This window comes from Rana temporaria, chromosome 12 (genome assembly GCF_905171775.1).
Source record: "Rana temporaria chromosome 12, aRanTem1.1, whole genome shotgun sequence".
Taxonomy (NCBI): domain Eukaryota; kingdom Metazoa; phylum Chordata; class Amphibia; order Anura; family Ranidae; genus Rana; species Rana temporaria.
The window spans coordinates 67,928,508-68,072,686 of NC_053500.1; the positions used below are offsets into that span (position 1 = coordinate 67,928,508).

General features: G+C 43.5%; 1 protein-coding gene across 3 annotated transcripts; it reads right to left on the minus strand.

Moving 5' to 3' along the window:
• Nucleotides 1–13,321: 13,321 nt before the first annotated feature.
• Nucleotides 13,322–116,349, minus strand: MATN4 (matrilin 4). Of its 3 annotated transcripts, XM_040331614.1 has the most exons (13): nt 116,258–116,349; nt 65,228–65,332; nt 57,884–58,453; nt 54,169–54,291; nt 45,136–45,258; nt 41,452–41,574; nt 38,346–38,468; nt 31,881–32,003; nt 26,493–26,615; nt 23,641–24,045; nt 20,558–20,710; nt 19,033–19,137; nt 13,322–13,893 (listed from the first exon to the last, which is right to left on the minus strand). In XM_040331614.1, the coding sequence occupies exons 2-13, from the start codon at nt 65,298–65,300 to the stop codon at nt 13,835–13,837; spliced, it is 2,103 nt and encodes a 700-aa protein (XP_040187548.1). In that variant the 5' UTR covers nt 65,301–65,332; nt 116,258–116,349; the 3' UTR covers nt 13,322–13,834. The 3 variants fall into 3 exon arrangements, with proteins under 3 accessions (XP_040187548.1, XP_040187550.1, XP_040187551.1); XM_040331616.1 differs by lacking the exon at nt 38,346–38,468; XM_040331617.1 differs by lacking the exon at nt 31,881–32,003.
• Between the last annotated feature and the right edge of the window lie 27,830 nt (nt 116,350–144,179).

The following is a 144,179-nucleotide window of genomic DNA, read 5'->3' on the forward strand; positions in this document are numbered from 1 at the left end:
ATCAAAACATCATCCGCATACGCGGCAATCTTACACTGCCTCCCCCGGACCTCAACACCTCTAATGGCGGAGTTTGCTTGTAACCTTCTAAGGAGAGGTTCCATGGTAAAAATAAAAATAAGAGGTGAAAGGGGGCAACCCTGGCGTGTCCCATTGGTTATGGCGAAGGCATTCGATAGGTGGCCGTTGACCCTAATCCGAGCGACAGGAACCGAGTAAAGCATTAGGATCATTTGAGTAAGGCGGGTCGGTAGACCCATTTTATGCAATACAGCCTCCATGTAATCCCAGGCCACTCTATCGAATGCCTTCTCGGCGTCCAGGGACAAGAAAAATCCAGCTTTCTTAGAGAAGGTTAACCAACGGTGCACATTGAGAGCTTTGGTGGTGTTGTCCCTGGCTTCTCTTCCAGGGACAAACCCCACTTGGTCGGACGAAATGAGTTTAGGGATCAGTGGGAGTATACGGTTGGCTAAAATTTTTGCGTATAGTTTGACATCAACGTTTAACAACGATATCGGGCGGTAATTGGAAATGAGTGTGTTGTCTTTATTCAGTTTAGGGATTAGGGAGATATGTGCTTCTAAAAGGTCCTTAGGTTGGTAAGAGGAATCAGGAAGGGCATTAAAAGTAGTCAGGAAGTTCAGGGTTAACAGGTCAGAAAATGTCTTTTAGTAGCTCACCGGCAGGCCATCCGGCCCAGGGCTTTTCCCGGGTTTGAGTTGTCTTAGGGCTTGGGTGGCTTCCTCCTTGGTGATTGGGTCGCCCAGGTCAGCAATGTCACCAGGGAAGTAATAAGAAGGGCAATATTCTGATAGAAATTCTTCAATTAAGGTTCGTCTGTCTGGGTTTGAAGGTGGGCTTGGTGGTGTGTGCAAATTATATAGGCCAGAGAAGAAACGCACAAACTGGTCAGCAATACCTTTGGTGGTTGAAATAGATTCACCAGAGGCTGAGGTAATGGTATCAATTGTATGAGAGGCCTTTTTCTTCTGAATGGCGGCAGCCAAGTGCTTGCCTGACTTGTTTCCGTGCTCGTTAAAGAGTTTGTTAGTCAGAATTTGCGTGTGAGCGTCTTTCGAATTACCCCCAGGAGCTCTTCCCGTGCTTTTAGTAAATCCTCATGTGTGTGGGCATCTAGTGTGCTTTTATGAGTGCGTTCCAAGGCCTTAACCCTATCCGATAACTCCTTAATGTGTGCTTTAGGCAACTTGGCTCGCTTGGCCATCAATGAAATAAACGTACCCCGAACCACACACTTGTGTGCGGCCCATACCAGTGGTGTGGGGGTATCCTCTGTCATATTCTCAACAAAGTAGTTTGAAAGGACTTCAGAAACACATGTAGTATTTTCAGTGTCCAGCAGAATGGAATCATCCAGTCTCCAGATCTGTGATTTGGGACGATGAAAGGGGGTCGTCAGTGTTAAGGTGATCGGATGGTGATTCGACATCAGCATGGGTTCAATGGTAGCATCAACTAATGAGGTGAGGTCACTTTGCGTAAGGAAGAAATGGTCTATTCGCGAGTACTTCTTGTGTAGGGGCGAATAGTAGGTAAAGTCTTTCACATTCGGATGTAAAGTACGCCATGCATCGTGAAGGGTCAGTGTGGTCAGGCTCGATTTGATAGCCCTCAAGGCACTAAATTTAAGACAAGAGGATCCATTTGATGTATCAAGGGTTGGTATCAGGGGAACGTTGAAATCCCCCCCCAGGACTAGTGTACCCCTTTGAAAGGTTGTTAATTGGTATAGAACCGTGCGAAAAAAGGATACCTGTTTCGTATTTGGAGCATATACATTAGCTATGGTGTACGTCAGGTTGTGCAAAGTGCCACGGAGAAAAATGTACCGTCCCTGTGGGTCCCTTTGGATGTCTGTGACCTGAAGGGGGCAATGTCTGGAAATTAAGACAGAGACCCCTTTAGACTTTGCTGAGTCATTGGGAGCATGGAAAACCGTTGGGAAGTTTCTATCGGTCAATTTTGGAACTCCGTCAGAACGAAAGTGCGTTTCTTGAATAAGTGCGATGTGTGCTTTCTCTTTTCTAAGCGTATAAAGAAGGCTCGAACGCTTCTCAGGGGTGTTTAAACCTCGGACATTTAGGGAGTACAATTTGATGTTGTTATCCTTCTGTTTCTGTTGCTGTGATCTGGTATGTTTTTGCTGTTCGTTTAAATAAAGACAACCTGTTTGGTTTGGAGTGCGGCCATCCATCCTTCATTTTACGCCAATGCTTGCCTAGTGCACTGCCAGCACCCTTGGAATCCTACACCTGTGTATGACCCTATAGCAGACCCACCTTGAGCAGTGATTTTCCTTCTACAATTTGATGTGGTCTAAGGGCCCATCCCTCTTCACTGCGGATGATGGGGCCGAGACGGAACTCATGGTAATAGCAAGGGAATCCTATGGGGAAAGGGTGGAGATAGACTAGGAAAAGGCCAGGGGCAAGTGGGAATAGAATAAGCGTCTAAAGAGACTTAAAGCTCAGGAGATATAGTATCTATGCGGGCCTGAAACCAGGTAATAGTGGATACCGATTAAGTGGAGGAACACAATCCCCACACTTTCTATTTACACAGAACAATCGGGGATGTACAATGTGCACCAGGCCCTACACTCCAAAGGAGCCCAGAAGCCTAGGTGCACCACTGTTCCGGGGTCGACCGGAACCAAGATGACAAAGACGAAACACAATAGTGAGCTAAGACTGTGATCTCACAAACAAACTGTAAATAAACAATATAATGGAGTCACGCCACCCCAGAGCCGAGTCAGACTGAGAGAAGACAGCATTTAAAAGCAAAAAAAAATTAAAGTATATGAGCCCTTTTCAGCAGTGGGCGCTCGATATGAGCAAAACAGTATTACAATTTGAGAATCTCTCAGTATGAATCTACCCTTGAGGTGTACGTTGGGCTCACTACCCAATTCGTTAGGAGTAGAGAGATGACATTTGAACCGCATCACAGTATACATTACCCTCAACCCCCCTCTTCCGGGTGGCGACCAGGGAGGCATAGCCGCTCATTAACAGTGTGGTAAGGTGGTCAGTATGGTGAGTAGCCGCTATACCTGGTCAGAGCCACCGACATGAAGTACAAATCTAGTATGTCCATGTAGTTCGCATCAGAGTCTGAAGAAAGAGGTGTCAAAGTAGCAACATTTGATGTCATTAGGACTATAGAGTCAAAGCAGACTTGTTTTAATGCTCTGCTCACGGCAATCGTCTCTGTCATAGGGCCAAACTTCGTGGTTGCGTGTCAATACAGGCTCAAAGATCCTGAGTACCCGTTGACTGCGGCATCGTTATAATACACTGGGTTGTGACCATAGCCAGTCCTTACAACCAATTCAAACGTAGGTCTTGGGAGAATGACGAATCCAAAGAGTGGGAAAAGGTATAGTCTCCATCTTTATCAGACCGGGAATGTCATATACAGCAGTTTGCTTGTCTAGGAATACACACTCAGTGTCAGACGTCTTGAGAGGAGCGGAGCCTTGGGAGAACGCCTATGTAACTGTCAGCCAACTGATGAGGATATTGAGGGCAGTAGTATACATCTCCTTGCGTATGAGTCAGAGCTGGAAGTTGTACCTCATTGGATTCTCGAGGTGTTAAAGGCATGCACACTATTTAGTGACAAACCTGAGCAAACCAGTTTGGGTGATGTGATCTGGACATAACCAGAGTATTTCAGCCGTCTATCTGCTAGGAAACAAAAGGCAGTAAAGTCTCCAGTCATTCACTCTTGTGTTGAGCAAGCATGACCACACAATGTGAACTTAAAAGTTAAATAAGCCACCATTACAGGGACGGGGTCAAACATTCCTCTTGTCAAGTGTTGGCTGAACAAACTATAAACTGTCAACGAGCCAAACTGGTTGTGTCACGACTGAGAGGTTTGAAAGGGACACATATTAAGTAATCACTCACGGTTGTCCCTTCTGGCCCTCCGAGCCTCCGGGGGAGTCAACTGGTCCTGGTCCCGTCCTATTCCATGGGAGCCCATGGGGGGCCTAGAGCTGGAGGGAGATCTCCTCCTGCGGTATCTCGTTGATTGGGTCTCCATAGGCACCTCTGCCGGTTTACCCCATCTGCCTACTGATCGGCGGTAAGGAGCATACCAGTCAGGCACTGAAATTGGCGGCAAACCAAGCGTTTCACAAAAACGGGGCAGATCTTCTGGTACTCTCAGGGCAGCATTGCGACCTTGGTGTGAGGCTGATAAGCAGAAAGGAAATTTCCATTTGTACCTGATCTCTCTCGATTGTAATGCTTCCAATAGTAGCTTGAGGTCACGCCTGTGTTGAAGCGTGATTCCCGAGAGATCCTGATACAGTTGAACCGGAGCATCCCCACATTTAAGTCTTTGGCCCCTAGCGCGTCTCAGTATCTCCTCCTTCAGCTTGAAATCTGTCAAGCAACATATTATATCCCTGGGGGGATCTGTGTCCCTTCCCCTGGGTCGAAGAGCCCGATGTATTCTTTCAAAGTCTATGATAGACTGAGGGGGTTTACCGATGATGGAATTGAATAAGGCGGTGACTTCCCTTTGAACATGGTCACCTTCAATCACCTCAGGTAATCCCTTCACACGCAGGTTCCGGCGGCGGCCTCTGTTGTCCAAGTCTTCCAGCTGGCGGTTTACCTTGCTTTTTGCCATTTGGTCCCTTTCCTCCCCTATGGTCCAGCCTATGCCCTTACGCAGCACGGACACATCGGGTGAAGGCATTCGTTTTTCCCCCCTTCGGGGGCTGATCTGTTCCTGGGGTCCAGGTCATCGTGCAGATTTGGTGTCAGTTTCTACTTTTTCCGGGCTGTCAGAGCTGGCTTTATAAATTCTGGTCGCTTGTGGAACCCCTGAGGAAGCCGGTTACGGCGAAATATATTGGGTCCAACAACATCTTTAAATCGACCAGTAGCTCAATATTGGGGAATTCCAGCAACCCAAATCAGACACTCTGGCAATTTGTTTTTAAATGATGTATTTTGTAATGTACAAAAACCGATTTTTGAGGTTTTAAATAAATTGTTATAAAATTTAATTTTCTGACATTGTTTGTGTTTAAGCACCGTCAACATCCCATTCGCTCCATTATCCTTTTCTATTATACCAGGGATGAGGTGCGATTTTTGTATCTGTGCTTGATTGGATCATAATCTTCTTCCTTCAAAATCTTGGTCGTATGTTGTAATGCGTTCTTGCTTAAAAAACTCAACGCCTTTCTTTATGTGACACAGAGATGATGTATAGATCCCCCAAACTCCTGTTGCGAGGAGTGACGCCTGGGGGCCTAATGCTGAGTTGTCGCATAGAGAATCGCATTGAATTCCTTGCTAACTGCAGTTGTGGTTCACTCCGTTCACTAGTGCTGTTACAATGCCTAATGTACCACCAGCCACAGAATACAAGGTTGTTTGCTGTCAGGTGAACGCCTGTGGGCTAATTTTTGGGGCCTGTAATGGCCGACACTTCTGTATCCGGTGAATAGCTTAATGTACCTCCAGCCACAGAATACAAAGTTGTTTGCTGTCAGGTGAACGCCTTTCGGCTAATTTTCGGGGCTTGTAATGGCCGACACTTACTTATGTATCCGGTTTTTCACCTAATACTTCTGGTAGGTCAGTGTCCATGTTGTGGGACTATTTGTGCACAGCTAGTAAGTATTTTGTGGCTGCAAATATGACCTACAGGTTTTTAATATTCGTCTGCCATTAAAGTCAATGGGAAGGAATGTTTAGAGAGAAGGGGAAAGGGAAAGAAAATACAATTTTTTTTTTTTATTATTGTTATGTTTACCCTATTAATAGTTATGTCTGAATTGTTCTTGATTTTATGTTCCATTTTTCCTTTTTTGCTGATGCTGATTTGGTTGTTACACCTCTGTGGATCCAGTGACCGGGGGGCAATCCGTGTGCACTTTGCGTTTCCCCCTTTAGGACCGACAGCGCTTGAACGAGCGATGTACTTTTTTTGCTATCTTTCTTTATATTGATTAGCAATATCCTGTTCTTTGGCTCATGCCTCAACACCACCGCATGATTACCGTTTTTATAGCCTCTTACTTTAATCTTATTCACTGTCCTTTGTCCTATACGACACCAATACCTCTCTCTTTCTAGGTCTGACACTCACTTTTCTTCTCTACTCTTGCTCTTTTTTTTCTCCCTGCGTTTTACCTCCCTCCCCCCTCCCTCTCTCTATTTTTTCCGCTTGAACCTAGTGGGCCTTGATGTCACCTTAGATTTGCTTTGGAGACCTTCCCCGATTAGAATTAGAGATGCCTCTTGACCATATCACCTTATCTTCTTATAACTGCAGAGGTTTCAATACTCCTGAAAAACGCAACCAGATCCTTTATCATTTCCACAAGGCTAGAGCCAAAATTCTATTACTTCAAGAAACACATTTCCGAAGCTCGGCTGTCCCGACACTTAATAACCCTTATTATCACCATTGGTATCATAGTACAAACCCACAGTCTAGATCCAAAGGAGTATCCATTGCTTTCCACAAGTCCTTTCACCCCCAGGTTTTAGATTCTCTAGTGGACCCTTACTTTTTTAAATATATTTATAAATGATATTGGGTCTGAGATCAAAAGTAACATTTCTGTCTTTGCAGATGACACCAAGCTATGCAGTGGAATAATGTCCTTGCAGGATGTCTCCAATTTACAAGCCGACCTCAATGCTCTGTCTAATTGGGCGACTAAGTGGCAGATGAGGTTTAATGTAGATAAATGTAAAGTTATGCACTTGGGGGCTAAGAGTATGCATGCATCATACATACTAGGGGGAGTACAACTGGGGGGATCTGTAGTGGAGAAGGATCTGGGGGTTTTAGTTGATCATAAGCTCAATAATGGCATGCAATGCCAAGCTGCGATTTCCAAAGCGAGCAAAGTCCTTTCTTGTATTAAGAGAGGTATGGACTCCAGAGACAGAGATATAATTTTGCCCCTGTACAAATCATTAGTAAGACCTCATCTGGAATATGCAGTTCAGTTTTGGGCACCAGTTCTCAAAAAGGACATCGGAGAACTGGAGAAAGTGCAGAGAAGACAGTAAGAGCTGTGAAAATGTGGAACAGACTCCCTCCAGAGGTGGTTCTGGCCAGCTCAGTAGATTGCTTTAAGAAAGGCCTGGATTCTTTCCTAAATGTACAGAATATAACTGAGTACTAAGATTTGTAGGTAAAGTTGATCCAGGGTAAATCCGATTGCCTCTTGGGGGATCAGGAAGGAATTTTTTCCCCTGCTGTAGCAAATTGGATCATGCTCTGCTGGGGTTTTTTGCCTTCCTCTGGATCAACTGTGGGTATGGAGTTGGGTGTATAGGATTTTACTGTGTTTTTTATTTTGTTTTTTTTATTTTTTGTGGTTGAACTGGATGGACTTGTGTCTTTTTTCAACCTGACTAACTATGTAACTATGTAACTATCCTTTGGGTCGATACCTGTTTCTTAAATTAAAATCTAACTCTTCCATTTTTACAGTGGCTAATATATATGTACCGAACCTGGACCAGGGGTCATTTCTATCGGGGGTACTGGAAAAATTGCTCTCTTTTGGCGGTCCTTGTTTCATCCTAGGTGGCGATCTCAATGTGGCCCTCTCTCCATCCATGGACACTTCCTCGGGTAAGTCCTCCCTATCTCACACTATGCTTACACGAATAAAATCACTTCTGCACTCCGCACAATTAGTAGATGTCTGGAGAGTACAACATCCTTCTGAGAGAGATTACAGTTGCTATTCTGTGGCCCATAACTCTTATAGCCGCATTGACTACTTTTTAGTTTCCCAATCTTTACTTGACAATCCGCTTAAGACCTCTATGGGCAACATACTTTGGTCAGATCATGCCCCTATTCACCTCAGCTTAGCCCACCCACTGGCCCTGAATAGAACGTTATCATGGCGTATGAACGACAACCTCCTGACTGACCCCATATGCATCACAGACGTTGAACTGACGATACAGAATTTTATTCATGACCACCGTTCAGATGACACTGATCCTCTCACTAAATAGGAGGCCCTTAAGTGCGTGGTTCGAGGTTGCCTCATACAGCATGGCTCCCAGCTTAAGAAAGCCAGGAAAGCAGATATTTCCAAATTACTATCTGTTATACATACACTGGAGACAGCTCACAAACACAACATGAATCCGGCTACATATGTTGACCTTTCCAACTCGTAGGGAGCTTCTGCGTCTCCTTGACGCTAATTCTCTGATAGCTAGAGACAGAGGACGTAACAGACATTATCTCCTTGCCAATAAATGTTGCCAACATTTAGCGAAAGTCCTTCACCCCCGCCCCATACGTCGTCCAATACAATGTATATGTACTAAAGACAAACAAAAAGTTTGTCCAAAAGTTTTTCTCCAAGGGCATTTTAGATTACTATTCCGAACTCTTTAACCTACCCTCACAATCTCCACTGACCAAATCGAATGACTCTAGTCTACACGATATGAAGGCTTATATCTCGGAAACGGCCCTACCTCAGTTGACTACCGAACAATCTGCGACTTTAGATATCCCCTGATCATCGAAGAATTCCTTGCCGCTATTAAAGGCTTAAAATCTGGCAAATGCCCAGGCCCAGTTGGGTTTTCTCCTAGGTTCTACAAATCATTGAACCATTCTCTGGCCCCTTTGATGTCCACTGCATCTAACTCTATTAACGAGAATCTTCTGCCCTCCAGTAATCTCCTATCTGCTAACATTTCGCTAATACCCAAGCCAAACAAAGATCTGTCACAGTGCAGTAACTACCGACCCATTTCACTTCTTAATATAGACATCAAGCTATACGCCAAAGTTCTAGCCAACCGCCTATCCCCCCTATTACCCTCAATTATCCATAAAGACCAAGTGGGCTTTGTCCCTGGTCGTGAGGCCAGGGACAACACAACTAAAACCATTCACCTAATTTCCTACATTCGACGTTGTGACTTGAAGGCCTGTTTGTTATCCTTCGATGCGGAAAAGGCCTTTGACCGGGTCAATTGGCAGTTTTTGCGTCTTTCTCTAGAGCAATTGGGCTTAGGCCCTGCTTTCTTATCCAAAATTATGGGCTTATATTCTCGCCCTTCTGCTTCTGTCCTGGTCAATGGTTGTTCTTCCGCACCCTTCCAAATAACAAACGGTACACGTCAAGGCTGCCCCTTGTCACCTCTACTTTTCGTCCTAGTGATTGAGCACTTGGCTCAGGTCATCAGACAAAATATGTCCATATCTGGGATCCAGATGCCCTCCGGTGAACACAAAATTTCCCTATATGCGGACGACCTGCTGGTCTACATTCAACAACCTCATATATCTCTCCCCTCATTATTACATGAATTTCATAGGTTTGGAAATGTTAGTAATTTTAAATTGAATATGTCCAAGACTGAAGCCCTGAACATATCCCTTCCACATACAACCCTCACTAGATTGCAGGCAAATTTCTCCTTCCGGTGGAACACTAAGGGCATCTCCTATTTAGGTGTAACAATCCCCTCAAATCTATCACAACTTTATACCCTCAATTATCTTCCTCTTTTGACCCAAATTAAGAAAGAATTGGAAACCTGGGACACTTCAATAATACCGTGGTTTGGTCGTATCAATACATTGAAAATGGACACACTTCCTAAATTACTCTGTTTATTCCAGACAATACCCATTTCTGTACCCAAACATTTTTTTTCTTCTTTACGCTCGATATGCATACGTTTTATTTGGCACAATAACAGATCTTGCATCCGTCACACTCTACTCACATACCCCAAGACTCGAGGAGGGGTAGGTTTACCCGACTTTGATTTATACCATAAAGCTACGTTGTTGTCCAGGATGTTAGAGTGGTTTCCTCGTCCCTTCCTTAAAGCATCCACCATGATAGAACAGGACTTATCGATTTTTGATCTAAGGGCTTTACTTTGGGGTTATGAACATAATCTACACTTACTATCACATGTTTCCCCATTGACAATGGCTGCCCTGCAACTTTGGTACAAGAAGGGACTACTTTCCTTACTGTCCACTGACCCGTCGCCGCGTACATCCCTCTTCGACCACCCCGGGCTACCTCTGTGACTGGGTTCTTACACGTCGGGTCCATATTCCCGCCCTACATGGCCCATAGCGAGCTCATTTATACATCCCATTTCCGGCTCCCCTGTGCTACCTAAGGACAGTCGTAATTGGCTCACGACTCTACTCTTATCCTCCTTTTGTTCTGACCTGTTTTCCTCATCCCAGACTCACAGACCCCTAACGGGTTTCGAGAAACTGTGCTCTCTCTCAGAAACTCCAAGACATTTACTATCCACTATGTACAGTCTACTACACACACTGCTACATGATCAACCTCCCCCTACACGAGAAAGTGGTCCATGGATCTGGGAAAGGAACTACATGCAACGGAATGGCAGAAATCGTATTACTTCACACACAAGTCCTCTATCTCCTGTTACTCTCAGGAGAAAAACTTTAAGCTCCTCTCTCGATGGTATAAAGATCCTCTCTCTTTACATAGAATATTTCCTTCTATACCCCCGATATGTTGGAGATGCGGCTCAATGGATGGTAGCTACCTCCATATTTGGTGGACGTGTCTGGCCATTCAGCCCCTCTGGTCTCAGGTCTTTACTATATATAATAAGCTATATAATCAGACCCTGGCACCCTCACCTGAAATAGCCTTACTATCCATGTTACCTGGCTCCATAACATCACAAAAAAGTACCTTACTACGTTTCTTTCTATCAGCTACACGTCAACTCATCCCCTTGTTCTGGAAATCTACCTCTACCCCTCCATTATCCCTATGGGTCTCTTTAGTTAATGATATCATGCGAATGGAAGAGATGTTGGCTCTAGATTTGTGACACATACGATAAATTCAAGACTTTATGGCTTTTATGGGTTAATTACTCTTCTTCTGACTCATTAAAGGCATTGCTGACTCCTCAAATTCAGCCCTGATACTCTCTGCATGCCCTTTGCACATTTAGGACGTGATTGGCCCACTCGGTTCTCGGTTCTTCCTTCCCCCCTCCCCCACCCATCTTTTTTCTCCTTATTCTCCTTTCTCTCTCTTTTCCTTACTTTTTTTTCTTCTTTCCTTTTTAATGATCTACTATAATTCTGCTACTTTACTACTTCTACTACTTTACATTATCTCGGTTCTCCACCCAGCATAGACAATCTCGATAGACCCATGTTGTGTTTCCATTGAACGTTAATTATTAGAAAGTGTGCATCAACATGTCTAACCCTATACTATAGAGACCTGATAACTGAATATTTTATGTATATGTTCTGAAAAGTATAATAAACATATTTTTTCGCCTCTAAAGTCAATGGGGCCCGCCGCCACATTTGCGAAAGTTTGCAGTTAGCGTTCCCGTGCCGTCCCGGCGGATGTTCGTCCATCACTAGTAAACACATCTAATGATTTCTGAGCACTGAAATGTCAGTAGTATAATATCAGTTTGCAGTACAGTACAGCACAAAGTTTGCTTTGTTTGAAATCAATTTGTAGACATGTCTGCTTTTGAACTGAACACTTTGGGGTTGATTGAGAGTAGAAAATTCACTTACCCTAGTGAAGCTAAAGTCACAAGAGACATCTCTCAGCTCTTCTCACAGTTCACTAACATACAGTATCTCACAAAAGTGAGTACACCCGTCACTTTTTTGTAAATATATTATATCTTTTCATGTGACAACACTGAAGTAATAACACTTTGCTACAATGTAATGTAATGAGTCTACAGCTTGTATAACAGTGTAAAATAACTCAGCACACAGCCATTAATGTCTAAACCGCTGGTAACAAAAGTGAAAATGTCCAAATTGGGCCCAATTAGTCGCTTTCCCTCACAGGTGTCATGTGACTCGTTAGTGTTACAAGGCCTAAGGTGTGACTGGGGAGCAGATGTGTTAAATTTGGTGTTATCGCTCTCACTCTCTCAGACTGGTTACCGGAAGTTCAACATAGCACCTCATGGAAAATAACTCTCTGAGGATCTAAAAAAAAAAATTGTTGCTCTACATAAAGATGGTCTAGGCTATAAGAAGATTGCCAAGACCCTGACACTGAGCTGCAGCAGGATGGCCAAGACCATACAGCGGTTTAACAGGACAGGTTCCACTCCGAACAGGCCTCACCATGGTGGATCAAAGAAGTTGAGTGCACATGCTCAGCGTCATTTCTAGAGGTTGTCTTTGGGAAATAGATGTATGAGTGCTGCCAGCATTGCTGCAGAGGTTGAAGGAGGGGGTCAGCCTGTCAGTGTTCAGACCATACACTGCACACTGCATCAAATTGGTCTGCATGGCTATCGTCCCAGAAGGAAGCCTCTTTTAAAGATGATGCACAAGAAAGCCTGCAAACAGTTTGCTGAAGACAAGCAGACTAAGGACATGGATTACTGGAACCATGTCCTGTGGTCTGATGAGACCAAGATAAACTTATTTGGTTCAGATGGTGACAAGCGTGTGTGGCGGCAACCAGGTGAGAAGTACAAAGACAAGTGTGTCTTGCCTACAGTCAAGCATTATGTTGGGAGTGTCATGGTCTGGGGCTGCATGAGTGCTGCTGGCACTGGGGAGCTACAGTTCGTTGAGGGAACCATGAATGCCAATATGTACTGTGACATACTGAAGTAGAGCATGATCCCCTCCCTTCGGAGTCTGGCCCGCAGGGCAGTATTCCAACATGATAATGACCCCAAACACACCTTCAAGACAACGACTGCCTTGCTAAAGAAGGTGATAGACTGGCCAAGACCTAAACCCTATTGAGCATCTGTGGGGCATCCTCAAATGGAAGGTGGAGGAGTGCAAGGTCTCTAACATCCACCAGCTCTGTGATGTATTCATGGATAAGTAAAAGAGGACTCCAGTGACAACCTGTGAAGCTCTGATGAACTCCATGCCCAAGAGAGTTAAGGCAGTGCTGGAAAATAAAAAAAATATATAATATAATATATCTTTGGGCCCAATTTGGACATTTTCACTTAGGGGTGTACTTACTTTTGTTGCCAGCGGTTTAGACATTAATGGTTGTGTGTTGAGTTATTTTGACGGGACAGCAAATTAACAGTGTTATACAAGCTCTACACTCACTACTTTACATTTTAGCAAAGTGTCATTTCTTCAGTGTTGTCACATAAAAAGATAGAATAAAATATTTACAAAAATGTGATTCCATACCAAGGAGTTTAGAGCCCTTACAGTCTGGAAAGTGCAGGCAGAGCATTTTCCCCAGGAAAAGAGTACAACCAAAACAAAAAAGCAGACCAAGATGTGTTGGTATTCACACAACGTATTTATTACAGAGTTCTGTGTTTTGACTGGATTTGAAAATAATCTAGGAAGCTCTGCAAATTCTTTACAAATCATGGCACGAGAAATGTATTTTGAGCCCTTAAAGAAGCCGCCAAGCCAAAATTCATAACATCTTCTTGGCATGAATGAATTTAAATCCAGACCCTCTTTTTAAAATGAACTGTCATAATAATATCATTGTGTCTTTTTGTTTCATTTATTTTTTTAAAGAAAAAAATAATTAAATACAAATTATGTTTTAACCTACTAAAGTCTAGTCCATTAACATATTTATGAATTCTTAGTAAGTTACAGTAAAATAATTTTAATAATAATAACAACAATCTATTCACATTTATTTATATAATAGTTTTACAGCTCTGCACGGCTTGTAGGTGTATGCCTCCTGAAAAGGATAACAAAATAGTACCACATGACATAAAAATGCCACATAAACCTCTTTTTAGCTTTTTATATTTTTAGTTGGGGTGCTTCATTTTTTCTCTTTCAGCTCGTGTTCCAAAATGTCCAGTCTTGCAGTGAGCTGGGCTAGTAAGAAACGTTAAGGAATACATGTTGGAAATAGACACATACATATAATGAAAAGACATGATTGTGTCATTTAAAGCTGAAATCCCGGATGAGCCCCCACTACACTTTCCCCACCCAACCTCCTCTAGCTACTCACTTGATTTGATTTTCAAAAAATGAAACAAATTGATCCAATTACTTACCAAAAGTGCTGTCACATGACAGGCTGGGTCCTAAACTTACTTTCTACAGGACTAGAGCATTGGAGGCTGCTTCTGTCAGGACCAAGATCTGAACCTGCAACCTCTGCTGTGTCTGGCACTGTCTTTTCTTACTCTTGTCAGTCGTTCTTGTCACTCCTACTGCTGTCCATATATTCCCTTCCTCTCATTCAGACCTTTGGCTTGTTCCTCGACTATGCGTCTGCTTGTTCCCAACCTGCAACCACTCATTACCGACCCTTTGCTTGTTCCTTGACTAAATTTCTGCTTGTTCCCAACCTGCAACCACTCATTACTGACCTTTTGCTTGTTCCTCGACTACATTTCCGCTTGTTCCCAACCTGCAACCACTTGTTACTAACCTTTGGCTTGTTTACTAACCATGCTTCTGTTTGATCCCTACCTGCTATATCTGCTACTGGATCCTGCCTTAATGATCTCCTGGTGAGGTTATCCTAATAACTGCGACCTGCTACAGCAAAATCCATCTCCACCATAAGGAGCCCTGGGGAATACTGGTTAGTGCTTACCTCAGGCAAGCCTATGTCATCCATCAGGTTAACCTGCTTTTGTACTTATCCAGATGGTCGTTGGGAGCCTCTCTACTGCTATTGCTACTGGTCTGCAAGCTTTACCCCTTACTGTGACACCTTCTTTTAGTGCCCACATCACTGTCTGGAAATGTGGTCAATTGTCATTGGTTGTAAGGAGAGTCTAAGCAGTGGCTTCATACAGTCATTATGCAAGAGGAGGCAAGAAAAGCAGCTAATGGGCCTGCACTGTGGTGGTGGATCACTGGACTTTACTATTTAAAGAGGTGCTGCAGAGGGTTAATGTGATGTACAGTCAGATATATTAATTATAAATGGATAGGAGTGGGCAATGTAGGAGGAATTGGGATTTTGTTGTGCCCTGAGATATGCTTTAAATGTGCTGCCACTCATTGTAAACCCCCGAATGTGTGCCTACATAATGGTGCTGGGACTTGCCGAAAGTAACAGAGCTACCAGTATAGCCAACAATGTCCAGAAGTTTACAGCGACCCAAACAAAAAAAGGGTATCCTGATTCTGTAGGCTGAGGGCCGGATTCAGATAGGTTAGCGGATCTTTAGATCTGATTTACGATCCGCCGCCGCAAGTTTTTGAGGCGAGTGCTTAATTCAGAAAGCACTTAACTCAAAACTTGCGGCGGCGTATCGTAAATCCCCCGGCGGAATTCAAATTCAAATTCAAATTCCACGGCTAGGGGGAGTGTAGTATCCAACAGCGCATGCGCCGTCCGCAAATTTTCCTAGCGTGCATTGCTCCAAATGACGTCGCAAGGACGTCATTGGTTTCGACATTAACGTAAATTACGTCCGGCCGTATTCGCGAACGACTTACGCAAACAACGTAAAAAATTCAAAACTTGGCGCGGGAACGACGGCCATACTTAACATAGGATACGCCGCACTTACCCCTGCTATAGCAGGGGTAACTTTCCACCGGGAAAAAGCCGAACGCAAACGACGTAAAAAAAAAGCGCCGGACGGTCGTTCGTTTCTGAATCGGCGTAAATGCTCATTTGCATATCCGACGCGTAAAAGATACGGAAGCGCCACCTAGCGGCCGGCCTGGAATTGCAGCCTAAGATCCGACGGTGTAAGTCACTTACACCTGTCGGATCTTAGGCATATCTATGCGTAACTGATTCTATGAATCAGTCGCATAGATACGACCGGCCGGCCTTAGAGATATGCCGCCGTATCTCCTATCTGAATCTGGCCCCCGGGACTACAGACCCCAAAGCTCTCGGGGCTTTAGCTCTGTGTAGTATGTAAACAATCACTTATTGTGCTTACTACTCTTCTACTCTTGAATTTAGCATTTAAATGCAGTCCAAACTGTTAATAAAAATTAACAACTACCGTATTTTTTGCTCCATAAGACATACCTGACCATAAGACACACCTAGGTTTTGGAGGAGGAAAACAAGAAAAAAAATTCGGAACCAAATAAATGGTGTATTAAAATATTAATAGAATATAACAGAACAATATTGAATAGGAGGTGTTTTTTAGGTGTTATTTAGAGGCTATTTCTAGCGCATACAAGCCTGAAAACCGCTTTAGTGTGAAAGGGGTCTTAAAGTGGAAGTAGTGTAAAGTCAAAACCTAACTAACTTTAAACCTACTCTCAGACACATTTTAAGCCTAATCTATCTAGCCTATCTAGCCCTGTACAGTGGTATAAGTCCATATAATCCTCCACAGAGCGTCTGCGATATAAATTCCTTAATATCCAATGGAGATATCGCAGGCGCTCTGTGGAGGATTATATGGACTTATACCACTATATTCTAGTTTTGTATTTTTTTTATATATCTTTGAACATCGATTTAGACCTTTTCTTGAAGAGTTATATATATTTATTTATTTTCTTGGACTTTTTTATACAACACATTTTTGAAGTTCACTATAGTTTTGGTGATTTGGATCATTTAGTGTTTAAGTGATAATTTATTAGCGCACTAGATCACCTTGTCACTTTTTATCTGTTACTTTGTTGCATTTCACTATTCACTTTTAGTAGCACGAAGAACACTTTTACACATATTTGTGTTAGTACGAGGATTATGTTGTTTCTGTGGACATGGTTCTGCTTGTGATTGTGTTAAATTGTTTATAATAATTCAAGTGCCATTACATTTTGTTCTTTATGCTGTGTGAACATTGATAAAGGGGCACAAGGTTGCTGGCCTAGGGGAGAAAAATAATAAATCTGCCCTAGTAGCCAGTAGCACATATATGATACCCCAGCATAGGAAGGAGGGAGGGAACTATGCTGCAGCTTTCTTGTCTCACGCCTGGTCTCAGTCGCGCCGCACTGTTACCTCCTTGTAGGCATTGCAGTTTGTCCTCCACCCCTTAAGTGGCGCTGTGTTGCAGTGCCACTGTGTAGAAAGAGCGGAGGCTTAGAGGAACATTGTTCTTATGCAGACTCTGTAGGTGTCTCAGGGGAAGCAGTTGTTTGATTGGTTGTCACCTTTGGCAGTCATCTTAAGTGTGGGCAGTGTTAATAAATAGCAGTACCCTGCTGGGTTTGTGTGAATTTGTGAAAGGGGAAAGGCTAGGGACAGCTCCCACTTTGAGAGCGAGTATAAGGAAAGTTTCCTGCTGGAGAAGGGACAGGATAGGGACACCACTATATTCTTGTTTCCGATCACCAGAGCCGCTGCTGCAGACTAATTGCCAGCCTAAAAGATCCACTATCTGTGTTGCCAGTCAGCCACCCCTTTAGCAGATGTTGTCCTGGTAAAGTAGACTTTGCCTGAACTAATGCCTTACTCTGAGGCTGTGTGAATCACTGCTGCATGCCAGTGCCAGTGTAGTATAACCCGCTCTTACAACTCAGTGATTTTGTGTATGCCTTATGATGCATGATGTACCATTAATGCCTGGACTATGCTGTGTAGAAGCAGAGTATTAGCTACTGCAAGTATTACTGTCATGGTTACTGCAAAGATCATCACAAGTGTTACTACCACTCACTAAAAGTACTTCTGTAACTTTCCAAAGTTCAAATTCAAAGAACTTATGCCACCAATTGGCATCTATGTGAGTGCCGTCACATTACTGGGTACTACCGTTACAGGTCCTGTCTACAACCTTACCCTTTGTAGTGTGTACTGTAAGAAGGACCAGTCTCTGTGTAACCATGCCCCTCTAAACCATTGCCAATATGCAGCATTTGGTAGTCACACCCAATATGTGCCACGCTGTGCCACACAGTGGGCCCGCCTCTCTTTCTCACAGTATCTCAGTCTACCCCTGACTGCAGCCAAAATGAATGTACTGAGGTATATGAGAGGGGGGGGGGGGTGTGGTGTGTGTCTTTCTTTCAGTATATGTTTGAATGGTCCAAGATAGCTGTTGCAGCAGTGGCGGCTGGTTCTCAAAATTTTTGGGGGGACGCAAACAAAGGATAAAATAAAAAAAAAACATAAATTGCAGCCACACTGTGCCCATGAAACGCAGCTACTGTGCCCATCAATTGCCGCAACTGTGCCCATCAATTGTCGCCACTGTGCCTATCAATTGTCGCCACTGTGCCATGCCATGAAACGCAGCCACTGTGCCATGCCGTCAAACGCAGCCACTGTGCCATGCCATCAACTGTCGCCACTGTGCCCATCAATTGTCACCACTGTGCCCATCAATTGCCGCCAATTTGCCTCCTCAAAAACCGCCAGATTGCCCCCCCCCAGTCACCCGGCACTTACCTTTCTCGGGTCAGCCATCTTCCCTCCACGCTCCCTCAACGTCTTCTCCCGAGTCCCGCCCTCGATGTCGCTTCAGCCAATCAGGTTACCGGTAACCAGACCCAGTGAACCTGATTGGCTGAGACGTGTGTTAGTGTTAACCAGGGAACGCACGGCATGTGCGTCCCATGGTTAACTATTTGGAAGCCGATTAGAGCCAACAGGCTGTAATCAGGAATCCTATCAGAGGCGCTGGCTCTGATAGACACTTCCAAAAACCAACCAACTGCTGTTATTCAGATGGCCGGCACTCAGCAGGGGGCCGGTCATCTAAATAGTGGGCGGCAGCTGCGCTGGCGACAATACATAGATTCATGCAATGCATGAATCTATGTATTGTAGACTTGAGTGACGGCGCAGGGGAGAGAGGGGGCGGTGCTCCTGCGCCCACTATGGACGCACCACCGCTGTGTTGCAGTATTCTGTTGGTGCAGTCTGCTACATATCTATTCATATGTATGGCATCTATATGATCTGCACAATATGGAACTTATGGAAGAATCAAAATTAGGCACTGGTTGTTCCTTTCTAAAACAAATTGTATCTATACTGCATTCACCAATCCTCAGAACTAGAGCCGCAGAACAACCTTGCTCCATGGTGGAGAATGACAAAGTATTAATACATAAAAAGGATATGTTTCTCTGCCAGATTTCCGAGTGTTGTTAAGGTATTTGTCTGGAAATTGACAAGGTGCTCGCATTCACATGGGTTCTTTATCTCTGTCTCTCCTTTAATCTCTTCTGCAAAATATATGTTAAAGCCAAGTAAGATATGGGATAAAATATACAATAATAAACTGCATATATAAAGGAATAACAAAATTACACATTCTACAGGCCCTATTCATCAAAAATTGTGCAGATTTCAAAGTGCAACCGATCATTATTCACTCTGCTGACCAGTACATGATGGATTCTGATTGGTTGCTACAGATTACTACACTTAAAGTGGTTGTAAAGCCACATTTACAAGTAACTTGCATCCCCTCTGTTGTAGGACTATATAAAGTAAAGTGTGTCAGTTTTTTGAAAATTAAAATCCTAAATACCTTTTTGCATAGCTCCGCTGTGCAGTCACGTGACCTTCCTCCGCTCGCCTTTCCTGATCTAAGGAGAGCAGCGGGAGGGGCCAAGATTCTCCTCTGAAGCTTGCAAGAAGAGGGAGATCACGTGACTACACAGCACCGCTGTGCAAGAAGATTTTTAGGATTATAATTTTAGAAGAACTGACACACACTGCTTTATATCTTCATACAACAGCGAGGATGCCAGTTATTTATAAATCTTACTTTACAGCCGCAGGGAATAGCAGCAGGAGGAGAGGGGAGGGGCAGGGAGGAGATCAGTTCTCACACACACAAATTATAGGCAGGAAGGGAGGGAGAGAGGGAGAGACTCTGAACACAGCAGGATGACAGAGGCACGTAAACTGACCACAACATCATGGATCAGAAGCCATGATTACCATGGTCAGCACACATAGGGGGAACAGGCAGGACCACCAGGTATTTACAACATAGAATGGGACAAATTACAAAGTGCTGTTGTATTTATCATGCTTTAAAGGAACATAAGATTTTTTTATTTTTAAGGTTACAACCGCTTTAAAGTATAGTTCCTGCCTGTGTTTAGAAATGTTTCTTCCCCCTCCTGATACCTACTTTTCCTAACCAATCCTCTGTCCTGCTGACCCCTATCCTTTTGACCCTACCCTCCATCCTGCTGACCCCTGTACACTGCCCCCCCAGTCCTCTGTCATGCTGACCCCTGTACACTGCCCCCCCCAGTCCTCTGTCCTGCTGACCCCTGTACACTGCCCCCCCCCCAGTCCTTTGTCATGCTGACCCCTGTACACTGCCCCCCCCCCCAGTCCTCTGTCATGCTGACCCCTGTACACTGCCCCCCCCCCCAGTCCTCTGTCCTGCTGACCCCTGTACACTGCGCCCCCCACCCCAGTCCTCTGTCCTGCTGACCTCTATCCTCTGTTCTGCTGACCCCCATACACTGCCCTACTGACCCCTATATACTGCTGACCTTGCATTCTCTGCCCCCTTGACATTATTTACTGCACCTTCACATCAGACAGGCTAGATCCAGCCCTACTCTTTAGGAGGAATCTGAATACTAAAAAAAGAAAGAAGGCACCAATGACAAGTCATACCTGGGCAAATGTTGAGTTTTAAATCTTCAGCAATGAGATTAATTGTGGTAAAATCTGCTGTGTAGAAGGAATGTTTGTTCACAGGGTCTGATGCAATTTCATTGAGTTCCTCTTCAACTGCTTTCCCAACACCTACAGCATACATAGTAATACCTACAATGGGAAGAACGTGCAGAAAGGAAAAACAGTCAACAAAAGCCCAGTCCTTGGTCCGTGTGAAATCTAACAAATACTTGTGAGTCAGGCACAAGTCTTACAGAAACAAACAAGGAATTCATAGTCCACCCTGTGTGCATGACCGTGCATTCCATGAGCTACGGTATGTGTTCTCTGACTCTTCTTCCTATACAGTTCTTTAACTGGCTATTAAGTATTTTTATCATTTACTAGCAGTAGTAGAGTGTTGTATCATGTTAGCTGTCGACTGATGCTGAAAGTTTAGAGTTTAAGTGATACCCTTTATTGGCTAAGTTGAATTATAAACTAGTATATTTAAAACGGGGCCCCATACAGCCTTCATGACAGGGCCACCCCCATCCCCCAGCCTGAAGTGACTGAGGACATAGATTTATCAGTCCCTTTCTTTGCAGTCTCAGTTCATGCTTATTCACAAACTGAATATAGTAGACAGTGTTTACAATCAGTACCAAACACAGGAATGACTGGTACGGATCACTCACTGTGTTCATTCAGGAAAGGAAGGAGCCAATAAATGATATAATTACTATCCCCTTCCCACACTCTCCATCATGAAAAACATCCCCCTGTGTGCCTGCAGCAGATGCTGGAGAGAGAGGAGGGAAGCCGAAGCAGGGGAAAAGGCCACACAGGGGGGGGGGGGTCCGGACAGCAAATGTGCTAGAACTACTCCCCCTGCAGTGCAGCCGGAGGGAGAAGCTGGCAACGCCGCAGGAGAAGGCAGAAGAGGATTGGTGTCTGCAATAAGTCAGTATAGCCGGCCCTCCTGTCTGGGCCCACCTTTTGAACTGATGGGGTCCGAGCCCAGTACAGGAGGGCTGGCTGTGCTGCCTTATCAGTGGCCCTGGTTGTAATCGCTGTATGTGTCCTCATTGGGGAAATGTTTCTATTAGTTCCTGTCCTATTGTCACCTAGACAAGAAAACAATGTGCAGGTGTCTTCGGGACAGGAAAACAGACAGACACTAGACAGAAAATGTAACCCTAAAGCTGGCCATAGATGGCACAATTTTCTTGGTTGCAATAAAGAAAATTGCTTGATTCCCCCATCAACACAGTTAGTGCTGGCGTGGGAATCCCCTCCATGGAGCTATCGTGTTCACCCAGTGGCCACTGGCAATAATCGCTTAAAAAATCTGACAGGCTGGTTGTACCCAAGTTGATCGACCCATCAGCTTGGGTGGAATCAGCCTGCCCATACATGGTTGGAATTTCGGTCAGTCCCAGCTGAACGGCTGGCTGGCTTTACCCTGTACGAAACAAAAATGACAACAAAATGAAACAACCTAAATCAAAAGTTTCAACTTTTGAATTGGGACTTAACCTATTTACTGCCTCCACGCAATAGTAGCCATGAGTTTATGTTTACCGGTTTTGGCCTTTCAGTAGAAGTGATCTGGGTGGCTGTAAAGCTATCCAATCACTCCTTAATGGCGGAGAGGTGTGACCCCGCCCCCCATCCATAACGGCTCACTGGTTCACCCACTTGCCCTGAGAGCCTGAGATACCAAAAAAACTCCCCTGGGATACTAAAAAGGAAGAGATTGTGGAACATCTATTCCCAAATCCCCTCTTCAGTGACTGAATCCTGAAAAAAAATGTTAAAAGCCCAACTATATATGAGCACAAATGCACATGTAGGGTGCATATGCGTAAATAAAGGTTTTTCCCTGCACACACCAGAAGAAGAAGAATTACAGGGTCATTATTTTCAGGTGACCACACTGATGAGCTGTAAAGGTTTTTAACCACTTTAGCCCCAGGCCATTTGGTTGGCCAAAGACCAGAGTACTTTTTGCGATTCTCCACTGCATTGTTTTAACTGACAATTGCGCGGTTTTGTGACGTGGCTCCCAAACAAAATTGACGTCATTTTCCCCCCACAAATAGAGCTTTCTTTTGGTGGCATTTGATCACCTCTGCGGTTTTTATTTTTTGTGTTATAAACAAAAATAGAGCAACAATTTTGAAAAAAAAGCAATATTTTTTACTTTTTGATATAATAAATATCCCCCAAAAATATATAAAAAAAATGTTTTTCCTCAGTTTAGGCCAATACGTATTCTTCTACATATTTTTGGTAAAAAAAAAAACGCAATAAGCATTTATTGATTGGTTTGAGCAAAAGGTATAGCGTCTACAAAATAGGGGGTGTATTTTTAGCATTTTTATTAATATATTTTTTTTACTAGTAATGGCGGCGATCAGCGATTTTTATCCTGACTGCGACATTATGTCACAGCCCGGACACTCGGTATTGACAGCATAATAGAAAAGAAAATACCTATCCTAATGTCCCGTAAACACGATCGGAATTTCCGATGGCCTAAAATCCAATGGAATTTTTCGTCTGAATTCTGTTCAAGCTGTCTTGCATACACACTGTCAGACCAAATTCCGACCGTCCAAAACGCGGTGACGTAAAACACTACGACAAGCCGAGAAAAATGAAGTTCAATGCTTCCGAGCATGCGTCGACTTGATTCTGAGCATGCGTGGGCTTTTTCTCTGTCGGAGTTGCACACAGACGATAGGAATTTCCTATCGTTTTTTTACATCGAAAAAATAAATAAAACATGTTCTATTTCTAAACACTGATGGAAAAAATACCGATGGGGCCCACACACAATCGGAATTTCTGATGAATAAAGTCCATCTGACTTTTTTCATCGGAAATTCCGATTGTGTGTACGCAGCATAACTCAACCCATGTTTCATTATAATATAAAACAAAGTGTATATAATGTAGTCTAAATCACGTTCACATAACTGTACCAATGTGTAGAATCTTTGGGGCTCATTTTTAGTCCATCTGAACTGATCACTATTAGGGATCTGTCAGAAGGTATTTTACAGGTTTTCTCTGTAGATCAGTTTTTTTCTTACCAGCATCCTTGGCTCTTTTAGCCCATTCTGAGATATCATCCTGTGAACGGCCATCGGTAAACACCAAACCAATTTTAGGCACGTTGGGTCTGGCTCCTTCCTGTTGGGAAAAGCTGTGTTCCACCATATGCTTCAATGACAGTCCAGTCATGGTGCCTTTCTCCATGTACTCAATGTTCCTCACTGCATTACTAACATCCTTTGATGATTTGAACTGGTTCAAGGAAAACTCAGTGCGCACCCGACTGGAATACTGAACCAGTCCAACATGTGTGCCATGGGGTGACACGTCCAAGGAGTCCACAATCTTTATCACAAACTGTTTCACCAGCTCAAAGTTCTGAGGTCGGACGCTTTTGGAGCCATCGATTACAAACACCAAATCAATGTAACCAGTGGAGCATTCTGGGGTAGAAAGGATATATAGCAAAATTAAATTATGATATAAACAATATAAACAGAAGAAAAACTTTTAAATGGTTAAAGATCAGCTTCCTAGTTAGTAGGAAAGACAACGACTATTTGTATTAAAATTACCACAAAATAAACTCCCATGCTACAACATGGGTACCCCTGGTTTTGTGCAAACTTTGCTGTCTGTTGTGATTGCAACACAAGCATTCCAAAGGCAGATAAACAGCAATTAAAATGCTCAAATGCAAAACATTTTACCCACAAAGCAATCTGCATTTGACCTGCATTTGAGATGCCCATGTACATTAAGCTTAAGATCAGAGTATCTCTTTAAGTTGTCATAAAAAGCATCTACATATAAAACTCAAATTATATGCCATTATCAAAAATGAAAAGTGCATGTATAGCCTTCACAAGCGCAAAGTAAAACTGGGATGAAAGTCTTGGCCTTGCCTGGCACAAAGAGAAATACAATCTATTCATCCCTATGGTGGAAGCCCATGTGTGTACTCTGTTGAATATGTTGGAGGTCAAAGGGGGAAAGTTACTGAAAAGCACAGAAATTTAGTAACCTTAAATTATATGTACAAAATAAACTAGAAAAATGAATAGACTCCCGGGTGGCCTTTGTAACGACACCCCGTGTATGAGAGGGGTTAAAGCCGTTTAGGACACTCCCTTTCTGAGCACCAAGGCAGCTACCGACACTCTAGTCAGGCGAACAAGACCCATAAGAATAATTCTCCCTCAATAAACGAGACAAAGCTCCAGTCTTGAGGTTTCAAGCAGGACTGACCATCTTTATTAAAAAAAAACACAAGTTTTATACACAGTCAAAAGAAAAGAGGAGGTGCATCATATTACTCTGGAAATACACCTGTGACCAGACCTAATTAACATGCTTATTACCTAATTCCTTTTAGCAGCCTGGCTGTCTCCTGAACTTCAATACACATTTTTCATACAATACAGGGTCATTTAGCCCAAGCCCCCATGAAAGGATCCTTAGAAGTTAGTCTGGATTCATTAACATTACAACAGACAACAGACAGGTGTCTGGGGGTGATGACATTAGCATCGTTAAGCAATAGACTGTCGGCCTGTTACATTGAACTTCCTGGAATACCCAAATAACATGTTCATATTTCTTGAGAGATATTGTTAATGAATATTACTGTCCCATTTTAAGTAGTCCAAGATATATTTTCTCAGTCACCCTATGCCCCTAATAGACATAGGGTGATTTAGACATAAGAGGTGCATGAGGAGCTAAAGCAAGGGTATCTCATACTTTCTAAGGGATTCTGGGTTCCATGGGCCCTCCCATTACAGCCTTCTTATCGTAGAGTAAAAAATATTATGTTCTGATGCAGAAGCTGCAGCATACAGACAGATTTTCAGAGAAACACGAACAGTGGAGACCACCTTTTCACCTGCACTCATGCACCTTTCACCCACATAGGCTCCTATTGAGTCCTGCCAACTTGATGAAAGAGACAGCTTATGTGGTTGCAGGGTGCATGCACAGAGTTGAAGTGGAGGTCTCCCGTGCTCATGTTTTTTCATATTCAAATATTTTATTAAGCAACACAAAAGCCATCACATGCAAGTACCGTCAATTGTTAGTAAGGATGGGCTCCCCTCAGGGAGGAATACTGGAATAAACATTGTGAACAGGTAGAATCAACAGTAACCCCAACACAGGGGGCCAGTTGATAGATGGGTAGTGAAAATCTGACAGGTTGTGGCACATAGCAAAATATTGTACAATTTAATGATAAAGGAAGCTAGAAAGCCAACAATTGAATGGTCTACCCCAGCCACGGCCCAGAAAGTAGTGGGGACTAGGCAAAGTTGGCGAAATATGCAGCAAAGTTCAAGTTAATTAAAAAAAGTGGGGGTAGAAAGATGGTAGGAATAAAAAATGGGGGGGGGGGTTGTGGTTAAGGGAAATGGCTCCAGGGGCTGAACCACAGTGCGCACGTTTTTATAGAAATCCAAAGGCTGAGTTTGAAGTGTGAAGCAGTTTTTGCATATGAAGGTGACTTTAAGCCAGACCAAATGTCCATAGTTAATATAGGTTCCCTTGTCCTACATTGTTACCTAATATGAAAAACAACAGTTAGACCCCATAAATAACAATTACTGGGACCGGAATTTCTTCGGGAAACCTTTGACCTGCTACTTCCAGTTATGACCTGTGTAAGGCAGAGGCATGATTGGTTAAATCAATTATGAGACATTATGGGCAGAATGGGACAACTGAAGGTTGTTGTTGAATATATAATGGGGTATCTCCCCCCCCTATTCACTGAGTAGTGCAGGTATCTAGAGTTATATGCTTTTAGGTCCAGCAATCATTTTTTGCACTGAAAATCCTTGCATTTTTACTTTAACCCGTCCCTTTTTATAGCTGCTATTTTTTTGGGGATACTCACTGTTACAAGTTTTTCCATCTGCTTGAAGTTCTTGGCCCTCTGGGCAAATACAGTGGTATGATCCTGGAGTGCTAACACATTTAAATTCACATCCATGGTCCACAACGTTGCACATGTCACTAGCTGAAAGTACATCAAATTATGGAATGAACACTACAAGTCAAATCATCAATCTGAATGCTATCACATTTATAACAGTGCTAGGGCCATCATTTATAGTTGGCTTTAAATGGATGAGCTGTAATAGACAATTTTGGGTATTGCCGTTTTTCACCATTTCACTGGCGTGTGCAATTGTCATGACATAATAAACCCAAACATTTTGTATTATATTGTGCTTTTTTTAAAATTATTATTATGGTGTGTTTTTTACAAATAAAAATAGATTTGTTAAAAAAGTAGTAAAATTATTGTGTGACATAAAAAACATTTTATTATACAGGGTCCCTGCTTTTGGAAAATATATAGGGGCTGATTTACTAAAGGAAACTGTGCACTTTGCAGTTGCTCCAAAACTTTGTAAATGAACAGAAGCTCTGCTAACGTCCACTATCCAATCATGTGCAAGCAAAAATAAAGTTTTTATTATTTTCCTTGCACATGATTGGGTATTCTTGGCAAAGTGAAGCTTTACCTAATTTACTAAGCTCTGGAGCAACTGCACTTTGCAAAGTGCACAATGTATTTGCCTTTACTAAATCAACCCCTCAGACATAAACTTTAAAGAAGTTGTAAAGGCAGAAGGTTTTTTATCCTAATGCACTTGTATATTTTAAAGTATCTTTTTTTTTTATCTCATGGACGAAATGTGAGAAATAATGTACAGTATATATCATATAACCATTCCATAAACACATACCACATACACTGCATATATCATTTGAGGAAAATATGCTTATAAAATAGTTTACCATTTGCCAATAATAAAAAAAACATGTCCTGGATTTCATTTTAAAAATCTGGTCACCTTGACCTAAATGTTATATACTTTGGAGACAAAAAATTGTTTTAAGGAGGCTAAGATTTAAGTTAATGTATGTCTAAACCAAAGAACAAAATTGTAATACATTGCAGATTAGAGTTTGCCAGTTCTTAGATGTGGTGGCTGCAATAGTTATCTAGTTATCTATTTTCCCCCATCTATTTAAAAATACTTCCTGTCCTAGGATGACAACCCTCACTATAGGCTCCTGCTGCTGTCAGTCAAATCCTGTGAGGAGGGGACAGGGGTGTGGCTGAGCCGGGCTGTGTGCATCTATGGAAGCATATAGCCCGGCTCAGGAGCATGCTTTGGGGGCACAGAGCAGGTAAGTATAACATTTATTTATGAAGAATAAATACAAAAAATGCCTTTACAATCACTTTAAATAGGAGCCATTCTTTTTTCACGTGTACGATTTCTGTAACTTATATTGAAGGCCTGTAATTCTTAGTAATAACGCACTTGAATCTGTCCAAAATCATAAATTATAATATAATAAATAAGTATAAAAAAAGAATAATATAATAATAATAAAAAAAGAAATTTGAAGTGTTCCAATTCATTATCGCTGTTTTTTAGCTGGTCTAAAACCACTTTTGACATAAAGGGACACTTTTTGGTTGCTATGGACAATCTTAAATTTTCAGGTAGAAAGAACAGTATACATAATATAAAAGTACATGCAGGACACTAGACAAAGCATTAGGGACAAAAGGGAGGTGAAATGATTTCATACAGTAATGGAATCTGTAAGATTACAGTGTAATGAATGTGTTATGAATTTTGAACTTTTTGAATTTGCCGCCGGGCTCCGCCTCGTGCATCGCGACACTCGCAGGGAACGGAGCCCGGAACACAGAGGCATCGGACAGAGGAGACAGCCCGCAGACACAGCGGGGGGATGGAAGTCGCAGGATCCTGGGGGAAAGGTAAGTACCCTGCACCAGGATCCTGAGATGCAATCCCAAGTGTTGCTCAAGGTTACCACTAATGGTACTGAAATTTAACCCCGAGCCACACTTGGGAGGCTAAATCAACACCGCCATGTCAAAAAAGATGGTTTTCTTTGCGGCCATGAAGCTATGACAGTGGCATGTAAAAAGAAGAGCATAATAATAAGGTCTGGAGGTCTTTGTAATTACTGCATTATTTGAAATGTGTAGTTAAATTTCCCAGACAAAGTACAATATATTGGAACTTAGTTGAGCTAGACTGTGCTGTCTCGTAAAAATCGTATATATTTATAATTCCCTTTAAAAGTATATACCGCTAGTGAGCATGAATGTACTGCGGTTTTCATTATTGGCTTTAACTGAAGTCAAATCTCTTTAGAAGTGTTTTTTTTCCCATTTTCAAAGTCATTAAACAGGAAATACCATGCAAGCAGAGCATGCACCGTAAGGATGATATTTTAATCTTAAGCAAAGAGAGCAGAGGCTAAAACAATTATTGTACATTCTTTGAACTGGCAGAAAGCTGTAGTGTTCGCTGATTGCATTAACTTCTGTACCATCTCCAGTTTGAAATGAAATACAGAACTTTGTTAACTACTGTTCCTGTTATTTCCTGCCACAAGGGTCTGCCAACTATAGACCTGGCAAACAAAATGCCACAAACTCTTATCTAAACTGAAGCACTCAATTATAAACTGAATGGCAAATAATGAAACAATTCTTAGTTTATTTTAAATCTGGATTAGATGTACATATATAAGACTCAACTGGTATGGGAATAAAACATGCATGAAACATAGGGTGACCACGTGTCCCAGATTGCCCGGGACAGTCACGTATTTTGCAGGTCTGTCCCGGGCACCTTCATTCGAGGATAATACAGTGAATGAAACTGATACAGCCACCTCCCGGGCCAATCTGATGCCCCCAAAAAAGGCTTCCACATCACCGCTTTACTGGGAATGCATGGAGGAGCACAATCCCCGTCCCCTGCTTGTGATTGGAGAAATCATAAATCCCGCCTCTTGTGTCCAATCACTGTGCTGTGATTCGTTACAGCACAAGCTGATTTTTGGGAAGGGGGGTGTCCCTGAATTGTAGTTTGGAAATGTGTTCACCCTAATGAAAGAAACATGGACACCCAGGAACAGTCCATACTGATTTATCCTGCACTTTTATTCAGCAAGGCAGCTAACAAATACTGTTTCAGTGCAGGTGTTCTTTGCACAGCAAGCCTATAGCATAAAACAAATAATACATCTCTCTGCCCGAGCCACTAACTGAACTCAGGTCAGTTCCTGACTAACAGGGTGCCCCTAATGGGTACCCCAAAACAAACAGGCAGCAACTCTACCTGTATAGTGTTCTGTCAGCACTCAGTGTTTTCACCAAGCATCAGGCTCCAACAGCAGAGAAAGTAAGTGAAAAAGTTCAGAGTAATATTCAGTTTGGATATACAGTATAAAGGCCTGTGGATGACTGAATCTTATAAGGAGATCTGGTTACCAGGTAAGAAGTAAACCTAAAAATGGTGGCTTTATCGCACCCAAAATTCTACAAATCGTCAGGACCTAAAATTGTACTTATTAGGAACCTGATCAGTCAAACCCTGGTCATATATTTTGTGAGAAACCTGGGTGACACATACATAACATCCACAATCCTGCCAGCCAGTGCCTCACATACCTTTCCTTTCTGTTCAGACTGGTGGGACGAAGCACATTTCGTGTTCTACACAAAATGTAACCACTTAAAGAATATGTAAACCCGACATTTCATATTCCTGATATGTGTCTGCTTTACCATGTTCTTGTATGAAAAAGTATCCTGTTCTCTTTGTATTTCTTCCTTTGTGTGAAATTCCTGGTGTTCCTGTCAGCCCCTTTGCTTTCCTATTATTTTTAATTTTCTAGCAAAATATACAGATTTTTACTTGTAAACAACAAATGTCAGAAAATGGCCTGATCTTTAAGTGGTTAAATAACAATCCTGGGGCTTGTTCTAATCCTGCCTGTGAAGGGGTGCATCTCTTTGATCTACAGAATGTGCTGCAACAGCACTGATATTTACAAAGGAAAAAGTACTCTATGAATAAGCTCTGGGTGGAGTGAAACACTTGCAGGATCAGGTGGGCATCACTTTGTGCAACGTACATTTGAAAAAACATACATGAGGCTTTTAAATGGAGAGTGACTTCTTTTTCTTTTCTTCTGTCTGAAAGCAGAACTTATGGAGCAGCCAGCGACGACAGGGAGCCTGCAATCAGAGCCGGAGGAGTGAGGAGGATGTGTGCCTAGAACTTGACTTTGCAGTTAAAAGGAAAAAAAAAAAGTGTGTTTAAAGGAGAAGTATGAGAATCCTGTTTTTTGCAGTTTCATACTTACCTAAGGTGGATGCAGCATTGGTCCCCTGATGCCTGTTCACTGAGAACTGAGCCATCGAACACTGCCGATGGCTCGGTTCTCACTGCTCCCGAGCGGAGAGCTGCTGATTGTCAACAGTACTGGATGAAGGGCGGGAGCTGTCGGAGTTAACTGTTCACATTACCAAGCTGGTGATTGGTTCCTAGGACCACCTGGCATTTTTAAAAACCAATCACCTGCTGGATAACTTGAAAGGTCCACTGAGGCAGCTCCTGCTCCCAACCTCCATCCAGTACTGGGCTGCCTCCTGCTCGCTGCTCTGCAGTGAACATGAGAGGGGTGGAGGCTTGGGAAATGACTAGCAAAGCAGGAACGAGTTCACAATCTACCCCTTGACTGATGAGTAGATCTCAACGGAAAATAATCTTCCTTTATTAAAATAACATACTCTGACATGTTTCATGCTAGGCACAGTGCTTTCTCATAGAAAGAATTCTTAGAAAGCACTGTACCTAGTGCAAAACATGACAGAACTTGTCCCTGCTGGCTGTTTTAATAAAGGAAGACTATCTTGTATTTGGTGTGCAGCATTGCTGCTGGTATAATAATTGATTGTTTCAGTGAAGATGATCAGAGCCAGCACCTGACATGTGATTTTGAAGTGTGAGTCTGATCTGGCCATGAGCCACATGAAATATTTGACAAATAATGTGATCTTGTTATACCTTACAGTGCTCTAAAAAAATATTCTTGTGAGAGTTTGGTTCTTCTTTGATGTCCATACTTGGGGGGGAAAAATGAACGAAGCAAACACGAGCCTTACGTCTGAAAATATTGGCACAAAACAATGTCCATTTTTGTAGTTTTAGAAAGTTAGGAAAGTGTGCCTGCTTCTGTACCACCACAGAGACAGAATGTCGAAATATACTTAGCTGAAAATAAATATATAGTCCATTTAGTAGAAGTAGATACTACATTGGTAAAGTTGTAATGGAGCGTGGACATTCATTCATTCATTCATTCTAGTTGGAAATGGGGATCTGTGTGCATAGTGTGTAATTTCTGCTCTGGCCTTGGACTTTCAACTCACCCAGACAAGTCTTCCCATCACTTTGAAGAGTGTAGCCCTCGTTGCAACGACAGTAGTAGCCATTCAGGATGCCCACACATTCATGCTGACAGCTGTGATTGCTGTATGAACAATAGTCAATCACTGCAATTTAGAAAAGACAGGGTAATCAGACGTAGCTTATGACTTCTCGATCCTTCTCATATAACCGCTGGATGCCCGCCACCCTGTAACATCACAGTCCTATCTAAGGCTTTGTCTTCTTCTTATTTGAAGCAATGGAAGAATACACAGCTATTTCACATTCATGAAAGAAATCTTTGTACGGAAAGGTCAGGTAGGCTGGACTGTTTCAACTCCAACTGGAACAATCTAAAATTTGATTTTGTTATTGTTTTAATGAAATGGTGCTATCTACATCAGACAGGCTTTCGTGCAGACCTAACATAAAAGCTCTTTGTTGACTTTGTACTTTGTGCTGCGGTCTCTTCGTTAAGATGTTCTACAGACTAGAAAAATTTTGTCTCAGAAGAGTAATGCAACTATACCATCCATTTTCATAATCCAACTGATCAAAGTGATTTTACAATCAAAGAAAGAATACATTAACACATAGCTATGGCCATAGGATTTGTGAACCTACCACAAGTGTATGGAGCTAGTAATATGGCTAAAAGATGGCTACAAGTGCAAGTCAAAACCTTCAAATTTTTGGTATCTACACTTTTCTCAGGCTATTCTGTAGTCTGTCCATGAAAGATTGGCCCTGGTGTCATCCACCTTTTCTTACCAAAATGTTTGTACCACCCAGGAGGACATTCTTGATATTTCAACCTTGTTTAGTCCAAATATGGTAGGCTAAGTTTCCATTTATTGTTTTATTTCAGAAAAAAAATTGCTAATAATTGTAAATTGTCTTCTACCTTAAAGGGGTTGTAAAGACAAACATATTTTCCTCTTAAATTAAAGTATGACAGTAGCTAATAAAGTAAAACGTAATGTTTTGCATTATAACTAGTTTGATACCTGTTGAAATCGAGCTGTTTTATTCACCTCCGTCACTCCTGAATCATTATTCTCACTGACTTCCTGGTTTGCGGTGCGCATTCATTCTTGCTACATCACGGCCTAATGGGAACTACAGTTCCCATTAGGCTTAGCCTCCATGCCTGTGAGGGATAAGAGAGCATCTTCACGCAGGGCTGTAGTCATAGGGAGGGGGTGATCACATTCTGCTTTCCACCATGCAAAACGGCTCAGATGCTGGTGGAAAGCAAGAAGAGGAGTGACAGGAAATGGCATTTTCAAACCTGGTTTACTGTATTTTGGAGGTCAAAAGGAAAAACGAGGTAAGTGATATTTCAATGCTCTAGCTTACAGCAATCAATTGATCTAATAAAAAACGAACCTTTAGTGTTCCTTTAATGCTAAAGCTGGGCATACATGTTACTATCAGATTATACTATCTCTCTACACTTTTAAATGTTCTAAAACAATGGTCACCAACCTTTGAGATTTCACGAACCACTAAACTCACAATTTTGAATCCCACGGACCACTGATATGGATTTGACATACCTTATACAAACAATGCTCCAGCTCTCTGCCCCCCTCAGCCTGATTCACACTGCTGCCTTATACACAATACACTGGCTCTCTGCCCCCTTACACAGGCTCATCATGGGATCTCACCTCCTTATCTAGCCATGTGCTTGAGCTCCATGCTCCCTTCCACAGACTGTGATCAGCACTGTCATTGGAAGCCCCCTCCTTCTTCACTTTCCACTCTCTGCACTACTCCAGTTGCCTCCTTCTGAGTTCACAGGAACTACAGAGGAGGCATTGGGTATCAATGCATGCTGACAGTATGGACTGTCAGCATGCATTGAGAACAACCCTGGAAACAACACTGGGTGGTATCCACCTGCCACAATTTTGATTTTCCGCAGAAACCCTGGCGACCATCAAATTTTTCCTGTGGGCCATCAGTGGTCCACAGACCACAGGTTGGTGACCGCGGTTCTAAAACTATGCAGTGCAAGAGCATACCGTATTTGCCAGTGTATAAGGCGACCGGGCATATAAGACGACCCCCTAATTCAATTTTTCAAAAAGGTTTTTTGCCTGTACTCACTGTATAAGACAACCCCCCTTCCAAGGCTTCCGATGCTTCATATTTCTTCCTTCTGGAGACATATTCTTCTTAATTTTTGCTGGAGCTAGAGCCAATCACGGCGAACGATATATTCTACTAATGAATACAAATGCTTGGATTGGCAGAGGCTGTAACATCATCAGCCCACGCCTCTCTGACTCTCAAAGCCAATCCGAGAGGTTGTTACTCTAATCCGAGCAGGCTCTGTATTAATTTGAATACATCGCTCACCGGGATTGGTTAAGCGGTATATACTGTATGTAGCCGAAGCTACATACAGTATTACCGCATATCCAGCAGGCATCCGAGCAGCTGACCCGGCGTATAAGACGACCCCTGCTTTTTGGCCATTTTTTTTAAGTGTAAAAGGTAGTCTTATACGCCAGCAAATAGAGTACTTAAAAAAAAAATAATTACATTTGTTTCCAGACAGGAAGGTTGTTGTTCTGGACTAGTGCTGGTCAACTTTCTCGAGGCAAGGGGCCACAAATGTGGTCACTGACATCACATAACATACAGTGAATGTAATGCTACAGAAAACTGTTAGACATTGCAGACATGCAACAGGAGGTGGTCAAATATTATGGGCATGCTACAAGTGATGTACAAAGACTACTATAGGAGGGGGCTGGAGACATTACATTAGACTGCTAGAGATCACTGCTATCACCGGCCATTTACCAGTACATGTTTTTATATTCATGCTCCCTATAGCCCCCTTGAAAACTTGAGCCCCATTTGATATTTCTCCCAGCAAGGTCCATTATAAAAGATCAGAGAGGTAAAAAAAAAAATATATATATATATAGACTAATGCATACAGAGGCTCCCAGGGCTGTAGGTTGGGCACCAGAGCTCTACACAAATCTACCAACATAATTGGTAGAGCTAAAGGAGATCAGACAATCAAATTTTAATTTGTATGATCGGATTGAGGCGATACATCCCATTAATATTGTGTTAGCTATAAACTTACATGTCAAGGTGGAGATTTGGGATATTTATGAAAATGTGAAAAGTATTGGTTGAATTCACTTAGGAATTGACAGACCACAGGTTATAAATGTTCTGATTTTCAGTAATAATCTTAGTTTTTTTTTATCACATAATGGTTGTTCAAGTCTGTGCCTGTTGAACATTTTCCATCACTTCCCGTCTGGCAAAATCATTGTTGCCATGATTGAAAGTGAGCAAAAAATCTTTCTAAGGCAGTGACAGACAACAGTAAAAAATGAAATGGAACATAATCCTTTCCCACCCTATCTAAAACTGAAAAAAAAAAACTTGACTAAACTTTAAAGTGATTGTAAAGCTTTGTATTCTGTGTAATGGTTTTGCACAGAGCAGCTTCGATCTTCCTCTCGGTTCCAATGCCAGCACTTCTGTCTCTCCCCCCCTCACCGAGTGCCCCCATAGAAGGCCGATTCCTGTGGGGGCACTTGTGCATGCTCACTCTTGAGGCACCTCTGTGTGCTCAGCCTCACCCCCTGCTCTCTCCAATGACTCCTACTGAGCCAATGAGGAGGGAGAGAGCCGAGACAGCCTCTACTCTCATGCACATTGCTGGATTGAGATCAAGCTCGGGTAAGTATGTGGGCTGCGGGGGGAGGGGGGCTTACCTTAATGCAGAGAATGCAATGAGGTAACAAACTTTGTCTTTAAAACCACTTTAAGTATGTCTATAGCCAGAACTTTTTTTTTAGTTTTGGGTAGTATAGAAAGGATAGAACCTCTTTTGGGTTTTCATTGCTTTCTGGGATCTTGCTGGGGAGGGTCATCTCTCTATTTGTTCTGGTTATGATTTTTACAGGACAGAAATTGATAGGAAATAAAAAAAATCATATTGTTGTTACGTATAGGAAGCATTGTCATGTATAGGAAAATCTTCCTATGGGGACACTTATTGCAAAGGGCATTACTTTTTATTTTGGAAAGTTTACCTCTAATTTTCTCTTATGTCTGTGATACAGCAACTTAAAAGAAATCTCACTGGTTGTGTCAGTTTCTTGACTAAAAAAATCTTGGCCTTAGATATAATTAAATGTTCATAATCTAAATACAGTATAGATAAAATAAGATTATCACAATCCAGCTAATTTTGTATGTCAATTTTATGTCTATAAACAAAACAGGGATACCCCAGCTGACCAGTATTGTATAATCACTATTGTTTTCCCTGAGAAGCACTGGTACTGGAGGTGGCTTATCATGATTTCCAGTCCATATGTGAAAAACGGAATGCTTGGTTAGATGGTACCCACATATTTACTGTCCTTTGAGGTCTATGACCGCCTCATACATTAGATCTATGTCTTGGAGGCAGTTGATGCATTAAAGTTATTTTACCGTACTCATTTTCTACAGGTACTTATATAACACTGACAATCTACTGAGCGCTTTATGTATATCTTGTACATTCCCAGCAATCCCTGACCTCAAGGAGCTTCCAAACTAAGGTCCCTAACTCACATTCATATATATACTGTACATACTAGGGCTAATTTAGACAGGAGCCAAATAACTAAATTATATTTAAATCCACCAAATGGGATGGTTTTGGATAGTTTGAACCCTATTTTGTGTCCCATTGGGAAGATTTCCCTCTTTGTCTATTACAAACAATGGGAAGTTAAAGAAAATCTTTTCATAGTGAGGGAAATCTGCTTTAAGACAGTTGTCACTGGGCGCTGTGTCCCCAATGGAAGACTTCCCTTTTGTTCTTTTTCTGGAGACAACTCAAAATGTTGGCTATTCTCTTCCATGAAGAAGCATTAAAGATGAAACACAGTGAGGAACCATATCTCCCTACATAAGTTTTATATGTATATCAGCTATCTTCACATTTATATACTGTTTAGAAAGTTCAGATCTTGTTAGGAGATTTTCTCTTCCTGGTTAACACAGAGTGTGATGTCTGGGCATACAGCCAAGATAGCTAACATTGCTGATTGGAGGAAAGGCACACACCCCCTCTCATCATAGGCAGAGACTGTCATGAATATGCAGTAGTCTCTCAGCTTACCTGTTTCCATCTGTTCATTAGAGGGCTGGCCCTGTTCTGGTTCCCTTTTTATCACTTCCTCTTTCTCTATGGCCCCACCCAGGCCATCCCAGGAAGTCTATATTAACTGTTGCACTACAGACCTGCAGTGCTGTTCAACAGTGTTGCTTTGCTTAAGTTCCTGTCTGCAGTGTGCTACTATTGTCTTCCTGTGTACCGTTTTTGGCTTGTCCCTGACTTCTCCTGTTTGCCTGTGCCCCTGACCTTTTGCCTGTCTCTTGGTTACCCTTGTCTGCCTGTTGCCCTGACCTCAGCCTACACATCGCTACTTGTCCTGCCTGCTGCTTCCCCTCTATCCCTGCAGAGTGTGACCTAGGGAATCCCAGGGGTCGCGACCTGCATCCAGCTGCGGCGAAGGCCATCCTCACCACTAGAGGATCTGGTGAACACAAAGCTGGGTCTTAGACTCCGCGCCCTGGGTGATCTTGGGTTCGCGCTTCCTCCCTGATAACAGCAGTCGGCTATAGGGTTCACTACCCTGAGGTGCATCCCTTACCCCAACGGGGTGCACTTGTCACCTGGCTACGGGTGACCTGACAGAGACTCTCATAGGTGTTTTGTAACAGGGCCAGCTGCCTGCTAATCTATTTATAGCAACCTCCCCCGACAGAAATTTCAGCCAGCTTTTATCTGATGTGTCTGAGAATTTGTCAGGAGTTATCAGGCTGATAACAGAGGAACAATTCGGGAGAGAGCGAAGGGACTTAGCTCTTTGAAGAGAGATAACAAAACACTTCAGATATATGTTCCCAGCTCAAATTTCATGAATTGGGTTTAGATCCACTTTAACCGATGCCGCACATGCACCATTATTACTGTGGGGGCCCGATATAATATGGTTACACACTGGCATTAGAAATCGAATGCCTTGCCTTTGATTTAGAAGCAAAACGATTTTTCAGGCACAATGGACACTCGTTAACCCTTAATTGCTACGTACAAATATAATCAATACAGTATATGTGGCCAAAAAAAAATGAAACCACAGTTCTTGGACTTTATGGGCACTTTATAGTCTGGTAATACCCATAAAGTCCATGAACTGTGATTCATACAAGCTTGGAAATGTATATGTGATGGGTGCTACCGAAATAAAATACAGTCCCAGTGACCCTTTGCGGTTCCCTCTCCTGGTTTATATTTCAGTCGATTACACAAAAATGGTAAACTAGATGGCCTTTCTGACATTGGCTCAGTTGGGGTGTTTTTTGGATGGTACCTAACTGGTTTCTTGGGCATTGTTTTTTAGAAGTAGCATACTGGCACTTACTTGAACAAGTCTTCTTATCATTGTTCAGCTGGAAGCCTGTACGACATCCACAGGTATAGGAGCCAAGGGAACTGATACAGAGCTGCTCACAGCCATGGCTTCCTTGAGCACACAGGTCTATCACTGCAAAACAAATACAAATATAAGTATAGTGGGGAAGTCTAATGTTTAAAGGCGCACCTTTTAAAAAAAATTTACTATGCAGTCAAGGGACCCAAGTAGGTTAAAAACCCTGTGCAGCTTTGCAGAATTTTGCCTAGTTTAACCACTTGCCTACTGGGCACTTATACCCCCTTCCAGCCCAGGCTAATTGTCAGCTTTCATCGCTGTCGCACGTTGAATAACAATTGCACGGTCATGCAACACTGTACCCAAACAAAATGTTTTCACACAAATAGAGCTTTCTTTTGGTGGTATTTAATCATTGATAAATAAACAAATAACGACTACATTTTGTTTTCATAGTTTGTTATAAAATTTTACAAACAGGTCATTTTTCTCTTTCACTGATGTGCACTGATGCAGCTGCACTGATGGACACTGATAGGCTGCACTGATGAGGCGGCACTGATGGGCATTGGTGAGGAGGCGCTGATGAGGCTGCACTGATAGGTGTAACTGATGGGCACTGATAGATGGCACTAATTGGCAGCACTGGTGGGCACAGATTGGCAGCACTGGTGGGCACTGTTGGGACTGCATTGATAATCAGGACAGTGATAATCAGAGCCCTGATTATCAGTGAAAATGTCCCTTTTAGAGAAGCGGAGTATTGGCTCTCTTCTCCTCTCCTCACGCTGTCAGTATGAGGAAAGAAGTGCCGATAACTGTTTAGATAAGTGATCAGCTCTGATTGGACACAGCTGATCATGTTGTAAAAGCCGCTGATTGGCTCTTCACATCAATCTGTGATCAGCAGTGTCCTCCGATCACAGAGCATACTGCCTGCACCCCGCAGCAGGCACTCGATCACAGCATGCCATCATATGAAAAAGAAGGAGGAAAGACAAAAAGTTACTCTACCAACATGTGAAATGAAACCTACATTTTCGGGAAAGACACACATTTTCAGTGTAGCCTCCTAAATGGGGGCTACTAGCCTAAAATTCTGTTTTTGGCTGAGCTTTAGTTAGCTTAGACTAATTGTATAGTTTTTCACGTGGTTTTTCCCTAAACTTAAGTTGGCTTGTGATTTCTCACCTTCACCACTCCTGTGTCCCTGCTCCGCTGCCTGCATCTATAGACACAGACAGTGAAGCAGGACCCCCCCCCCCCCTCCGGCTCCATCATCAATGTCTTTGATTGACAGCAGTGGGAGCCAAAGACTATGAGAGCAGAAAGTGAGGGGAGAGGAACGCTGCGGACGAGCACAGCGCTGGATCAAACAATGCCTCAGGTAAGTAAAAAGCGGAGGGGGGGTTGGGTGAGTGGGCATACTGATGCCTAAACATTTTTTTTACCTGAATGCAAGATGTTTAGACTTTATAACCATTTTAAGAGACATATAAAACGACAACTAACATTTTTCAAACAGTCAAAGCCATATGAATAAAAGCTGTCTGTTTTAAGTCCCCTGACAGCTTGGCCTGTTACAGGAAGTGGAAAGAAAACTGGCAGGACCAAAAAGCAATAAAACAATGGTACAGGGGGACTTAAAGTGACTGTAAATGTTCGCTTTAAAAAAAAACAAAAAAAAAACATGTTATATGTGCCTGCTCTGTGCAAGGGTTTTGCACAGAGCAGCCCTGATCCTCTTCTTCTGGGGTGCCCTGGCGGTGCTTCTCCTCTTCATCGGTTGCCCCCACAGAGAGCCGCTTTCCCTGGGGGCACTCGTATGGCCACGCTCACGAGTCCTGCTGCTGTGTCTAGTGACACAGATGGCAGGCCTGGGCCCCACCCCCTGTCACTGGATTTTATTGACAGCAGTGGGAGCCAATGGCTCCTGCTGCTATAAATCTATCCAATGAGGATGGAGACAGCAGCTGGAGCTGCTGTGCTTATCCTCGTCACTGGTACAGACATGTTCAGGTAAGTAAAAGGGGGCTCTGGGGGCAGATGCAGCACAGAAGGGTTTTCACCTTAGAATGCAGTGAGTTGTAAAACCTTGAGGAAATACATGGTCTAATATGGTAATGCTGGTGACAGAGTGCATCCTATGTGTCATTTTATTTTTGTCCGTGCTTACACTATAAAAACACTTTTATAGTATGATATTTCCTTACCATTAACCCCTTGGAGCTGGCGTGTCCCTGCACTTTAAGGGGTTTAGGATACTGGGAGGCGGTTTATGATTGCTGTAACAGTAGTCAAATGATCGGAAAGCTCCCAATTGCAGGGCACGCACTCCCGCCACAGCTGTATTTGCACTAATGCATGCAACTATGCAGCCGCTCGGCCAACCTATTTGAGTGCGGCCGGCACCAAGAGGTTAAATCACATATATACATGAAGGCAAAACAACCCAGCTGTGACATAAACAGCAATAAAAAAACTTGCAGATTGTGTAACTCTTCCCACTTCAATCTAAATTAAAGCGGTGATATGAGGATCTTAGAATTGCATTTGTAAAATACAATTGAACCTCGGATTACGAGCATAGTCCGTTCCAGGAGTATGCTCGTAATCAAAGCGAGTTTTGCCATTAAAATAATTTGTTCCGCATTGACTTCAATGGGATGCAATACCGAATGCAGCCAGAGGTGGGGGGGGCCAGAGAGCGCCGAAAACGGCCAAAAAGGCCCAAGGACACTTTGGCTCGTTTCCTGCTCCCCCCGTATCTCAGGCCAAATGAGGTACTGCAGGCCAATGTTTGGCTTTTCTCGGCTCCTGTGCCCCCGTACCTCAGGCAAAATGAGGTGCTGCAGGCCTATTTTTGGCTCTGCTCGGCTTCTGCGCCCCTGTACCTCAGGCCAAATGAGGTACTGCAGGCCTATTTAGCTTGAATTCTGCTTGTTTTGCAAGTCAACACTCGCAAACCGAGTCAGAATTAGAAAAAAAAAAGTTGCTCGCAAATCAAAACGCTCTCAAACCAAGTTACTCTTAAACTGAGGTTCCACTGTATACTATACAGAAACATCTAGAGAAATGGAAAACCCCATCCACTTACTTGAACAAGTCTTCTTGTCATTGTTCAGTTTGTATCCAGTACGACAGGCACAGGTATATGAACCTGGAGAGCTGACACAGAGCTGTTCACAGCCGTGGTTCCCCCGAGCACACAGGTCTATTGCTATAGAAAAACAAATCAATAAATCAGGGATAATGTTAGACAGATAGAAGTGAAAATTGGTTCTGACGGATATACAGTAAAGTGTGTTTTCATGCAAAGAAACAGATCCATGATAAAAATATAGTGTGGGTGGACCTTGTTATGGTCCTAGGTCATACCTTCCAACCTTTTGAGATGAATGAGGGACACCTATTAGAAAAAAGTATGCAGGTATAGGACACACCCCCATGCCACACCCCTTAAAATTATAAGTTATAAATTATACAAATAATGATTGCTTAAAACCATAAGTGTTTTATTTTTATTTTTTTACCACTGGCTTTTGAAATTTACAAATGCCACGGTTTAAAAATTGGATCAAAGCTTTAGCACCTTTTGAAAGACAAATAGTGAATTTTATTTACAACTATATAGATTAGATTAAATTGAGGAACAAATGAGCAGGAAAGAGGGACAGAGGGACTTTGTTCCAAATCAGAGACGGTTGGGAGTCCTAGGCTGATCCCTGTCTCAGCAGACTGAAAATGTTTGGATATGTATGGAGGAGCACGTAGTACAGAAGTTTGTGACCCTAGTGGGGAACACTGGGAACTACACTCACTGACTTCCTAGTATCTAGGCAGGAGGTGCAAAATCAGCATTAAAGCACAACTCCAGACTTAGAAGCGAGCCACAATGCACACAGTTAACCCTCCATCAACCTGAGCCTAACCTGCTGTACTGTTAACTCTAAACACTACAGACATGACTACAGTTAGAGAATACCAACTCCTAGATGCCCCTTCTCTAAATAACATAACTTTCCAGTGACTTCCAGGCAAGGACTTTAGGTACTCTGTGCTGCGGGTCCAGTGGCAGTATGTGGGGAAGCGGACGCAAGTGAAGGTGCCAAGGACTTAGCCCCTTTCACTACAAGAGTACAGTAACTGTCACCCTATGCCAAGTCAGCCATTCCCTGGCTGGTTGGCTGCCAGGCAATGACAACAGCACTATAGCCTATATTAGACAGCAGCCTTCATGCTGCACTAAAATGTACTGTGTCTCCTTTATCCTACATTCCCCTTGTTACAAGCCCTGTTCTTTAGATACACAATGCAATGCACCACTTAGAGATATTCAAACCAGGCATTTAAAGGAATACAAACAGTATTTACTGAAGAAATGCAAACAAAGCAACTTCCTACTAGTGATGAGCCGAACACCCCCTGTTTAAGCTCACGGCGATATGCGGCAGCAAAATGGTTCGTTCCTGTGAATCGTTGTACGGTGTACGTCTGTACATTTAAGGGCGATAGCAGGTGCACGCCCACTGCACGTGGCCGGCGCACATGAACGTCACCAGCCACATGCAATTGCGTGCACAAGAGCAGGAACAGGGATTTGTGTGTGTAAACACACAAATCTCTGTTCTGTCAGGAGAGAAGAGCCATATCGCTTGTTCCTGTTATGTAGGAACAACGATATGTCTCCTCCTCCAGTCAGTCCTATCCCCTCACAGCTACAACACACCTATGGAACACACATTTAACCCTTTGATTGCCCCTAGTGTTACCCCTTCCATGTCAGTGACATTTACACAGTAATCAGTGCATTTTTATAGCAGTATAAATGTCAATGGTCCCATAAATCTGTCAAAATGTCCGATCTGTCCGCCTTAATGTCGCAGATCACTGTCATTACTAGTAAAATAATAATAATAATAATAATGCCATAAATCTTTCACATAGTTTGTAGACGCTATACTTTTTGCGCAAACCAATCGATATGCGCTTATTGCGATTTTTTTTTTACCAAAAATTTGTAGAAGGATATATTGGCCTAAACTGAGGAAGAAATTTGTTTTTTAAAAACATTTTTGGGGATATTTATTATAGCAAAAAATTTAAAATATTGTTTTTTTTTTCAAAATTGTCGCTCTTTTTTTGTTTATAGTGCAAAATATAAAAACCACAGAGGTTATCAAATACCAACTGTATTTGTGGGAAAGAAAGGACGTCCATTTTGTTAGGGTACAGCGATGTATCACAAAAAATGGCCTGGTCATTAAGCAGCCAAATCTTCCGGTCTGTAAGTTGTTAAAGTCTATGGGACCCGAACATGAAAAATCAAAAGTCCCTACAGTGGAACCTTGGTTTAAGAGTAACTTGGTTTAAGAGCGTTTTGATTTGCGAGCAACTTTTTTTAAAAATTCTGACTCGGTTTGCGAGTGTTGACTTGCAAGATGAGCAGATTTCAAGCTAAATAGGCCAGCAGTACCTCATTTTGCCTGAGGTATGGGGGCGCAGAAGCCGAGCAGAGCCAAAAATAGGTTTGCAGTACCTCATTTGGCCTGAGGTACGGGGGCGCAGGAGCCGAGAAAAGCTGAACATTGGCCTGCAGTACCTCATTTGGCCTGAGGTAGGGGGGAGCAGGAATTGAGACAAAGTGCCTCCTTTTCGTCCATTTTTGGCACTCTCTGGTGCCCCCCCACCTCTGGCCGCATTTGGTATTGCATCCCATTGAAGTCAATTATTTTCATTTTATTGACTTCAATGGGAAAACTCGCTTTGATATGCGAGTACTTTGGATTACGAGCATACTCCTGGAACGGATTATGCTAGTAATCCGAGGTTCAAATGTATTTTGAAAGCTGATATGCACGTTATTGGCCATAAAAATGGTATGGGGGCCGGAGTACTGCCCTCTGTACTGTGTATATAACCTGCTGCAGTAAAACTGACATACTGTATGTAGAGGGAAAAAAAGGACATTTAAATTGATTTTGACCTTGGGGCCAGTGACTAGAACAACATCTGAGATGCCCAGAAGATTTTCCAGCCACTGTTGCTCTGCAGGATAGGTGGCTATTAACCCTCAATCCAACATTTTGCCCACCAGAACAGGAATAAGGGGAAAGGAGGAATAGAAAATTATCCAATGTTTCCTTCCACTTGTTCGTCTGACCCAAATGTCCAAAAGGAAATTTCCCTCACATTGGAAAGATTTCCTCTCATTTTCTGTTAAGTCTACAGGACAGGAAATAATAAGAAAAAAGTCTTGGCTTTACATACACCTTCATTTTAGATAAAGTGATTAAAGGTCTAATGAAACTTAGGACAGGTTTTTGTTTTTTGTTGCTGCCAACACAGACAGATATGCAAATTGATCATAAATTCTAACCCCTTCCTCACTCCTCCATATCTAAAATAATCTATTTTGGCTTACACTTTAGAAACGATTCTGTTACCAGTCAGTGTATGAAATTAGCAATATTAAACATATTATTTTCATATGATTAATATTATTAAAATAAAACCAGGGCCGGTTTTGCCATCCCAGGAACGTGGACTTTGGCTCTTGCTCCTATGATTTTGTTACATGCTTGGCAGTGCTTTCTGTCTCAGCATCTGTCCAGCTTCTCATAAACCCCCTGCTGATCAGGAAATGCCAGCTTTACTCCCTGACCTTAAATGACCACAACGTAGTAAACTCTTAGGGGGTCAGCAGAAATACATGCTTTATTTCTCAATTTTTTTTCTGTTTTTCAGAAAAAGTGTCAGTTACTTAAGTAGATTTACTTACGTGAACAGGTCTTTTTATCGTTGTTTAGTCTGTACCCTTCTCTGCAGGCGCAGGTATAAGATCCAGGAGAACTGACACATAGATGCTCACACCCATGGTCTCCTTGAGCACACATGTCTATGACTACAAAGCAAGATATATAGTAAATATGCCAGTCCCATGATTTTGTTTTTTATTGTATTATAACACAATAATCTAATACCTACTAAAATATTACAATCAAATAAATAAAACTTAATATAGACATAATTGGCCTAACCTGGCTTGCAAGGATTAGAAAATGTAGATCCACCCTAGAAGGTTATAATAATTTCTAACTGCAAGAATTGCCTGCTATAACTCCGAAAAAATGTTCTAAATTGTACAATCTTTGTGCATCCTTGGTGATTCTATACTCTGAGTTAGAAGTGGAAGATATGGTCCTAATTATGGTGTTGTGGAAATTTTATGAAGATGTATTTAATATGTATTGTCATAGTGTCGCCCAGTGTTAGTACTCCCGGATTGGAGAGAGGTGTTTGCAGAGTGGGAATATGTCTGCCGGCGAAGGGCCCCTGTGCAATGCACAGAACAATCGTCTGAGGAGATATGCAAGGACATTGTCGGTTATAGGTGGATGCACGCTCTTGTCTCTGCTGTGTCTGATCAGCACAGTTGGGATTTGCAGCGCACGCCTGCAGATAGTTTCCCATTCACAAGGAAAGGTAGTATAATCCGGGTATGCGTTGTTCTCTGTAACAGCACAGAATAAGGATTCCTATCAGCGATAATACTGGAGCTTTTGGGTTGTTATGGCCAGAGACAGAGTCCATGTTTGTTTAGCTTCCATGCACCCTGTCTCTGTTCACACACCCATAGGAATCCTTTAGCCATTATTCATGTTATTTGTATTAACTAATCCTGTTGGAAGGATTTCCTGTGTGGAGGCCACATCCTGTGATGTCACTCCCCATGGAGGAAGCGATTGACTGCTGGAGCCATCACTTCCTGTTTGTGAATGCTTTTGAAATGTCCGAATACAAAGCCAAGCACACTGGTAATTGGGGAGTCATGTTGACGGAGCTGAGACGTTGGCTATGGTGATGTCTGTTTACTGAGAGATATACAGGAAATAGAATGATGGGTAAGATGCATTATAGCATTAGACAAAATTTGTGCTTATTAGCACAGGAGAAATGGTGTGCGCATAGCATACAGACAAATTTCCCTGACAATGGGTGCACTTTAGTCTAATGGGCAAAAAACAGCGGTGGTGTCTGGTGCTACATATGATAGCCAGAGGCGTTCTCACATGACATTTGTCTGTTGCCAGTATTAAGTCAGAATTGCAATTTCTGATCTTCTGATCTAAGAAATTTCATTTTTCATTTCCCTTCTAAGTGTTTTTTTTTCTTTGTTTTCTTTGTCTGAACTTCTCACTTCCTGTTCCTCCTCTGTAAGGTGTTCAGTAAGCTGTTCTAAATGACTTTCCACCGCTCGGGTGATAGTGGAAAGCTTACTGAGGAGAAACAGGAAGTGAGAAATTCAAACAAAGAAAAATACGATTTAGAAGGGAAATCGAAGCAAAAGTTAAGTAAACCAACAATGCACTAGCTTAAAGGAACCAATTTAGAAAATAAAAGACGAACCATTACAACCCCTTTAACTTTGAAATATCAGCTTACAAGCCTTTTACTACTGGTGGTTAAATTTCACTGCCCCTGCACTGACTACCAATGTGGGGAGTTATTAGTACTGACACTAGTACTGGGGTTTTATTATTTCAGTCACTGGCACCAATGCTGGGGGTTATTACTGTGTTCGCTGACACCAATGTTGGGGGTCATTACTGTATTCACTGACACCAATGCTCAGGGTTTTTAAGGTGTTCACTGACACCAATGCTGTGGGTTATTACTAGACATGTGCATTTGTTTTCGTCCGATAGCATTTTCGTCCAAATTTCAGGTATTTTCGAAGATTCATAGAGAAACATGAAGATTCGACATAGAGAGACATGAAGATTCGACAAAGAGAGACATGAAGATTTGACATAGAGAGACATGAAGATTCAACATAGAGAGACATGAAGATTCGACAAAGAGAGACATGAAGATTTGACATAGAGAGACATGAAGATTCGACAAAGAGAGACATGAAGATTTGACATAGAGAGACATGAAGATTCGACAAAGAGAGACATGAAGATTCGACGTAGAGAGACATGAAGATTCGACGTAGAGAGACATGAAGATTCGACGTAGAGAGACATGAAGATTCAACATAGAGAGACATGAAGATTCGACAAAGAGAGACATGAAGATTCGACGTAGAGAGACATGAAGATTCGACGTAGAGAGACATGAAGATTCGACGTAGAGAGACATGAAGATTCGACGTAGAGAGACATGAAGATTCGACATAGAGAGACATGAAGATTCGACATAGAGAGACATGAAGATTTGACATAGAGAGACATGAAGATTCGACATAGAGAGACATGAAGATTCGACATAGAGAGACATGAAGAGTCAAATTTGTATTTTTATTTTTTTAAAGATTCTATCGAATCTTCTTTTTTTTTTTCTTAAAACATTCCACAGACACCATAAGCCTTCAATGACAGATTTGACCTTAATTTGGATTTTCGGACGAATGCATTTTTTTAACGAAAAACGAAATAAATAAAAACGAATTTCGGGAGTAACTAAATAAATAAATTTTTCGGATGAAAACGAAATTGCGAAACAAAATATTTCAGTGTGCACATATCTAGTTATTACTGTGCACACTGACACCAATGTTGGTGTTTATTTGCACTCACTAATGCCAGTGCTGGGTGTGTTCATGGACACCAATGTTGGGGGTCATTACTGTGTCCACAGACACTAATGCTGGGGGTTATTATTGCATTCACTGACAACAATGCTAGAGATTTTTATTATTATGTCCACTGACAACAATGCTGGAGGTTATTACTGTGTCCAATGACACCAATGCTGGAGGTTATTACTGTGTCCAATGACACCAATGTTGGAGGTTATTACTGTGTCTATTGAAAATAGAAAGAAGGAGAAACCCAAAGGCCAGACTTTAGAGACAAATTGGACCTGATTGATTAAATAGAATTCAAATGTTAGAAATATGAAAAATAGCATGCAGAAACATGCCATTAAAAACATGTATACAAAGTATGGCCAACAAAGGCCTAATGTTTCAGATAGGTTACATGATATCATGTGAATGAGCCCCTGTGCGTCAATGCGTTTTGCTGGTCCACTTCTTCAGGACACACGAAAAGGGATATGGAAGAAAAACAGGCTTCACTTGCCTGGGTCGAAAAGTGAATGCGTAAGAGTCTTCCTGGGCGGGCACTGGAGTACAAGGCAGAGCCACACAATTTCTATGCCACAGTCATACATCAGAAATGGAGAGAGTTGAAATTGCCAGAGACTGTCCCTAGGGGCTTCCTTGGTTTCAAAAACCCTACATAAGTAATCCCAGATGTATCCCTGGTGGTAGGAACACTTTGGTGTTAAAAAAAGTGGGGAAGTAGTTATTAAAAAAAAATGCCAGCCAAAGGAAGCCCTGCAATCACAGAGGACTGCCAAGAAAAAACAGGCCCCACGTCTGAATTCAAGATGTAAGGGGGCAGCAGAGAATGACTGTTCCACCAATGATACAAAACCAATCCACAGGATGACACAGGTGACTCAGGGAGATTTCCGTTGGTGATTGCAGGGTTTCCTTTGGCTGACATTTGTTTACTACTTACCCACTTTTTTTTTTAACGCTGACCTGGACTGGGCTATCTGAGGCTTAGATATCCCCTCGTCATCCACGCGTCTTCTCCATAGCTGACAGGACAGGCTATGCAGCTTCTGATTGGTCGCACTGCCCACGTGACGGCGCTGACCAATTAGAATGCTCCAAAACATCCCTCCTGATGAGGGATGTTTTGGACATTCAGCTCTGGGATTTCTAAGCCCCGGACTCCTGACGCGGATATACTCAGGCTTAGAACGGGAGATTGCTGCGGTCCAGGTCAGCGGGACCGGGGGGGGGGGGTCGAAGAGGGGTACGTGTGTAAGTTCACCTTACAAATTTTTCTGCAAAGGTGAACTTACCCTTTAAAGTTAGGATTTGGAGTTTAAGTGATAGGTTAGGTTTTGATTCTTTGAGGGGGTAGGATTTGGGTTTAGGTGAGGGCAAACATTTAGACTGGCTCCATATTCATACCTGTATGTTGCCACAATCATTTTGATTGGCACATTGGTGACACACATTTATATTTTGTATTTGCAATTTGGGGGGCATCCTGAACATTTCTAAAGAACCCTCAACACATGTCAGTGCAGAAATCAACTCACCTTAACATTCAAAGCGCCACAATGCATAGATTTAAATACTTAGGCAATGTGTGTTGGCAAAAGTGGGTCAGGTGCATTGAATACAACATAAAGATTGTCTCATAATTTAAGACTGTATCTGGGCTAAATACACAGCTAGGCAGAGAGGAATAGTGATATGATTTGCACGGTTTTACTGTAGCATCTAGATTAGGAAGTCAGGACTCCTGACCTGTATACTTCTCCAACTGCTTCAGTATTTTGTGATCCACTGCGTTCATAAGTCATTGAAAAGCATGGCATAAAGTTTTGGGAACAAGACTAACAGACCAAACTGGGACAGAGGCTTTTTATGGCCCATGGAGGAATCTGTATCTTGATGGAAGCACCCAAGTTGGGTGCTGGATGGTTCCGTCACATTTGGTGGTAAGTGGTGGGATGCTTCCTGTAGTCTGGGATATCTAAGCCACCATCAAAGGTCCAGTTAACAAAAGAGGAGAGGTACAGATACCAGCCACCATGGAAGAGGAATTTGTAGGGAGACTGCAAGAGATGTAACTGCAGCACAGAGGACCTGTGCCAATGCAGGTCCTGCTGGGATGGTATAACTGTCTGCCAGAAACTCTGGAAAGAAGGGCTGGACCCAGAGCAGCGCCACCAGGTAAAAATTCTCCCCTCCATCCAGGAAATGTACTGGTTGCAATAGGAAGTGCGGGTGCTGTTGTTGGGGGAACAACCACATAAAGAGTGGACAGCTGAGGTAAGCAGGCAGGGGCAGAGATGTGGCTGGACGGGAGCTACAGAGCCCTCTGGTGGCATGTAGCCCAAGTGTGCCCATGGACAGCGGACAACAACCCGATGGAAGGCTTTGGCTACAGCGGCCTGGGGCTGTTGTACGGGGGGCTGTCATAAGACCCTGACTTTGGGAGCGATCTGGAGTGGCAGTTGTAGGAAATCATGGATTACAAAGAACAGATGCTGACATTTCGGAAGCGTGCTGGGCACAGGAAGAGTTGGAATTTCAAGCCATTCAGGAATGGGGGCTGGAACAAGAATATAAAACACTGTTTAACGTAACGCAACAGTATTCCCCAGCACCCGTGGATGTCATGGGTTATAAGTCACCTGCCAAAGCGCTGGCATTGGGCCCAAGTGCTGCCAGCCCATGCCCTGGATTTTCAGTAATTCCAGAGACTGAGTATTTAATAGACCTGCAGAGGAACAACCCAGTGAACCTCCAGCAGAAGAGCTGGCATCAAGGCGGAGCACTGCTGACCTCTGCCTGCAACAACCAGTGGCCCTGGAGTATTTGTGCAAGGCCACCAACTTTTAATTTTGCTTCCCAGCAGAAAAGCTGGCATCAGGGCACAATATCACTGAGCTCTGCCCAGCACTAACAGCAGCTTTCATCTCCCTGAGAGAAGATGCAGCCAGCCTTTCTCCCACACTATTGACAGGGGCATGGGATTTCATGCTAGCAGCATCTGTGGAGCTACAACTAACTTCTCCAGCCAAAGTCCTGGCAACCAGACAGTGGGTCCAAGACCTCTGTCCCACACCCGCAGCAGTTCTGGAGGCCCAGAGTAAGAAGGTGGCTGTTCTTCTTTTCCAGCATCCACAGTTCAGGAGAGGAGGTGGTTGTCCTCCCTCCATAACAGTCAGCCAGAGCAGAGGAAAAGGTTTTGCCTCCCCAGCAAGGATTCGTGCACCTGGAAAACAGTACCAGAGGAATGTTTTCCCAGCAGCTGGATGAGACTACGGGAGATGGAGCAGCCAGCTCATCTCCCCAGCGGCAGTTCAAGGACCAGGGAGGACAAGAAGTCATCCGCCCCAGCGACAGATCCACAGGCCGGGAGAGTCTTCCTCCCTCCCCAATGGCAGTGTAGGGACTCTCCACACTGAGAGCCTGATGTGCAGGGAGGGGAGGAAACTGTCCTCACTCCCCAGCGACAGTAAGAGATGCAGGGAGGGGAGGAAGCCATCCTCACTCCCCAGCAGCAGTCCGAGATGACAGGAGGGGAGAAAGCCACCCCACCTCCCCAGAGGCAGGCCAAGAACCAGGGAGAGGAGGTGAGTGTCCTCCCTCCCTAGCAACAGATCCACAGTCTGGGAGTGGAGGAAGCCAGCCTTCCTACCAAATAGTTAGCTGCAGCACTGGCTTCTGCCTAGCACGTTCAGTGTCTCCACGGCTTCAGGGAGTTGGGACAGTAGGCCGTTCACTCCAGCAGTGGACCGAGCTCCAGCATGATAAGGCCACCCAGCTGAAGTGCTGGCAGCTGGACAGAGAGTCCACACCCTCCGTCCCACACCTACCAAAGACAACTATTCACTTCAGCCAAGAATGGAAATCATGTGGCCCAACTATGTGGGTTCACTCTGCCCGACTAATGCAGGTCCAGACCAGGTGGAGGTCTGGGACCTTGTTAGTCTAACTTTAATGGGGGAAAAATGTGACAGACCAAACTGAGACAAAGGCTTTTAGAAGGGACTAGAGGAAAGCCTCCTACCCACTGATTTTGGCCCATAGAGGAGGCAACTGGCATTTTTAGAAGGAGATTTAAGCAACGACTCCATATTCTCTCACAACAGGCTTGATTTAAATCTAATTTCTGGGGTAAACTTGAAGAATTATATGCTCCTTTAAATATTAGACTTATCGTATATACTCGAGTATAAGCCAAGTTTTTCAGCACATTTTTTAGTGCTGAAAATGCCCCTCTTGGCTTTTACTCGAGTCTCTCCCGGCGCTGTACCCATCTGCAGCCTAATCCCCCGGCGCTGTGATACATCTTCAGTCTTGTATCTCAAAGTGCTGTGCCCATCTTCAGTCTTATTATCTCCCGGCACTGTGCCCATCTTTAATCTTGTTATGTCCCGGCGCTGTGATACATTCAGTGTAAGCCGTGTAGTGTAACCAAGTGCCGCCTCCTCCTCCTCGTCCGTGATAGGCTGACTCACTGCTGGGAAACCGAGTCAGTGTTCCGTCACGGAGGAGGAAAAGGAGGAGGCGGCACTTGGTTACACTACACGGCTTACACTGAATGTATCACAGCGCCGGGACAAAACAAGATTAAAGATGGGCACAGCGCCCGGAGATAATAAGACTGAAGATGGGCACATCGCTGGGACATAATAAGACTAAAGATGGGCACAGCGCCGGGAGATAATAAGACTGAAGATGGGCACAGCGCCAGGAGATAACACCGATCAAGGTACCGTACTTGAGGCATGGGCACAGTGAGGCATAGGCACAGTGAGGCATGGGCACAGTGAGGCATGGGCACAGTGAGGCATGGACACAGTGAGGCATGCACATGGACACAGTGAGGCAAAGTGAGGCACGGTGAGGCATGCAGATGGACACCCTAGGCTTATACTCGAGTCAATACGTTTTCCCAGTTTTTTGTGGTAAAATTAGGTGTCTCGGCTTATATTCGGGTCGGCTTATACTGGAGTATATACGGTAGTAAAGCAGTGGGACAATAGTGTTACAGGTACGTGAAAGGATGCCAAGTTCGATTTGTCATCAGAGTTGTCTAAAGCTGATTTTTACCCCAAATCATTTACCCTGTCAGTAAAGGGAGTCAAAATGATTACTGACTTTCCAATATGCCTGCTGAACATTGTCTTATTAAAATCTTTTTCACAATTCCTAAACTTGGAATATCTCAAACTTAATATCACAAATTCTCTTCCTTTTCAGTTTATTTGGCCACATACTGTACATCCTGAAAATCTGCAGGTCTTATGGGAACCCTTTTCTGCATAATTTTACTTTAATGGGAGCTCTGTTCTACTTCTCTCCTTATGCTCTGACTTTAAGTAAGGAATGTTTATTTAGCTTTCCACTGGACCAGCAGTCATAAAGGAAATCCTGAGGTTGTTGGGACATATGGGTGGTCCATTTGTATACACAGAAGTCTTCACACCATCTGGGTCAAACAAAGTAATGAAGGGAGAATGGCAGCCATTTCTAAAAACTGGCAAATTTATACAAATGTATTATAACTCACAATAAAGTAACCTTTTGGCTATTGTTGGTGTTCCTCTAGAGTCACGTGTTCTAATTATTGTAGCTATTCCCTGGAGAAAGTGTTTGATCAGCAAATGGATCTATTAAAGCAGGGTTCCACCCAAAAGTGGAACTTCCGCTTTAAGCACTCCTCGCCCCCTTACATGACACATTTGGCATGTAATTTTATTTTGGGGGGGGGGAGTGGGGGTTTCGTTAGGAGTGGGACTTCCTGTCCCACTTCCTACTTCCACCTACGGGCTGCCTAGGCGACCCCTTCCTCTAGGCGATCTCTTGGTACACGTGTCAGGTCCCAGGAGATCGCATGTCCACTCCAAGAGCGCTGCGCTACTCGTGCCCAGGGTGGCAATGGAGGCGACGAGGAGAGGAGCAGGGAGAGGAGCGACACTCTCGGCGGCCGCAACTATGGACCAAGGAACAGGTAAGTGTCTGTTTATTAAAAGTCAGCAGCTACACTTTTTGTAGCTGCTGACTTTTAATAAACAAAAAAAAGTCTGAAACTCCGCTTTAAGAACATAGTGTTGTTTATAAAACTAAAATGTAGATACCTACAACTCCCTCTACCCATGGATTTGAAATAGGCCAAGTTCCCCTTTGTTCTACGCTTTCCCATGTATAATTAATTTTTAATGCCATGACAAAAATATATAACAAAAGGTAGTTTCTACTTACTAGAACATGTCTTTCCATCTGCATTAAGCTTGTAGCCCGGGTTACACTTGCAGTAGTAGGAGCTGGGAACACTAACACAGGTATGTTGGCATCCATGATCCATTTCAGTGCACATATCTACACCTGAAAAAAAAAGATAATATTCATATTCAGATTTCATATGAAGGATGTTTTCACTATAATATAATATATTTTTAACCTGAGATATTATGTAACACAAATGACCCCAAGTTCATTAAGGATATGTTGACAGAACCTAGCTTCTCACTGCCACTGGTTCTTATGAAAGTGCAAGTTTTTGTACCGATGGCATCCCTAGGAACCACTGAAGTCACTGGGAATGCTTACTCCTTTTAAGCAAAAGGGCAGTGATAGCAGTGACATCACTGCCCAAACATGGCCACTGTCCATATTTGAACAATGATGTCACCACCAGCCCCGCCCTTTCCCTTTTACACCTGACAGCTTGGGGAGCAGTCATTTGACTATGTGTACCATTGGAGTTTTTGTTAATTTTTATTTTTACGCATTTTTGGGGTATTTTTACATTTTTAATAAAGGACTTGTCAACCTTTTGGTGTCTTTATTTGTAGGTTACAATGAGTAAATGAGTAGGGGTACTATGTACCCCTACTCATTCATGTAAGGGATTAGTACCTGGGTGTCCCCTTATTTTTAAAGTGGCCATCCAGATTCTAATAAGACCCCCACAACCAACTGGGTTGGGGGAAGAGGCCCTTATTTTTTTCAACATGAAGACATGGTGCTTTGCCAGGAAACTGTCAATTTCTGTCAATTTTAAACACTTATTGTTAATGTCAGCTGCTGCAGCACTTTCTGTACATCACAGATATGTGGTGTCCCCCCAAGCATGTTATTTAAAGGATTTTGACATTTGTAATGTTTCATTTCAAGTATTTAAAAAAAAATCACTGCTCCTGGCTAATTTAATTTTTTTTTTTTTTTGGCAACCCATGCTATCGGAGCGTGACTTGTCAGGCGGCTGGGTCGCCCCTGTGTGAACCGGCTCTTAGGGTTTTCAACCAAAATGCACACTCGTGTTGCCTGTTCATGCTTATGTAATGTAGAAAAGGCAGCAGGCAAGCACAAACTTTTTTCCTGGATTACCTAATTAAACCAGATGCAGCTGTAACACAATGTGCTGTAAGCAAGGATGGATTCCTGCAAAGACAACACTACCTATGGCTGGCATGCCAGAGACTTGCCAAATATTTAGCTGAATGTAGAAATGTTTGATGTGAATCTACTCTGGTTATTTTGATACTATTCTTGGTGTTCATATATGGCCTCATGCTTTCTACTACAATATAGTAAATACAATGCAATGCATAAATGAAAGGGTAAGTTAACCCAAAAATTATTTGTTTTTGAATGTTTTTGGCTTGTATCACCAACTGGATTTTATTATTTTTGGATGTTCTGGGCAGTAATTCCAAATTCAGTTCCAAACTGCCATACCCAGTATTAGAAAATACAGTGAGAAGAGTAAAGCCTCGTACTCATGACCGGTTTTCCAGGCAGGAAAACTGCCATGAGAGCATTTGGCCGGGAATCCCGGCCGTGTGTATGTCCCCTAGCAGTTTTCCCGTCAGGAAAACAGCCGAGAATCCTGACGGGAAAATAGAGAACCCTGCTCTCTATTTTCCTGTCAGGATTTCCGGCAGAGTGTTTCCTGCCGAGAAAACCGGTCGTCTGTATGCTTACCTGTCCCAGGTAAACCAGCGCATGCTCAATAAGAGTTTGACGCATGCATGGTAGCATACAAGTTTAGTGTGGGGTGTAGCAAGATGCCGGCGATGGCATCGAATGTGACGAGCGCCGGCTCGTCGTAGTCAATGACGTCACCGTGTTCTTGCCATTCAAAAGAACGGTGGATATTTTGAATGGCCGTCTATATGCACGGCTTTGCAAGACAAGCTTGCCAGGAATCCTGTCAGAATTTTTTTTTTTTCCTGACGGGATTCCCGATAGTGTGTATAGGGCCTAAGTTAACTTTTTTGTTTGACTTTTGGCATGGTCCAACCAATAGGCACCCATTAAAAAACATATAATACAAAAATATCACAAGATAGAAACCTCAAGTGAACCTGTGGCCAGGATATGGTCATTTACATTTTTAATTAACTTAAATATTTATAACAGGCAGTACATTTTTTAGCTCTCACTTAACTTATTAAAAAATGTAATTGCCTATGACAATTATTCAAATCCTATTATTAATAAGGTAAATTTGGCTAGGAATTATTGCAAAAAATACACAAAAAGAGCAGTTCCAATTCGAAACATAGACTGCTTGATTTTCTATCCTGTAATAAACACGATCGACAGTGTATAAGGTGCAGGCGGCCTTATTTTCAGGCTGCACAATGAGCAAACAGTCCCTTTGATATAAGAATCGTCCGTCGATATAAGAATTTTCTCTCCTATCTGAGGATTGTAAAAGCTGCACCTTTCCTGGCTATGGATGGAATGGGCAGAACACCGACGTGTCTGGCTCCTAGCTAAATGTGTGCTTGGTGATGTGACTCAGCAGTTCTCAGTCTGCAGCTAATTATGGTCTTGTAAAATTTGTGTTCGATTTCTTTTAACTATGACAACAGTACTTTAGCAGACTGGATTTCACCGAAACTGCATCCCTTTGCTCCTGTAAATAGAGAGCTGCCTAAGGGCTCTTTCACATGGGCGGCCCGTTCAGGTCCGCCTACCAGTTTTTTAGGCGTACCTGAACGCACGCTCCGTGCTCCTCTATGGAGCCGCGGATGTCAGCAGTGACATGCCCGCTGACATCCGACCCGCTCCGATCCGCCAAAGTGTGACGGAGGAAAAACCTACTTTTCCATCCGTTTGGCGGATCGGGTGAACACGGACAGACGGTCCGTGTTCATCCGTTCCCCCCTTAGGGGAGAGCGGAGAAAAGACAGGGCGGTCCCTGCACAGTGTGCGGGGACCGCCCTGTCATCTGCCGGCTCAGCGGGGATCAATGGAGCGATCCCCGCTGAGCAAGCAGAGGTTCACGGGGCGGATCATTACTGATCCGCCCCGTGTGAAAGGGGCCTTACTCTGCATACTGCATATAGTTTAATTACAGGTACCTGATGCATGTAACATGGATTCCTAAGTCCTTACTTTTAAAATACTAGAGGCCCCATTCATAATTTATAAGTGGCATAGGATATTGAAGGTTTAATGTTAACCTGTGCCTTTGCATAATCATGCGATTATAGCAAAAAAAAAAAAAAAAAACTCCCACTTAGCAGTGATTTTGATCAATTTTCAGCAAATATGCTGGTAGGATTAATCCAGGGTTTCTAAACTAGGGTTCCTCCGGAGGCTGCTAGGGGTTCCTTGAGCAATATCTGCCCCTCAGATAAGTTCCCACTGACACCATTGATCTTTTTAGCTATCTGTAATGGGGTAATTCTTCCCATTGACCACAAGTGTAAGGAACATTCTTCCCACTGACCATCACACTAATGTATCATGAGTTGTAAATATAGTCATTTTTAGCAGGGGTTCTCTGTGACGGGAATGCTATTTCAAGGGTTCCTCTGTGTTAAAAAGTTTGACAAAGTCTGGGTTAATCTACGGAATAGAAGAGATGAGGATTTACGACAAGGTTTCAGAAATTCTTGTAAGGCATACAGTTGACTATTACGCAAAACTTGCAATTTCTGTAACAAATATTTCAACTTACCACAGAGCTTATCCTGAAACTGGATGGCAAAGTGCTGAATGAGATCAAATGATTCTACATAGAACACATGGTCCTCAATAGGAGGAGAGGCCATGGTCCGCAGAGAGTTGACATCTGCTCTCTGTACACCAACTGCATAGATTTCAATCTGGGCTTCCCGAGCCTGTGCAGCCACCTCTGTAACACGATCCTGAGGCCTACCATCAGTTACTATAACAGCAACTCTTGGAATCCTCTGAGACAGTGGTCGAGCTCCTTCTTCTTCAGTAAAAGCAACATTCATGGTGTATTGTATAGCCAGACCGGTCATGGTCCCTTGTGCCAGAGGAATGATGTCGTTGATGGCCTTGTGCATTTGAGCCTTTGTAGTGTAAGTTTTAAGAGAAAACACATTTTGCACTTGGCTGGAGTACTGGACAACTCCAACTCTTGTATGGCTAGGTCCAATTTCAAGTGAATTGATCATATCAATCATAAATTTTCTCATGCTTTCAAATTCAAAGGGTCGGACACTTCTTGAGCTGTCGATGATGAAGATCAGGTCCATGGGACCAGTCTTACATAGCTGCACTGCAAAAGGTATGAAAAAATAATACCAGTTATTTATGCTTGCACACACACATCAAAAATCTGAATCGGAAATAAATTGAAGAACGCAAAATACAAAATAGTTTTACCCCAGAAATGTAATATACACAAAGATAATTTTATGGTTATCAAAAAATTGTATAGTTATAATTATCAAACGTTTAATAGTTTTATTGATTTTGTGTAAACGCAAAGCCAACAATATTATAAAAGTATGACCTTTCCATCAAAATCAATAATGCAACCATCAATTCCTCCCCGAACACCAGGGTACTTATAATCCTAGACTCTGACCTGTCCCTTCAGCCCCAAATCCAATCATTGTCAAAAGCTTGTAGACTTCTGTAACATCTTAAAATTCACTACTTTTTAACTAACAAAACCACCAAGCTACTCATTCACCCCCTTGTTATCTCTCGCCTTGACTATTGCAACTCCCTTCTCGTAGGCCTACCTCTCCATAGGGTATCCCCTCTTCAGTCTATCATGAATGTTGCTGCCAGACTCATCTACCTTACCAACAGTTCAGTGTCTGCTATCTCTCTCTGCCAATCCCTACACTGGCTAACGATTTCACAGCAAATTAAATTCAAAATACTAGCTACAATATAAAACTCCATTCACAACTCTGCCCCCAGCTACATCACCAATCTTGTCTCCAAATCTCACCCAAACTGTCCTCTCTGCTCCTCTCAATACCTCCTGCTCTCAAGCTCCATTGTCTCCCCCTCCCACACTCATCTCCAGGACCTCTCCAGAGCCTATCCCATCCTCTGGAACTCTCTACCTCAACTCTGTCTGGCTATCTTCAACTCTGGCTGCCTTTAGGCGATCCCTGTAAACTCACCTCTTCAGGGAAGCCTGAACAAACCTCCAACAAATTTTTTACCACTTCTATCACCTCATCCTCCACAGTTATAACCTTTTGTACCACTTTCCCCACCCTTAGATTGTAAGCTTCAATGAGCAGAGCCTTCTTAACCCTCTTGGATTTTATTATATTGTAACTGTACTGTCTTCTTTTTACGCTGCGTAAACTGTTGGTGCTATATAAATCCTATGTACCGTATTTATCGGCGTATACCGTGCACTTTTTTCCCCTTAAAATCAGGGGAAAATCGTGGGTGCGCGATATACGCCGATACCCGCTTCCCGCGCTGTGTTTATACCGAACGCAGTACACTCAGGTACACTCGGCCCTGCTCGCGGTCACGCCCTGTACCGCCTCCTAGCCTTTATGTGAGAGGACCCGAGTGTGCCCGAGTGTACTGCGCTCGGTATATGTCGGCAGCAGCGTTCAAACACAGCGCGGGGATCGACTCAACAACAGCGCGGGAGAAGCAGGAAGGACACCACCAGGCCCGCAGACAGACGCCGGACCGGAGAAGGCCGCCGATGGACACCGGACAAGACACCAAAACTGTAAGTAATTCAATTTTTTTTCCAGGAATTTCCCTTCTACATTAGGGGTGCACGCTATACGTCGGTGCGCGCTATAGGCAGAAAAAATACGGTAATAATAATAATTATGATGCAATTTTCAGGATACCAGTATATGATCTTAAGAAACACTTGTTCCATAGATTCAGATCTCTGTCTTCCCCAAGTTCCCTATCCCAGTCGAGCAGATAAGAAAATATGGGAGGTGAGCCCGGCAGCAGCCTATATATGAGAGATATTCTCCCTCGTTGACCCGTGTCCTGGGCACATCACTTTTCATATGGGGTTACCTGATATTGGTCCTGCTTTTCAGGCATAAAGCGAATGCATAAAGCATGACGGGGTCATTTAAAGAGTTTCTAAGCAGTGGCGTAATGTAAAGAGTGTAAAAAAGTGCCCAATTCGGTATGACCCCTTGTCCAGCCACCACTTAAAAGCCTCAGGCCTCGTACACACGAGGGGACATGTCCGATGAAAACGGTCCATGGACCGTTTTCATCGGACATGTCCGCTCGGAGATTTCTGTCTGAATGTTGTACACACCATCAAACAGAATTCAGCGCGCACAGGATACACGGTGACGTGGCCGCGCCGTCGCCGCGACGATGACGTGGCGACGTGCGCGACCCTGGAAGGTCAATGCTTCCACGCATGCGTCGAATCACTTTGATGCATGCGAGGGCTTTCGGCCGAGCGGACATGTCCGGTGAGTCGTACAGACGACCGAACATGTCCGACGGACAGGTTTCCAGCGGACATGTTTCTTAGCATGCTAAGAAATTTTTGTCCGCTGGAAAACAGTCGGCTGGACAAATGTCCGCTGGAAAACGGTCCGATAGGCCGTACACACGACCGAACATTTAAAAAGGAGTGCACCAAAAAAACGCTCAAAGGGGACCTACACAGTGCACTTCCCGGCGCCAAGAAAAGGACTTTAATATAAGATGGACAGGAAATGGACTAAGTCTAAAATAGTATATATATAAAATTAACAGAAATAAATCAAATCTCTGTTAAAACCCGGAAGGTGATATATATATATTGCAGCAGCTATTTAAAATAGATAAAGCACATCTATTAAAAGTACAAACAGAGAATCAATCAAATAAAACCAGTAAATAATGGTTATATAATGATAAAACAGCGCTATGCATAAATAAAAACATATAGATATAAGATGTTGGAAAAGAGTCCATAGATCAGTGAATCAGGTAAAGTTCAAGATAATAAGGGAAATGTTTTCCAGGAATGGTAGTACACCCTCCACCGATTTCCAATCTTCACCAAAACGTGAGACACACTTCCCCTCTGGGGTTTACACTCACCAGAAGATCAATACAAAAAAGCCTTGAAATATATCATCCTGATCGGACCTCCAACCGCATTCCAGAAGCAGCAAGGGATTTTTTTAAAAACTCCAACCAGGGGTTCATAGAAAAAACAAATGGCACCAAATAGTGTAATATCGCTTTAATAAATAAAATCCTGTATAATAACACACCCCGCTTCCTATCTACGTAAAAAATGAGTAAACTTGTAAATGAGCATAAGAATAAAGAGTATGGGGCGTGGCTACGACGGCGTATCCAGGAAGTTGTGAAGAGTGCGTTCCACCGCTGTACCATCCCTATGAGACCAGGTGTCCTTAGCAGCGTGCATCCAGCACAAGCGCGACCCCCTGTGTGTGGAGGAGAGCGGTGAAGTTGACTCTTTATTCTTATGCTCATTTACAAGTTTACTCATTGTACGTAGATAGGAAGCGGGGTGTGTTATTATACGGGATTTTATTTATTAAAGCGATATTACACTATTTGGTGCCATTTGTTTTTTCTATGAACCCCTGGTTGGAGTTTTTAAAAAAATCCCTTGCTGCTTCTGGAATGCGGTTGGAGGTCCGATCAGGATGATATATTTCAAGGCTTTTTTGTATTGATCTTCTGGTGAGTGTAAACCCCAGAGGGGAAGTGTGTCTCACGTTTTGGTGAAGATTGGAAATCGGTGGAGGGTGTACTACCATTCCTGGAAAACATTTCCCTTATTATCTTGAACTTTACCTGATTCACTGATCTATGGACTCTTTTCCAACATCTTATATCTATATGTTTTTATTTATGCATAGCGCTGTTTTATCATTATATAACCATTATTTACTGGTTTTATTTGATTGATTCTCTGTTTATACACGACCGAACATGTCCGCTGAAACTGGTCCGCGGACCAATTTCAGCGGACATGTTCGGTTGTGTGTACGAGGCCTTAAAGTGGAAGTCCATGCAAAATCTAAAATGCCTGCATCTATAGACCTCAGGGATTTAACACTAACCTCTCTATCCCTGTAAAGAAAAGATGAGTATACATATCTTTTTGGAAGCCGATCTGAACCGCTTTCCAACCTGATCTGCAGTGCCGGAAGCTCTGCAGAAAACACGGAGGACAACAGCTGTGAAATGACAGGGAAGTGACGTCACCCATAGAGCTACTATGGGGCTTCCACTGCCCTCCGTCTCCTATGCACCCGCCTCCACAGTTAAGCCGCGGCTGACAGCTCAGTGTGGGATGTGGTCAGAGCGGGTCAGATCGGCTTCCAAAAAGGTATGTATACTAGTTTTTTTCTTTACAGGGATAGAGAGGTTAGTGTTAGATCGCTGGTGTCTATAGATGCAGGGATTTTAGATTTTGCATGGACTTCCACTTTAATATCCAACCCTGGAGGAAAGCTTGGATTATTAATAACATGTTCAAAGAGGAGACCAGGTCAGTATTGTTTCAGAGCTTGTCCCACAATGCAAATTATCTGCTTTTTTAAGCGACCTTTTACATTTCAGGGCATTAGTAAAGGAGGTGCAATTTGGAATCTGCTCTTCTGTCCTGAAGTTTCAAAGCCAAACAATGACTACCAGATTCAATCGGTGGCACCTGTGCCCATCAGTGCCACCTGTGCCCATCAGTGCCACTACAGTGCTGGTCTGTGCTATCAGTGTCACTACAGTACCATCAGTGCCACTACAGTGTTCATCAGCGCCTTAAGGTGCTACTTCAATGTTGGGCTCTGTATGTGGCCACGCTGTGTAAAAGTCTCACATGTGGTATCGCCATATTCAGGAGGAGTAGCAGAATATATTTTGGGGTGTAATTTGTGGTATTCACATGCCATGTGAGAGAAATAACCTGTTATAATGTCAATTTTGTGAAAAATAAATAAGAATTTGGGGGAAAAATTGCAACTTCAAAAAACTAACCATGCCTCTTACTAAATACCTTGGAATGTCTACATTCCAAAAAGGGGTCATTTGGGGGGTAATTTGTGGTATGCACATGCCATGTCAGATAAATAACCTGTCATAATGTTATAATGTACTTCCTGGCTTGTTAGTGTCTCACGAAATGACATATGAAGTAGGCCGTCAGTACATCAGGTGTTATTAGATGTGATCAATTTTTAGTGATTGGCACCATAGCTTGTAGACTTTCAGAAAGACCAAATAATTTACACTGATTTGGGTTATTTTTTCCAAAGATATGTAGCAGTATAAATTTTGGCGAAAATTTATGAAGAACACTTTTATAACAGAAACTACGAAAAATGCATTTTTTTTTACCAAATTTTCGGTCTTTTTTCATTTATAGCACAACATACCAAAAAAAAGCTCTATTTGTGTAAAAGAAAAGGACAAACATTTCATATGGGTACAGTGTTGCATGACTGTGTAATTGTCTTTCAAAATGTGAGAGCACTGAAAGCTGAAATTGGTCTGGTTCGGAAGGGGGTTTAAGTGCTTTAGGGAGTTGTAAAGGTTTGTTTTTATGTTCTAAATTGGTTCCTTTAAGCTAGTGCATTGTTGGTTTACTAACCTTTTCCTTCGATTTCCCTTCTAAATGTCAGTAAGCTTGCCCCCATCATCCAAGCTGTTCTGGCTGGGGGTTAGTCAGCGTGCTCCCCCCTCCCTTGGGACTACATCCCTGCGCTGAGAGGCTGTGAACACCAGGGATGTAGTCCTAAGGGAGGGGGCGAGCATGCTGACTAACCCCCAGCCAGAACAGCTTGGACGATGGGGGCAAGCTTACTGAGAATAAACAGGAAGTGAGAAAATCAGACAAAGAAACAAAACATTTAGAAGGAAAAACGAAGGAAAAGGTTAGTGAACCAACAATGCACTAGCTTAAAGGAACCTATTTAGAAAATAAAAAACAAACCTTTACAACCCCTTTGAAGCTGAACTGGAGGCAAACAACTAAATACACAGACAAAATACATATATCTGAGTTCTGAGAGTAGTTTTACATGCCAAAAGATTGGTATTTCTGTCTTGAGACAGAACATCTGCTATACAGAACATCTCTCTTTCGCTCTATCGCTATATATTAGTATAATATATATAAATATATATATATATATATATATATATATATACACAGTATATATATATATATATATATATATATATATATATATATATATATATATATATATATATATATATATACATATATATATACATACACACACAGGGCCAGATCCACAGACAGAGTATGCCGGCGTATCTACTGATACGCCGGCGTACTTTCAAATTACCCGCGTTGTATCTTTGGTTTGAATCCTCTAACCAAGATACAACAGGATTTTGGTTAGATCCGACAGGTATACGTCCTCGTACGCCTTTCGGATCTAAGATGCAATACTTCGGCGTCCGCTGGGTGGCGTTCACGTCGTTTCCGCGTCGGGTATGCAAATTAGCTATTTCAGACGATCCACGAACATACGCGCGGCCGTCGCATTCTCTTACGTCGTCTCTAGACGGCTTTTTCCGGCGTATAGTTAAAGCTGTTTTTTTGCGGCGTATAGTTAGATTTGCCATGTTAAGTATGGCCGTCGTTCCCGCGTTGAAATTTTAATTTTTTATTTTTTTTGCGTAAGTCGTCCGTGAATTGGGATGGACGTAAGTCACGTCTAAGTTTAAAAAATTACGTCCTTGCGACGTCATTTCGCGCAATGCACGGCGGGAAATTTAGAAACGGAGCATGCGCAGTTCTTTCGGCGCGGGGACGCGCTTCATTTAAATGAATCACGCCCCCTAATCGCCGATTTGAATTCCACCGCCATAGATACACTACGCCACAAATTCGTTGTGGATTTGACACAAAGCCAAGTAAGTTACGGCGGCGTAGCGTATCTTAGATACGCTGTGCCGGTGCAGATCTATGTGGATCTGCCCCACAGTATATATATATGTATATATATATATATATATTTATTTTTTCTACTGCTTTGTACGTTTCTCCATGATCAGTGATGTTTTTTTCAGTCCACATACTTACATTCAGCTGGTGGTCTTGCCTTTAGTTGTGTTATGAGGACGAGAAGTAGTGTAGAGATGTACAGAAGCTTCATCTTGTAGGTGAAGATATTGTTCTATTGATTGACTGTGGGGAATAACAATATAAAACAATATTATCATTTAACCAAATCTAAACTTTTATTCTCTTTATGATGATAACATCTACATGTAAGATGTTTTTATTACAATTTGTATCAGGGACACAGATTTTCATGTTTTTACCTGTAGTTCCCTAATTTATGATATTCACAATTATTATTATTATTACACAGGATTTATATAGCGCCAACAGTTTGCGCAGCGCTTTACAACATCGGGAAGACAGTACAGTCACAATACAATTCAATACAGGAGGGATCAAAGGGCCCTACAATTTGATAATGATCTATATTTGTCTATAGATAATAGTACTAATCTACCTAAAAGTGACACTTCAGTTATATGCAAAATGTGTGGGGCTGAGCCACCTGCTGGTCTCCATCTTTTTAAAGTGCTGTTCCACTAGTTTTTAAGTTTATTAAAAGTCTAATGCCGCGTACACACGATCGGAAATTCCGACAAGAAAAGTTCGATGTGAGCTTTTGGTCAGAAATTCTGACCGTGTGTAGGCTCCATCTGACTTTTTCTGTCGGACAGCAAAAAGTTGAGAGCTGGTTCTCAATTTTTCCAACGGGAAAAGTTCTTGTCAGAAATTCTGATCGTCTGTATGCAATTCCAAGGCACAAAAAAAATGCATGCTCGGAATCAATTTGACGCATGCTCGGAATCATTGAACGTCATTTTTCTTGGCTCCTTGTAGTGTTGTACGCAGGGCTTTTTTTCTCAGAGAATAGGTGCAGGAACTCTGATCTTCACCCTTCGTTTCTGCTCCCTACCCGCTCCAGAGCACCGTTCCTTGGCTCCACATTATACCGGCCTCCCCATACTGCTCATCTTAGAGAATACAGAGCCAAGTATCATTTTTGCTACTAAGTGATTTCCATGGAATTTGTTAATGGTAAGAAAGACAGTAAAATAGATCCCCTGCAGTGAGCAACAATAGACCTCACCCCAGCAAAAATAGAGCCCCCACAGAACAAAATACCACCCCAGCAACAATAGACCCCTGTTAGCAACAACAAATGTCCCAGCAGACTGCATCAATAGACCCTCCAGGAGGCAGCAACAATATACCTCTCCCTAGAAATATAGGACCCCCACTAGCAACAATAGATCTACCCAGCAACAAGAGACCTCCACGCAATAGATCCCCACCAGTGAAAATTAAATTGATCTCCTAGCAGCAAGCATCAATAGACCCTCCAGCAAACCCTAGCACTCCTTGCCATTACATACATTTATTGCCGGAGGTACCGGAACTGCGTTCCCCCACGTTCCTGCTGGAAAAAAGCCCTGGTCGTATGTCACCGCGTTCTTGATGACAACATTTGTGTGACCGTGTGTATGCAAGACAAGTTTGAGCCAAAATTCCGCAACCCAAAGCCTTGCTCCTTTCCCTCTCCTTTCCATGGTCCTTGCATTGCAAGTGTGGCTTGTGACAGCTTGCAGATTTAAAGCCGGGTGTGCACTGCGCATTCTCAGTGACCGGGCAGTCTTCTGGGACTTGTAGCATGTCCCAGAAGTCTGCAAAAAGGGAGAGGAGGAGTCACCTAGGCGGCCCAGAGCAGAAGTGGGAGCTGGGTACCTCCGAAAACTAGGTACCCACTCCCCGCCCCCAAAAAATACATGCCAAATGTGGCATTAAAGGGGGCAGGGGGTGCTTAAAGCGGAAATTCCACTTTTGGGTAGAACTCCACTTTAAGTCTACAGTGATGAATAGAGATGAGCTTAAACTCATCTCTAATCTGAACTCCTAACTCACAATTTTTTGTTCCCCAATGATCTTAGGGTACACACTGCTCCAAAGCAGCCTGCAGGAAGATCCACAGCTTACAGAGATACTTGGGTGTCTGCACGGTCCACAGCCGCATCAATCAGATTAGAAGAGTGAAGGTATCGGCCCTCCAAAAATAAAGCTTTTTTTATTGGTTCACATCATTAAAATATCAAAAAACAGGATACAAAAAATAGAAAGACATACACACAGTCTTAAGACTGCCAATTCAGTAAATGCGTTCACTCTTCTAATCCAATGATTTGCTGACCACGTCTTTTTCCCAACGAAAGTGGCAGACTATGCGAGAAACTCAAGAGTGCTCGAATCTCTCTATTCAAGCTCATCCCCCAGTCTCACGTGATTTTGACTCTGTATGTTTCCATGTTCGGGGAGCCGTACTCTTCTCTGAGTGCGGACCATGCGTTTTGGGAATCAGCCTTGGACAGGGAGATAGGGGACACCAGTTGGGATCGTATCCATTTACTCATACACAAAGGCTCTCTGAATGTAAACATACAAGAGAATGGGTACAAACTCAAAACAAGATGGTATAAGACCCCGCAGGTGCTCCATAGGATCTTTCCAACGGTGCCTGAGCACTATTGGCGCTGTGAACGAGCAGTGGGCACTTTTCTCCACATTTGGTGGACAAGCCCGGCGATTCAGCCATATTGGCGCAAGGTTCATGAAGTGACGACTGCTATCTCTTCACTACCCCTGGAGTTTACGCCAGCACAGTATCTCTTGCACCTCTCCAAAATTCCCCAAAGAGTATATTTCAAGTCCATAGTGATGCATTTGATAAACGCTGCTAGACTTTGCGAGGTCCACGCGGGCGCCCTCCATGAAAGAGTGGGTGACACGCATTGACCACATAGCAACGATGGAGGAGCTGATATCCGCCTCGCAGGACATGATCTCCAGCCTTTTGGCAACTTGGGAGGCGTAGATCACGTTTACAACGCCCCAAGCATATCAAGATCTGTTACAACATATCACGTAACTCATCATCTAGATGCATGATAGTCTGATGGTTCATTCCGGAAATCCAGAGGACTTTGTTGTGAACGGCGAGCAGTGGACGGTGGGGGTAGCAGGTGGGTTTACACCCCCCCTCCTGTCCAGTGGCGTCTCTAGCTTTCATATTTAGGGGAGCACATGGGGGGACAGGGACAAAAGTAGGGGGGCCAGCTATAAAATGCAATTATATATAAATATATATCCTGGGGCCCTTTACTACGATCCCACTATGGGCCCTTTCACATGTTCTGCAGTGAGCTCCCTTCCTACTATACTGGGGCCCCCCAGGGTGGCAAAAAACAAGAGATATATGTCACCAGCACACCAAGAAAATATAAGGGTCCAAAGCAGTGGGAGAACTATCATTGTTGCAAAGGTTGTCTTGCCACCGGGCCCTGGTGTTCTGCCACAGAGGGGATCCCCAGCTGTCCTGTCCCTGCTATTTACAGCGCTGGTCTGGCATCTGTCTCCTTGGCAGCGGCGGCAGTCTATTAGGACCTAGTGCTGGTGACATTATGGGTGCATGCAGGGGAAGGCTGGCACTATTGGTTATAGAGAGCCAAGCCCCCAGCTGGTCACCTAGCAGCAGTAATGCTGTATAACCTTCTCTGTTGACATGCTGATCGGCATGTGATCCAGGTGATGCTCCCAGTCAGATTTAATAAACACAGTATTTATTAGCATCAAGAGTACAACCACATAAATATAATCAACCGTATGATCAGCAGCCATGTGGGCTCTATGCCTGTAAAGTGTGGGCTTTGATCAATAAAATCACTGATATTTATGACTAGGATTTGACTAAGAGCATCACCTGGATTGCATCCCGATCAGCATGTCAGAGAAGGGTCCACTCCTGCTAAGCAACCTGCAGGGAACTCAACTGTCTACAACCAATAGAGATGGACTCGAGTGTGTTTGAAATCCCACATGCCCGATCACGCCAGGAAGCCGACACTCCACAGTGCAAATCAATGTATGGGCTGCCTAAGAGCTAAGACCAGCCATAGACAGTTTAAATCTCAGCTGGTTCAGCAGAAACTGGCTGAGATTTGAACCATATAATTATCACTAGTGGTTGCTGTATAGCCATTGGTGATAATCACTGTTTGTTGGGAGAATATAATTGCTGGGCAGGGGGGATATTCCCCTGTCACCACTGTCTGTTGATGGGGGAATCATGCAAGTTTCTTTCCTGCAATCTGTGAATGCAGGAAATAAATTTGCACCGTATATTATCTGCCTAACTGAAAGTGAAAGTAAATTGTGAATGTTTTGAAAGAACAGGAGAGGGGGAGGGAGACAGATGGGGGGGGGAGAGAAGGGATGGAGATAATGTAGTTCAGTGATTACAGTGTACTGCAGTCTGCAGGGCACACACTTAAACACGGTCCAGGCTAGAATATCTGGTTGTGTGAGCGCTCGCATTATGCAGTGTCGGCGAGCAGAGGGAGGGGGAGGAATCCCCCGCAGAGCTGACTGGGGACGCTCTCCCTCTCGTGGAGCAAAATAAAAAAATTGCTGTCATTTCCCTTCTTTATTCTCTCTTTTTCGTTTACGCCTCCTTCTTCCCCCTCTTACTTTTTATGTTCTCTTCTCTTCTTTCTTTTTTGAGCCCTTTATGGTCGGGGAGCTGGGGGTTGGTGCCGATCGTTTGGGTCGGTCTTGTTCTTTAGATTACCGGCCAGAGATGCTAGAATTGGGTAATACAGGACTGCTATGAATAGGCCCCGTCCGGTAGTTCGGATAGCCTCTGAAAGTGTTAGTGGGTTAATGTGAGTCAAGATACACGTTCGAAGGGGGTACACATTGCAAGTTTGAGTCTTATATGTTGCTTGTGATGTCAGAGTTTCATATGGTTGTGTCCGAACCTTTGTCTAGACTTTTGTTTGCAACCTGTCAGCTATTATTGAACTTTTTGTATATGGATCCTGTATCCCACATGGTTGTATTTTCTTGTATATTCTGTGGAAAACTCCAATAATTTTTTTTTTGGAAAAAAATAAAAAATACCTGTTTATCCTGCCAGAAATGCAGACAGCTCCTTTTGTTAGTGGGCCAACAATGCTGCCACCACGCTGCGGTGTGAACCGGCACTCAAGAGACATGACATGGGAAACGCTTATGAATATTTTACTATCACTGGATTTATTCATCTGATAACAGTTGACCAACTCAAAGCTGTCAGTCAAAGCTACGATAGCTTGGAAAGGATTTGGCTGGCCTACTTCTTTTGCTGTTTTTAGATCCCATTCAAAGGCTGAACAAGCAAATAAAGATTCCACACATAAATGCAAAAAAATATCAAAATAAATAAAGATCTCTAAGACCATGGAAACAGAATCAGTTTTTTCTTTTTACATTTAAAAAAATATAAAGATTATTCAAAATATGATTTTATCTTGCTGACTTAATCACATTGAATGGTGTTTTTGACTTTCGTCCAGTCTTCAGATAAAATCTGCAAAGTTTGCTTTCCGTTTTGACTGGCCCGGGTCCAGCCAGTATGCCCTACTGATATATAGTATATAGATCTATATATACACTTGGCAACTCATTTTCATTGATCAACAAAGAGGCTTCTGTGTATTTAAACAGAATTTCCCTGTCGGATTTAAAGCGGATGTGCCACGGGAACAAAATATTAAAAGTCAGCAGCTACAAATACTGCAGCTGCTGACTTTTAATATTAGGACACTTACCTGTCCTGGAGTCCAGCGCCGATCGCAGCAGAGCACGAGCGATCGCTCGTCACTCTGCTGCTCCCCCCGCCATCCACGCTGAGGGAACCAGGAAGTGAAGCGCTGCGGCTTCACTGCCCGGTTCCCTACGGCGCATGCGCGAGTCGCGCTGCGCCCGCCGATTGGCTCACACGCTGTGTGCTGGGAGCCGAGTGTTCCCAGCACACAACGGGCGACAGACGGGATGTGACGGAATGCCCGTCTTTCGCCCGTATCGTGTGGCCGGAAGTGGGTGCAAATACCTGTCTTTAGACAGGTGTCTGCACCCCCCTCCCCCCTGAAAGGTGTCAAAAGTGACACCGGAGGGGGGGAGGGTTCCGATCAGCGGGACTCCACTTTAGGGTGGAGGACCGCTTTAAGCAGAAATCACTGGCAGTGTTTTCTCTGACATGGTTATTTCACAATTTGGCTCCTGCCTGAAATATGATATGCACTCCAAGCCAGAACACGCGTTTCATAGAGTTATAAAGGCCGTGAAATCGAAGAAACCCATAGATGAAGACAGATCGTTGAATGATCCAAACAATTTTAATGCAATCAGGAGACAATCTGTCTGCTACTGACCATCAGCACATAGAAATAACATTGGAACGTGTTTCTTTTCCTCTGGTCTCTTGAATAAAGAAAACCTGTCGTGGTTAAGTATGGAGGCTGTTATTGCTGACCTCTTGAGAATAATAGATCCGTGGCTTCCATGCTTGTCTAATGGCTTTAGCATATGGTCACTGACTGCTAAAGCATCCTTGCATCTCAGTGACCACCACTGTACCTATGCACTTCTCCATTGACCACCACAACACCTATGCACTTCTTTACTGACTACTACTGTACCGATACACTTTTCTACTGACCACCACTGCACCTGGGCACTTCTCCATTGACCACCACTACACCTATGCACTTCTCCACTGACTACAGCTGCACCTATACACTGTTCTACTGACCACCACTGCACTATGCACTTCTCCATTGACCACCACTACACCTATGCACTTCTTTACTGACTACTACTGGACCTATACACTTTTCTACTGACCACTACTGCACCTGGGCACTTCTCCATTGACCACCACTACACCTATGCACTTCTCCACTGACTACTACTGTACCTATACACTGTTCTACTGACCACCACTGCACTATGCACTTCTCCATTGACCACCACTACACATATGCACTTCTTTACTGACTACTACTGGACCTATACACTTTTCTACTGACCACCACTGCACCTGGGCACTTCTCCATTGACCACCACTACACCTATGCACTTCTTTACTGACTACTACTGTACCTATACACTTTTCTACTGACCACCACTACACCTGGGCACTTCTCCATTGGCCACCACTACACCTATGCACTTCTCCACTGACTACAGCTGCACCTATACACTGTTCTACTGACCACCACTGCACTATGCACTTCTCCATTGAACACCACTACACCTATGCACTTCTCTACTGACCAACACTGTACTTATGCACCTATCTACTGATTGCCACTGCACCTATGCACTTCTCCATTGACCACCATTGTACCTATGTGCACTTCTTCACTGACTACTACTGCACCTATGCTATTTTCTACTGACTGCCACTGCACATGTGCACTTCTCCATTGACAACCACTGCTGAACAGAGCACCAATGTATCATAAGGAAATTATTCTGGACGGATGCACTTCCAAAAATTCTTTATTGAAGGTTCATATGACCAGTGCTTGACAGATGGAGCAGGGGACAAAGAGGTAGATGCGTTTCGTGCAAATGTTAACGCTTAGTCATTACCTGTCCACCATTGTACCCATGCACTTTTCCACTGACTGCCACTGCGCCAATGCACTTCTTCACTACCACTGTAACAGCCCAACAATTCTCTACTGTATACTCTATGCTATTTATTACATTTCTCAGGCTACTGGACTCCATGTAGTGCTCACTCCCGAGGGACTACGAAGAATATGGCTAGGTCTCCCTTGCTAGTACAGAGGCTGCCTGCCACAGACCCAGTTCCACACACTGACACATGAAGAGGAATAAAAGTGCATGATACCCCAAAACAGCATTAGAAATTAATAGGAGCACGCATACATGAGTCCCAAATCAGGTCTTACTTACAATGTCCTAGGAGCCATCTGCCACCCAGCTAGGGTGACCATGTGTCCCGGTTTGCCAGGCACAGTCCTGCATTTTGCAAGTCTGTCCCGGGCACATTCATTCCAGGAGAATACAGTGTCCCGGAATGAAACTGACACAGCCACCCCCCCAGGGCCAATCTGATGCCCCCAAAAAAGGCCGCTACATCACCGCTTTACTCACTGACAGTACTTGTCCTGGCTGGGAATGCCTGGAGGAGCACAATCCCGCCCCCTGCTTGTGATTGGAGAAATCATAAATCCCACCTCTTGTGTCCAATCACTGTGCTGATTTTTGGGAAGGGAGTGTGTCCCTGAATTGTAGTTTGGAAATGTGGTCAGCCTACTCCCAGCTTCCACACAACCCACTTTAGTGAGAGAGACATGGATCCTTCTCCAAACCAGGACTCCAGAATGATGCCCTCCAGCAAAAATCTTTAAGCAAATCTTCTTTAGGTCCTCAGCCCAGCAACTACCAAGGCCCAAACTGCTAATCTTTTCTCCTGTAGCTGCCTCCCAGCGGCAGCAGCCCCAAGAGAACTTGAACCCTCCCTGAAGAGGAAAGAACACTCTGGAAAAGCCTTCCAATTATGTATTACCTTCCTCAGCCACCTTCTGGGTGCCCCCTGCCAGGTATTGGCCAAGGCCTGATAAATATTCATAACTAAGTGATTGACCCTCCTGCTCTGTTTTCTGGAAGCTCCCTCTGGAAACAGGCAGGAATCAGCCTAGGAAAACCTGACCAGACCAAAAAATAGATCAGTGCTTCACTGATTACAGTGATGCCAAATACTACATTTAGTGTAACAGAGGCAGGGTACTACAATCATATTGTACATTCATTTCTAAGAAATTCTGTAACTATCCTGTTCAACGAACTGGCACAATATTGCTACTACAAACATTAAAGACAAACTGGTATCACACCTGCTTTTATCTTCCTAAAATTATTTTACTTTGATGAAGGTTTCTCTTTGAAATTGGGAATGCATGCATATAAACAAAGAAATACATGGTTGTTTGCAACTTTGAACACAGTATTTCCTGTATTTTCTCTTCCACCAAACCAAATATGGTCTCCTTCTTGCCATGACAATTCACTTGTGTGGACATGGTTCTCAATAGTGTGTCTCATGTGAATGAACTGCGCTAAGGTTAAGTTAATACCAAGACTAAACACTGCAAAATGAGCCCAGTGTGTCCCACAAAAGGAAATAAAGAACACATTTCCAGCTCAGTTCATTTATTCAAGGCAAGATGAATAGTGCACCACATATTTTGCTGATAAGTAATATTATTCTATGTAAAGAGAATAAACTTTAACACAGTATGGACTCCAGAGACAGAGATATAATTGTGCCCCTGTACAAATCATTAGTAAGACCTCATCTGGAATATGCAGTTCAGTTTTGGGCACCAGTTCTCAAAAAGCATATCGGAGAACTGGAGAAAGTGCAGAGAAGGGCAGCCAAACTGATAAGAGGCATGGAGGAGCTCAGCTATGAGGAAAGATTAGAAGAACTAAATCTATTCACTCTTGAGAAGAGGAGAATTAGGGGGGATATGATCAACATGTACAAATATATAAGAGGTCCATACAGTGGACTTGGTGTTGAGTTATTCACTTTACGGTCAACACTGAGGACAAGGGGGCACTCTTTACATCTAGAGGAAAAGAGATTTCACCTCCAAATACGGAAAGGTTTTTTCACAGTAAGAGCTGTGAAAATGTGGAACAGACTTCCTCCAGAGGTGGTTCTGGCCAGCTCAGTAGATTGCTTTAAGAAAGGACTGGATACTTTCCTAAATGTACATAAAATAAAATACTAAGATTTGTAGGTAAGGTTGATCCAGGGTAAATCCGATTGCCTCTCGGGGGATCAGGAAGGAATTTTTTCCCCTGCTGTAGCAAATTGGATCATGCTCTGCTGGGGTTTTTTGCCTTCCTCTGGATCAACTGTGGGTATGGAGTTGGGTGTATGGGATTGTACTGTGTTTTTTATTTTGTTTTTTTATTTTTTGTGGTTGAACTGGATGGACTTGTGTCTTTTTTCAACCTGACTAACTATGTAACTATGTAACAGTTTCATAGTCCTCACATACAGAAAGATGTGGGAAATATTCATCCATATACATAGAGTTACTACTGCCTTAGGGCTCATACACACGTTCAGACTTTTTGACAACAAACCTCTAACAGACCTGTTTTTGCGGAAAATCCGACCGCGTGTACGCTCCATCGGACAAAGTTTTCCAGTTTTCATCGAACAAATGTTTGCTGTGCAAACAGACAAACTTTCCGGCAACAAAAGTCCTACGTCGACTAATCCGATCGTGTGTACACAAATCCATCGGAGTCCAACGTACAAACACGCATGCTCAGAACCAATGCTAAAGATCAGACAACTATAGCAGAAGTTGCCCAAAGGGTGGCGGTAAAGAGCTGAAAAAAACACGTAGTACGTCAATTACATCACTACGTTTGTGTTTGTTGGCTGAAAAAGTCCTGCCGTGTGTATGCATACCAAGTTCACGAACAACGCCCTTCAGAGCAGAATCCACGGAAAAGTCCGATGGAAGTCTGATCGTGTGTATGAAAAGATTTTCATTTCTTTTTGCTTCACAAATTAACTTTGATCCATGATTTGAGCCCAGTTTGTTTTGGACCCACCCAGCCTGTTACTAGACAGTGAAAAGGTAAGCAGCACAACAATAGGCTCTTCTTTCACTATAGAAGGAGATTCGAGTTCACCGCTACCATGGGTTTGAGGCGTTTCTGCATGTTCAAAGATCATGGCCCCAGAAAATTTAGATAATTAATTAAAAATGTCTCTCTTCCCCTGATGATGTCCAAAATTGTAACGAAACGCATTGGTCGGAGCCTTGCCAATGATGTTATCATACCCACTGGCAGGATCAAGGCAGTGTGTTTACAAGTCCTGTCTCTTTTAACCTTTGTGAGTGATATTTTTAAATACATTTAGAGGATGTACAGGCTCAAGGTTTTTTACCTTCATTAATTCTATGCATGAAGGTAAAAAACCTGGACCTCCTTAAGTAACCTTGCTGGGATTTATTGCTTACAAACCAGTTTCTCATTGTAATGATATAAAACGGCTTTTCAACACCTCTCTCCTGTTAATATCAGCAGACCACATAGCTTGTGACAATCTGTATAATACTCTATCTGTGTATATGCATCGCTTGTACCTTAAAAAATCTGAATAAACATTTTTCTTGTGAAAAAAAAAACCTCCTCTGTGCAGCAGCCCCCCTCGAACTTACCTGAGCCTGATCTTCCTCCAGTGTTTTGCTCCAGAGCCTCAGGTCTCCAGGGACTCTCCCTCCTTATTGGCTCCCACTGCTGTCAATCACAGCCAGTGAGCCAATGAGAAGAGAGAGGGTCAGGGCCGAGCCGTGGCTCTGTGTGTGAATGGCCGGTGAGGGATTCCAGAAGAAGAGAATCATTGCTGCTCTGTGCAAAACCACTGCACAAAGCAGGTAAGTATAACATGTTTATTGCTTTAAGAAAAAAATGATGCCTTTACAAAAGCTTTAACTAGATTTCATACGGATTTAATAGTATTAAACAATGTAGTTTGCACTTTTGTTTTCTCTATGGTACCTTGGAGTTCCTTTGTCGGGCATCTTTGAGGATGCTGGATGAATCTTGCAGAGTACCTGTTGTTTTTTTTTTCTCTTCCTATGTTCTGCTGATAATATGGACAACTCGTTGATTTGATAAGGAGCTTGGGCACACTTAGTGGTGTGCTACATTGAAGTGGGCTCTGGGGTAAAGTTTATTATGGCACAATGTACCCAGAAGATTCAAGATTTTAAAGTGGTCACATATGGGTTTTGTTGTTCACATTTAAAGAGGCATGCACATTTCAGTCTTTATGTACACTTAATGTTATTTATTTTTATTTTTTTATAAATCTTGTATTGATTTTTCACTAGTTTAAAGGAAAAGTACACATATTACTTGCATTTGTGCTATTTTATCCTGTACAGTGGAACCTTGGTTTAAGAGTAACTTGGTTTGAGAGCGTTTTGATTTGCGAGCAACTTTTTTTTTAATTCTGACTCGGGTTGCGAGTGTTGACTCGCAAGACGAGCAGAATTCAAGCTAAATAGGCCTGTGGTACCTCATTTGGCCTGAGGTACGGGGGCGCAGGAGCCGAGCAGAGACAAAATAAGCCTGCAGTACCTAATTTGGCCTGAGGTACGGGGGCACAGGAGCCGAGAAAAGCCGAACATTGGCCTGCAGTACCTCATTTGGCCTGAGGCGCAGGAGCCAATCTGAAGTGTCCTCGGGTCTTTTCGGACGTTTTCGGCGCCCTCTGGCCGCATTCGGTATTGCATCCCATTGAAGTCAATGCAGACCGAATTATTTTAGTTTCCATTGACTTCCATGGGAAAACTCGCTTTGATATGCGAGTACTTTGGATTACGAGCATACTCCTGGAACTGATTATGCTCATAATCCGAGGTTCAACAATAATTTTTACAGGTTGCATAGCTGTGCACATTTTTTTTTTTAAATACACCCCTGTGTTTTAGGGTGTACCTTCAGATTTAGAGATGCGCACACTGCCACCAATTCACCTTCAGTAAACTGAGTTTTACCAACAATGATATAGGCTTGGATCTTTATTTTTTGTAAAAGAAACAATGACAAGTAGTTGAATATATTGACCACGTAGCAGGCAAACTTGCAATATCATTTTGTCTCTCTTTGCATTTGCTACTAATTTCCTCTTATTTGTCTTTGGATATGGCGGCCATATTTCACCTTCAGCGATAACTCCCACTGAGAGAGGAAACCTAATTCATCATATTCACATACTAGAAATACTTGTCAAGCTTCATACAGATGTTGATCTTTTTTTCCTTGGAAATGATAATATTAATAAATAGCAGGTGGTGTGGACGAACGTAGTCCAAAGTCTGAGAATACATTCTTTATGTGTTGAATTCCTTGCACTGACATCCAGAAGATCAGAAGAGAAGAGAAGCATTGCTTAGAACAACTTGATGCCCCAATGTTGACAGACCTCTGTTGAGATGGAATCTTGCACTAGCAGTGGTGGATGAAAAGGGCTTTGTGTACACAAACTGCAAGCATTGACACCAAAGAGAGACCTGGTTTCATGGGAATTTGTGTGAAAAAAAACAAAACCCAGCTTGTTTCAGCGTGCCAGGTTCGAGATAAGAGATGGACAAGATGTTCCATTTATGAGCCTCACATGGGGTCCTTCACAGCTTCGAAGGATGTGTAGAACAAAATCTAGAGTGTATGTAGAGACAACTTTATTTTAAGTTTTAGATAAACAAGGTTGGGTTTTTATAGCTGTCTGTGTCCCCGGGGAGATTCACCCTCTTTAATTGTCCTGGTGGTCAGTGTTACCAAAATTCCAAAAATTCTAAAGTGTTTCAGTTGTCACCAGAACAAAAGGTGGGGGTAAATCATCCAATGGAGGAGTCCATTCTGGTAATAACTGTCTAAATCTGGCCATACACTAGTAGAATATTGTTTGAAATGTTTTGTTTCAGCACCGTTTCAGGTCCGTCCACCGCACTTAAAGCGGGAGTTCACCCGAAAAACAATTTTTAACATTAGATCGAGGCTCATTTTGTCAAGGGGAATCGGGTGTTTTTTTTTTAAATCGAAGCAGTACTTACCGTTTTAGAGATAGATCTTCTCCGCCGCTTCCGGGTATGGGCTGCGGGACTGGGCGTTTCTATTTGATTGACAGGCTTCCGACTGGCTTCCGACGGTCGCATACATCGCGTCACGAGTAGCCGAAAGAAGCCAAACGTCGGTGCGGCTCTATACGGCGCCTGCGCACCGACGTTCGGCTACTTTCGGAAAATCGTGACGCGATGTATGCGACCGTCGGAAGCCTGTCAATCAAATAGGAACGCCCAGTCCCGCAGCCCATACCCGGAAGCGGCGGGGAAGATCTCTCTCTAAAACTGTAAGTACTGCTTCGATTTAAAAAAAAACACCTGATTCCCCTAGACAAAATGAGCATCAATCTAATGTTAAAAATTAAGATTTTGGGTGAACCTCCACTTTAAAGCGGTGTTCCGTCCAAAAAAATAAAAAATTAAAAGCCAACAGCTACACATACTGCAGCTGCTTTTTAATAAATGGACACTTACCTGTCCTGGAGTCCAGCGATGACGGCATGGCAGCTGATGTTTCCATCAGCTGTCAGGGTGCTGCCGCCGGCATTGTGGATAAGGGAACCCGGCAGTATAGCCTTTTGGACTCAAGCCGGGAACACTACTGTGCATGTGTGAGGCCCCGCTCCTCTCTCCTATTGGCCCGGTGGCCAGGGGAGGAGGAGGGAGCCCCGCGCTGACGGCGCGGGCCGCGGCCCGGATTCCCGGAAGTGGCAAAGGATACCTGTTAAAGACAGACATCCTGTCCTCCCTTCCCCCCGAAAGGTGCCAAATGTGGCACCGGAGGGGGGGAGGAATCAGATGAGTGGAAGTTCCACTTTAGGGTAGAACTCTGCTTTAAACTGCAGCAGGGCAGCTCTGCTGCACCAAATCACGTACGTGTATGTGATTTGGCATACTCAGGTAGGGGGCGCACACACAGCCCAAGTCGTGCTTTCATTCGCTACAGCACAAGCCAATCAGCGGATCCCGACCAATGATTTATGTCTGGGACCCACTGATTGGCTTTTGCTGTAGCGTATGACAGCAAGACCAGGGCTGTGTGTGCGCCCCCTACCTGAGTATGCCAAATCACATACTCGTACGTAATTTGGTGCAGCACCTGTTAGGCACACTGTTTAAGCGGGGTTCCGGGCATAATTTTTTTTTTTTAAAGCTAAAATTAATCACATTAAATAGTCCCTAAAACATATTAATAGCTCCCCAATCATTCCAGAAATCTTTGCAAACACTTGCCTTATATCCTCCAGTTCATGTTGTGGCCCTATCCATCATATGTGTGGGCATGTGAAGCTCAGTTCCTTTTTCTTCCTGGTTTTCAGGGAGAGGTGCATGCTGGGCGATTTTTAGGCACAGTAATGCCCAGAGACTCCTGGGAAATGAGTGTCATCAATTCCCAGGAGGCAATGGGGTCTTAGGACAGGAAGTTGAACCACCTAGGACCAGGAACTAGGCAGATTACGAAAATTGGCTAGTAACAGCCAGATAGAAATGAGTAAAATGTGTATTTATTTTTTTACATTAAAGGCAAGCTGTTAATAGAAAGTTAATTTTTAGGGTGGAACTCCGCTTTAACCCTTTGATTGCCCCAAGATGGTAAAGTGTTTCTAGACCCACAACTGTAAAATCAGTCTGTATATGCAGTAAAGCATGCTTGTTATACTCACTGTGGAACTTAAAGGGTCACTAAAGGAAATTTTTTTTTTTGCTGAAATGACTGTTTACAGGGTATAGAGACATAATAGTTAACTGATTCCTTTTAAAAATGATTAAAAATAGATAAAAAAAACAATCATATAATGTGCCTGCAGTGTAGTTTCGTTTTTGCTGTTGTTTCCTGGTTCTCTGATGTACAGAGAGCCACTAGAGGGCAGTCAGCCAATAGAGAGCAGTGATACTTTGTCTAAAACTCCTCAGCACCAATCCAGTTTAGTTTTACTCACACCTCCTTGATTAGTGACCACCGTGAGAAATCTCCCAGTACTGTGGTCATCAGGAAACAGGCAACCAGGAAGTGTCCAGAACAGAGAGGATTTACAGCAACATGAATGCAAAAACGAACAATGAGGACATGAAACCAGGACTGCAGCAAGGTAAAGGAAGCTATTTAGCTAAAAAAAAAAATTCCTTTAGTGACCCTTTAAGGGGTTAATCCTCCGCATTGTGTAAAGAGGCTGTTTGATCCTACCTTCTCTGATCCTCCCATTCTTCCACAGTCCCCAATCCATCTGCTGATAGAACAGAGCTTTGGGGGCAAACTGCACATGCTCAGTTTGGTGTGTATTGCTAGAGTATTTTCCTTTTTTTGGGGGGGGGGAAGGGTGCATGTGATCAGCACAGGGCCAATCAGCACTGTCCAAACAGAGGCTCAGGGATCATGCAGTCTCATAGGACAGTCAGAGGAGAATGAAAAACTCTTCCTACAAGCTTTAACCAGTGTTTGGTTGGGCACTGATAAAAGTCACAAAGCTGCTATATACTGCTGATGAGAAAAGGTATTTAGCAGTTTATATTTACTAAAATAATTGAATTTCCATGTTCTGTGTACTGTGGGAGACCAGATATACAGAATGCAGAGTCCTGGGTTTAGTAACACTTTAACTTCTTTCCAGCCAGTGTCATTAGTACAGTGTCAGTGTATAGTATTAGCACGAATCACTGTACAAATCCTTTTATACATGATGAGAATATTGGACAAATAATACAGTGGAACCTCGGATTATGAGCATAATCCGTTCCAGGAGATTGCTTGTATTCCAAAGTACTCACATATCAAAGTGAGTTTCCTCATAGAAGTCAATGGAAACCAAGATAATTAGTTCCACATTGTCTACTATTGCATGCAATACCGCATGTGACCAGGAGTGGGGGCACCCCGGAGAGACTCGGAAATACTCGGAGACAACTCGGATGCACTCAGAAACCCTTGGAAAGGCTCAGAAACACTCAAGAACCGAGTACTTCCGAGTGTTTACAAGTATTTCTGAATGGCTCCGAACGGCTCCCAGTGTTACTGGCGCCCCCCGCACCTCTGGTCAAATGCGGTACTGCACACCGCAGAGGCTTGAATCCTGCTCATTTCGCAAACCGAGTCAGGATTATTTTAAAATAATGGCTCGTATTGGGAAATGCTCGTTAACCGCATTACTCGCAATCCAAGGTTCCACTGTAGTTTTATTTTGAATGCTAGTCTCGTGTCGAAAATTAAGAGGTTGGTAAAGTTATGAAAATTCTCATACAACAGAATACAACTTTGGTGATGTAATTTATTGTTCTGTTTTGTAATGTATTCTTTCATTTCCGAGCATGCGTGGTCCTGGTCTTCTGATTTTGCAGGCCCTGTCGCACCAATGGAGCCAGACTGCGTCCCTAGACTAAGCAAACCGTTTGGCTGCATGCACACCTGAGTGTCTCGTTTTTGCACGTTTTTTCAGGCATTTTGTTGCGTGTTTTTGGGCGTTTCTATACAGCATTTTGTATTAGCCAATAAAGAAAACTATCACCTGTCACATCATTTGTTGCTGTGTGTTTCTGCTTTCAGCTGCTTCAAAAATTAATGATTTTGCCTGATTTAACCGCTTAAGGACCCAGCGCACGGCGATATACGTTGACACAATGGCACGGCTGGGCAGATGGACGTACCTATACGTCCCCTTTATGATGCAGCATTGTGGTCGCGTGCATGCCCGCCGTGAGCTTTGTGAGTCTGACCGTGGGTCCCGTGATCGTGTCATGGAGAGGAAGAACGGGGAAATGCTCATGTAAACAAGCATTTTCCCATTCTTCTTAGTGACAGGACACTGATCAAAGCTCCCTGTAATCGGGAGCTGTGATCAGTGTTATGTAACACGTAGCCCATCCTCCCTAAAGTTAGAACACATGCCTATGGCACACTTAACCCCTTCACCCCCCCCCCCCTACTTTTTATAGCACTGATCACTGTATCAATGACAATAGTCCCAAAATGGTGTCAAAAGTGTCCGATGTGTCCGCCATAATGTCGCAGTCACGATAAAAAAAATTGCTGATTGCCGCCATTACTAGTACAAAAAAAATATTAATAAAAATGCCATAAAATGATCCCCTATTTTGTAGATGCTATAACTTTTGCACAAACCAATCAAGAATACGTATCAGCCTAAACTGAGGGAAAAAAAAGTTTTTTTATATATTTTTTGGGGATATTTATTATAATAAAAAGAAAAACATATTGGGCCAGATCCACGTAGTTCGGCGTAATTTTAAGCAGGCGTAGAGTATCGTAGTTACGCTACGCCGCCGCTACTTTGAGAAGCAAGTGCTGTATTCACAAAGCACTTGCGTCTAAAGTTACGGCGGTGTAGCGTAAATGTGTCGGCGTAAGGGCACGGAATTCAAATGACATAGATGTGGGCGTGTTTTATGTTAACTCTACTTGACCCCACGTAAATTATGTTTTTTTTTAATGGCGCAAGCGCCGACCGTGGGGGTATCCCAGTGCGCATGCTCGAAATCACGTCGCAAATATTCAATGCTTTCGACGTGAACATAATTTACGCAAAGCCCTATTCGCGAACGTTTTACGCAAACAACGTAAACGACGGAAAATTTTACGCTGGCCCGACGTCCATACTTAACATTGCCTACGCCTCATAGACCCAGGGGTAACGTTACGCCGAATAAAGCCTTACGTAAACTACGTAAAAAAATGCGCCGGACAGACGTACGTTCTGAGAATCGGCGTATCTAGCTAATTTGCATACTCTACGCGGAAATCAACGGAAGCACCACCTAGTGGCCAGCGTAAATATACACCTAAGATCCGACGGCGTACTAAGACGTAGGTCAGTCGGACCTAGCCCCCATTCAGGCGTATCTAGTTTTGTGGATACAAAACAAAGATACGCCGGAGCATCCTAGAAGTTACGCGGCGTATCAATAGATACGCCAACGTAACTTCTTTGTGGATCTGGCCCCGGTCTTTGGCCAGCCAAATGATCCGGGGCTGAAGTGGTTAAGCTACAAAAGCTAAGCTTTTTTGAGCTTCCGGCGTTTGGCTTCAAGCATTTTGAATTGGAGATGTGAACCACCTTCATTGAGAATCATTTTATTTTTCGATCTTGGAGCTACAAAGCGCTCAGGTATGAATGAGGCCTTACCCTTGCAGTGTGGGGGATCCCAATGAAAGAATAGATTATGTCTAATTCCCAAAGTCAGGCTTTAATTTTATACAGCTGGGGGTAGGTAAACCAAGAGAAATTCCTTTAATACAAAATGTTTAGATAAAAAATTCCTTGCCCTGCCTCACATTTCCAGCACCTTGTTGCGAACAAAAACGCTATTGTCAGAGGCACAAATAAGGCACCAATCCGAGTCTGCGGGCATGAAGGGTAGTAAATTGGTACTGTGTGTTTAGCTTACCATATATCACTAAGAAGGAACTACATTTGGTAGGAATCACACCTCACCAGCTATGCATTTTCCTACAGGCTTGCCTTCCTGTCTACGGGGTACAATGCCGCCCTTTACTAAAATGCAAGTTGACAGAAATGAGAATAGTGGGCTGGAGGCTCCAAACCAGTAACACTGTGCAGCAAGGAGGACAAGGTTATGTGGCTTCGTTTAGCATAGCACAATGGTGAAAAATGTTACATGACACTTAAAAGGAATGTCTGTTCCTTTCATCAATACAAAGGTCTGATTCTTCTAAATGAAGACTTTCGCCATGGAGGTACGCAAACACTGGGCGCACTGAATAGAGGTATCAGGAAGACTTTGCTTGTGGTCTGTGCTGCGCTGAGGTTAGGAAAGCGCGAAAACGAGGAAACCAACATTGCCCCCAAACTTTCCATTTAATTAACTCATGAATGTATGTTATTGTACAATAGTAATGAGATTCGAGAACGGTGCTATTTGGTAAGTAAAAAGCACTATATTCTTCTAAAATCATGAGATGGCGAAAGACGATCTCTTGGCTAATATAAAGAACCACTTGGCTTTACCACGGCCATGCCTTTGCTTTAAAATAATAATGTAAAGAAAATAAATTACACACTGCATTCTTTGGGACTCCAAATCAAGTGGAGCACCTTATTCCAGTGAATATAGGACAAACCGTTCTCCTGACCTGTCAAACTTATGTAAAGGGGGTAGGAAATATTGGAATAGTAGAGGAGAGAAGTTTCCCACTATAGTCAATGGGTCAACTGGCTAATAGTTATTAGCAAATAGTGTACCAAATATATGGCTAAAGTCAACAAATGGATAGTCGACAAGTGATGTGAGCAACACCGTTACTAGCTTGGTCTAGGGTATAGCTAATATACGTAAATGTCATGCCAAACAAAGCATAAACAGCCTCACTAGCCTATCCAATCCTGTGTAACCCTGGGGCCAGTAGATATGTGAAAATATATAACAATGTAATATATAGGATCCAAAGGGTGTATGGGATCCGAGGAATATATAACACAATGAATTCTTGTGAAAACGGTAGTATATCAGATTCCTGTTAGGAAAAGTAATAGGTGACTGCGCACAAATATGTGCCACGTGCCATCTGCAAGAATGCAATAATTGATTGTTACAAAACTTCAAAAAATATATAAATTGATGTGTACCCTGTGTGAGCCCTGGGGCCAGTAAATATGTGAACATAAATAACAATGTGATATATAGGGTCCAATAAGTGTAGGGATCCGAGGGATATATAACAATAAATTCCTGTGAAAACGATAGTGTGTCAGATTCCTGTTAAGAAAAGTAATAAGTGCGCACATATATGCGCCACGTGCCTAATGCAAAAATTGATTGTTGCAAAACTTCAAAAAAATGTAATAATTGATGTGTACCCAAAAAACAGAAAAAGTAAAATGGATCAGGCAGTAATAGTATGGATATCCCACAAAAAATATGTGTACCAAAAAGTGTCCAAAAATTGAAATGTAGTAAAAAAAACAAATAACAAAATATCAACATAAGTGTATTATTCCATGAGGCATAATTGGCCCATCCACAAATAAATCTTGATAAAATTGTAAAATGAATAAAGTGAACAGTCCGTGATAGGTAGATCGGTGCTCCTATGAAACAAATGGTGCTTGCAAGGTGATTCCGGTGCTCCCCCACCAGGGTCCCCACTCACCAGATAGCCTCACCCCTGCAGGGGTAGACAGCATGTAAATTAGAGCTCCCACGGATTGGCTACTTTTGCATCTATCCACTTTTCACCCTGGATGTCTCCTATGAGGCGATGTTTGGATCCGTGTAGATGCGATGTAATCAGCCACTGGAGGTCCGCAATCCTCAGGGGAATAAAAGACAAGCTCCCATGGCGTAGTAAAAAATTATAAAAGATTTTATTTGCAATTCCACCAAATATGCGCAGGGGAATGCAGATACAGACTTAGGCAAACACAGGTTGCCAATATAAAAAATAAAAATACAAACAAATAAATAAAACTTTTAAAAGCAGAAAAGCCAACTTCCAGGTAAATTAAGCTGCGCTGATTTGAACGCCGTGCGTTCCAGCTGCATAGACAGACGTATCAGCTAGCTTACGCGGAAGTGGCGTGCTAGAATGTGTGCGTGTCTATGCCTTACGCACGTTTTAACGTATTAACGTCTTCAGAGATTTATTTGTGGATGGGACAATTATGCCTCATGAAATAATACACTTATGTTGATATTTTGTTATTTGTTTTTTTTTACTACATTTAAGTTTTTGGACACTTTTTGGTACACATATTTTTTGTGGGATATCCATACTATTACTCCCTGATCTATTTGACTTTTTCAGTTTTTTGGGTACACATCAATTATTAAATTTTTTTGAAGTTTTGCAACAATCAATTTTTGCATATGGCATGTGGCGCATATATGTGCGCACTTATTACTTTTCTTAACAGGAATCTGACACACTATCGTTTTCACAGGAATTTATTGTTATATATCCCGCGGATCCCTACACTTATTGGATCCTATATATCACATTGTTATTTATGTTCACATATTTACTGGCCCCAGGGCCAATTTATATATTTTTTGAAGTTTTGTAACAATCAATTATTGCATTCTTGCAGATGGCACGTGGCGCATATTTGTGCGCAGTCACTTATTACTTTTCCTAACAGGAATCTGATATACTACCGTTTTCACAAAAATTCATTGTGTTATATATTCCTCGGATCCCATACACCCTTTAGATCCTATATATTACATTGTTATATATTTTCACATATCTACTGGCCCCAGGGTTACACAGGATTGGATAGGCTAGTGAGGCTGTTTATGCTTTGTTTGGCATGACATTTACGTATATTAGCTATACCCTAGACCAAGCTAGTAACGGTGTTGCTCACATCACTTGTCAACTATCCATTTGTTGACTTAGCCATATATTTGGCACACTATTTGCTAATAACTATTAGCCAGTTGACCCATTGACTATAGTGGGAAACTTCTCTCCTCTACTATTCCAATATTTCCTACCCCCCTTACACCACTAAGGGATATACAGACAGCGCCAACACCCTCTCCATTCTTTCTTTTTTATCTAATTATTCCCTTTCGGGGGAATATATTAGGGAGGGCTGCAGTCTAATTTTTGGTCCATTAGCCGTTTCTCATCAGCGCAGGTTGCTTTATTTTATTTGATTCTGTCAAACTTATGTGACTGGCCCCTCCTTCAGTTATGCAGTAAGTTTTACAAGGTAGCATTCCTATACCTTTCACCAGCCCTTTACCTGTCCTCTTCATTACATTTATGCACTGGGCTCCCCCCCGTCACTCCTTGTCTCCTTCCCCTACCTACCCCAAAATAATATAAATTGTCTCCTCCCCTACCCACCTCCGGGTATCATCTTTTGTTTCCTCTCCCCCACCTAACTCTAAGCATCGTCCCTTGTCTCCTCCCCCTACCCACCGCTGAGCATCGTCCCTTGTCTCCTCCCTCTACCCACCTCTGAGTATCATCCCTTGCCTCCACCCCTACCTACCTCTGAGCATCATCCCTTGTCTCCTCCCCCTACCCACCTCTGAGTATCGTCCCTTGTCTCCACCCCCTGCCTACCTCTGAGCATTGCTCTTTTCTCCTCCCCTACCCATCTCTGTGCATCGTCCCTTGTCTTCTCCCCTATCCACCTCTGAGTATCATCCTTTGTTTCCTCTCCCTACCTAACACTGAGCATTGTTCCTTGTCTCCACCCCCTACCCCCCTCTGAGCATTCCTCTTGTCTCCTCCCCCTACCCATCTCTGCACATCATACCTTGTCTCCTCCCCTACCCACCACTGAGTTTTATCCTTTGTTTCCTCTACCTACCTAACTCTGAGCATTTTCCCTTGTCTCCACCCTCTACCCACCTCTGAGCATCGTCCCTTGTCTCCTCCCCCTACCCACCTTTGAGCATCATCCCTTGTATCCACCCCTACCCACCTCTGAGCATCGTCCCTTGTCTCCTCCCCCACCCACCGCTGAGCACCGTCCCTTGTCTCCTCCCCTACCCACCTGAGTATCGTCCCTTGTCTCCACCCCCTACCCTCCTCAGAGCATCGTCCCTTGTCTCCTCCCCCTACCCACCTATGAGTATCATCCCTTGTCTCCACCCCCTACCTACCTCTGAGCATTGTCCCTTGTCTCCTCCCCCTACCCACCTCTGAGTATCATCCCTTGTCTCCACCCCCTACCCCCTCTGAGCATGTCTCTCTTGTCTCCTCCCCTACTCATCTCTGCGCATCATCCCTTGTCTCCACCCCCTACCCCCCTCTGAGCATTTATTTTGTCTCCTCCCCCTACCCATCTCTGCGCATCGTACCTTGTCTCCTCCCCTACGCACCTCTGAGTATCATCCTTTGTTTCTTCGCCCTACCTAACTCTGAGCATTGTCCCTTGTCTCCACCCCCTACCCACCTCTGAGCATCATCCTTTGTCTCCACCCCCTACCCACCTCGGAGCATTGTCCCTTGTCTCTTCCCCTACCCATCGCTGAGCATCGTCCCTTGTATCCACCCCCTACCCACCTCTAAGCATCGTCCCTTGTCTGCACCCCCTACCCACCTCTGAGCATTTCTCTTGTCTCCTCCCCCTACCCATCTCTGTGCATTGTCCCTTATCTCCACCCCCTACCCAGCTCCCAGTGCTGCTCCCTTCAGAGAAAACAGCACCAAGTTTAATTTTATGGTGCTATTGTATGTGCTATTACCATAGTAAGTAATTTGTAAATATAGCATGAACTTAAAGTGGATGTAAACCCGAAAAAAAAAAAAATTCTTTGCTGTCACAATGTAGAGTATAAGATTTCCTATCATCTGTGCCCAGTTTTGCCACACAGAGTTAATCCAGCTCTGAGCAATTCTCTTTTATTGTTCAGTGAAATAAATCACACTCACAGAGAAAAACCTTAGTCCGTTCCGCCCCCTTGCTGTGAGTGACAAGTTATTTACATATCTCATGCACTAGCCTGAAGATTTTTTAATTCCCACCCCCGCTCCTTTTCTGAAGTCATGTGGTTACTTTTCTGGATTTTGACTGGATGTTAGTGATCATAGCAGAATTTAGTGTAAGCGGAGTGTAGAGGTGGGCGGGGAGTTTACTGACATCACAGAGCTCCAGACAACAGATCCACCCACAGAATCTGCAGTTTTTCAGTTCTTATAACAGACAGAGGGGAGACATTTGACAGGTAAGGATACATGCAGGAGGCATCTATATCCTTATAGATCAGCACTATGGCAGTAGTTTATAAAGGATGAGAGTGGGTTTACCACCACTTTAAATTATATCCTCTGAAGCCAGCAAAAGCAGACCCCCCTCCAGCAATGATATATCCCCCAGCAACAATAGATCTCCACAGCAATGATGAATTCCCCCACCCCAGTGGCAGTGTGTCCATAAAGGGTGCAGGAGCGCCACACCTTCTCTCCTGTCACCCCTCTATTACCATAGGTAGATACATGAATTGCATGAATCTATCTATGGTCACCGCTGCTGCCCCCTATTCAGGTGTCCGGCCCCTTGTCGAGCGCCGGCCATCTGAATTACAGCGGCGGGGGTGTTTTTGGAAGTACCTGATTAGAGCCGTGGGCTCTAATAGGTGTCCTGATTAGAGCCATAGGCTCTAATAGGCTTCCAAAATGGTAAACAGTGAACGCAATGCTGTTGTGTTAGGGAAGCAAATAAATTGCTTCCCTAACATTGACCCGCCTCTTAGCCCAGGGCTTGACAAAATCCGGGCGCCCAGTCGCAATTGCAACAAGAAATAGCGACCTGGCACCCAGGGAAGCTTAGGCCTGCAGAATGCCGCAAAGCCGCAGCCTCAATTACCGGCCAGTGCGGGCGCACGCATGGGCGATTTTGCAATAGCGTTTATTAGCGTTTTTCAGTGTAGCGTTTTTTAGCTTTTTTTTTTTTCAATGGATAAAAAAATGCTAAAAACCGCTGGCACCGGTTTTTCGGCCTTTTTGTGTTTTTTTGCATTTTTTCCCCCCGAAAAACAGCACTTTGAACGCAAATTTCGGGTGTTCAGAAAAAAGCCAATAAACTCCAAAGCTCATTAACACTAAAAAACGCCCAGGTGTGCATGGGCACATAGGCTAACATAGAGTCCAGTTTATGGGCTTTTTAAAAAAAAGCCCAAAAAGCCAATAAACTGCAGTTTATCATCTTCAGTGTGCATGGAACCTTAAAATGTTTTGTTTTATTTATATTTTTCTAGCCATAAATATTTGAACTTTTTTTCTTTTTTTTTTTTCATTTTATTGAAATTTTTGTTTTTTGTTTTTAGTGTCGGTTAAAAAAACAAGCACTATTGGAAAAAAGCCAATTTTATTTTGTACAAATGCATACAATACATTTATCTGCAGTAACAACATTTGTATTTATATATATATATATATATATATATATATATATATATATATATATATATATATATATATATATATATATATATATATATATATATATATATATATATATATATATATATATATATATATATATATATACACACACACAGGGCTCAACAAACCCCAGGCGCCAGGTTGCGACTGGAAATAGCGGCATGGGCTACACTGCGCCATGTGTATTCTCCCCATGCTGGAAAAAAAACTGGCTCCTAACTTTTCTAGCTGTCTCCTAGACCTGTCTTAGCCAATCAGGTGCTCGGGTCTGGTTAACGATCACTTAAATTGGCTGAAGCGGCAGGAGCTGTGATTGGATGCCTACCAGGCGTCCAATCATAGCAGAGGACGGGAAGAGGATGGGAGAAGACATCAAGGACTTGGAGCGTGGAGGACAGTGCCATGACCCGAGACAGTCAAGTGCCAGGTGGGGGATGCATACTGGCAGCAATTGATGGGGCACAGTAGTGGAAATTGATGGGCACACTGGCAGCACTTGATGGGGCACAGTGGCAGCAATTGATGGGGCACAGTGGCTGCGTTTGATGGGTACAATGGCTGCGTTTGATGGCACAGTGGCTGCATTTTAAGCACAGTGGCTGCATTTGATTGGCACAGTGGCTGCGTTTGATGGGCACAGTGGCAGCGTTTGATGGGCACAGTGGCTGCGTTTGATGAGCAGAGTGACTGCAATTTATGTTTTTTTTACAGTGAGGAAAGCAACTGAAGGTTGTAGAGTAAAAGACAGTGGAAGCCAGGAGTAGGAAGGATGGGCATGGGGGGGTAGCAAAGCGATCACTTTTCAAATGGTGAATAATAAACAGTAATAAACAGTGAGGCCTTGTACACACGACCAAACATGTCTGCTGAAACTGGTCCGCGGACCAGTTTCCGCGGACATGTCCAACCGTGTGTAGGGCCTACCGGACAGTTTTCTGGCCTAGCGGACAGGTTTCCAGCGGACAAAAGTTTCTTAGCTTGCTAAGAAACTTGTCCGCTGGAAACCTGTCCGTCGGACATGTCCGATGGTTAGTACACCTAACCATCGGACCGAAATCCCCCGCATGCGTCAAAGTGATTTGTCGCATGCGTGGAAGCATTGAACTTCCTGGTTCGCGCAAGTCGCCGCGTCATTGTCGCCACCACGTCGCCGCCACGTCACCGCGTTTTCTGTCCGAGGGGAATTTGGTATGCACTGGTATTTTCTCACGAACGGCGCATGCGCTGTTCGTAAAATACGTCAAGTACGTGGGATCACAGGGAATTTACATAAAACACGCCCACATTATCCCCATTTGAATTAGGCAGGCTTACGCCGCCACACATACGTTACGCCGCCGTAACTTAGGGCGCAAGTTCTTTCTGCATACGGAACTGGCGCCCTAAGTTACGGCGGTGTACCATATCTGACATACGTTACGCCGGCAGATACTGCAATGTATCTGAATCCGGCCCAGGGTCTGCAGGTGAGTCATCTGTACAAAATAATAGGGCAGAGCTGGTCAGCATTAGTAGCAGCCCTTTTGCCTTGCCTTAAAGATGGCCCTGGGGACCCATTGGACGCCTTCAGCTACCATTGTGCTCATGCTGGGGTTCTGGTGTGTCCCTGTGCCTTTATCCATTATCCACCCAGCCTATTGTCAAATGACGGCTAGACGGGTCATTCATTGTTGCGGGTGGACATCATAGGACATCACGGGCCTGACATCAGCTGTGTTCAATGGCTGATTAGTGTACCGACCCGCTGCAGGTACCATGTGATCACTGTGACCAATCACAGCAGATCACAATGGATGGCTTCCTTCCATGGCATTCATTGTGTACACTTGTATTGCTAGCTGTGATTGGTCACAGTGATTACATGGTACAGACATGGCCAATCACAGCCCATCTGATCTGTATGATTAACTGTGACCAATTGCAATGAATCAATTTCATTCAGTAAAAATAGTTGCTTATACCAGTGGTATAGGAAATTATAATGTGTGAAATGGTAACACTGTATTGCTCTGGTTACGGTGTGTTAAAAAAAAAATGCTAGGACAGTACAAATACATACTGTCACCAGTGTCCCTGATCACCACCACACCAGTTATACGATAACGCTGTACTGTCCTGGTGAAAGTATGTAAAAAAATTAAAACATTTATTGTAAAAAAAAAAATGTTTACATTTTATTTTCCAAAAAATTGTGACAAAAACTTACAACGTCAAAAAACTTGCCATGCCTCTTACTAAATACCTTGGACTGTTTTTAAAAAAAGTTGTCATTTGGGGGGTATTTGTACTGCCTTTGCGTTTTCAGGCCTCAAGAAATAAGATAAGCCATCAGTACATCAGAATTGATCCATTTTAAGATATGTACACACCATAGTTTGTAGACATACTAAATAATAAACACTAATTTGGTTTATTTTAATGTAGCAGAATACATTTTGGCCTAAATTTATGAAGAAAGATTATTTGCAAACTTTTATAACGGAATATGAGAAAAGCAGAGATGTGTGAACTGACTTCATTGAGAGCCAGGCACACTCTCCTGTCATGCGAATTGGAATGCTGGGAAAACCCTGCACCAGTGTGAAACCAGCCTCACATATACCCAGTGAAGTGACTGGCCTCAGGTGATACACAGAGGTGAAACAAATCCCCCTACGTATGTTGTACCTGTTTATCTGCAGTCTTCTCTTCTGTGCAGCCATTCAAAGACCAGCATATATAATGGTTGTCTGAGAGCTCAGAAAAAAGGGGGTGGAGAGCTAAAAATCACACAATGCTATTTTTTTTAAATTGGGGATATTTATTATAGCAAAAAGTACAAAAGATTTAGTTTTTTTCAAAATTGTCACTCTATTTTTGTTTATAGCACCAAAAATAAAAACCGCAGAGGTGATCAAATACCACCAAAAGAAAGCTCTATTTGTGGGGGAAAAAGGACGCCAATTTTGTTTGGGAACCACGTCGCACGACCGTGCAATTGTCAGTTAAAGCGGCACAGTGGCGAATCGGAAAAAAAGTCCTGGTCATTGAGCAGCCAAATCTTCCAGGGCTGAAGTGGTTAATAATGACACGGAGTGATTTGATGAGTGTGAAGTGTGATTTATAGCGGCAGGTCTACTTTAATGTAAGGAAACGATTGAATGGCGCTCCCGGTAACCGTAGAGGACTGAATGGACCTCTATGTGGCAGACATCTCCTGAATACCTGCATTCAGCTATTTTCTCTGAGCAGAATAGGTCTGCGCTCTGCAACATCCACATTCCATTGGAGGAGAACAATTGCCCTTTTCTAAGTCAAGCTGCTGCTTATTTTTACCACACACTATAAAATCCAACTGTTCACCGTCTCACTTACTGCTCACGGGAAAAAAAAGTTCAATCCATGGAAGGGACACCTGAACAAATACCTGCGTTGTCTCCCTTTTGTCTTTCAAGAGGTGGCTCAGCAAAGGGATTCGAAATCTATATACTGTATATTCACTGGGGAAAAACACAAAGGCGGGGTCATTGCTTATATCAACCAATCACAATTCTTTTTCATTTTCTATGAAATGACAGCAGATAAAAAGATGCTTTAAGTCACAGCAGGCAATCCCATTTTTGTATGCTGGTTGTCACACATTTTATTTGGTTTCTGTGGATTTTCTCTTTTTTTTTTATGCGCATTTTGCTGTTGTACAGGCCATTGAATAGGCTGCCTTACCACAACACATGTTATAGTGATATTAACCACTTCAGCCCCGGAGGATTTGGCTGCCCAATGACCAGGCCCACTTTTTGCGATTCGGCACTGCGACGATTTAACTGACAATTGCTCGGTCGTGCGACGTGGCTCCCAAACAAAATTGACGTCCTTTTTTTCCCACAAATAGAGCTTTCTTTTGGTGGTATTTTTTGTGGTTATTTTTTTTTTTTGCGCTATAAACAAAAATAGAGCGACAATTTTGAAAAAAAAAAACAATATCTTTTACGTTTTGCTACAATAAATATCCACCAAAAATATATAAAAAAATATTTTTTTTCCTCAGTTTAGGCCGATACATATTTTTGGTAAAAAAAATAAATATATCGCAATAAGCGTATATTGATTGGTTTGCGCAAAAAAGTTATAGCGTCTACAAAATAGGGGATAGTTTTATGGCATTTTTATTAATATTTTTTTTACTAGTAATGGCGGCGATCAGCGATTTTTATCGTAATTGCGACATTACGGCGGACACATCAGACACGTTTGACAATATTTTGGGATCGTTCCCATTTAGTGATCAGTGCTATAAAAATGCACTGATTACTGTGTAAATGTGACTGGCAGTGAAGGGGTCAACCACTAGGGGGCGAGAAAGGGGTTAAGTGTGTCCTAGGGAGTGATTCTAACTGTAGGGGGGCTGGGCTTCCAGTGACACGACAGTGATCACTGCTCCCGATGACAGGGAGCAGTAGATCACTGTCCTGTCACAAGTCAGAACAGGGAAATGCCTTGTTTACATAGGCATCCCCCCGTACTGCAGCTCTGTGACACAATCACGGGACACCGGCGGAGATCGAGTCAGCGGGTCCCACGAGTACGGTCACAGAGCTCACGGCAGGGGCACACACGTGCCCACACAGCTGCAAATTTAAAGGGACGTACCTGTACGCCCATTTGCCTGTCCGTGCCATTCTGCCGACGTAAAAGTGCGTGAGCTGGTCGGCAAGTGGTTAAAGGCATTTAAAAAAATTTTTTTTATACTTATCTGCTCTGTGTAATGGTTTTGCACAGAGCAGATCTGATCCTCTGCCTATCAGGCATCCAATCATAGCAGAGGACGGGAGAGGACGGGAGAAGACATAGAGTACAAGGAGCGTGGAGGACAGCGCTTAGACAGGTAAGTCCCGGGCGGGGGATGCACACTGGTAGCATTTGATGGGCACGGTAGCGGCAATTGATGGGGCCCGGTAACGGCAAATGATGGGGCACAGTAGCGGCAATTGATGGGCACAGTGGCAGCAATTGACGGGCACAGTAGTGGCAATTAATGGGCACACTGGCAGCAATTGATGGGGCACAGTAGCGGAAATTTATGGGCACACTGGCAGCAATTGATTGGGCTCAGTAGCGGCAATTGATGGGCACACTGGCAGCAATTGATTGGGCTCAGTAGCGGCAATTGATGGGCTCAGTGGCAGCAATTGATGGGCACAGTGGCTGCGCTTGATGGGCACAGTGGCTGAGTTTGATGGGCACAGTGGCTGCGTTTGATAGGCACAGTGGCTGCGCTTGATGGGCACAATGGTTGCGTTTGATGGGCACAGTGGCTGCAATTGATGTTTTTCTTCAGTTTGTTTGCACCCTCCCAAGAATGATAGCACTGTGGCTTAAAAACGCACCAAACTTGCATAATACACATGCGTTTATGCTCTTCAATCCAAGAACACTCCTTTGGTGCTTTCAGCCTGTAAACACTCCTCTTCCTATACACCTGTAAACACCTATGTGTGCCTGGACACGCAGGCTTACATAGAGGTGTTTTTGTCATGATGAAAAAGAAATGCTCAATAAATGTAAAAGCAGTGTGCATGAGCCCTTAAAGTATCGCCTACGGAGAACTTTGGGTACCATCGTTTTTTGCAACTTTAAGGCCTGATATGTTTGGTATCTGTTAACTCGACACAACACAAGCTTTCGTATTGTATCCGCAAAATTGGTATAAAATTGTGTTTGTTTGAACAAAATATTATTACTTTTTTTTCTGAAAATATTCTTTTTATAATTGGCTACGCAAATATGATGTGAAATTAAAAAAATTGCAATCTCCACTAGTTTATTTTCCAGTGTCTTGGCTCTCAGGAAATACACATTTTGGGGGTTTTACAGTAATTTCCATAAAAAAAATGCAGATTTTTAACATGTTTCTAAAAAGTGCCGTATTAGGCAAATGGTTATAGCTGAATTACAGGGATATTAAAAAGCCATGCAGGTAGGATAAGCACCCCCCCGCTCCCCCCTCCCCCCAAATACACACACACACATCAAGGGTTAAATGCTTGTTTTTTTTAGAAAGGTGCCTTTATTTACCTTGTCCCTTCCTACCCCAAGAGCCTTGTATAAATGATCTTTCCTGCAAACTTTATTTATAACCACTTGAGGACCACCCCATGCACATGTACGGCGATGGGGCAGCCACACATTTACATGATCCAGCATTTCCGGATAGAGGCCCCAATGTGCTGTGATTCGGTACAGCACAAGGGAGTCAGCATGTCCCAGCCAAGGATGACCAGGACTTGCTGATCTGCTTAGATTAGTGTTTCTCAACTCCAGTCCTCAAAGCGCCCCAACAGGTCATGTTTTCAGGATTTCCCTGTAACGACTGTGGTGATTACTAAGGCAGTGAAACTGATCAAATCACGTGTGCAAAATAATGGAGAGCCTGAAAACATGACCTGTTGGGGTGCCTTGAGGACTGGAGTTGAGAAACACTGACTTAGCGAAACACAGTATAGAACCCTGTGTTTACTAACAACACCGGGCTCTGTACACAGAGCAGCAAATCTGCTACATTGATTAGTAAATGCAGCAAACGTTACACTTGTTCTTCTTAGGCACACAGGTAATCATTTGATTGCCCCCTAGATGTTAACCCCTTCCCAGCCAGTGTCATTAGTACAGTGTCAGTGTACAGGCAGGATTATCACTGATCTATAGTGCCACTGGTGATGTCAGTTAGTCAGTCCCCACCCAGTGTCAGTTAGTGTCAGATTGCCAGCCACATCACTGCAGTCCCATTATAAGTCACTGATCACTGCCATTAGTGGGAAGAATGCACCTTACATTGGTGGTTAGTGGGAAGAATGCCCCTTACATTGGTGGTTAGTGGGAAGAATGCTCCTTACATTGGTGGTCAGTGGAAAGAATGCTCCTTACATTGGTGGTCAGTGAGAAGAATGCTCCTTACACTGGTGATCAGTGGGAAGAATGCTCCTTACATTGGTGGTCAGTGGGAAGAATTTCCCTTACATTGGTGGTCAGTGGGAGGAATGCCCCTTACATTGGTGGTTAGTGGGAAGAATGCCCCTTACATTGGTGGTTAGTGGGAAGAATGCTCCTTACATTGGTGGTCAGTGAGAAGAATGCCCCTTACATTGGTGGATAGTGGGAAGACTGCCCCTTACATTGGTGGTTAGTTGGAAGAATGCCCCTTACATTGGTGGTCAGTGGGAAGACTGCCCCTTACATTGGTGGTTAGTTGGAAGAATGCCCCTTACATTGGTCATCAGAAGGAAGTATGCTCTTTACGTCGGTGGTTAGCGGGAAGAGCACTCTTTACATTGGTAGTCATTAAAACAATTCCCCCTTACAGATAGCTAAACAATCATTGTTGACAGTGGTTACTTTCTGAAAGTCAAAAATGTCTCATTGTTTAAGGAATCCTATCACCCCTGAGGGTTCCACATAACCCTGGTTGGCAAAAACTGGTGTAAAATCGTGCAGTTATCTCCAAAAACAAGCCTGCAAAAAGATGGTTTGAAAAAGAAAAAAAAATGGAAGAAGAACTTCCAGCAATTGATCATTTTTCTGGGCAATGTTTATCTATGGTGTTTCAGGTGAATGAACTTTTTTTTTAATTCAATTAAAAAATTCCCTGTATCTTTAACCTTGTGTCTTATGTGTATGGATAGCCTTAGAATCCTAGTTGACTACTAAGGTACCTATGTACTTATATACTGTGGCCCAGATTCAAGAAGCTATTGCGGCCGCGCAACCATAGGTTGCGCGGCGCAATAGCTGTTTTGCTCCCGCATAGCGAATGCCCCTGATTCAGGAACATCGCTATGCGGACTGCAGCCTAGGATATGACAGACATAAGCCTCCTTATGCCTTCATATCTCAGGCTGCATTCTTGCGTTGGCCGCTAGGGGGCGCGGCCATTGTGATCGGCGTATAGTATGCAAATTGCATACTACCACCGATTCACAAAAGTTGCGCGGGCCCTGCGCACGCAAGGTACGGAGTTTCCGTACGGCGACTTTAGCGTAAGGCTGCTCCTACTCATAGTAGGAGCAGCCAATGCTAAAGTATAGCCGCCCTTCCCGCTCGTGAAATTTAAATTTCACGTCCCTCTTTAAATTAGGCGCGCTCCCGCGCCGAGCGAACAGCGCACGCTCCGTCGGGAAACTTTCCCGACGTGCATTGCGGCAAATGACGTCGCAAGGACGTCATTTGCTTCTAAGTGAACGTGAATGGCGTCCAGCGCCATTCACGAATCACTTACGTAAAGTAAGTGATTCGTGAATGGCGCTGGACGCCATTCACGTTCACTTAGAAGCAAATGACGTCCTTGCGACGTCATTTGCCGCAATGCACGTTGGGAAAGTTTCCCGACGGAGCATGCGCTGTTCGCTCGGCGCGGGAGCGCGCCTAATTTAAATGATTCCCGCCCCCGGCGGGATCATTTACATTAGGCGCCCTTACGCCGGGCAAATTAGCATAGCGCCCGCGCAATTTACGGAGCTACTGCTCCGTGAATCGCGGGCAAATCAAAATATTTGCGTGGGCGCAGAGTAAAAATCGTTGCCCTTTGCCCACGCAAATATTGCGCGGTTCTACCTGAATCTGGGCCTGTATGTACAGTACACATCACCACCAGCACCACCTCATCCTAGCTAATCTGAGATGTCCAGGAGAGGCAAAGGCTGAGAATTTCAGGGATGGTTGTTCCTAGGTTTCCAATATGAACTCTCCTTCCTTAATTCAGCTTCTTATTTGAACTACTATTTCTATAGTGTCAAATAACATTTTATTTAGCTCTGGAAGCAAGCTATCGTATATCATATATTTGACTTTGGAATGTTAATATTTAACTTGTACATACTGTCAGGAGCATTTAGCGTCTTTCAGATTATGGAAATATTTTAGATGTTAGCATGTAATAAAATCAGAGCTTTTTTTTATATGGGTCGTGAGCAAGTGGTGGGTGAGGGTTTTATTCTGCCCCTCTTCTCCCTCTGCAATGGCATTTCATTATTAAACATAACCTGTGTTTTCACCAAGCAGGGCAATGCAACAGGTTCACTTTATTACTACCCTCCCCAGCATCACAAACTCTCCCAACTTTCCATTATCCCCCCAGGAGCAAAGTAATAAAGTCAGAGCTTACACAGGGCTGAGGACTCCTCCCACTATTATGGCCAATCACTAAGCACTAGTGCTGTCACATGGAGTGAGTCACATGCTCCTTCATACTCAGAAGTACTTGGTGTTTTCTTGCTTTTGAAGACTTAATGGAGTGGAGAGGTATAAATGAAAGCTCAGCACTGCTAAAGAAAACCATGCTACAGCAGATCTCCCCAGGACGGATGGCGATTTATCGCCATGCGTCTGATTTTAGCGGATCGGATGTCAGCGGACATGTTACCTCTGACATCTGACGCTCCATAGACTTGTATGGAGCGCCCATTCAGGTCCGCCGAATAAACTAACAGGTGGACTCGAACGGTTCGCCTGTGTGAAAGGTGCCTTACTTTTGGTCGGTTCACCACTTTTGGGACCAGACCCGCAGCACAGAGTGCCTAGGGACCCAGCCTGAAGTCACGGGAGAGAGAGATGCAGAAGGGCCCTTGTGAAATAGAGCAAGCATGGAGAACAGAGACAGAGAGCGTTTCTTGTATCCCATAGCAACCATGGGATTAGTCACTGAGTGATAGGTGACACTAATGCATAGTGGACACCGGTACAGACTCTGTGCTAGCGGTCCCAAAATGCTGCACACCTCTGATGGAGAGTGTGTTTGAAGTGTCCAAGTGTCAGTGTAATGAAGGCAGCCACAGATAATGAGTTACAGTGTAGTTGCAGCTCACTGCTAAGTTTGGGAAATCTGCCTTAAATGTTGACTGTCACATGACCGCAGCTCCTTGGCTTGAATTTAGGCATTAGTGAGTGCAATTCCACTTGCCCCCACTAGGGCACCTTAAGCCCTGCCCACGTAGGGACTTGCTTTGGAGAGCTTTGCTCTTACTTCCTGTTGTGTTTCCAGGACAGGAAAAAACAAACTGTGGTTGGAGGGCAATAAAGTGCCACACCAATTGTAGGAAAGGCCAAATGGATTATTGAGTATACGCAACCCAGATAAGGGAGTCTACCCTTTATTGTGGACACCATATAATTGATGCGGTGCATCATCTGTCTCCAATCACTTGCTGCATCTTATAGACGGTTCTTCTTTAGTGTGAGCGACCCGTCTACAATCATTACACTCCTCATTTATTCCACTTTACAAAGTGAAAAGTAATACACAATGGCTCCAGAGCCTCTACGCTACACATCTTCGAGTAATACAAAAAGCTGACTGGGGTTTTAACCCTTCCCTACTCTATCCAAGGCTAAAAAGAAATTTGTATTTATTTAAATATATATTATTTAAGTGGAATGCTAGCTAAAATGTTTCTAGTTTTGGATAGAGTACATACATGGATCGAATCTTGGCCAGTCCCTTGGCCAACTTAAAAGCGTTGTTACCCAAAAAAAAAAAAAAAGATTCTGTTCCTTTAAAGCATGTTATATAGCACAGTGCTTGTGCTGTGTCATTTGGCCCTCTCCATCGCCTGAAATACCTGGCTGATCCTGCCAGTTTCTGCCTTCCCCCTGTAAACTGACCACGGTTTATCATGGCTGCTGAGCCCTGACACCGTGGTCAGTTCACGTGCCTCCGTCATTTGCAGAGGAGAGAGTCGGCGGGTCACATGAGCACCAAGGGGCGCTCTGAAATCAGGTAAAGCCGGCATTATCATTAGCAAACACACAGAATTATATGAAGTTAAATGAGTGGGTTAACAACCACTTTAATGCCGCGTACACACGGTCGGAATTTCCGGCGACAAATGTTTGATGTGAGCTTGATGTCGGAAAATCCGACCGTGTGTATGCTCCATCGGACATTTGCTGTCAGAATTTCCGACAACAAATGTTTGAGAGCTGGTTCTCAATTTTTCCGACAACAAAAGTTCTTGTTGGAAATTCCGATCGTCTGTAGCCAATTCCGACACAAAAAATTCTACGCATGCTCGGGATCATTAAAATTCATTTTTCTCGGCTTGTCGTAGTGTTGTATGTGACCACGCTCTTGACGTTTCGGAATGTATGCAAGACGAGTTTAAGCAAACAATCCGTCTCAAAAGAATCCACGGTTTTGATGTCGGACTGTCCGATCATGTGTACGCCACATTGGGGTGGAGATGGGCCGAACACCCCTCTGTTCAGAGAAAGAGTACTGACCCAAACGGCGAACGCCATTTAATTTTATGAGAGCTGAACTTGAAAAATCATAACTGGCCATTTTGAAGGCTTATATGCAAGTAATTGGCCATAAACAAGTATATGGGGGGGGGGGGGGGTTCCGGGTACTGCCCTGGGAGACATGTATCAATGCAAAAAAATTTTTTAAAAGATTTCTTACAGGAGCAGTGATTTTAATGATGCTTAAAGTGCAACAATGAAAATGAAAAATTCCTTTAAATATAGTGCCTGGGGGGTCCCTGTAGTTTGCCTTTAAATTGGCACATCTGTACCATGTATAGAACATACTGACAATTCTAAAGAAAAAATAAATGCATGAAATTACATTTTAATTGCTGGAAATACAATACCATTTCCGGCAACAGAAAAATGTTTAAAAAAACAGCGTGGGATCCCCCCAGTCCATACCAAGCCCTTCTTGTCTGGTATAGATTTTAAGGGGAACCCCACGTCAAAATGTAAAAAAAAGAGTGTGGGGTCCCCCAAAATCCATACCATGTTGATGGGGACAAGGATCTCTTCACCACAACCCTGGGCTGCCCTCTCCCCTATGTGAATAAGTATGGGGTACATAGTACCCTTATCCATTCACCAAAAAGTCATAAAAACGTAGTTTTTGACAATTCCTTTATTAAAAAAATAAAAAAAAATAGTGTCCCCCCCATTTAGATCCATCATAAATTACAATGCCTGCTGCCACCGCCGACCCGAAAAGAAGGAAAAAAACGCTCTGCTGTCAACTGAGGCACACCGATTAATGCCTGGCTTGCCATTTGACAGTTCTCATATAGGTAAGGGTGGGGCTTCAACTGGTGACACCGCGGCCTTGTGACGTCACTGACCCAGCATGAACTCTGAATGTCAACTATTCTAAATATATCTATTTTTCCCAGAGGACAAGGTTTTGCAATCTGACAACCAACATATTATTGAACAGAATCAAATAACACATTTGATAGAGACCAAATGTGATATCAAATGGGGGCATATATTGCCTAGAGCAGCGGTACCCAACCTTTTTGGTACCAGGGACCGGTTTCATGGCAACCAATTTTTACAGCCCCCCCTTCACATCGCAGCCCCCCTTTATATCAGTACAGCACAGTCCCCCCTTTATATCAGTGTCCACAGTCCACCTTTACATCATAGTTCCTCTTTCAAAGCAGTCCCTCTGTGGCCCTTTACATCACAGATCACAGTCCCCCTCTACATCACAGTGCCCCTTTACAGCGCAGTCCCCGTTACATCACAGTCCCCCTTTACAGTGAATTCCATGTTACATTAGAGTTCCCCTTACAGCGCAGTCCCCGTTACATCACAGTCCCCCTTTACAGTGAAGTCCCCGTTACATCAGAGTTCCCCTTACAGTGCAGTCCCTGTTACATTACAGTGCTCTTTTACAGTGCAGTCCACGTTACATCACAGTGCCCCATTACAGTGCAGACCCCTTTACATCCTAGTGCACCTTTACAGTCTAGTCCCCGTTACATCACAGTGCCCCTTTACAGTGCAGCCCCTGTTACATCACAGTGCCCCTTTACAGTGCAGACCCTGTTACATCATAGTGCTCCATTAACACTTGTGCGATTTGTCATGCGAATTTGGACATCAATGTCGCATATCAAGCTGCAGCCTATTGTTTTTGATGGCACCAATTCAAATTAGTGCAACTAAAAGGCGAAGTTAACCACTTCCCACATGGCCTATAGCAGAATGACGGCCGGGAAGTGGTTCAGCTATCCTGACTGGGCCACCAGGGATGCCATGCACATGCCCAATATATGCCAATTAGTGCCCACAAATGGGCACTGACTGGCACTATTCATACATAATGCCAGATCAGTGATGTCCAGCAATGCCACCCATCAGTGTCATCAGTGCCATCCATAAGTGCCAGTTATCAGTGCCATCTATCAGTGCCATCTATCAGTTCCACCCATAAGTACCCATCAGTGCCGCCTATGAGTGCCCATCAGTGCTGCCTATGAGTGCCCATCAGTGCCACCTGATTGGTGCCCATCAGTGACGCCTCATCAGTGCCCGTCAGTGCAGCCATATCAGTGCCCGTCATTGAAGGAGAAAACTTACTCATTTACAAAAAAAAATAACAGAAACAAAGAAAAACTTTTTTTTTCAAAATGTGGGGTCTTTTTTATTTCAGCAGTGATCAAATAGCACTAAAAGAGAACTCTATTTGGGGGAACAAAACGATAAAAATGTTGTTTGGGTACAGTGTAGCATGACCGCACAATTGTCAGTCAAAATGCAATAGCGCTGAAAGCTAAAAATTGGCTTGGGCAGGAAGGGGCAAAAGTGCCTGGTACTGAAGTGGTTAACCTTTGTTCACCTTTTTTTCTAAATTCCAGCTCCCCTGTGTACCAATATAGCATTAATGTACTTCTTTTGCAAAAAAAAAAAAAGCATTTCCATTAATTCTACACAGGCTTACCTCACTCTCTTCATAGCTGTTTAACCACTTCCATACCAGGTACTTACGCAGCTTCCCGCCCAAGCCAATTTTCAGCTTTCAGCACTGTCGCACTTTGAATGGCAATTGCGCGGTCATGCTACACTGTACCCAAACAAAATTGGCGTCCTTTTTTTCCCCACAAATAGAGCTTTCTTTTGGTGGTATTCGATCACCTCTGCGATTTTTTTTTTTTGCGCAACAACTAAAAAAAGGCTGAAAATTTGGAAAAAAAATTACGTTTTTATTTTTTTCTGTTAATTTTTTTGTAAATAAGTTTTCTCTTTCAATTACGGGCACTGATATGGCGGCACTAATGGGCACCGATGAGATGGCACTGATGGACATCGATGAGGTAGTACTGACGGGCACAGATGAGGTGGCACTGATTGGCGGCGCTGGTATGCGACACTGATGGGCACACATAGGCGGCATTGATGGGCACACATAGGCGGCACTGATGGGCACACATAGGCGGCACTGATGGGCACACATAGGCGGCACTGATGGGCACACATAGGCGGCACTGATGGGCACACATAGGCGGCACTGGGCACTCATAGGCGGCACAGATGGGCACTCATGGGCGGCACTGATGGATACTTATGGGTGGCACAGATGGGCACTGATAGGTGGGCACTGGGCATGGATGGGCAGTGTGGGGTGGCACTGATGGACACTGGGGTGGCGCTGATGGACACTGGGGTGGCGCTGATGGACACTGGGGTGGCAGCACTGATTTTTGCCAGGTTGCCAGTCAGTGCCCATTTGTGGGCACTGACTGGCATCTTTTTTCTTTATGCTTTTTTTTTTATTATTTTTTTAGACTTTTTTATTTTATTTTTTTTTCTGTCATTTTTTTTTTTTTTTGCCCACCCTGGTGCTCCAGGGTGGGCATCCAGGGTGGGCAGTGTGGCGATCCGAGGGGGGGCTGCGCTGATAAACAATCAGCGCTAACCCCCCCTGTCAGGAGAGCCGCCGATCGGCTATCCTCTACTCGCGTCTGTCAGACGCGAGTGAGGAAGAGCCATCGACGGCTCTTCCTGTTTACATCGTGATCAGCCGTGGTTGGACACGGCTGATCACGTGGTAAAGAGTCTCCGCCGGAGGCTCTTTACCGAGATCGGAGATGCAGGGTGTCAGACTGACACCCCGCATCACCGAGATGCGCGCCCCCACGGGCGCGCGCGGCATGAAATCCTGCAGGACGTTCTAGAACGTCCTGTCAGGATTTCATAACCACTTCCCGGACGTAAATCGGCCATAGGCCGGGCGGGAAGTGGTTAATCACTCTGCTTGATTACTTCTGCCTTACTTCCTGGTCAGACTTTAGATCATGACACAGGAAGGAGTTGACCAGCTGATCTCATTAGCACACATCCTGCATCATCTACCCTCAGCTGGTCAACTCCTTCCTGTGTCATGACCTGAAGTCTGTCCAGTAAGTAAGGCAGAAGTAATCGAGCATTGTGTTTAAACAGCTATGAAGAGAGTTAGGTAAGTGTGTGTAGAATTAATGAAAAGCTGTTTTCTTTTTGCAAAATAAGTAAATTAATGCTATATTGGTACATAGTGGAGCTTAAAAAAAAAAAAAAATAGGTGAAACACAAAGGTGAAAAGTGGCAGCAACTTTGAAAAGGTGCTCTGGTGCGCCTTTTGATGCGACTTAGATCCATTGAGTGTAGAATTGGGTCAAAGTCTTGCCTCCAATGTCGCACTGGAAATCGTGCGACTTTGGAGTAACGCTAGTGTGAATGGAGCCTAACAATAAAATAAGGATAAACAGCATAGATTATTTTATATGTACAGTATATAATGTAAATGAGTGCTTCCATGGTAGTGCGCGTTTCCAGTAGCGTCCGTAAAATTCCTACACCCCAGCAATCTATTCACAGAGCTCCTTTGTCTATATACCTAAGAAGGAGACAGCTGGGGTGTTAAAAGTGTCTGAGGGGTCAGCATACCAAACATAGTACAAGGCAACCTGGCTGTATACTGTCCTGACTCCTAAACTCCACGGAGAAAGAGTTGTCAGCCTACATCAGAATACATCCCTTCCTAGTAAACCATGGAAAACGTCAACGAACGTCTGCAAAGCCCATAAATATAAGTCCGCGGGGAGTGTGGAACACAAGGAAACAATTACTCTCTCTTGTGTCTCCCTCCCCATGGAAAGCCATCAGTCATGTTCTATTACCCCCCCAGGCTTGGTGTATAAGGGGACCAAGGCTCCGATCAGAGGTGCGCAGTGTCTCCAGACTAGAGAGGGCTTATTTATCATATACAACGCTGCTGATTATTTAACATACATTAAGCCCTGGCAGTATATACAATCATCACTCAATAGCAGGGGCGGACTGACAACTCATGGGGCCCCCGGGCAATAGGAGATTATGCGGCCCCCAGGCAATAGGAGATTTTGGGGCCCCAGGGCAATAGGAGATTATGGGGCCCCCAGGCAATAGATTATGGGGCCACACAGTATACACACACACTATACATACACATAGAATACACATACACACACACTGAAAAGTTACTGGAGAGGCGGGGCAGCTATAATCTTGGGGCCAGATTCTCGTAGAATGGCGTATCTATGCGGTGGCGTTACGTATCCGATTAACGTTACGCCGCCGCAAGTTTTTCAGGCAAGTGCTTTATTCACAAAGCACTTGCCTGTAAAGTTGCGGCGGCGTAGCGTAAATCACGCGGCGGAATTCAAATTCGGCGGGTAGGGGGCGTGTATCATTTAAATGAAGCGCGTCCCCACGCCAAACGAACTGCGCATGCGCTGTCCCTAAAATATCCCAGTGTGCATTGCTCAAAATGACGTCGCAAGGACGTCATTGGTTTCGACGTGAACGTAAATGACGTGCAGCCACATTCACGGACGACTTACGCAAACGACGTAACTTTTTAAAATTTCGACGCGGGAATGACGGCCATACTTAACATTGTTGCGCCGCACTTAGGCCACCATATAGCAGGGGCAACATTACGCCGGGAAAAGCCTAACGTAAACATCATAACTTTACTGCGTCGAACGCGCGTACGTTCGGGAATTCGCGTATCTAGCTAATTTGCATACTCAATGCGGAAATCGACAGAAGCGCCACCTAGCGGGCAAAAAAAAAATTGCAGTTACGATCCGACGGCGTAAGAGACTTACGCCTGTCGGATCTAATGGATATCTATGCGTAACTGATTCTAAGAATCAGTCGCATAGATACGACGGGCCAGATTAGGACTTACGACGGCGTACATGGCGCTGCGCCGATCCTAAGTCCTTTAAGAATCTGGGCCTTGGTATTTTTAGACCAAAAGGATGTCGGTAAGGGACATTTTTAAGGGACAGATGGAAAAAAACACAGATTTTTATATACTGTCCCTGGTTTCACTGAGGCTGGCAACCCTGATGGGGCCCCCTAGAGGGATGGGGCCCTCGGGCAGTACCCGGGTGCCCGAATGGTCAGTCCGCCCATGCTTAATAGAATGGTGGGCCCAGCAGAGGTATGGCAGGGACTGTAATCAAGGACAATCATCCAACCATACATCACTCATACATTCCCTTATGTCTGGACTTCACTCACATCACATGGCCCACATCTTATTAGCATGGGTTTTTATAGCAATTGAAGTGGCACAAAAGTCGAGTCAATTGTTCAATTCTGCAGCTAGGTCAGCCATAACTTACCTGATACAATGGCCCAATGGGTAAGAACTGGGCATCTGGGGATACCCTACACAATCTCCCTAATCTCCAAAACTCTGTAACAAAGATAATCCTAAACAATTACAGTAAAACCTTGGTTTGAGAGTAACTTGGTTTGAGAGCGTTTTGCAAGACAAGCAAAATGTTTTAATAAATGTTGCCTTGATATACAAGCGATGTCTTGATATAAGAGTAGCGTCATGTCACAACTGAGTATAAAAAAGAAGAGAGGAGCCTCTAAGTGTAGCAATATGGTTACATTTAACCACTTAAGGACCGCCTCCTGCACATTTACGTCGGCAGAATGGCACGGCTGGGCACAGGCACCTACCTGTACGTTCCCTTTAAGTGCCCAGCCGTGGGGCGCGCCCGCGACCCGGTCCGAAGCTCCGCGGCCGCAGAACCCGTGGACCCGATCACCGCCGGTGTCCCGCGATTGGTCACAAGACCTGAAGAACGGGGAGAGGTGTGTGTAAACAGTGGCAATGTCACTGATCGTCTTTTCCCTGATATAGGGAAAGGCGATCAGTGATGTCACATGTCCAGCCCCTGTCCCCCTACAGTTAGAAACACATATGAGGTCACACATAACCCTTACAGTGCCTCCTAGTGGTTAACTCCTAAACTGCAATTGTCATTTTCACAGTAAACAATGCTTTTTTATAGCAGTTTTTGCTGTGAAAATGACAATGGTCCCAAAAATGTGTCAAAATTGTCCGATGTGTCCACCATAATGCCGCAGTCACGAAAAAAAATGCTGATCGCCGCCATTAGTAGTAAAAAAATATATATTAATAAAAATGCCATAAAACTATCCCCTATTTTGTAAATGCTATAAATTTTGCGCAAACCAATCGTTAAACGCTTATTGCGATTTTTTTACCAAAAATATGTACAAGAATACGTATCGGCCTAAACTGAAAAATAATGTTTTTTTATATCTTTTTTGGGGATATTTATTATAGCAAAAAATATAGATTTTTTTTTCAAAATTTCGTTCTATTTTTGTTTATAGCGCAAAAAAAAAAAAAAACAGAGGTGATCAAATACCACCAAAAGAAAGCTCTATTTGTGCAAAAAAAAGGACGCCTATTTTGTTTGGGAGCCACATCGCACGACCACGCAATTGTTAGTTAAAGCGACGCAGTGCTGAATCGCAAAAACTGGCCAGGTCCTTTACCTGCATAATGGTTCGGGTCTTAAGTGGTTAATGAAGGTACAACATTCAGCAACTTATTGCTACACTTAGAGGCGCCTCTCTTCTCTTTTATACCCTGTAAATAAAATGCTTTGATATACAAGTGCTTTGGATTACAAGCATGTTTCTGGAATTAATTATGCTCTCAAACCAAGGTTTTACTGTAGTACAAATTCAGACAGACTGGTCCTTGTACCGTATTTTCCGGCGTATAAGACGACTTTCTGGATGCAAAAAAATGCATCCAAAGTAGGGGGTCGTCTTATACGCCGGGTACGGTCTCCGTGCTGCAAGAGCGTCAATGATTTAAAAGACGCTTCTTCTCCTCAGAGTGTTCTGTGATAGGTGGAACACAAATCTTCCCAGCAGTGCCTCTGTTCTGTGTTCCTCCTATCACAGATGCCTTCTTATCCTCGGACGAGATGAGAAGACGTCCGTGATAGGCGGAACACAGAACAGAGGCGCTGCTGGGAAATTTTGTGTTCCGCCTAACACAGGACAGTCTGAGGAGAAGGCACGTCTTTTAAATCATTGACGCTCGCAGCACGGAGACTGTCACCGCACCGCAGCGCACCATTCAGAAAAAAAGTGATGGCAGTTTGCAGTGATTGCAATGATTGCACTGGGGGACAAGTTCAGGCACAGTGGGGGCAAGCTCAGGCACAGTGGGGGCAAGCTCAGGCACAGTGGGGGCAAGCTCAGGCACAGAGAGGGGCAAGCTCAGGCACAGAGAGGGGGCAAGCTCAGGCACAGAGAGGGGGCAAGCTCAGGCACAGAGAGGGGGCAAGTGATGGCACAGTGAGGGGGCAAGTGATGGCACAGTGAGGGGCAAGTGATGGCACAGTGAGGGGCAAGCTCAGGCACAGAGAGGGGGCAAACTCAGGCACAGAGAGGGGGCAAGTGATGGCACAGTGAGGGGCAAGTGATGGCACAGTGATTGGCAAGTGATGGCACAGTGAGGGGCAAGTGATGGCACAGTGAGGGGCAAGCGGGGGCAAGTGATGGCACAGTGGGGGCAAGTGATGGCACAGTCAGGGCATGTAATGTAATGACACAGTGAGGAATGTAATGTAATGGCACAGTGAGATTTGAAAAAGCCTGTTTCTGTCAGCGGTTCTGGCTACCCCTCAGCTTAGTCTTATACAGCGAGTAAATATCCCAAAACCAACATTTTTCCTGGAAAATTAGGGGGTCGTCTTATACGCCGGAAAATACGGTACTACATAATTGATGGAGGACCTAATGGTGGTCATACTACCCATTTTATTATGTGATCAATTCAATAAAATCGGAAAACAGTTAAATAACCATGACTTCTCTTCCAATCGATTAAAGCTGGCCATACCCTAGGAGGTTTTTCATGAGAACCTTCAATGATATGACAAATGTTGTCGAGCATACTTAAAAAAACATTTGCTGTTAACATTTGATTTTGGGATGAATGGACTTTCCAGAATGAAAACCACATTCACTGAAAAAAAAAATCCTTCATTTGAGAAAGTATCTCCTTCAAATGTTCTATCACTGTGGTCAAAAATGACCAATTTGAGTCCACTAATAATAAATAATAAATATTCTTACAAGTATATGGCCAGCTTTAGACCCCATACACACTATTAGTTTTTCTGCAGATTGTTGCCTTCAGAATTACAAAAAACATCTAATATGAGGTCAAACCTTAAAAGTTTCAATTTGTATGCAATCAGGCTGGCCCTTGTACTTCATGGTTTTGGGGAATCTGAAGAGAAAACTCTGCAGAAAATTCAATAGTGTGTGTAGGTTGGACAATGGTGTGACATCAGATTTTCGCATGGTCAGTACACAAATCAGTCACACAAAAGTTGAAAGTACAAACACGCATGCTCGGAATCAGTGCTCACCAAACACAAAATTAGCAGAAGGGGCCCAAAGGGTGGTGCTCAAGAGCTGAAATTCCTCGTAGTACGTCACTACGTTTCGTGTTTGTGGCACAATTGTGTGACGTTAGTATGCAAGACAAGATCCTGGCACACGCTTTTTTGACAAAAATCTGATGCTCAGTTGGCCAACAATCGTTCCGTGTGGACGAGGCTTTAGACTCATTTTACATCAGATTTGACCAAACTGAGTCAATCAACCATGGCAGAAAGTTATCAATCATATTGATGCTTTGGTCATGCCTCTGGTCATATTTTGATTGATCGGATTATGAGACTGCGTGATTGAAATGGAGAGGTGGTTGATAACTTTACGATCAGATCTTCCAACTGTCGGTGGAACTCCACTTCCCTGTGTGTGGCAAATACTGATCAATTGGGTTGTTGACTATCAATCAATTACTCCTATCAGGAGAGATCCATTAGAAGATAAATGGATCTTTTATTCAAGCATATAAGGCCACCATTAGGAAGAGAGTACAATTGGATTGCATAGAGCAGGGGTTAACAAATTTGCTTGGAATCTAGGAGCCAGCTAAAAAAGTTAGGAGCGAGAAACGCGCCCCGTCGCGCCGAGCTTGCGCGCAGAAGTGAACGCATACGTGAGTAGCGCCCGCATATGAAAACGGTGTTTAAACCACACAAGTGAGATATCGCCGTGATTGGTAGAGCGAGAGCAATAATTCTAGCCCTAGACCGCCTCTGTAACTCTAAACATGCAACCTGTAGAATTATTTAAACGTTGCCTATGGAGGTTTTAAAGGGTAAAAGTTTGTCGCCATTCCAGGAGCGGACGCAATTTTGAAGCGTGACATGTTGGGTATCAATTTACTCGGCGTAACATTATCTTACACAATATAAAAAAAAATTGGGCTAACGTTACTGGTGTCTTATTTTTTTATTAACAAAAGTGTATTTTCCCCCCAAAATAGTGTGCTTGTAAGACCGCTGCGCAAATACGGTGTGACAGAAAGTTTTGCAACGACCGCCATTTTATTCTCTAGGGTGTTAGAATAAAAAATATATCTAATGTTTAGGGGTTCTAATTAGAGGGAAGGAGATGGCAGTGAAAACAGACAGGGGAAGCTCCATTAGCATTGCTGGTTGTCTTGTCATACCAACGGCCACCACAAGATGTCGCCAGATCACAGAAGGAAGCATAGGCCTGCAGAAGGCCGCAAAGCCGCGGCCTCAATTCCCGGCCAGGGCGGCCTGACGCAATCGCGCGGAGGGGGAGGTGGAGCGCACGGAGACACAGGATACCCCAGCTGTGCCACCCCAAGCGTCAGGTCGCTAATTCTAGTCGCAATTGTGACCTGGCGCCTGGGTTTTGTCTAACCCTGGCATAGTGCATGGCCCACCTTAGGAGGAGATAACAATCAATGTTGGAATCGGTCAATAATTTTTTTTATTTATTTTATGGTGGAGAATGCGGGCATCGATCCCACTACCTCATAAATGATTTCATCATGGCCGTGATTGGATGGCCCAATGGGAGACATGGGTTTGATTTAGACTGTATAGGGCAGTGATAGCGAACCTCAGCACCCCAGAAGTTTTAGAACTACAAGAAATCTCAGCTAGTCCTACATGCTACAATTTCCACACTAAACATTGAGGATGAAGGATTTTCCTTGTCAGCCATTGTATTCAGACAACCGGCACCCACAGCTGTCTAAATACATGAACAATGACTGCATCTGACTTTAACAATGTCCTGCCACCTAGCTCCTGCAATTCATCAATCACAATTTATCAAGCCGGGGCTGCTGACAGGGCCATCCATGGCTGCAATTCATGACAAATGTATGGCAGGTTCAAGTAACTGTTAACTCACAGAGGTTTGGCACCAGGATAAGGTAGATTAAAAAAAGTGACAGTTATTTTCAGCTGTAGAGACCAATGAGATTCGAACATGGCAGTCACATGGATGAAATATAGCTCCTTATCCTGGGAGTTAAAGCTTTGTGAATTGAGTCTTGTACCTCTCATGTGCGCCATTCATCCGTAAAAAGAAAATAACCACCAACTGAGCTCTGGCAGATTGGTTATACACACAACATTGACTAAACCTTCTTCTGTTAATGTGCCCAACCGCGTCCCCTGACTGTCACATACTGCTTGGACGTTTATTGTCACTGCAAAGTCTTTATGGCGATTCTGTAAAAGTGGATGTTGCCCATATAGACCAAAGTCCAGATCGTTGGAGGAATCAAATTGGTTGGAATAGGCAATACCACTTTTTAAGCTCACCATAAATGTTCCAATCTGATTGTACAATCTTTCTTATACAAATATGTAGTGCAGGGGGCTGCCTGATTGGATACAAATTGACTGAGGCGGGGTTCACACTATTGCGAATTGGATGCAATTTCTCTGCATCCGAATCGCACAGCAGGAGATTGTGACCTTCTCTCTATAGAGATGGGTCACACATGGTGCTCCCGTCTTTTGTTCCGTTTCAGGTCTGAATTCAGCCAAAAATTCTGTCTGAAATCAGACCTGATACGGTGATTGGAGACGCGCCGGACTACTGCTGTGCGCCGCTGCGTGTTCTAGTGTGAGCCCAGCCTGAAAAGATTTGTTTTTATAGATGTAAAGTTGATTGTACAAAAATGATATGGTAAGAATATCACCTGCTTTATCCTATTATAGTATATATGTCAGAGTGCTTGTAATACATGAAACACGGACATCTCTATCAACGTTCTCATACAATACTGAATAATCTAGAAGCGGAGGGGGGCTGTTATATAACCATGATATAATGTATCTGACGCCATTATTTAGTTACTGCCCCCCATCACATTTCAGCTTCTACTGTATAAAACACACATTTGTTCTGTCCATTGTAGAACTACAAGTTCCAGCATTACCTGTTAGAGCTTGGTATGGTCCAGCAGTTGTAGTGCTACAATCTGCACTGATCCAATGGTGACTCGGGTCAGTGAGAATTCCTGAGCTTGTCATTGGACGTATACAACACAGAGATTACTAAGGATCCACTTACACTGAGATTACTAAGGATCCACTTACACTGATATTACTAAGGATCCATTTATACTGAGATTACTAAGGATCCATTTACACTGAGATTACTAAAGATCCACTTACACTGAGATTACTAAAGATCCATTTACAATGAGATTACTAAAGATCCATTTATACTGAGATTACTAAGGATCCATTTACACTGAAATTACTAAGGATTCATTTACACTGAGATTACTAAGGATCCATTTACACTGAAATTACTAAGGATTCATTTACACTGAGATTACTAAGGATCCATTTACACTGAAATTACTAAGGATTCATTTACACTGAGATTACTAAGGATCCATTTACACTGAGATTACTAAAGATCCACTTACACTGAGATTACTAAGGATCCATTTACACTGAGATTACTAAAGATCCATTTACACTGAGATTACTAAGGATCCATTTATACTGAGATTACTAAGGATCCATTTACACTGAGATTACTAAAGATCCACTTACACTGAGATTACTAAAGATCCATTTACACTGAGATTACTAAAGATCCATTTATACTGAGATTACTAAGGATCCATTTACACTGAAATTACTAAGGATCCATTTACACTGAGATTACTAAAGATCCATTTACACTGAGGTAAGGTTACTAAGGATCCATTTATATTGAGATTACTAAGGATCCATTTACACTGATATTACTAAGCATCCATTTACACTGACATTACTAAGGATCCATTTACACTGATATTACTAAGGATCCATTTACACTGAGATTAATAAGGATCCACTTACACCGAGATTACTAAGGATCCATTTGCACTGACATTACTAAGGATCCATTTATATTGAGATTACTAAGGATCCATTCACACTAAGATTACTAAGGATCCATTTACACTGAGATTACTAAGGATCCATTTACACTAAGATTCCTAAGGATCCATCTACAGAGAGATTACTAAGGATCTGTTCTCTTTCTTTCCGTCGGACTTCCAACGGACTCACAGCGGAAGTCTGACCGTGTATACAAGGCATTAGGATCCATTTACACTGAGATTACTAAGGATTCACTTACACTGAGATTGCTAAAGATCCATTTACACAGAGATTACTAAGGATCCATTTACACTGAGATTAGTAAGGATCCATTTGCACTGAGGTTACTAAGGATCCATTTACACTGAGGCTACTAAGGATCCATTTACAGATAGATTATTAAGGATCCATTTACAGATAGGTTACTAAGGATCCATTTACCCTGAGATTACTAAGGATCCATTTACATTGAGATTACTAAGGATCCACTTACAGTCTTACACTGAGATTACTAAAGATCCATTTACAGAGAGATTACTAAGGATCCATTTACACTGAGATTACTTAGGATCCATATACACAGAGATTACAAAGGATCCATTTACACTGTTGCATTTTAATGCATGTGTTAGTAGTCTACCACAATAAAGATAATTTTTTTCCTATCTCAGCACAATAAATAATGAAAATGAAAAAGAAATCCCTTTTTCTTAGTGCATTGGCCCATAGTAGTCAATTGCAGCATCCCAAAATGCACATCACATGGGGTTTGATGCGTTAGCTACAGGTATTTACAAGCCTTGGTCAATGGCTGTTAACCCTATCCTCGGCAAATTCGAAAATTCTAAAACGCGTTGAAATTTAGCATCAACACAAACGCACATTGACTCATGACAAACGCGCTTTCCTAATGCTACACAAAAGCGCACAGATCTAAACGGTCTCTTAAGGTTACAAACTAATCCCAAGTCACTGCAGTCCGTTTCCTAGCAATGCAATGAAAAGAGCCAAAATAGCAAATTAGGGAATGCTGCTTGCCAAGAAGGAACGATCAAAGTGGACTTAATGAACGAATGTTTCCAAATGTGTCCTATGTGAAGCGTACTCGTACCATGACTCGGAACGTCTCGCCAAAAGACTGAGTCTAGGCTGGGAGCCCTGTGTCCCATACAGAGTAGGAAATATTTCCTCTAAATACTGCAGAATGAAAGAAGAAAATCTACAAGAAGTGTCCCAGAGGCATCCCATAAGGCAGTGTATAAATGAGAGTAAATGGGGTCCTTACTGTGATGTGCGTTCACCTTCTCCGCTCTAGTCTTGCTTTGCACAGCGCTGGGATCTCTTCAGGTTTTTAATTCTGGGAGGTAAAAAAGAGCCCCTCCCATTCTGAAATTGGAACTTCTGCAAGCAGCCTAAAGAACAACACAGATTAGCATTACAGCTGTCACCGTCTCCCGTCTACAGAGGTGGATGGAGGAGGGGTCCACACAGCCTGCCATGGGATGCTTTAATAACCATAGACCAGCAGATCTTACAAGTCTCAGTGCATCTATCCAATCAAACAAATCCCTTCTGCTTCAGGAAATGATAGATAGATTTTCTCATCAATCTCTTCTGATAGGAATAATTTACCTATAGCTGACAATTTTTTCAATCGATATGCCACCCATGGCGAAAGAGGTTTCAGTCAATAGCCAAGATACGATCATCACTTACAATTATAAATTATTGATCACATCACCATATAATCTGATAATTAGAGCAATCAAAATACAATCGTTTTCTTGCCATCAATCGAAGCAAAGCAACTAGTCATTCTCCACCCTGGCCGATGGATTCAGTTTGATGGAATCCAATAGAAATTTAGGAGAAATCCACTAAAGTTATGGCTACTTATTTGCAGATTCAATCATTTTGATTGAATCAACCGGATAATAAAAGTGCGTGTGGTCAGTATTACCGTGGCTAATATTAACACAGGGAAAAATGTTGCTCTAAATAATTGTAATCAGGGCTGGTGCTACCACTAGGCAAACTAGGGAGCTGCCTAGGGTGCACTGCTGCCTAGGGGCGCCTGGCCACTGATGTTCCTACTCTCTGCAGCAAGCAACTTAAGTCTCAGCATCAGCAGGCAGCCACTGGTCCATTCGCACATAGTGTCAGAGGCACAGCGGCAAGTGGAGGACTGAGGCTGTGTCCTGACTCCTGAATGAATCAAATAAACATTCATTGATGGGCGCTGGTGAGGCTGCATTAATTGGTGCTGGTGAGGCTGCATTGTTGGACACTGGTGAGGCTGAATTGATGGGCGCTGGTGAGCCTGCATTGATAGGCGCTGGTGAGGCTGCATTGATTGGTGCTGGTGAGGCTGAATTGATGGACGCTGGTGAGGCTGCATTGATGGGCGCTGGTGAGGCTGCATTGATGGGCGCTGGTGAGGCTGCATTGATTGGTGCTGGTGAGGCTGAATTGATGGACGCTGGTGAGGCTGCATTGATGGGCGCTGGTGAGGCTGCATTGATGGGCGCTGGTGAGGCTGCATTGATGGGCGCTGGTGAGGCTGCATTGATGGGCGCTGATGAGGCTGAATTGATGGTCGCTGGTGAGGTTGAATTGATGGGTGCTGGTGAGGCTGCATTGATGGGTGCTGGTGAGGCTGCAATGATGGGCGCTGGTGAGGCTGCATTGATGGTCGCTGGTGAGGTTGAATTGATGGGTGCTGGTGAGGCTGCATTGATGGGCGCTTTATAATTGCACGCACTTGTGGAATGGCGAGAAACTATGGTACCTAAAAATCGGTGAAGTTAATTTTTTTTAAGAGGTCTACGGCTAGAATTATTGCTCTCGGTCTGACAAACGTGGCGATACCTCACATGTGTGTTTTGAACACCGTTTACATATGCAGGCGCAACTTCCGCATGCGTATTATTTGCTGCGCGAGCTTGCAGGGACGGGGGCGCTTTAAAAAAAAAATCTTATTTATTTTATTTATTTGTATAATATAAAATTGTGTTTTTTTATGTTTTGATCACTTTTATTGCTGTCACAAGGAATGTAAACATTGCTGAGGGAAAGAGGATTAATTCTGTGAAAAGAGATTGGGGAGGATTTGTACTGGTGGGGGAGAATAATTTGTTCTAGGAGGTTGAGGAAAAGGATTTGTACTGGGAGGAGTGAGTATGCAAATTAGTGCTGGATATATTTTTGTGTAAGGGAGGACTCTGATGAGGACACCTGTGTAAGGGAGGACTCTGATGAGGACACCTGATGTAAGGGGGGCTCTGATGACGACACCTGGTGTAAGGGGGGACTCTGGTGAGGTTACCTGGTGTAAGGGGGGACTCTGGTGAGGACACCTGGTGTAAGGGGGGACTCTGGTGAGGACACCTGATGTAAGGGTGTTGATTTTTATTGTGACCGTGACATTGCGACGGACACATCGGACATTTTTGACACGTTTTTGGGACCATTCACATTGATTAGTGCTATAAAACTGCACTGATTGCGCGTGATCATGGCAGGAGTGTGGATCTGTGTGTGTAAACACACAGATCCATATCCTGTCAGAGGAGAGGAGACCAATGTGTGTTCCCAGTACAGAGGAACACCTCCCCTTGAGAGTCCCCTCCCCCTACAGTTAGAATCACACGCTAGGGAATATATTTAACCCCTTGATCGCCCCCTAGTGTTAACCCCTAACTTGCCAGTCACATTTACACAGTAATCAGTGCATTTTTAAAGCAGGGATCGCTGTATAAATGTGAATAGTCCCAAAAATGTGTCAAAAGTGTCCGATGTGTCCGCCGCAATATCGCAGTCACGATAAAAATCGCTGATCGCTGCCATTACTAGTAAAAAAAAAAAAAAATGCTATAAATCTATCCCCTATTTTGTAGACCCTATAATTTTTGTGCAAACCAATTAATATACGCTTATTGCGATTTTTTTACCAAAAATATGTAGAAGAATACGTATCGGCCTAAACTGAGAAAAAATGTGTTTAAAAAAAAAATGGATATTTATTATAGCAAAAAGTAAAAAATATTGTGTTTTTTTTTTTCAAACTTGTCCCTCTTCTTTTGTTTATAGCGCAATAAATAAAAACCACAGAGGTGATCAAATACCACCAAAAGAAAGCTCTATTTGTGGGAAAAAAATTATAAACATTTCATTTGGGTACAGTGTTGCATGACCGCGCAACTGTCATTCAGAATGTGACAGCGCTGAAAGCTGAAAAATGGCCTGGGCAGGAAGGGGGTGAAAGTGCCCTGTAGGCATGTGGTTAATGAAGTTCTTCTTTAAGTGGTCTCAGGCTCTGTTTATTTTCAGTGTACACAAAATTATATGTATCAGAAGAGTCTCATTTTTTCTGATTGTACTGAGGTTTATATGTGTCTGTGAGACTCTTGCTTGTGGCACAGCAATCAAAGAATATCTTATAAATACTTGGAAGCCTGGGTTTTATTTTAATGGTGTCTGCAGGTCACTCCAAAGTGTCCCTCATCTTCAAGTTCTATGATTATGGCTTACAGCTAGTGAAAACCCCAAATTCAGTGTCTCAGAAAATTAGAATATTACATAAGACCAATAACAAAAAAAGGATTTTTAATATAGAAATGTTTGCTTACTGAAAACCAGTATGTCCATGTACAGTATAATATGCACTCAATACTTAGTTGGGGCTCCTTTTGCATGAATTATTGCATCAATGCGGCATGGCTTGGAGGCAATCAGACTGTGGCACTGCTGAGGTGTTATGGAGGCTTTAAGGCTGGGTTCACACCTAAGACGGATCCGTTGCACAACAGGGGTCCGGTGCGTACAGGTTCACCGTTTCAGGTCAGTTTTCAGCCCGAACTTTGGGCCGCCAGGTCTACACATGATAAGATGGCATGTGTCGAAGACATTGATAGTTGATGTGGTCGACGATGGATGTGTCTCTAACAATCCATGGTGAGAACTGGGGGAGAGCCAGTTGTGATCATTGAACGGGTTAACTGCCCGATTGTAAAAGCTACAAGTCCATCCCGTGTGCCTATACGCGTTTTGTCTTTACGTCTTTGTCAATAGGCATGGCCACATGGGATGGACTCGTAGCTTTATAGTGTTTACAACCGGGAAGTTAACCCGTTCAATGATCACACTATAAACCTATGAGTCCGTCTTGTGTGGCCACGACTATTGACAAAGATGTAATGACGAAACGCGTCTAGGCGTGACCATACGGACTGTGTATCTGTCAGCTGCTGCAATCTCTACCCAGGCATCACCACAGATGGTGAGCGAGTATCGTGATATGCTGTACAGTGGTTTACTATGACATGCTATATTTTATATATGTTCTTGTAAGTGCAATGGGATAAGGCCGGGTCTGTTTTATGGGAATAAACTTTTAAACAGGTTCATGATGTTAGGATTGTTTTTTTCCCTCTGTCATGAGCTAATGAGACTGCCAGCGACATCAGATCTCTTGAATGCCCAGACTAAGTGAGGGACACGCTTTAAATCACACAGGAGTTTTGATTATAGATAAAGTGGCCTTCCTATACGAGTTAGTTAATGAGAAAGATTTATTCAAAAAGTGTTTACCCCATCTCATCTGGTGAGTGTGCATTTTGAGGGGAGTGGAATCACGTGGTGTGGTGAAGGTTGTTATACTCTATCCATCAAGCCCCCCCAATGAACACTCAATAGAATTAAGCTCTAGTTGGACTCACCTGTCACAGGGTGGATCATATAAACTGTGACACTTGCTGTGTTTAATACACTGAAGAGCGCAGCTTAAGTCTTATGGATCACTGGAGATTAACTTTTTAGACTTCTGATACATATGTATTTATTAATATAGCAGCAGCCTGTTTTATCAATTGCAATCACTTCAGCCCTGGAGGATTTGGCTGCCCAATGACCGGGCCATTTTTTGTGATTCGGCACTGCGTCGCTTTAGCTGACAATTGCGCGGTCGTGCGATGTTGCACCCACACAAAGCGTCCTTTTTTTAAAAAAAAAATAGAGCTTTTTTTTGGTGGTATTTGATCACCTCTGTGTTTTTTATTTTTTGCGCTATAAAAAAAAGAGCGTGAAGTTTGAAAAAAAAGCAATATTTTTTACTTTTTGTTATAATAAATATCCCCCAAAAATATATATAAAAAAAAAAAATTCCTCAGTTTAGGCCGATATATATTCTTCTACATATTTTGGTAAAAAAAAATAAAAAAAAATCACAATAAGTGTATATTGATTAGTTTGTGAAAAAGTTAGAGCATCTACAAAATAGGGGATAGTTTTATGGCATTTTTTCATTATTTTTCTTTTACTAGTAATGCCGGCGATCTGCAATTTTTATCAGGACTGCAACATTATGGCGGACACATGGGACAATTTTGACACTATTTTGGGACCATTGTCATTTATACGGCAGTCAGTGCTATAAAAATGCACTGATAACACTGTGTAAGGCCCTGTACACACGGTCGGTTTGGTCCGATGAGAATGAACCGAAGTTCATTTTCATCGGACCAAACCGACTGTGTGTATAGGCTATCGGTCTGATTTCCTTCGGTCCAAAATTTCTAAACATGCTTCAAAACCAAACCGATGGACCGCTGCCCCATCGGACCAAACCGATGGTTAGTACAGAAAAGCATCGGTTCAAAACCTGCGCATGCTCAGAATCAAGTCGACGCATGCTTGGAAGCATTGAACTTCGTTTTATTCAGCACGTTGTGTGTTTGACGTCACCGCGTTCTGACCCGATCGGATTTTGGACTGACGGTGTGTACACATATCAGGCCGTACGGCCACTTCAGAGGTGAACCGATGAAAACGGTCCGTCGGACCATTCTCATCGGTTTTGTCCGACCGTGTGTATGGGGCCTAAATGACACTGGCAGTGAAGGGGTTAATTACTAGGGGGTGAGGAAGGGGTTAAGTGTGTCCTAGGGAGTGATTCTAACTGTAGGGGGGTGGGCTACGAGTGACACGACACTGATCACTGCTCCCGATGATAGGGAGCATTAGATCACTGTCCTGTCAGTAGGCAGAACAGGGAAATACCTTGTTTACACAGGCATCTCCCTGTCCTGCAGCTCTGTGACACGATCGTGGGACACTGGCGGACATCGAGTTCGAGGGACCCGCGGTCACAGTCATGGAGCTCGCTATGCAGCATCTTAAAGGGGACATACAGGTACGTTCGTATGTGCAGCAGTGCCACTCTGCTGACGAAAATAGTCGTGCAACGGTTGGCAAGCGGTTAATATTGTTTTATCTACGCGTTGGATGAGTGACATTGTTTACTTTAAGATTTAGGTTACAAAATACTTACAGTCACAAACATAATGATAAAGGGGAGGGGGAAAAGAGAGTTGGGGTTGGAGCTTCCGGCAATAGTCATATGGCCCAGGTTCAGAAAGGAGATACAACGGCGTATCTCCGGAAACGCCGTCGTATCTCTGAGTGTGCGGGGTCGTAACTATGCGACTGATTCATAGAATCAGTTACGCATAGATTTCCATAAGATCCGGTGTCTTACACCGTCGTATCTTAGGCTGCATATTTACGCTGGCCGCTAGGTGGCGCTTTCGTATATTTACGTGATGAATATGCTAATTAGATAGATACGCCGATTCAGAAACGTACATCCGCCCGGCGCATTTTTTTATGTCGTTTATGTTAGGCGTTTTCCGGCGTAAAGTTACCCCTGCTATATGAGGGGTATCCTATGTTAAGTATGAATGTCGTTCCCGCATCGAGTTTGTCAGGGAAATGGCCGTGGAAGTACTGGCAATCTTGCCAGTAGAAGAAATGGCCGAAGGCTGTATCAGGGAAATGGCTGTGGAAGTACTGGCAATCTTGCCAGTAGAAGAAATGGCCACCAGAGGCACATCATGTGACAGGTGGATCTTCCTGCTGGTCTATAAAAGGCTACCATTGTCTGATACTAATTGCTGGATTGTCATCAGGTTTCCTGTGTCTCCTGTTTATCCTGAATCTCTGGCTGACCCCTGGCTTACGTCTGAACCTGTGACTCTGTTTATCTCCTCGCATCTGACCCCGGCTTGGCTGACTACTCTATATCTTCTGCTCCTGTGTCTGACCCGGCTTGTTCTAGTACATTCCTTTGGACTGATTCCTGTGTATGACCCTTGGCCTGGCTCCAGACTTCGTTCTTAGTTTACCTACGGTACCGCACCTGAACCCTTCCCTGCACGGCTACTGAGTCCGCTCTTTCAGCACACCCCAGCTACCTTGCCTGCATCTACCTGGTCAGCAGCAGTACTGGCAATCCATGCATCTTTGGGCCCCGCACTCCCTGTCTCATTCCCAGGGGTGCGGTGCACTTAGCCGCAAGGGGCGCCCTCTCAGCAATCTGGCCTCACACCAGAGATTTGATAGAGTTTTGAAAGGTTTACGTCATTTGCGTAAGTCGTTCGCGAATAGGGCTGTACGTAAGTTACGTTCACGTCTAAAGCAATGACGATTTGCGATTTGCGGCGTAATTTCGAGCATGCGCACTGAGATTTTTTCACGAACGCCGCATGCGCCGTTCGTAAAAAAAGTCAAATACGCGGGGTCACAGTTAATATGGATAAAACACGCCCACATCGTCCACATTTGAATTAGGCGGGCTTACGCCGACACACATACGTTACGCCGCCGTAACTAAGGGCGCAAGTTGTTTCTGAATACAGAACTTGCGCCCAAATTTACGGCGGCGTACCGTATCTGCTATACGTTACGCCCGCCCATAGATAGACAATTCTATCTATATCCGGGCCACATATGTATAACTCCAAAATACAAAAACCTAATATAGATCACCCAAAAGGCATTAATGAATCTATACAGCTCACTGTTCATATCAAGAATTGCTAATTTATTATATCAGAATGAAAATGAGAAAAGCCACATATAAAAAACATATACACAAGGCATATACAATAATAAAATACATGACCACCGCTGTTGTAAAAATCAGACCGTAGAGTACTCTAAATTGCATGAATGCCCTATAGTTCCACAGAAGCTCCAATAGGAAAGTTTGTGCTGTGCAGTATTTGGCACCGTGGTAGAATGGTGTGGTCTCCCACAAGGAGAACTGGATGTGGGGAATCCTGAATGCATAGGGGACAGGGATCAAATCCCAAGTTTCAAATGCATATCCAAGGTTGTCAAAAAGAAGGGTGAAAAACCAGAGGAACAGCGAAATTTGGCTTAGTGTTTAAGAAATTATGATAGTGGTCCAGAGGAGGTTAGAGTACCAGGAACAGGGTTAATGTCAATGGCATGAGTACATGCTCAGCTATAGAGGACACTCTGTGACCTAGATTCCATCACTCACACTGTATAGTTGATCCAGTAGAGGTTACTGTAGAGGTTACAGCATATCATTACCGCTTACTGACTGGTTGCTAAAGGTTACAGCATATCATTACTGCTTACTGACTGGTTGCTAGAGGTTACAGCATATGATTACCGTTTACTGACTGGTTGCTAGAGGTTACAGCACACATTGTGGCTCAATGATTAGTTGCTAGAGGTTACAGCACATGATTTCTGCTTGTTGATTGGTTGCTAGAGATTACTGTACAGTAATACTGCTCACTGATTGGTAGCTAGAGGTTACAGCATATCATCTCTTCCTTCCTGCACACCTTGGGCTGGGGAGGTGAGCGGACCCATCAATAGACAGAAAACTCCTAGGGGTCTAGCAGCATTCAGTATAGGTGATGGTGAAAATGACCTTTAGGGGGGCATGATATACAAATGAATGCCACATTTATTTACATATCAATGCCACCAGACACTGCTATTTACATATGAATGCCACTTCTGTTTACATATGAATGCCGGTTATTTACATGTAAGCACGTGATCTGCCAGTCACCCGTACACAACAATAGAACAGAGCTGGGCAGCATTAGTAACAGAACTTCACACTGAGATATCAGGACTAAAACTTCAAGAGACAAGGGAATTCAAACCAGGATTGTTGGCAAGTATGAGGCAGCTTCTTTGGGTCCCACAACAATGACGGGGCCCAGGGCAGCTTCCCCTTTTGCCCTCCCTTAAAAACGGCCCTGCATACATTCCATATTAACCACTGGGCACTTAAACACCCTTCCTAACCAGACCAATTTTCAACTTTCGGTGCTCTCACATTTTGAATGACAATAACTCAGTCATACAACACTATAACCAAATGAAATTTTTGTCCTTTTTCCACAAATAGAGCTTTCTTTTGGTGGTATTTGATCACCTCTGCGGTTTTTATTTTTTTCGCTATTAATGAAAAAAGAACGAAAATTTTGTAAAAAAATTAATTTTTCTTCATTTCTATCATAACACTTTGCAAAAAAGTAATTTTTCCTCATAAATTTGGCATAAAATGTATACTGCTACATTTTTTTGTTAAAAAAAAAAAAATGGGTTATTATTTAGTCTGGGTGAAAGTTATAGGGTCTACAAGCTATGGTACCAATTTCTGAAAATTGAACAATTTGATCACACCTGAATACAGCTTCTCTCATTTCTTGAGACCCTAACAAGCCAGTAAAGTACAAATACCCCCCAAATGACCCCTTTTTGGAAAGTAGACATTCCAAGGTAGTTAGTAAGAGGCATAGTTAGTTTTTTGAAGTTGTCATTTGTTCCCACAATTCTTTGCAAAATTAGGATTTTTTTTTCACACCATATTGTCATTATAACAGGTTATTTCTCTCACATGGCATGTATATTCCACAAATGACCACAAAATATATTCTGCTGCTCCTCCTGAGTATGGCAATACCACATGTGTGAGACTTTTACACAGCGTGGCCACATACAGAGGCCCAACACCGAAGTAGCAACTTCAAGCATTCTAGGAGCATAAATTACACATCTAATCTCTCAACCACCTATTACACTTTTGAAGGCCCTGGAGCACCAGGACAATGGAAACGCCCACAAAGTGACCCCATTTTGGAAAGCTAACACCCCAACGTATAATCTATGAGGCATAATGAGTCTTTTGAACAGTTAATTTTTTTGCCAATGTTTTTGGAAAATGTGGAAAAAAAATGAATGCATTTTTTTTACACAAAGTTGTCCATTTATAGGATATTTCCAACACATAGCATGTACATAGCAAAAATTACACCCCAAAATATATTCTGCTGCTCCTCCTGAGTATGGCGATACCACATGTGTGAGACTTTCACATAGCGTGGCCACATAGAGACCCAACATCCAAGAAGCACCATCAGGTGTTGTAGGGACACAAATTACACATCTAATTTCCTTACAATCTATCACATTTTTGAAGGCCCTTCATATTTCTAACACAGCATGTACATACCTAGAATTACACCCTAAAATACATTCTGCTGAGTAATGGGTAAAAAAAAAGGATTACCTGTGGTTTTAGTAGTGCAATTGTCCACAGGAGGAGAGCCCTGATCCAGGCAGCAGGCAGGGACGTGGTCAGCGACAGTGAATGGAATTGTCCAGGCAGCAGGCAGGAATATTGTCCATAGTTGGTACAGGCAGGGATACTGTCCATATATAGTCCAGGGCCAGTGCAAGTAGAAACATTGGCAGCAGTGCCAAAATATTGGTCCTGGTAGTAAGCAGGAACATGGTCCAAGTAGCAGGCCAGGAAAGAATGGGGACAGGGGTAGAGGCTTCTCCCACCCAAATCTCTTTGAAGCCTCCGGGCAACCAGACCCTAATCTGGGAATGAGAAAACTAAAAATTTATTTTTTTCATCCACAAAAACAATTCTGGAGCCCCTCACATATGTGAGACGCCTGTGTTCCCACTAGCATAGCAGGGTAAAAGATCAATCCAAGGGGCAGGCAAAAAGCGTGGTCAAACAGTCCAGGGTCAGTTCCAGAGCGGGCAGAAGTAGGTACAGTTTAGCGTTAGGCAGAAGCGTAGTCGTATAACAGGCCAGGGTCAGTTCCAGAGCAGGCAGAGGTAGGTACAGTTTAGCATTAGGCAGAAGCGTAGTCGTATAACAGGCCAGGGTCAGTTCCAGAGCAGGCAGAGTAGGTATAGTTTAGCGTTGGGCAGAAGCGTAGTCGTATAACAGGCCAGGGTCAGTTCAGGAGCAGGCAGCGGTATGTACAGTGGCATAAGAGGTGTGGCCGTAAATGACAATTACGTTTACCATACTTTCCTAATAATCTAGTAAAGTATGGTAACGGCGGAAACATTGACTCAAACAAAGGCCTGGTTGGGAAGGACAATCAGGGCAATAATATGTAGTGTCTTTTCTAGTTCCTCCTTTGGTGCACACACGGCATCTCTTCTGACGTTTTCGGCCTGACTCATGGGGGGGATTTTCTCAATAAAGTGTCTTTCATGGAGTCTGCTCACGCAATCAGAGCGAATGCCATCTGGTGAGTCTTTAGGGTACAAAAGGGTGAAGATAATTTCTTCTTGGTAATAAAGATAAGACAAGGGGGTCCTTGTAGATTTACGGTAAATGACATAAGTGTTGTAAATGGCCAAACTGAAAAGATATATGGAGACTTTTTTATACCAATGGCGGCTTTTTCTTGTGGAAAGATAGGGTTCGAGCATCTGATCATTGAAATCGACTCCCCCCATGAACAAATTATAGTCTTGAACACATTCTGGTTTTTGGACAGGGCCGTTTCTTCTGAGGATTTCCACGTGGGTGTCATCATGTATCGTTTTCGAGCATGTGGACATTTCTTTTGTCCCTCCACCGGATCGCCAATACTCCTTCATTCCGCAAAGACGCCGTCTCCCCTTTTCGCAGTCTTTCCATAACGAGCCTTTGCGGGAAACCCTTCCTATTGGGTCGCACTGTACCACACGCTGGAGTGCCCATCCGGTGAAGGTTGCGGAAGAGGGGCAAGCTTGTATAGAAATTATCCACATAAAGGTGGTAACCCTTTCCAAGGAGTGGATATACAAGCTCCCAAACAATCTTTCCGCTGGCTCCAATATATTCTGGACATTCAGGGGGATGCAGTTGGGTGTCCTTCCCTTCGTACACCCGGAAGGCGTAGACGTACCCCGTGACCCGGTCACATAGCTTGTAGAGCTTAACCCCATATCGGGACCTTTTGGTTGGGATGTACTGCTTGATGCCAAGCCTGCCTGTAAAGTGGACCAATGACTCATCCACGGAAATATTTTGGTCGGGGACAAATAACTGGGGAAATTTCTCAGAATTTTTTTTTAGAAGTGTCCGAATTTTAAATAATTTGTCATGTGATGGGTCATTTCGGGGAGGGCTCTGGGTGTTGTCGTTGTAATGGAGGAAACGCATTATCGTGTGGTATCTGGTTCTTGACATAGTGGATGAAAAGACTGGCATGTGGTGGATGGGTTTTTTGGACCAATATGAGTATGATTCATTTTTTTTTTAGATCCCCATGTTAAACGTTAGGCCTAAAAATAATTTAAATTCCTCCACTGTCAATGCTCTCCATTTATAGGGACGGGCGTAACTTGAATCAGGGTTGTCTCTTATGAATTGCTGTGCATAGAGGTTGCACTGGGCCACGATGGAGGATAATAGGTCTTGGGTAAAAACTAAATGAAAAAAATCAATAGGGGCAAAGTTCTCTGTGTTCACCTTAACACCTGGCTGGGCGGTGAAAGGGGGGATGTTTGCTGCTCCTGAATTGGGGGGAAGCCAAATAGGGTTTTCAAGGGCATAGGGAAGGCTAGCATGGGTCCTAACCCTTTGGGGCTGAGATGACACTGTGCTGGTTCTTGGCCTTTGCTGCAGTGGTACTTCATTTCTTCTGGATGGCACTGAGCTTCTAGTTGATGCCACTGCATTTCTGGTGGATCGCACTGAGCTGATAGTTGATGCCACTGCATTTCTGGTGGATGGCACTGAGCTGCTAGTTGATGCCACTGCATTTTTGGTGGATGGCACTGAGCTGCTAGTTGATGCCACTGCATTTCTGGTGGATCGCACTGAGCTGCTGGTTGACGCCACAGCGCTACTTGTGGTAGCCTGCTGCTCCATGTCAATACGTCTTAGTTTCATGGAAACACTTGGCTCTTCCTCTGAATCTGTAGAAGACCCACTGCTTACAACTGGTTCATATTCTGAATCAGAATCGGAGAGCTCCCCGCTGCTCTCGTCGGTCAAGCACATATGTTCGTATGCCTGCTGAGTGGTAAAAAACCTTTTTGCCATACTGGTGACTGTGGGCTGTGGTGACAAACTATGGTAGGGAAACGAACAGATATGGCTGCACTGATGGGTGCTGATGAGGCTGGTCTAATGAGGGTGCACTGATGGGTACTGAAGGTGCACTGATGGGAACTGATGAGGGTGAACTGACTATCTGCCACTGATATGCACTGATAAGGCGGCGGTGATGAGGATCCACTGATGAGCACTCACTTATGGGCACTATTGTGGCACTGATGAGCGCTGTAGTGGTGCAGATGAGCACTATAGTGGCGCTGATGTGGTACTGATGGCACTAATGTGGCACTGGGCACTGACGGCACCGATGGGCACTGGTGGCACCGATGAGCATTGTAGTGGCACTGATGGAGCACTGGTGGCACCAATGGAGCACTGACAGACACTGATGGCACAAATGGGCACTGATGGACACTGGCGGCACTGGTGTAGCACTGACGGACACTGGCGGCACTGATAAGCACTGTAGTGGCACTGGTGGTGCACTGACGGGCACCGATGGGCACTGATGAGCACTGTAGTGGCACTGATGAGCACTGATGGACACTGGCAGCATCGATGAGCACTGTAGTGGCACTGGGCACGGTAGTGGCACTGACGGACACTGGCAGCACTGATGAGCACTGTAGTGGCACTGGTGGCAACGATGGGCACTGATGAGCACTGTAGTGGCACTGGTGTGGCACTGATGAGCACTGGCAGCACCAATGAGCACTGTAGTGGCACTGGGCACGGTAGTGGCACTGATAGAGCACTGGCGGCACTGATGAGTACTGTAGTGGCACTGGTGCGGCACTGACAGACACTAGCAGCACCAATGGGCACTGAAGTGGCAGAGGTGGCACTGGTGGGGACTGTAGTGGCACTGGTGGGGACTGTAGTGGCACTGGTGGCACAGATTGGGACTGTAGGGGCACTGATGGGTAGTGGTAGTGGCACTGTGTGGCACAATATAGATGGCACTCACTTGAAAAATCTCTTCTCTCCTCACACGCTGTATCGGTGTGAGGAGAGAAGAGAAGAAGACCTCAGGATGACCTCTGTTTGTTTACATTTCATCTGCTCCCTCATTGGAGGGAGCGATCAGGTGGTGAAGAGCCGCTATCATTGGCTCTTCACCGTGATCCGTGTAGCGTCGGATCCCCTGAACCCGGCGAGCATGGACACTTCCGAGAGCGCGTCTCAGGGGACGCGCAAACGAGGAAGTGCACGAGGACGTCCCAGGGACGTCCTGTCAGAACTACTCGACCGCGCTGTAGCAGTATTTTTGCTATAGCGCGGTCGGCAAGTGGTTAATAATTATTCTACCAAAATTAGTGTGTGGTGTAAATTGCCTCCAGCATTGCTCCTGTTTCTTCTTGCTGGAGGCTGCCATTTTGCTGAAGCCAAGAGCCCCTGAACAGCAGTAAATAACAAAGCAGAACTAATCCCATTGATTTTCGGTTTAAAATCTGACGGAGAGGGGTCTGTGATATGATGGTGATCAGACTGTAATGGGATGGTCTGTGATGGGATGGTATGTAAAAGGGGGGGCTGTGATGAGTCAGGCTGTAATGGAATGGTCTGTAAAATGGTGGTCTGTGATGGGTCAGACTATGATGGGACGGTCTCTAAAGGGGTGGTCTGTAAAAAGGGGGGGGGGGCTGTGATGAGTCAGGCTGTGATAGAATAGTCTGTAAAAGGGGGGTTTGTGATAGGTAAGGCTGTGATGGGATGGTCTGTAAAAGAGGCGCTGTGATTGGTCATTCTGTGATGGTATGGTCTGTAAAAGGGTGGTCTGTGATGGGTCAGACTATGATGGGATGTTCTCTGATGGGATGGTCTGTAAATTGGGGGGGGGGGGCGTGATGAGTCAGGCTGTGATAGAATAGTCTGTAAAAGGAGGGTTTGTTATAGGTAAGGCTGTGATTGGATGGTCTGTGAAAGAGGGGCTGTAATTGGTCAGGCTGTGATAGTATGGTGTGTAAAAGGGTGGTCTGTGAAGGGTCAGACTATGATGGGACGGTCTCTGATGGGATGGTCTGTAAAAGGGGGGCTGTGATGAGTCAGGCTGTGATAGGATAGTCTGTAAAAGGGTGGTCTGCGATGGGTCAGGCTGTGATGGAGCAGTCTGACATGAGTTGGGGGGGTCCATCTCTGATGGGAGTCTGCAATGGGGCAGTCTGTGATGTAAAATGGGGGGGGGGCGGCGCTGTGAAGGGGGACCGAGGGCACTGATCTAAAAGGGGGGTTTGTGATGTGAAGGGGGAACTGAGGGCACCAATGTAAGGGCTTGTTCATACTGGTGGCAAGTAACTCTTAAGGCCTGGCTAGTAGCTCAGTACTTTAAATTCTGAGCCCTAATCTAGCAGGACTTACTTTTCTGAATAAAGTTCCACTTTAAGTGGCAGTTTATAGCAAATGCTGATTATGTGTGAAATATGCCAGGTTCTCTAAAAAAAAGCCCTAACTAAGATCACATTTGACTATTTAATAGATGTAATAGATGTAAAATACTGTTAAGCCTTTTGCACATGGGACACCTAAAATCGCCATATTTTTGCCATTTTTTTTTTTTTTACTGCCATTTTTACTGAAATGTAGCCCATTGTTTAAAATTGGCCTGTACACTCATGCTTGTAAACTTGTGCTGTGTATAGGCACTGGAGGGGGGGTCAGGCAAAAGTTCCACATTTGGATGAACTCCTATTTAAAAACAGCTAGAAGAATTTTTACACAAGCGCTAATACACGCAACTGCTGTATAGCTCATCCTTACGTTTTTTTTTCTGCCAGGAATATCTGATGTTCATACATCTCTGCTTTTATTTTAGGTGCTTTAGGTTATTCTTTCCTGTAACCTGGTCCCAAATATTCAGCATCAGCAATGCTTTGCTCCTACATTTCTGGTAATAATTATAGTCATTTCATGTTGATATACTTTGATGACCTATGGGAAAATAAATGTCTTTATTTATTCATTTCTCCAGTGACTATTCCTGATGACCTGTAATGGAAATATACAACTACTGTTGAAAATGAATCAGGCCTTGTAAGTAGAAGTAATTGAAATAAATGTAGAGTATTGACCTTTTTTCATGGAGTCCTGGATTCCGTGGATACTTTTATTCAAGACTCAGTAGATGCACAGGGCTATGGGAAAGGAAGGGAAAGTAAAGAGAACCTGTCATTTTGCCCCAAATGGCTATTTTAGGGCAAATTCGAAGAAACTCAAGTCAATAAATTAACTAGAACTAACTTTTTATAAACAGTTTTATTTTTATATAGAGTTGTTTCTGGAAGACTAAGAAGTATCCACTAATCGCTTCCATCTGCATTGAATAAAAACTCCTGCAGAGATGGCCTGTTAAATAACCTGCAATGGTGTAGTGGTTATTTTTTGAGTAAGTGCCTCATAACATGAAACACGTTGGTGTCGGCTCATCTCTTCTGCTGCACTGCATTGATTTTATTAATGCTCTAAAATAAAGAAGTTTGGTTTTTCACTGAAGTGCAGTTATAATGGTATTAAGGAGACTCAAGAGTAACATAAAATAAATCTAACCAATCTGGCACAACATATACAACTATACCTATGCAAAATATTGGTGATTTAAAATAAATTAAATCAGTATTGTTGGCCTGGTAATTATCACAGCTGTCCATTTCAAAACCTGACATGCTTGGAGAGGACTGAAGTTAACCACACTGGGTGAACTAAAAAATGTAGCCTTATAAAACCAGCAGTCACTACATTACAGTAAATAAGTTGAAAGATTTACTCTGATCAAGTATTTAAAGGGTTTGCACTTCTAAAGGCATGTTGGTGAGTAGGAATGAGCTTTATGTTCGACTCGAACATGAGTTCGACTCGAACATGGGGTGTTCGCAGAAAATTCGGAAAGCCACGGAACACCCTTTAAAAGTCTATGGGAGAAATCAAAAGTGCTAATTTTAAAGGTTAATATGCAAGTTATTGTCATAAAAAGTGTTTGGGGACCCGGGTCCTGCCCCAGGGGAAATGTATCAATGCAAAAAAGTTTTAAAAATGTCTGTTTTTTTCGGGAGCAGTGATTTTAATAATGCTTAAAGTGAAACAATAAAAGTGAAATATTCCTTTAAATTTCGTGCCTGGGGGGTGTCTATAGTATGCTTGTAAAGTAGCGCATGTTTCCCGTGTTTAGAACTGTCCCTGCACAAAATGTAATTTCTAAAGGAAAACAAGTAAAAAAAAGGCCTCCCCATGTTGAGGGCATGTGGCCTGGTACGCTCTCTTGTCCCCCCTCTTTTCCTGCGGCCTGCCAGGTTGCGTGCTCAGATAAGGGTCTAGTATGGATTTTTGAGGGGAACCCCACGTCATTTTTTTTTAAATAGCGTGGTATTCCCCTTAATATCCATACCAGACCTGAAGGGCCTGATATGGAATTTGGGGAGACCCCCCACACTTTTTTTTTTTTTTGGTTAGGGTTTCCCCTTAATATTCATACCAGACCCAAAGGACCTGGTAATGGACTGTTTTTTCCAATGACTTTTATCTGTTTTGCTGGGACCTGACAATTCATTATAGCCGCGAGTGGTTTTAAATTACTTTTTTTCCTTCAGAAATTACACTTTGTGCAGGGACTTTTCTAAGCACGGGAAACATGCGCTATTTTACAGGCATACTATATACACCCCCCGGGTACAAAATTGAAAGGAATATTTCACTTTTATTGTTTCACTTTAAGCATTATTAAAATCACTGCTCCCGAAAAAACGGACGTTTTTAAAAAAAAAAAATTCCATTGATACATGTCCCCTGGGGCAAGACCCGGATCCCCAAACACTTTTTATGACAATAACTTGCATATTAACCTTTAAAATTAGTACTTTTGATTTTTCATGTTCGTGTCCCATAGACTTTAACAGTGTTCGTGTGTTCGAACACATTTTTTTCCTGTCCGCATGTTCTGGTGTGAACCGAACCGGGGGGTGTTCGGCTCAATCCTATTGGTGATATATTTTTTCAATAATTTCCACTGCGACTTTACCTTGAGTTTTTTTTGTGACTTTGATTCGACTTTGGACAAGTGCATCTGTGTGCAGATTTCAGATTGTCCCTTGTGACACTAATCAGCATTAGGGCAGTTAGTAGTAGGCCCAGGTAGCTTTAGGGTACACCCCTATACCTCCTAATAAAGTTTTAACCCCTTGATCACCCCCCAGTTAACCCTTTCACCCCGTCAACAGTGTCATTAATATAGTGTACAGATCTCTTTTCTGATGACTGTATTTATTGTCACAAGTGACGCTAGTTAGCCAGTTAGCTAGTTACTGTCACTGTCAGGTTTTCATAGCATCAGGGTACCCGCTAGGGTTGCCACCTGTACGGGAATCACCTAGACAGTCAGGGTTTTGAATTATGTGTCCGGGTTTCAGTCCGCCTGAAACCCGGACACATTCAGACCAGACTGTGGCTCTCTCTTTATGTGTTGCTAAAGTATTCAGGTTTGACTTGAAGAAAGGATGGCAACCTTAGTACCCGCCATATATTACTGAATAAAGGTTTAACGCCCACCAGTACAGGTTTTAGTATCAGTTAGGGTCAGCGTCATTCACAGTCAGTGTCAGATTAGTGCCAGTAGTGCTTACACCCACGCATGCGGCATACACCTCCCTTACTAGTATAGTGTTTGAAAGGATCAATATCTTTATCTGATCAGATCTATACTAGCGTCCCCAATAGTTTAGGGTTCCTAAAAATGCGGCGTTAGCTGGATCAACCCAAATACCTGCTAGCACCTGCGTTTAGCCCCTCCGTCCCGCCAAGCCCATCCCACTCAATTGCAGTATCAGTCGATCACTATCACTTACAAAACAGAGTCAGGCCTGATCCATGTGAATGCTTTTTTTGGTAGTGATTGAAGCAGGCTCTGACAATCAGGTGCTCTTTTGCCTGTGAGTCACACTAGCTATACCTATAAATTTTAAGGGCCAACATGTCCAAACAGAGGTACAGTAGTGAAGAGGCCTACACGTTGCTGAGCATGACAGATAAGAGTGAAGGGGAAGTCGCCTCATTGTCAGATTCAGGCTCAGAAAACAAACCCATAGAGAGCAGTAACAGCCTGACAGATTGCTCCGACGATGGAGTTGTGGTTCCTGCTAAGGTCAGGCATATCTGACCCCGTTCTTCTGTTGTTGAGGTGCAAGCACTGCAGTGACACGTGGTGACGTGGTGAGTCCCATAAGTGCAATTCAAGCTGGTGCGGTGGCAAGCACAAGTAGTGTCCCGCAGCCACCAAGAGTTCAAACACAGGCCCGTAGAGCCCATAGTGCCTTTCCCACTGCATATGCCAGTCCTAATTGGGAGCCCACCACTTCTGCAGCACCCGTACTTCCCCTATTCACTGGCCAACCCGGAATTCAGTTGATTTTACGCCACTTGATTTCAATTCACTGTTTTTCACAGATCTCTATAGATCTATTGTGGACCAAAGCAATTTTTATGCTGGTCAATTCATCGCCGCTAATCCCCCTTTGACCCTTGCCAGAGGATGGAAACCTATTACGGTTTTCGAATTTAAGACCTTTCGGGAAAGGGAATACCACTTGTACACGGACAATTATTATACAAGCGTGCCACTTTTTAGTCACCTTGTTGATTGCGCATTTGGCACTGTACGATCTAATTGCTGGGGCTTCCCACAAAGCTTGTAGATTCCTGACTTAGAAGGTGGAGAGAGCCTTCTTGAAATGTAATAATTTGCTCACAGTGAAGTGGAATTTTTTTCGACAGTCGAAATTCCAACGGTGACTGGTGTTGTTGTGAGTGCCCCTCTGTGTCCACGAATGCAACCTTAACATTGGAGGGGTGGACCTCAACGACCGGATGATGGCACCATACTTAATTGCCCATAAGGCCAGACGCTTATGTGCTATACAAAACGTCAGGACAAACTGGATCCTTCCTAAAATGACAGAAAGAGATCATCACAGCCCTTCTGTTTCCAGACGGTGCTGTGCCCCACCTTCCCAATGCAAATGCAGTGAGCCGGCTGCATGAGAGGCATTTTCAGTATGTGCTCCCTGGTACCCCTACCGAAAGAGCACCCCAAAGAAGATGTTGTGTCTGCAGAAAATGCGGATATAGGCGCTACCACATACTAGTGGAGTATTAGCATAGGGTACAGCACTGCACAGTCCTAGGGCACACTTACACAGGGTCTTGAAAGATGAGATGGCCATCACATTTTGAGAGACCCTAATCTGCAACGTTTACAGTTAAAATAAAAGTGCAAACAAAATAAAAAAACACACAAAAAAAGCCAAAAATAGTTGGCACTTTATTTTTCTTCTCTCTCTATTGTTCTCTTATTGTACTTGCTTTGCAGGTATGGTATGTCTTACTGTTATACTGTAATGTCACTTTGTTTTATTATGAACCATTATTTGCTTTAAAGGTACGCCATTCAGCTGCAGCACAGGTTTATTTATTCTAACAGCAACAGGGTTTGCACTCACAATACGTAAAGCCATGACTCCAGCGCTGTAGGAGGTGATTTCACCACCACAAAAAAGAGGGCATATATGCCAAAGCATGGGGGCAGGGGTGGAGGGGCGATTTTCCCCTAATATTAGGGGCGGATTGCCCCCATGCTTCGACGTATATTTGTTAGTCTTTTTTTGGCACAGATTGCAATAAAAAAAGTTGGTTTATTGAGTTCATGTTTTATTGTTACCATTGCTTTCTTTTCAGGTAAGCCCTTCAGCTGCAGCATGGATCTATTTATTTTGACAGCAACAAGGTTTGCACTTATGATGCATAAATTAGGGAATCCAGCGCTATAAGAGGTGGTTTCACCACCATAGTTAAAAAAAATGGTGGGCATACCCACTGATCAATCACTTTTTTCATTCAGCCCATAGGCTGCATGGAAAAAAAGAACATTACAATATATGCCCAACAAGGACCAGCAACGTACTGGTATGTTGCTGGATTTTGAGTGGTTATACCAGAATGATGCCTGCAGGTTTAGGTATCATCGTGGTATTGTTCTTTTCAGCCAGCAGTCTGCTTTCATGTAAAAGCAATCCTAGTGGCTAATTAGCCACTAGACCGCTTTTACAAGCAGTGAGAGGGAACGTCCCCCCCCCCCTGCCATCTCCCATGCTTTTCTCTGGCTCTCCTGTCACTCTGGGGAACCTGAGAATACAGCCGGTGGTTCTACCAGCTGACCATAGAGCTGACCGGAGACCAGAATGGCTCCTATCATCTCTATCGCCTAAGAAACTGGAAGCTACGAGCATTTTATGACTTCGGTTTCGTCGGATATAAACAGCACCATTGGGAAATTTGAAAAGCATCTTATCACACTGATTTTAGTGTGGTCAGATGCTTTAAAGGGGCAGAGCAGACATCTAGACCCCATTTGTTTTAAAAAAAAAGAGTACCTGTCACTACCTATTGCTATCATAGGGCATATTTAAAAGGAACAGTGTAGTAAAAAAAAAAAAAAAAAAGCAATATTAATAATAATAAAAAAAATAGCATCGCTGTCCCCCCGTGCTCCCACGCAAAGGCGAACACAAGCGTCGGTCTCGTTTCGTATGTAAACAGCAATTGCACCATGCATATGAGGTATCACCGCAAATGTCAGATCGGGGGCAGTAATTATAGCAGTAGACCTCCTCTGTAAAACTAAAGTGGTAACCTGTAAAGACATTTAAAGGCTTTTAAAAATGTATGCACAATTTTAAAACATGTCATGTTTGGTATCTATGTACTCGCCATAAGACCATCTTTTATATTTTACCAAACATATGGGTAATATAGTGTGTTTTAGTGCATTAAAATGAAAACATTCCAAATAAGATGCATTAAGAAAATCACTGCACAAATACTGTGTGAAAAAAAAATTGCAACATCCACCATTTTAATCTGTAGGGCCTTTGCTTTCAAATATATATAATGTTTGGGGGTTTAAAATAATTTTCTAGCAAAAAATAAAAATTTTCATGTAAACAAAAAGTGTCAGAAAGGTCTTTGACTCCAAGTGGTTAGAAGAGTGAAAAAAAAGCAAGGGAAGAGGCGCCTCTAAGAGTAGATGTTTTCTTAAAAACAATTTAATAGAAAGATAAGTACAGGCAACTCACATTTTGTGATGTTAAAATAGGCATTGTACATAATCCATTGTTGCATGAAGGTATCATACACTGCTATTAGATGGTGGTGGCCAGCGGCGGTGGGGGAACTTCAAAGCAAGGCTTAGAGTGGAGAAAAGCACACACACAACAGTCGAGGGCAGTGACTTCACTAACATGCAACGCGTTTCCGGGCAGGCGTACTGTGGGTGTAAGGCTGCATTCACACCTGAGCGTTTTGTCGCCTGAAGCGCGATGCTCAAAAACGCTAGAGGGGAAAAAATACATTATTCCCTATGGAGATGGTTCACATCTCCACTCCAAGACGCCTGACGCCTGAAGCTCAAACAAGTTCCGGACCCTTTTTTCTCGCTTATATAGGCATATATGTACCCTTCACCATCTTACCATTGTATTTGTGCGTGTTCGCATATGCATGCGCACACAAGGGTGTGCATGTATGTGCCAACACGCATATTGGCAGCTCCCATCAACCCATTCCTAGCTTGCTGCCCAATTCCTTTTCTTGGTTCATACTCCCCCCCCCCATTTTTTATGCATTTATATTTATATATTTACATTATTCCACAGGTAACTTCATCTGGTTCCTTTACACTGGGGGTGGCGGATGATAGTAAGTATAGTCCCTGGTCCCATGTACTTGCTTAGATCCTCACCCCTCCATACACTTCCCACCCTCTCTTTCCCCTCTCTTCTCCCTTGGACTTGTATCTGGCTTTGGGTATCTGGACCAAATTTTGGTCGGTGGATCGCAAGCCGCGATTGGCGTTGTGACCTTTTATCTTTTCGCATAGATATTGCGGAGCCTTTCCATGGATGCACTAATGTGTCAGACAGAGTGCTTTAAAAGCAATCCTGTTCTTTACTGGCAACCAGTGAAGGATTCTCAGCGAAGGTGAGATTGATTCCCATGTTTTTTTCCCAGTCACAAGTCTGGCGGCCGTGTTTTGAACGACCTGCAGACGAGCGATCTGGTACTTTGGGAGTCCGAGGTAAAGGGCATTTGCATAGTCCAGTCTGGAGTTCACAATTGTTCCCACCACGACTGCTATGTCTTCTTTAGGAATAAATGGAATAAGTCTACGTAGTAGGCACAGCAGATGGTGAGATCTGCTGACTACTGACCCTATTTGTGCGTCCATTGTCATGTAGGTGTCGAAAATGGCACCAAGACTTTTGACTTTGGAGCTAGGGGTGATGAATTTGCCCAAAATGGGTGGCGGTATCCAGGTTGTTGCTAGTTGATTCTTTTGACTGGCTGAAACAGAAGAAGTTCTGTTTTGGAACTATTGAGTTTGAGATAACTCTTTGTCATCTAGTTTTCTATTGAAGAGAGACATTTCTCTAAACTGGGATGATGATCATTTTTGTAGCAGATGCGAAAATATAATTGCGTGTCGTCTGCATATGAGTGATATAGTAGTTTTTCGCTACTAATGATTTAAAAAAGAGGGCGAAGATAGATATTGAAGAGCACTGGTGACAGGGGGGGTGGGATCCCTGAGGGACTCCACATGATACCGTGCGTTTTTCAGAAGTGAAAGGTCCCAATTTCACTGTTTGTGATCAGTTTTCTAGAAAGGAGGAGAACCATGATAACTCACCTTCTGTGACTCTGGCTACCTCAGCCAACCGAGTCAGTAACAGTTTGTGGTCTACCGTGTCGAAGGCTGCGCTAAGGTCCAACAGAACCAGGAGACAAGATTCTCCTTCGTCTGCGGCCTCAAGGGCGTTGTCCCATATTTTGAGCAATGCTGTCTCTGTCCCGTGTCCGGGACGGAAACCTGATTGAAATGAATCAAGTAGATTATAGGTATCCAGATGCTGTTGCAGCTGTTGTACCACTACTTTCTCCATTACCTTGGAGAGAGCGTTGAGGGCTGTTATGGGACGGCGATGAGTTGGGTCCTTGGGGTCAAGGGTAGGTTTCTTCAAGATGGGCTGGATTGTGCCCTCTTTCAGCTGGGAGGGCACTATGCCTTCCTTAAATGACTTGTTTATAAGCTGCGTGATGGACGGTGCCAGGATGTCGGCACATTCCTTCAGCAGTTTAGTGGGGATGATATCATTAGGCGCTGTGCTGTTTCGCAAAGTACCGATGATATTTTTTGTGGCATCGATGGAGATGGGGTTCAGAGTGAACTTTGTTGATTGTAGAACATTTCTTTGGGTGCTGTGTGAAAGATCGAGGGGGAGGGTTGAGGGGGGTATTGTTTTGCTGAATGCTTTCCCGGATTTTCTTAATTTTATTGATGAAGAAATCCGATAATTCATTGCAAAATTCTTGGGTGTCTTAATTGGGGCTTCAAGACACCCTGGATTCATGGTCTGAGTGACCAGCTTGAAGAGTTCGCGGGGGCGGTTTAGGGCGCTGTAGATAGCCTTAGAAAAATAATATTTCTTGGCTTTGAAAATTTATTTATGGTATTTTCTTGTTATTTCCTTGTAGATGATGAGGTTCATCTCTGTAGCGCTTCTTTTCCAGGTGGCTTCCGCCCTTCTGCGCTCTTGCTTCAGCACCGACAGCTGGTTGTTGAACCAGCTGGATTTATTTTTCCGGATGTGGGCTTTGCGTTTTGGCGCTACTAAGTCGGTTGACTGTAGTAGGGCTGTATTTATGGCATCCAGTGTTTCTGAGGCAGTTAGGAGTGGTTGTATTGTTTTTATTTTTTTTTCTAAGGTATACTTGAAGAGTTCCGAGTGGAGCTTCTTCTGAGATCTAGTCCAGAGTGTTGTCACCGGCTTAGGTGTTTTTATAAATGGGGGAGTTTTGGAAATTATGAATTTGATTGCATGGTGATCTGTCCATGGCAATGGTTCATTTTCCAAAATACTTATTTCCAGATCTTGTCTGAAAATTAGGTCAAGCGTGTGACGTGAAGCATGCGTGGGCCCGCATACTAGTTGCTGTAGCCCTAATGCTTCCAGGTGGTCAATGCAGGCATCGGCCACGGGATCCTGTGAGGAATTGGCCCAGAGATTGAAATCCCCAAACAGCAAAAGATGTTTGCTGTTAAGGGTGTAAGTGGAGATGAACTCCGTCAATGATGGTAGAAGCTGTGATTTTGGCCCGGGTGGTCTATAGCAGAGGAGAATGCGAACGGTCTGCTGGGGATTTGTTTGCAGTTGCAGAGTAAGGGTTTCCATGAATGGAAGAGGATTTTGAAGGGCTGGTTTGGTGATCGCAAGGTGAGTCTTGTGGATCACCGCCAGGCCTCCTCTTTTTTGCCCTATTCTGTTTTCAGTTATAATACGGTTTTCTGGCACCAATTCTCCCAGAATTGTGTTACAGTCGGCTGTAAGCCAGCTTTCTGTAATAAAGAGGCAGTCTAAATCTTATTTTAGTATGAAATCGTGGATTTCGAATCAGTGTTTTACTGCCGATCTTGTATTGATCAAAGCACATGATATGTGCTTAGGTTGGGGTGGATGATTGAATTTTTTGACAGTCGATCGACGATCGACTCTCAAAAGTTGCTCAATTCTTAGGGCCTTTTTGGTGACGGTTGGTAGTGTTGTGGCAAATCGCCTCAAATCCCGAACTAAGGAGCCAAGCCCAACCCCTGAAAAACAACCCCACACCATAATCCCCCCTCCACCAAATGATTTGGACCAGTGCACAAAGCAAGGTCTATAAAGACATGAAAGAGCGAGTTTGGGGTGGAGAAACTTGACTGGCCTGCACAGAGTCCAGACCGAAAACCCGATAGAACACCTTTGGGATGAATTAAAGCGGAGACTGTGAGCCAGGCCTTTTCGTCCAACATCAGTGCCTGACCTCCCAAATTCACTTCTGGAAGAATGGTCAAACATTCTCACAGACACACTCCTAAACCTTGTGGACAGCCTTCCAAGAAGAGTGGAAGCTGTTATAGCTGCAAAGGGTGGGCCAACTCAATATTGAACCCTACGGACTAAGACTTGAATGCCATTAAAGTTCATGTGCGTGTAAAGGCAGGTGTCCCCATGTGCGTGTAAAGGCAGGTATCCCAATACTTTTGTATATCTGTGTATACAGTATATATATATACACACTATATAGTACATACAGTATATAGTTTGCATATAACACAAAGTAGTATTCATTTACATTAATGACATCAAGAAACAGTGTGCCTGATTCAGTTTCATCCTTCTGTGATATTTAGCCTGTATTCATTTAAATAAAATAGTAAATTAAGGTACATTTTTAAGGTACATTTTTCGAGAGATGTGTATTTCTCCAGGCGGTTCACCTACTCCCCCCGCATTCTCCAGTCTCACTAGTAACCTAAACTGTCTGAGCTTCTAGCATAGCATCTGCTTTTCATAACCTGTCCGATTATGGCCTGGCTGTGCTTCTCCAACATTTTTGTTCTTCCCCAAGTTGTCAAATCATTTATTTACCATTCTCCTTTCTATCAGCATACATATTTCCCCAGAACTACTTTGCTTATTTTAACACTGTCAGCAGATAATAGGTTTCTATGACATGTTTAATTCAACTGTAGCATGTTATGGAGATTGTAGTGGCAGGTTTCCAGAAATATTTAGTGGTACAGGGGAGCAGCTACTGTTATATTACTAGATGGAAAGGACTCAAGGTGGCCAAAGGAAATGGTCTAGTTTACACTACTCAACGGTCGATAATATAGAATATAGTGTGATAATGCAAGACCTTGCTATGGTGACAGTTTAATCATCTGGATCTAGTCTGAGAATCTCTAGCGGATGGTTTGTGAGTAGAGAAGATTGTGTCCTAAGTTTTCTTAGGATTTGGTAGTTCCGTTTCGAGGCCTGTAGCTTGAAGGTTCCAAAGAGTCTTACTGTATGCAGCGTACACACGACCGTTATTCATGTCATGGAAGAAAACAACGTTTTTCTCAACGCGATTCCTCTCAAGCCTGTCTTGCACACGATCGTGATAAAAAATGCTTGAGCAAAGCGCTGTGACATACAAGTACGACGGCACTATAAAGGGGAAGTTTCATTCGGATGGCGCCAACCTTTGGGCTGATTATGCTAATTTCCCTTCTCATAACTTGCTTCTGAGCATGTGCGTTCCCCCCCCCCCCCCCCCCGTTGTTAAAGCCTATACATGACCGTTTTTCACGACGAGAAAAACGATGAGAAAAAATAGAGCAGGTTCTAAATTTTTAACGGACATTTTTCTCGTCACAAAAAATGCTCTGGAGCCTACACACAATCGTTTTTTACGACCAATTTAAAAAATGCAATTTTTCTCGTCATGAAAAACAGTCGTGTGTACGCGGCATTAGGCCAGGTTCACACATGTGCGAATTGGATGCGTGTTTCTAGGGCTGCTAGTCTGTCCATGGGGACTGGAGGAAGTCTGGGGGCCAGATCCACAAAGAGCCGGCGTAACGTAAAAATTCCCATTTAAGTTACACTGCCTTAGAAATTTTCGGCTGTGTAACTTAAATTCCGCCGGCGCAAGGCGTTCCTCTTCAAATGGGGGCGATTCCCATTTAAATTAGGCGCGCTCCCGCGCCGGCCGTACTGCGCATGCTTGTGACGTCATTTTCCCGACGTGCATAGCGCGAAATTACGTTACGCCGTGCTTTGTGGATCGCGCCGGGTCAATAAAGTTGCGTCGGGGAAAAAAAAAAGATACGGCGAAAAAAAAAAATTTTTAACAAAAAAAAAAAACGCGTCGCTGGACAGAAGGGTCTGCTTTTACAAGGTGTAAACAGTTTACACTTTGTAAAAGCAGCCCTAATTTTACGATTGCAAACTAAAGCTTACGGAGAAAAAACGAAGCTGAAAAGCTTTGTGGATCTCCGTAAGTGCTAATTTGCATACCCGAGGCGGCATTTCGACGCAAAATGCCCCCAGCGGCGGATGCGGTACTGCATCCTAAGATCCGTCAGTGTAAGTCCCTTACACATGTCCGATCT

Excerpts from the sequence above, each read along its gene's own strand:
- MATN4 (XM_040331614.1), bottom strand. The coding sequence starts at position 65,300 with ATGAAGCTTCTGTACATCTCTACACTACTTCTCGTCCTCATAACACAA. Across the intron at positions 38,469-41,451 it reads TGACAAGAAGACTTGTTCAA|TGATAGACCTGTGTGCTCAA; the intron begins GTAAGTGGATGG and ends TTTGTTTTGCAG. Across the intron at positions 26,616-31,880 it reads TGATGGGAAGACTTGTCTGG|CTAGTGACATGTGCAACGTT; the intron begins GTGAGTTGAAAG and ends ATGTACTTTCAG.